General features: G+C 45.6%; 3 protein-coding genes, 2 long non-coding RNA genes and 1 pseudogene across 11 annotated transcripts in view; 2 read left to right on the top strand and 4 right to left on the bottom strand.

Moving 5' to 3' along the window:
* Nucleotides 1-36,363, top strand: part of LOC110533330 (serine/threonine-protein phosphatase 2A 55 kDa regulatory subunit B beta isoform) — an 89,152-nt gene extending 52,789 nt beyond the window's left edge. Inside the window, exons 2-9 of the mRNA XM_021617439.2 lie at nucleotides 12,645-12,742; nucleotides 14,972-15,137; nucleotides 15,865-15,977; nucleotides 31,042-31,219; nucleotides 31,792-31,956; nucleotides 34,749-34,918; nucleotides 35,117-35,208; nucleotides 35,470-36,363. Of these exons, the coding sequence (XP_021473114.1) occupies nucleotides 12,645-12,742; nucleotides 14,972-15,137; nucleotides 15,865-15,977; nucleotides 31,042-31,219; nucleotides 31,792-31,956; nucleotides 34,749-34,918; nucleotides 35,117-35,208; nucleotides 35,470-35,749 (1,262 nt within the window). The 3' untranslated portion in view covers nucleotides 35,750-36,363. The remainder of the gene's footprint in view (nucleotides 1-12,644; nucleotides 12,743-14,971; nucleotides 15,138-15,864; nucleotides 15,978-31,041; nucleotides 31,220-31,791; nucleotides 31,957-34,748; nucleotides 34,919-35,116; nucleotides 35,209-35,469) is intronic.
* An 83-nt stretch (nucleotides 36,364-36,446) lies between these two features.
* Nucleotides 36,447-54,922, bottom strand: LOC110533329 (transcription elongation regulator 1-like). The gene is given in 21 exon segments (XM_021617437.2): nucleotides 36,447-37,116; nucleotides 37,377-37,477; nucleotides 37,750-37,833; nucleotides 38,048-38,227; nucleotides 38,494-38,676; nucleotides 38,902-39,066; nucleotides 39,232-39,382; nucleotides 42,843-42,961; nucleotides 43,164-43,253; nucleotides 44,353-44,491; nucleotides 45,469-45,572; nucleotides 45,575-45,785; nucleotides 47,632-47,717; nucleotides 47,836-47,942; nucleotides 48,058-48,252; nucleotides 50,605-50,667; nucleotides 52,463-52,726; nucleotides 52,932-53,187; nucleotides 53,497-53,649; nucleotides 53,817-54,042; nucleotides 54,770-54,922. Coding segments are annotated over 21 exon segments (3,126 nt in total). The 5' UTR covers nucleotides 54,817-54,922; the 3' UTR covers nucleotides 36,447-36,914.
* On the bottom strand, nucleotides 39,407-42,836 carry LOC110533332. Of its 3 annotated transcripts, none has more exons than XR_005053573.1 (3): nucleotides 42,668-42,836; nucleotides 41,369-42,273; nucleotides 39,407-40,941 (listed from the first exon to the last, which is right to left on the bottom strand). It is a non-coding gene; the product is annotated as an uncharacterized LOC110533332 (long non-coding RNA). The 3 variants fall into 3 exon arrangements; XR_005053575.1 differs by having other exon boundaries at nucleotides 39,409-40,941; nucleotides 41,369-42,037; nucleotides 42,095-42,836; XR_005053574.1 differs by having other exon boundaries at nucleotides 39,411-40,941; nucleotides 41,369-41,902; nucleotides 41,945-42,836.
* A 643-nt stretch (nucleotides 54,923-55,565) lies between the features above and the next one.
* LOC110534846 lies at nucleotides 55,566-57,533 on the bottom strand (annotated as a pseudogene).
* Nucleotides 57,534-65,352: 7,819 nt separating this feature from the next.
* On the bottom strand, nucleotides 65,353-127,269 carry LOC110534845 (clathrin interactor 1). 3 transcript variants are annotated; one of them, XM_036989692.1, is made up of 12 exons: nucleotides 127,084-127,269; nucleotides 96,539-96,643; nucleotides 96,327-96,423; nucleotides 95,548-95,656; nucleotides 89,634-89,810; nucleotides 86,394-86,574; nucleotides 82,457-82,691; nucleotides 81,564-81,645; nucleotides 80,892-80,969; nucleotides 69,209-69,414; nucleotides 66,743-66,911; nucleotides 65,353-66,424 (listed from the first exon to the last, which is right to left on the bottom strand). In XM_036989692.1, exons 1-12 carry the CDS (start codon nucleotides 127,122-127,124, stop codon nucleotides 66,114-66,116), a joined length of 1,791 nt encoding a protein of 596 aa, XP_036845587.1. In that variant the 5' UTR covers nucleotides 127,125-127,269; the 3' UTR covers nucleotides 65,353-66,113. The 3 variants fall into 3 exon arrangements, with proteins under 3 accessions (XP_036845587.1, XP_036845588.1, XP_036845589.1); XM_036989693.1 differs by lacking the exon at nucleotides 127,084-127,269 and adding an exon at nucleotides 105,528-105,657; XM_036989694.1 differs by lacking the exon at nucleotides 80,892-80,969.
* On the top strand, nucleotides 87,969-89,503 carry LOC118966706. Of its 3 annotated transcripts, none has more exons than XR_005053571.1 (3): nucleotides 87,969-88,044; nucleotides 88,428-88,527; nucleotides 89,432-89,503. It is a non-coding gene; the product is annotated as an uncharacterized LOC118966706 (long non-coding RNA). The 3 variants fall into 3 exon arrangements; XR_005053572.1 differs by lacking the exon at nucleotides 89,432-89,503 and adding an exon at nucleotides 88,986-89,016 and having other exon boundaries at nucleotides 88,428-88,547; XR_005053570.1 differs by lacking the exon at nucleotides 89,432-89,503 and adding an exon at nucleotides 88,626-88,664 and having other exon boundaries at nucleotides 88,428-88,547.
* Nucleotides 127,270-144,179: the final 16,910 nt, after the last annotated feature.

Raw genomic sequence — 144,179 nt, 5'->3', positions numbered from 1 at the left:
AGAGTTGGATCAGGGAATCACCGACGCAAGAGCGACATCGATGATATACACAGAGAAAAGAGTCGGCCCGAGAATTGAACCCTATGGCACCCCCATAGGGACTGCCAGAGGTCCTCCGATTTGACACACTGAACTCTAGCTGAGAAGTAGTTGGTGAACCAGGCGAGGCAGTCATTTGAGGAACCAAGGCTATTGAGTCTGCCGATAAGAATGCGGTGATTGAGTCGAAAGCCTTGGCCAGGTTGATGAAGATGTCTGCACAGTACCGTCTTTTATCGATGCCGGTTATTATATCATTTAGGACCTTGAGCGTGGCTGAGGAGAAGGTACGGTGGGATTCTAAAAGGTCGGTGATCTGTTTGTTAACTTGGTTTTCGAAGACTTTAGAGTGGCAGGGTATGTTAGATAGGAGAGAGGTCTGTAACAGTTTGGGTGTAGAGTGTCTCCCCTTTTGAAGAGGGGGATGACCTCGCCAGCTTTCCAATTTAATGGGTAAATCATGGGAAAAAGGAATCCGCCCTAGAAATCACACTGTGTCTGCCAATATATCACCCATCGATTCACACCAGTACTGAGTGAGATATTCCCACACACTCGTGGTTACACACTAGAAGTCGACCGATTAATCGGAATGGCCGATTTATTAGGGCCGATTTCACACACACACACACACACACACACACACACACACACACACACACACACACACACACACACACACACACACACACACACACACATGGAGCAAAACAGAACAGAACTTTATTCTACATTTCTTTGATGATTTTCTGTTTGATGAACAGATGGTGAATATCTGACAAGGTGGCACAGCCCTTTTTCTAGCTCCTAGAAAACTTTGAAGTATATATTTTTTGTGTTATTTCTTACTTTGCTATAACACCTGCACATCTGTGTACGCGACCAGTAAACTTTGATTTTATTTGATTTAAAAAATGCTCACAGCAATTACATGTAGGGAGCACACACATCAGTATGAAATACATGTATATTATATTCTTTAGTTGTTGTTTTACATCACAGGACCAACAATGTGTGCATTTTGTGTTCAGCTATACCTTGTCCATAATAAAGAAGCAAGATAGAGCTTGGTTGTTAATGAGAAGAAAACAATTCACCCTCTGGCGCGTCATTCCCTCTGAATCTTTAATACTATTCCATTCTCTTTGTTGGTGGAATTTTTCCACCAGGTTCTCCTCTGATGATAAGGAAAGAAAACGTTGGAGAAAGGAGTTCAAAACTGGATACTCCTGGGGCCTAATTAGGTCAGCATGTTTCCCGTCTTGGAGATATCATTTGGAATTCCGTTTCCATGTGGAATGTGAATATGATTTAGATGGTAATTATTCCTTCCCCCCCCCCCCACCCCATCTCCGTTCAGCCCGCTCTGTTCTACTCTGCTTTGTGTTCTCCGATACGCCTTTTCGTCATGTAGCCTGATCAATGTATTGAGCATGCTGCTCTGCCCTGACACACTGTGTGTGTGTGTGTGTGTGTGTGTGTGTGTGTGTGTGTGTGTGTGTGTGTGTGTGTGTGTGTGTGTGTGTGTGTGTGTGTGTGTGTGTGTGTGTGTGTGTGTGTGTGTGTGTGTCAGTGTGTGTCAGTGTGTGTGTGTGACAGTATGGTATGAGGTTGTTTGTGTTTGTTTTTATCGCTGTATGTAGAACAACGTGATTTAAAGGAGAAGTGTTCCTAAAATCCAGAAACTCCCAAGTGATTCCATACATTGAAACTAGTTCAGTGGTGTTTGCCCTCTCTCTCCATGGAGTGCAGATCTGAGACAGCTGCAACAACAGGTCACATGACTCGTGAAGTTGCTGGATGCAGGCCTCACTCTGCTCTGATTTCAGTGAACGTATGATTGTTTTATTGAACCAGCCTACAGCTGAATTAGGTTTTTTTTTATCAGAAGTACTAGCGGTTCTGAGTCAGTAAAACTTTTTTTTTCTCAACTGAAACATTTGCAATTATTTTATTTCATTATTTTATGTAGCCGACTGCCACAGCAGGGGAGATGGGTAACAACTGAGCATGAGCACCTTCATGGGGGAAACCCTGCTCAGGATATGCCCTTATATGGAGCTTGATGTCACAGTTTATTTGGAGGAGGAAGGAGCTGGTGGAAACTTTATAGGCCTGTTGCAGGTAAAGTTAGATATGTAAAGTGGAACAAGAGAGCACGTAGTTATTTATTTTTTTAAGTTACAAAGAGATGCAGACGATGCAAACTCTCTGCTGCCAACGTTGCTTCGCTGTGTGGAGCAAGCACTTCAGAGACGATGCCTATGAAGGAGATATTGAATCTGAAATGATGGGGAAAGACAAGCGGAGGACGTAAAGATACAACTGAATGCTGCTGTATTTCCATGGGCTGGATCCTCAGCAGTACCAAAATACAAAGGCGCGTTTGACAAGAGATGGTGACAAAGCTAGCGCACGGAGCTATGTAGCCTAGCCTAACTCTATGTAGCCTAGCCTGACTCTATGTAGCCTAGCCTGACTCTATGTAGCCTAGCCTGACTCTATGTAGCCTAGCCTGACTCTATGTAACCTAGCCTGACTTTATGTAGCCTAGCCTGACTCTTGAAGTTGGAGTGTCTCCTATTGTAGATAGAAGATTTACAGCTCAGCGACCTTATTTACATTTGAAGTCGGAACTGTTGGAAAGGTGGCATCCTATGGCAGTGCCATGTTGAAAGTCACTGAGCTCTTCAGTAAGGCCATTCTGCTGACAATGTTTGTCTATGGAGATTGCATGGCGGTGTGCTCGATTTTAATTTAAGTTGAAGTCGTTAGTTTACATACACTTAGGTTGTAGTCAATAAAACTCGTTTTTCAACCACTCCACAAGTTTCTTGTTAACAAACTATAGTTTTGACAAGTCAGTTAGGACATCTACTTTTTCCAACAATTGTTTACAGACAGATTATTTCACACATTCACTGTATCACAATTCCAGTGGGTCAGAAGTTTACTGTCCCTTTAAACAGCTTGGAAAGTTCCAGAAAATGATGTAATAGCTTTAGAAGCTTCTGATAGGCTAATTGATATTTGAGTCAATTGGAGGTGTACCTGTGGATGTATTTCAAGGCCTACCTTCAAACTCAGTGCCTCTTTGCTTGACATCACGGGAAAATCAAAATAAATCATCCAAGACCTCAGAAACAAAATTGTAGACCTCCACAAGTCTGGTTCATCCTTGGGAGCAATTCCCAAATGCCTGAAGGTACCACGTTCATCTGTACAAACGATAGTACACAAGTATAAACACCATGGGACCACACAGACGTCATACCGCTCAGGAAGGAAACGCGTTCTGTCTCCTAGAGATGAACATACTTTGGTGCGAAAAGTGCAAATCAATCCCAGAACAACAGCAAAGGACCTTGTGAAGATAATGGAGGAAACAGGTACAAAAGTATCTATATCCACAGTAAAACAAGTCCTATATCGACATAACCTGAAAGGCTGCTCAGCAAGGAAGAAGCCACTGCTTCAAAACCGCCATAAAAAAAGCCAGACTACGGTTTGCAACTGTACATGGGGACAAAGATCATACTTTTTTGCGAAATTGTCTCTGGTCTGGTGAAACAAAAATAGAACTGTTTGGCCATAATGACCTTTGTTATGTTTGGAGGAAAAAGGGGGACGCTTGCAAGCTGAAGAACACCATCCCAACCGTGAAGCACGGGGGTGGAAGCATCATGTTGTAGGGGTGCTTTGCTGCAGGAGGGACTGGTGCACTTCACAAAATAGATGGCATCACGAGGGAGGAAAATTATGTGGATATATTGAAGCAACATCTCAAGACATTAGTCAGAAAGTTAAAGCTTGGTCACAAATGGGTCTTCCAAATGGACAATGACCCCAAGCATACTTCCAAAGTTCTTGCAAAATGGCTTAAGGACAACAAGGTCAAGGTATTGGAGTGGCCATCACAAAGCCCTGACCTCAATCCCATAGAAAATGTGTGGGCAGAACTGAAAAAGCGTGTGCGAGCAAGGAGGCCTACAAACCTGACTCACTGACACCAGCTTTGTCAGGAGGAATGGGCCAAATTTCACCCAACTTATTGTGGGAAGCTTGTGGAAGCCTACCCGAAACATTTTCCCCAAGTTAAACAATTTCAAGGCAATGCTACCAAATACTAATTGAGTGTATGTAAACTACTGACCCACTGGGAATGTGATGAAAGAAATAAAAGCTGAAATAAATAATTCTCTCTACTATTATTCTGACATTTCACATTCTTAAAATAAAGTGGTGATCCTAACTGACCTAAGACAGGGCATTTTTACTAGGATTAAATGTCAGGATTTGTGAAAAACTAATGTATAAATGTATTTGGTTAAGGTGTGTGTAAATGTACGACTTTAACTGTACTTTCCTATTTGCACATAGAGATGTTCCATAAAGTTCCTCATTTGTAAATGGTGTTGGATCCAATAGGATAAATGAGACAGGAGAGAACATAGTGCTTATCTACACGTAAGCCGTCAGTGGCTCTTCTGTCCTGGCTAGCCCTGTCTGTCTCGATCCTGTCTGTCTCAAACCTGTCTGTCTCGATTCTTTCTGTCTCCATCTTGTCTGTCTATCCTGTCTTTCTATACTGTCTGTCTCGATCCTGTCTGTCTCCATCTTGTCTGTCTATCCTGTCTGTCTCGATTCTGTCTGTCTCCATCTTGTCTGTCTATCCTGTCTGTCTCAATTCTGTCTGTCTCCATCTTGTCTGTCTATCCTGTCTTTCTATACTGTCTGTCTCGATCCTGTCTGTCTATCCTGTCTGTCTCAAACCTGTCTGTCTCGATCCTGTCTGTCTATCCTGTCTTTCTATACTGTCTGTCTCGATTCTGTCTGTCTCCATCTTGTCTGTCTATCCTGTCTTTCTATACTGTCTGTCTCAAACCTGTCTGTCTCGTTCCTGTCTGTCTATCCTGTCTGTCTCAAACCTGTCTGTCTCGATCCTGTCTGTCTATCCTGTCTGTCTATCCTGTCTTTCTATACTGTCTGTCTCGATCCTGTCTGTCTATCCTGTCTGTCTCAAACCTGTCTGTCTCGATCCTGTCTGTCTATCCTGTCTTTCTATACTGTCTGTCTCGATTCTGTCTGTCTCCATCTTGTCTGTCTATCCTGTCTTTCTATACTGTCTGTCTCAAACCTGTCTGTCTCGTTCCTGTCTGTCTATCCTGTCTGTCTCAAACCTGTCTGTCTCGATCCTGTCTGTCTATCCTGTCTGTCTATCCTGTCTTTCTATACTGTCTGTCTCGATTCTGTCTGTCTCCATCTTGTCTTTCTATCCTGTCTTTCTATACTGTCTGTCTATCATGTCTGTCTATCCTGTCTTTCTCTATCCTGTCCTGTCCCTGATTTTCAGGATATCCATACCGCTGACTGTACTGTACATCTCTCTCCATCACACGATATGCCGGCTTCGCAAATGCCACCCTGTTCCCTATATGGTCAAAAGCAGTACACTATATAGGAAATAGGGTGGCATTTGGTACACACGATAGGACAGCTGTACCTCACAGTGAGGGATAAGCAGCACACACACAGGCCTGATGCGTTTGTCCTGTAATCAGGAGGACTCATGGCTCATGTCATGGTGCTAAGCTAACAATGGTACCACTTGGCATACAGACAGTCAGTTGCCCAAGTTGTGTCACAGGCATCACATAGGGGACTATTGTGTCCCGAGCTAAAGGGCGTTCTTTCAGCCTGACATGAGGCTCTCCATTCCCAGCTCCTCTCTATGTCTTGTCTGTATTGGCACTTAGTGGTTGGTCTCTCAGCATCATACTCCCTGGCTCATTAGAACACAATAAGATAACACAAACAAGAGCTATCTCAAATCAAAGGAAAAACAAATGTTATTGGTCACATACACGTAATTAGCAGATGTTATTGCGGGTGTAGCGAAATGCTTGTGTTCCTACAGTAGCTCCAACAGTGCAGTAATATCTAACAATTCACAACAATACACACAAATCTAAAAGTAAAATAATGGAATATATAAGAAATATATCAATATTAGGATGAGCAATGTCAGAGTGGCATTGACTAAATACAGTAGAATAGAATACAGTATATACCTATGAGATGAGTAAAGCAGTATGTAAACATTATTAAAGTGTCTAGTGTTCCATTATTAAAGTGTCTAGTGTTCCATTATTAAAGTGTCTAGTGTTCCATTATTAAAGTGTCTAGTGTTCCATTATTAAAGTGTCTAGTGTTCCATTATTAAAGTGTCTAGTGTTCCATTATTAAAGTGTCTAGTGTTCCATTATTAAAGTGTCTAGTGTTCCATTATTAAAGTGTCTAGTGTTCCATTATTAAAGTGTCTAGTGTTCCATTATTAAAGTGTCTAGTGTTCCATTATTAAAGTGTCTAGTGTTCCATTATTAAAGTGTCTAGTGTTCCATTATTAAAGTGTCTAGTGTTCCATTATTAAAGTGTCTAGTGTTCCATTATTAAAGTGTCTAGTGTTCCATTATTAAAGTGTCTAGTGTTCCATTATTAAAGTGTCTAGTGTTCCATTATTAAAGTGTCTAGTGTTCCATTATGAAAGTGACCAGTGACCTCAGAGACACACATCCTGCTTTTACCATCGTCAACACAGAATATTTCTCCAGTCTGGTTTACAAGAGAAGGTGGTGGGGATTGTGTCTGGCTCACTTGGTCACAGATGTATTACCTCAGTGGTGTTTAAGGAGACGTTTACCCAACATCCAGAAACTCCCAAGTGATTCCATACATTGAAACTATTTCAGTGAAGGTTGCCCTCTATCCCTCTCTCTCCCTGGAGTGCAGAACTGAGACAGCTGCAAACCCGGGTCACTTTGGTGGATGCAGGCCTCGCTCTGCTCCATTGTCAGTGAATGTATGAGTCACAAATCCGCAAACTGTGGACCAATTCATTGTTTTATTTGAAAGCGTACGATTGAGTGAGCTATTTTTGTGTTCTTTTCCACCTGAAATATTTGCAATTATTTTCTATTGTTATTTTATGTAGCCGGCTGCCATAGCAGCGGAGACGTGTAACAACTTTGCATGAGCACGTGCACCCTCGTGAGGGAAAACCCCGCTACAAAGAAATGTCACGATATGCCCTTATATGGAGCTTGACGTCACAGATTCAAGTATTGTTTGGGGGAGAAGTAGTGAGGTTTACAAAGCATGCTCATGACCCAGACTGATCAGGTGAATCCAGGTGAAAACGATGATCCCTTATTGATGTCAATTGTTAAATCCATTTCAATCAGTTTAGATGAAGGGGAGGAGACAGGTTAAAGAAGGATTTTTAAGCCTTAAGACAATTGAGACATGGATTGTCTCTGTCTGCCATTCAGGGGGCAAGAGATTTAAGTGCCTTTGAACGGGGTATGGTAGTAGGTGCCAGGTGCACCGGTTTGAGTGTGTCAGGAACTGCAAAGGCTGCTGGGTTTTTCACGCTCACAATTTAATCCATTTTAAATTCAGGCTTTAACACAACAAAGAGTGTGAAAAGCCCAGGGGTGTTAATACTTTCTGAAGCACTGTATGTATGTAAGTGGGAAGGGAGGGGAGTATAGTGTATATGAATATGAAGCAGTAGCAAGAGAAGATGCAGTCTGTTGATGCCAATTCAAAGCCCAAGAACAAAGTCCTCCTCTTTCAGCCCCTGCTAGTTTAGGAGGAGGTCGTCATGGGAACCTTAAATCTCCTACACAAGCAGACAACATGGAGGTGCACTAGGGTAAACATATAACAACCCAGCCTTCCCTCTCTTTCACTCCCACTATCTTTCACTCTCCCTCCCTCTCTTTCACTCTCTGTTTCTCTCTCTTTCACTCCGTTTGTCTCTCTCTCTCTCTCTCTCTCTCTCTCTCTTTTAAAAACACAAAGCACATCTATATATTTTCCTTCCATCACCTCTCTCTTTCTGCTCCTGGAAAAAAACATCATTATTTAAAAGCCTTGTTTGTTTTAATGTTAATTATTTTAATCAGGACCAAGCTTTGCTGGTTTAGCACTCTGTTAGCGTGTTTTCTGTGTGTGTGTGTGCATGTGCGGGCGTGCGTGTGTGCGTGCGCGTGTGTGTGTGCGAGCGAGGGACTAGTCTCTTCAGGTCTAAGGAGACGCTGGAACAATACAATTAAACCTGCAGATGAGAGGCCGCTCCACACAGCTCACTAGACAGAGTGTGTACCGTTATCTCTGAGAGGATTGCATAGCAACAGTGTAGCCAGGCAGACACAGACTCTAAAACAGATGCATCTGCTAGAGGAAGACCAGGGAAGATGTGTCAAAGGCAGGAATCGATCGAACCACAATCTGCTTGAGGGAAAACTCACCATCGACTTGTTTTGTTTTTCAGCTAAAATAACAACTTCCATCCATTCTAGGCATGTCAGTTGGATTCTCTTAACCTCACAATGCCAGAACGAGATATTCTACGTGATACATCTCAGTTCTGGATGTCCTGACCTGAATCACTGTACGTTCAGTCCACAGATCATGAGGGGTAGCTAAGTGTGTCAGGTTATTTTGGTTGTGTGTGACGTGGGCAGACGGGAAACTACAGGGTTAGATGAGGAGACAGAGGATGTTAATTGATAGATTGGGTGTTGGGGGTGAGGAGGGTTATGCATACTAGACACACAGCTCCTCCACTTAGAGACAAATCTCCTCTGCTGGCTGTTATAGCAGAGCTTAGCGCTGCAAGCATACACCAACACCCAGCAGCACATACACTCATATACACAGCAAGAAAGGCTCTTTGTCTTCTTCGAGGTTGGTAAATTACACATTGAGTCAAGAGAGGGGCAGGGGGTCGGGGACTCTTGAGATGCTGTTAATGTGAACAGTGAGTTGTGTGGGAGTAGTGGTGGTATCGATATGGCAGCAGGTTGTTTAGACAGACAGACAGACAGACAGACAGACAGACAGACAGACAGACAGACAGACAGACAGACAGACAGACAGACAGACAGACAGACAGACAGACAGACAGACAGACAGACAGACAGACAGAGGGAAGAGCATCTGCCCCTAAATTCCTCCATAGTGTCGCAGCTCATCGACGCTCCCTGGTGAGGGGTTGCCTTAATTAAACATCCCAGATTATCCTACTTTCCTCTGTGGGTTTAGATAGTCCTTTACTTTCCTCTGTGGGTTTAGATAGTCCTCTACTTTCCTCTGTGGGTTTAGATAGTCCTCTACTTTCCTCTGTGGGTTTAGATAGTCCTCTACTTTCCTCTGTGGGTTTAGATAGTCCTCTACTTTCCTCTGTGGGTTTAGATAGTCCTCTACTTTCCTCTCTGGTTTAGATAGTATTCTACTTTCCTCTGTGGGTTTAGATTGTCCTCTACTTTCCTCTGTGGGTTTAGATAGTCCTCTACTTTCCTCTGTGGGTTTAGATAGTCCTCTACTTTCCTCTGTGGGTTTAGATAGTCCTCTACTTTCCTCTGTGGGTTTAGATAGTCCTCTACTTTCCTCTGTGGGTTTAGATAGTCCTCTACTTTCCTCTGTGGGTTTAGATAGTCCTCTACTTTCCTCTCTGGTTTAGATAGTATTCTACTTTCCTCTGTGGGTTTAGATTGTCCTCTACTTTCCTCTGTGGGTTTAGATAGTCCTCTACTTTCCTCTGTGGGTTTAGATTGTCCTCTACTTTCCTCTGTGGTTTAGATAGTATTCTACTTTCCTCTGGGTTTAGATAGTCCTCTACTTTCCTCTGTGGGTTTAGATAGTCCTCTACTTTCCTCTGTGGGTTTAGATTGTCCTCTACTTTCCTCTCTGGTTTAGATAGTATTCTACTTTCCTCTGGGTTTAGATTGTCCTCTACTTTCCTCTGTGGGTTTAGATAGTCCTCTACTTTCCTCTGTGGGTTTAGATAGTCCTCTACTTTCCTCTGTGGTTTAGATAGTCCTCTACTTTCCTCTGTGGTTTAGATAGTATTCTACTTTCCTCTGTGGGTTTAGATTGTCCTCTACTTTCCTCTGTGGGTTTAGATAGTCCTCTACTTTCCTCTGTGGGTTTAGATAGTCCTCTACTTTCCTCTGTGGGTTTAGATAGTCCTCTACTTTCCTCTGTGTGGTTTAGATAGTCCTCTACTTTCCTCTGTGGTTTAGATAGTCCTCTACTTTCCTCTGTGGGTTTAGATAGTCCTCTACTTTCCTCTGTGGGTTTAGATAGTATTATACTTTCCTCTGTGGTTTAGATATTCCTCTACTTTCCTCTGTGGGTTTAGATAGTCCTCTACTTTCCTCTGTGGGTTTAGATAGTCCTCTACTCTCCTCAGCGGATTTAGATAGTCCTCTACTTTCCTCTGTGGTTTAGATAGTCCTCTACTTTCCTCTGTGGATTTAGATAGTCCTCTACTTTCCTCTGTGGTTTAGATATTATTCTACTTTCCTCTGTGTGGTTTAGATAGTCCTCTACTTTCCTCTGTGGGTTTAGATAGTCCTCTACTTTCCTCTGTGGGTTTAGATTGTCCTCTACTTTCCTCTGTGGTTTAGATAGTCCTCTACTTTCCTCTGTGGTTTAGATAGTCCTCTACTTTCCTCTGTGGGTTTAGATTGTCCTCTACTTTCCTCTGTGTGGTTTAGATTGTCCTCTACTTTCCTCTGTGGGTTTAGATAGTCCTCTACTTTCCTCTGGTTTAGATAGTCCTCTACTTTCCTCTGTGTGGTTTAGATAGTCCTCTACTTTCCTCTGTGTGGTTTAGATAGTCCTCTACTTAGCTCTGTGTGGTTTAGATAGTCCTCTACTTTCCTCTGTGGTTTAGATAGTCCTCTACTTTCCTCTGTGGGTTTAGATAGTCCTCTACTTTCCTCTGGTTTAGATAGTCCTCTACTTTCCTCTGTGGGTTTAGATAGTCCTCTACTTTCCTCTGGTTTAGATAGTCCTCTACTTTCCTCTGTGGGTTTAGATAGTCATCTACTTTCCTCTGTGGGTTTAGATAGTCCTCTACTTTCCTCTCGGGTTTAGATAGTCCTCTACTTTCCTCTGTGGTTTAGATAGTATTCTACTTTCCTCTGTGGGTTTAGATAGTCCTCTACTTTCCTCTGTGGTTTAGATAGTCCTCTACTTTCCTCTGTGTGGTTTAGATTGTCCTCTACTTTCCTCTCTGGTTTAGATAGTCCTCTACTTTCCTCTGTGATTTAGATAGTCCTCTACTTTCCTCTGTGGTTTAGATAGTCCTCTACTTTCCTCTGTGTGGTTTAGATAGTCCTCTACTTTCCTCTGTGGTTTAGATAGTCCTCTACTTTCCTCTGTGTGGTTTAGATTGTCCTCTACTTTCCTCTGTGGGTTTAGATTGTCCTCTACTTTCCTCTGTGGGTTTAGATAGTCCTCTACTTTCCTCTGTGTGGTTTAGATAGTCCTCTACTTTCCTCTGTGTGGTTTAGATAGTCCTCTACTTTCCTCTGTGGGTTTAGATTGTCCTCTACTTTCCTCTGTGTGGTTTAGATAGTCCTCTACTTTCCTCTGTGTGGTTTAGATCGTCCTCTACTTTCCTCTGTGTGGTTTAGATAGTCCTCTACTTTCCTCTGTGGTTTAGATAGTCCTCTACTTTCCTCTGTGTGGTTTAGATAGTCCTCTACGTTCCTCTCTGGTTTAGATAGTCCTCATCACAAAGCAAGACAGCCAAAAATAGCAGCTTCCTTTGCCATTTCTCTAAGGCCCTGAAAAAGAGATGGGTTAATTGAGACGTTTGTGTCCCACACACACACATATGTCTGTTAGTGTTGTCTTAGTGGATTCTCTGAAGTCTAGTATGTTTCTCGCAGATAATAATAATAGTTCTGGATCATTGTCAACGGTTGGCTGCCTGGCCACTCTGTTGGGGTCTGTAAAGAATGACTCTATCTTCCATCCCTATATATGAACATGTGTATAGCGTTTATCTATCATCTTTAATATTGTAGAGAGAGAGAGGGGGTGTGGGGTGGCTCCTTTGTCATGAAATGTCACTGTCAACCACAGAATGGAGTGCCCCCGAGTGTGCGACGTATGGAAGCAGAGATGTCATTTGTATCTGATCTCATGCGATTGAGTTGCGGCAACCTATTGTGAACGCTTGCCTGCCACAGGGGGAAGCAGCAGGCTATCTCTGTGTCTAAATTCTCCATGTTCACCATTCCATGTTGTGGTAGAGATCTGATGTGTGTCTGGGAGATGTGTGGGAGGGTTTTGCATATGAATGGGTTGGTGACAGACAGTGGGGGGCAAGCGGGGTGCGAGAGGGTGGTAGTATTGTGAAGACTGCAGGTTGTTGTAGTGCTGGTCCAGGCCTTTCATCAGCCCTGAGGTAGGCTAGCAGCAACACAGAATTGATTCGATCCATGGACATGCTATCTGAGCATTCCTTTCTGCTCGGGAGAGAGCAGGTCTTCAAAGACTTGAGGACCACGTGAAAGTAGACCTTTTCACTCCACTCTGCGTCTTTCCCTTTCCTATTTCAAGTCATTAACCACTTCAATTTCACATAGTTAGGTTTTGAATGTAGATGTCACGGTTGTCAATGAGATGAAGGAAACAGAACATGACTCTTTCAGGCATTTAGTAGGTTGGTAATGTACTTTACTGTCGTATTGTGTATCTCAGTGAGGTAAGGTGTTGTTTTCCGTTTGTGTTTTCTGTTCCAGCTGACATCATATCCACGGTTGAGTTCAACTCGACTGGAGAGCTGCTGGCGACCGGGGACAAGGGAGGGAGAGTAGTGGTGTTTCAGAGAGAACAGGAGGTAAGACCAGCCAAGACTCCGTACTCATCATGTCACATCACATCCTGTTGTTCTATGAGTCACTAACTCAGCGGTCTCCAACCCTGTTCCTGGAGAGCTACCATCCTGTAGGTTTTCACTCCAACCCTGTTCCTGGAGAGCTACCATCCTGTAAGTTTTCACTTCAACCCTGTTCCTGGAGAGCTACCCTCCTGTAGGTTTTCACTCCAACCCTGTTCCTGGAGAGCTACCATCCTGTAGGTTTTCATTCCAACCCTGTTCCCGGAGAGCTACCTTCCTGTAGGTTTTCACTCCAACCCTGTTCCTGGAGAGCTACCCTCCTGTAGGTTTTCACTCCAACCCTGTTCCTGGAGAGCTACCCTCGTGTAGGTTTTCACTCCAACCCTGTTCCTGGAGAGCTACCCTCCTGTAGGTTTTCACTCCAACCCTGTTCCTGGAGAGCTACCGTCCTGTAGGTTTTCACTCCCTGGGTTACTGTGTAGTAGTAGTGATGTTGAAAGGCTGTGGATGTTTATTCAGTGGTGGTAGGAGGTATTATGGAGAGATTACAGTTGATTCTGGGAGGCCTATAACATTTCCTGTGGAAGCTGGATGGAAGGACTAGACAGTGTCTGAATCTTCTGTCTCACTGCGGTTAAAATATGAATGTCAGGGACTGACTGACTGAATCCCACTTTCAGGGACTGACTGACTGAATCCCACTTCCAGGGACTGACTGAATCCCACTTTCGGGTGACTGACTGGCTGAATCCCCCTTTCAGGGACTGACTGACTGAATCCCACTTCCAGGGACTGACTGACTGAATCCCCCTTTCAGGGACTGACTGACTGAATCCTACTTCCAGGGACTGACTAACTGAATCCCACTTCCAGGGACTGACTGACTGAATCCTACTTCCAGGGACTGACTGACTGAATCCCACTTCCAGGGACTGACTGGCTGAATCCCCCTTTCAGGGACTGACTGACTGAATCCCCCTTTCGGGGACTGACTGAATCCCACTTCCAGGGACTGACTGGCTGAATCCCCCTTTCGGGGACTGACTGACTGACTGAATCCCACTTCCAGGGACTGACTGGCTGAATCCCCCTTTCAGGGACTGACTGACTGACTGAATCCCACTTCCAGGGACTGACTGGCTGAATCCCCCTTTCGGGGACTGACTGACTGACTGAATCCCACTTCCAGGGACTGACTGGCTGAATCCCCCTTTCAGGGACTGACTGACTGACTGAATCCCACTTCCAGGGACTGACTGGCTGAATCCCCCATTCAGGGACTGACTGAATCCCACTTTCTTCCTCTTCCTCCTTTCCCTTCTTTTTCTTTCCGGCTGATTTCAAAGCGCTCCATAGTATCCACTAATCCCTACACCAGAGGCGCTCCCGTCTCTCGTCTCCCCCCTCCTTTTCCCCTTCCCCTGTCTTTACCCCCGCAGAAGGCAAATCTGTTTCCATTAAAAGCCCCCTCCTGTTTGGTCATCTGATTTGGCTTTATTGATTCTGAAGCTTCCTGAGGTGAGACCTGACCTGCCGTGTTGGCTGAGCTGAAGCTAGGTTGCTGGGTTCCCATTGAGCTATCTCTGCCACCCTGACTACACATCTTGACAACCTTACAATAGATTTAACCCGCTTTTGCCTGAGTTCTTGAATTTCTACCACATGGAGGCAAAATGGCTGCACTATGTCAGCGGTTATGTCAACCCGTACGATACCGGAGACAGATTTTGGTGACTGGTCCACGTACTACAGTCCCCATGCTTTGTTGGTTCCTGGGGTTTTGACAGCCCCCTCCTGTATGTATGCTTGATATAGAAAGCAGAAACCAGGCCATCGACACATTTGCTGCTGTGCAAGTCTTGGGTTGCTGTTTCCCAAATGTTGCCTATTCATTGCCAATAGGACGATCCCCACTCTCTGTATCCTCATGCTGAAACACTGGCCTATCAAGTAAATCTAATCCATTTGTATTAGTCACATACAGTTTACAGCAGGTGTAAAATGTGCAACAAAACGTACTAGCTCCCTCAACAATGCAGTACATTAGTCAATAACAATACTAACAATGAAATAGTAAAACATAACAAGTAAGTAGTAATAATGGATTGGATGTACATTGTTTTTACAAACATAAAGCGGGTAGTGACTAGGTCATGCAGGGCATGTCTTAATAGCTGAATAATAGCAAAACGTCTTCCACAAACTCAAACATACTTGTTGTTGTTTCAGAGTAAGAACCAGCCCCACAGGAGAGGGGAGTATAATGTTTACAGCACCTTCCAGAGCCACGAGCCTGAGTTTGACTACCTGAAGAGCCTGGAGATCGAGGAGAAGATCAACAAGATACGATGGCTGCCTCAACAGAACGCTGCCTACTTCCTCCTCTCCACCAATGGTGAGCCACTTCCTCCTCTCCACCAATGGCAAGCCACACTGCTAGTCCTAGTGAAATCTAGGAAGGAACAGGCGTTATGTGAGCAGAGTTGTGCCTATTAGTTCTAAAATGCTCACACTATATTTTGGTTGCACGTTGGTGGCGCACCTTCTACTCCTGTTTGTTCTAGTGACATCAGCATATCTAACTGCTCACTAGACCAGTCGATGTTAATGTTTGTTAATGGTTCCAATACCGCCATTACATTATTTATTGTATTGTAAGGCCCATTGATGTTAGCCAAGCAGCTGTTTTGTGTTGAGTTAAGTGCCACCAGAGACAGGAAGTGACCTTTACAATACTGCCGTACCTTTCCTTTCGCCTTTCAGTCAATGTATTGAACTTGAATCAGCACACTGACTCCTGGACATCAGTGGAACAAGCTAGGCTGGCATCAGGAACTTTGATAAGGTTAATTGGAGGCTGATATATTTCTTATCTATTTATGTCATGCCAAACCTCAGCAGTGGCCTGCTTCCAATACTGTAGCAGCACAGCAGACTACTGAGTCCCCCTCCTCTCCTTAGTACAGCCAGCCAGCCAGCCAGCCAGGCCATCACACCTTTCCTTTAGCCAATCCCAAGCCTGCTGTTACTCATCCCTCTCTCCCATCCTCCACCCCTGCCTCCCCTCCTTCTCCTCCACCTCCTTCCTCCTCCTCCTCCTCCTCCTCCTCTCCTTCCTGCAGATAAAACAGTGAAGCTGTGGAAGGTCAGTGAGCGGGACAAGAGACCAGAGGGCTACAACCTGAAGGACGAGGAAGGGAGGATCCGAGACCCCACCACCATCACCGCCCTGCGGGTAAGATGCCAACCCTTCCCCCGCTACAGTGTCACCACAGCCTGCCCGGTCATCTTTGTGCCCACATTTGCAGTGCTACATACAGAATTTGAATGTGTCTGTTTTCCTTCCTCTGGCAACCTGTGACATTATCGCTCCCCATGGCAGCTTAAGCCTTCATCTCTCCCAGTGCCACCGAGAGATTCAAGAAACTGGCCTGGTTTCAGATCTTGCCAAATGCACGTGTCTGTCAGTGTGGGGGTGGGGAGGGGATTGTCCGGTTCTTAGATGGGGGTGTGACACCAGGCACCCATGCTGCTGACCACACATTAGCCAGGTCCTGGGGTGACCCATCTGTCTACACCAGCTTGTACCCAGGGGTCAGCATGGGGTCAAATAGAGGTCTGGGCGAATTATCAAATACATTTGATTAATTAAAATGTATGTTTTTACGTGATATTCCAAATACCTGTATTGCAGAATCAAGGTTTTTTGTATTTTTCGTTTTTATGAGCGTCCTCTTGTTCTCATTGGTTTTTTGGTCTCGTCTCGTTCGCTCCTTCTGTGCTGTGCACCTTCCTATTTACACCAGAGATGTGTATATAATGATGATGCTAATGTCTCCGCCCTAACAATGGGATTCGTTGTGCCAAAGGCGGGAAGGCAGGCGACAAGCTTAGGTCCGACAGAATGGGTCATATGGACACCAAAACACATGGAGACATTATTTTACTGTACTAGAGAAGTTAACCTTTCAAACCATACCCTGTTTATGTTTCAACTCCTCACATTTCGAGCAGAGCAGACACTACTAAAACGGATGTACCAATTGTAGTCTAGAAGCAGGTGCAGAAGGTTAGTTTAATAGTAAGAAGCATGAAGATAAACAAAACAGGAGAAGCGTACAGAACGTAAATAAAACCAATACTGTCTAATGACTGAGGCTACTGAGGGCTAAGTAAAGGGAGAGTAATCGGGGTGATGATGAGGTCTAGGTCTGCGTAATGATGGGGACCAGGTGTGCGTAATGATGGGGACCAGGTATGCGTAATGATGGGGAGCAGGTGTGCGTAATGATGGGGAGCAGGTGTGCGTAATGATGGGGAGCAGGTGTGCGTAATGATGGGGAGCAGGTGTGAGTAATGATAGGGACCAGATGTGCGTAATGATGGGGATCAGGTGTGCGTAATGATGGGGACCAGGTGTGCGTAATGATGGGGACCAGGTGTGTGTAATGATGGGGACCAGGTGTGCGTAATGATGGGGACCAGGTGTGCGTAATGATGGGGACCAGGTGTTCGTAATGATGGGGACCAGGTGTGTGTAATGATGGGACCAGGTGTGTGTAATGATGGGGACCAGGTGTGCGTAATGATGGGGACCAGGTGTGCGTAATGATGGGGACCAGGTGTGTGTAATGATGGGGACCAGGTATGGGTGATGATCGGGACCAGGTGTGCGTGATGATGGGGACCAGGTGTGCGTAATGATGGGGACCAGATGTGGGTAATGATGGGGACCAGGTGTGCGTGATGATGGGGACCAGGTGTGTGTAATGATGGGGTCCAGGTGTGTGTAATGATGGGGACCAGGTGTGCGTAATGAAGGGGACCAGGTGTGTGTAATGATGGGGACCAGGTGTGTGTAATGATGGGGACAAGGTGTGCGTGATGATGGGGACCAGGTGTGCGTAATGATGGGGACCAGGTGTGCGTAATGATGGGGACCAGGTGTGTGTAATAATGGGGACCAGGTGTGTGTAATGATGGGGATCGGGTGTGCGTAATGATGGGGACCAGGTGTGTGTAATGATGGGGAGGTGTGCGTAATGATCAAATCAAATCAAATCAAATGTATTTATTTAGCCCTTCGTACATCAGCTGATATCTCAAAGTGCTGTACAGAAACCCAGCATAAAACCCCAAACAGCAAGCAATGCAGGTGTAGAAGCACAGTGGCTAGGAAAAACTCCCTAGAAAGGCCAAAACCTAGGAAGAAACCTAGAGAGGAACCAGGCTATGTGGGGTGGCCAGTCCTCTTCTGGCTGTGCCGGGTGGAGATTATAACAGAAGATGGCCAAGATGTTCAAATGTTCATAAATGACCAGCATGGTCCAATAATAATAAGGCAGAACAGTTGAAACTGGAGCAGCAGCACGGCCAGGTGGACTGGGGACAGCAAGGAGTCATCATGTCAGGTAGTCCTGAGGCATGGTCCTAGGGCTCAGGTCCTCCGAGAGAGAGAAAGAAAGAGAGAAAGAGAGAATTAGAGAGAGCACACTTAAATTCACACAGGACACCGAATAGGACAGGAGAAGTACTCCAGATATAACAAACTGACCCTAGCCCCCCCGACACATAAACTACTGCAGCATAAATACTGGAGGCTGAGACAGGAGGGGTCAGGAGACACTGTGGCCCCATCCGAGGACACCCCCGGACAGGGCCAAACAGGAAGGATATAACCCCACCCACTTTGCCAAAGCAGAGCCCCCACACCACTAGAGGGATATCTTCAACCACCAACTTACCATCCTGAGACAAGGCTGAGTGTAGCCCACAAAGATCTCCGCCACGGCACAACCCAAGGGGGGGAACCAACCCAGACAGGATGACCACGTGATGGGGACCAGGTGTGTGTAATGACGGGGACCAGGTGTGTGTAATGATGGGGACCAGGTGTGCGTAATGATGGGGACCAGGTGTGCGTAATGATGGGGACCAGGTGTGTGTAATGATGGGGACCAGGTGTGTGTAATGATGGGGACCAGGTGTCCGTAATGATGGGGACCAGGTGTGCGTAATGATGGGGACCAGGTGTGCGTAATAATGATTGCCAGGACCGGTGGTTAGTAGACCGGTGACGTCGAACGCTGGGGTCCCGGGAGTAGGCGTGACGCCAATGAATATTCATTCTGGAAAATGAATGCTCAGTTTGTCGTGCGAGCATTATGGTACCAATGCTAGCAGCATTTTAGTCAAATAAAGATTGTTATACTAGCTGTTTAGTGTAGAGGTCGACCGATTATGATTTTTCAACGCCGATACCGATTAATCATACGATTTTTAAAATGAATTTGTAATAATGACAATTACAACAATACTGAATGAACACTTATTTTTACTTAATATAATACATCAATAGAAATCGATTTAGCCTCAAATAAATAATGAAAAATGTTCAATTTGGTTTAAATAATGCAAAAACAAAGTGTTGGAGAAGAAAGTAAAAGTGCAATATATATAAGAAAGCTAACATTTCAGTTCCTTGCTCAGAACATGAGAACATATGAAAGCTGGTGGTTCCTTTTAACATGAGACTTCAATGTTCCAAGGTAAGAGGTTTTAGGTTGGTGCCTACCATCGCTCAGTCAGACTGCTCTATCAATTATCAAATCATAGACTTAATTATAACATAATAACACACAGAAATACGAGCCTTTGGTCATTAATATGGTCGAATACGGAAACTTATCATTTCGAAAACAAAACGTTTATTATTATCGCATATTAGGCTGCCCAAACTGTTGCATATACCCTGACTCTGCGTGCAATGAACGCAAGAGAAGAGACACAATTTCACCTGGTTAATATTGCCTGTTAACCTGGATTTCTTTTAGCTAAATATGCAGGTTTAAAAATATATACTTCTGCGTATTGATTTTGAGAAAGGCATTGATGTTTATGGTTAGGTACACGTTGGAGCAACGATACGCACCGCATCGATTATATGCAACATAGGACACGCTAGATAAAGTAGTAATATCATCAACCATGTGTAGTTAACTAGTGATTATGATTGATTGTTTTTTATAAGATACGTTTAATGCTAGCTGGCAACTTACCTTGGCTTCTACTGCATACACGTAACAGGCAGGCTCCTCGTGGAGTGTAATGAGAGGCAGGTGGTTAGAGCGTTGGACTAGTTAACTATAACGTTGCAAGATTGAATCCCAGAGCTGACAAGGTAAAAATATGTTGTTCTGCCCCTGAACAAGGCAGTTAACCCACCGTTCCTAGGCCGTCATTGAAAATAAGAATGTGTTCTTAACTGACTTGCCTAATTAAAGATTAAATAAAGGTGTAAAAAAATAAAATAATTAAACGGCAAAATCAGTGTCCAAAAATACTGATTTCCGATTGTTATGAAAACTTGAAATCGGCCCTAATTAATCGGCCATTCTGATTAATTGGTCGACCTCTAGTTTAGTGTGTGTTTTATAAATGTGCAATAAGCATAAACCAATTATATAAGGAATTGGCAACTCGTTCTCATTCTGAGGTAGGCCACTTGATTTCAACATCTGAACAACGTGGACAGGCTAGCATGCTGTTCAAGCAGTGGGAGACGGACAGACGGGTGCGTCCATAACAATTTGCCTTGTTAACTGAATTCACAGCTTGTGAAATTATACCTGGATCCAAATTGGCTAAACTTGAAATAAATAAATGAGTTAACTACTCACTAGCACGTGGGCTTGTGCTTGAGAGATTGTTTGTGAGACCAGTGTTGATTTTCTATAATGCCTGCTACATTATCAGTGATTATTCATGGTTCTGGTTATATTTATAACAAAAAGGGCCTTTTTATGGACCGACCTGAAAGCCAGATCAGTGATTATTGCAAAAACAGCAGGTTCAACTATTTTTGATAGAATAATTAAATGATTAGTGGGTTTTATGGTTGTGTAAGGCTCATATTCAGCCTAGCCTAACTCTGAATTCATTAGGTTATTGCTGACTGTTTTAAATGCTGTATATTTTAACTTTAAATTGTACAACAAAGCTTATTTAGAAAAAAAAACATTGAAAAAAAAAATCTAGATATATATACAGTGAGATGTGTGTTTTCAAATATCAGCCCCGTCTCCATGGAAACACGGACAGCCGGATGTTAGTTACATGTTCATATCAGCTCCAACGGCAGCTTTCAGATGATAAGACCATGATACCATACAGGTTGTATCTGGTGCTTGTTTTCTGTTCTTTATACACCTCAAAATACACATTTTCATCATCTTTGTGATACGTGAAAGAACAACCCAGAACAAACATCCGCTCCCTTTTCTTCACCACTCTCTTATAGATAAAAAAAAAAAAAGATAGTGAAATTGACACAATTTTCCTTTGTTCAAGAGCTCAGTCCTCCTCAGTAAATATAAGATTGATTTAGAAAAGTGAGCTGTGCAGAAACTATATCAATATTTGGACCCCTGGCTCGCCCCAATCATCCTTATCTCTTCATGCTCTTATTTTCCACTCTGGACCCAAATTGACCCTTACACAACACAGCCTTAGGAAATCAATAGGAATCACATGATGCCTGAGAGAGAGACGGGATTGTGAAACATAATGGAATGGGAACAAGCTGGTGGGAGGGAGGGACAGTGTTCCAGGTCTGCTCAGTTAGAGACTCCCAGGTTCACAGATGATTGGGACTCCTGGCTGCCAGTCATTCTGAGAGAAAACATGATGTCACCATTCAGAGAGGATGCAGAATTCACTGTCAGTCTGTCCCATTTCCCTGGCCTGCAGGGGACCTTACTGACTACACTTAACCCTAAGTGACCCCAATACGGGATCAATGTTATTGAAAATGTCCACAGTGAATCTTCTTCCTCAGAACCACTGTGGGTTTAGGGTGAGATGGTCCACTTGAAGGAGGATTTACTATCAATTTGGTTTGAGGGAAAGGGGGATACCTAATCAGTTGTACAACTGAATGCATTCAACTGAAATGTGTCTTCCGCATTTAACCCAACCCCTCTGAATCAGAGAGGTGTGGTGGGCTTCCTTAATCGACATCCATATTTTCGGCACCTGGGGAACAGTGGGTTAACTGTCTTGCACAGGGGCAGAACGACAGATTTTCATCTTGTCATGTCGGGGATTTGATCTAGCAACCTTTTGGTTAGTGGCCTAACGCTCTAACTACTAGGAAACCTGCCGCTGGGTTTGCTATGCGTCTCCTATCCTATCTCAAGTGAACATATCACCCGCTTGGATTGATTCACGTCCAGTTCTTTCTAATGAGTAATAATTGTAGACGGAAGCAGTTCCTCTCAGCGCTGGCTGCTTCATCTGACGAACAGACATTGAGGTATGAGTTAATGACCTCAGCAGTCTCTGCAGCATGCTCCTCCTCCACCTCCGCTGTGTGATATGTTGTGACCCTGGTGCTGAGAGACACTCATCATGCTAGCAGACTCATATCTGATAATCACATTGGCCGTGCTGTGCCAGGCTGGGCCCTGCCTGTGTCTGTGTCTGTGTGTGTGTGGGGGGGGGGGGGGCGTTGACAGATGGTTTGTGATCCCTATCAGACAGATACCCAATAATGGTCAGCCAAGCATTCGCCTTGCAGTGAGTGTACATCAGTGGACATGTCCCACTCCCCCTCTCTGTCACAAGATATCATATATCAGTGGACATGTCCCACTCCCCCTTTGTCACAAGATATCATATATCAGTGGACATGTCCCACTCCCTCTCTGTCACAAGATATCATATATCAGTGGACATGTCCCACTCCCCCTCTGTCACAAGATATCATACATCAGTGGACATGTCCCACTCCCCCTCTGTCACAAGATATCACTCTCCTCTCTCCCTCTCTCTCTCTCTCTGAATATATAAAGTGAAATAAACAATACAAATTAACAGTAAACATCACACATACAGAAGTTTCAAAACAATAAAGACATTACAAATGTCATATTATATATATATATATATATATATATACAGTGTTTTAACAATGTACAAATGGTAAAGGACACAAGATAAAATAAACAAGCATAAATATGGGTTGTATTTACAATGGTGTGTGTTCTTCACTGGTTGCCCTTTTCTCGTGGCAACAGGTCACAAATCTTGCTGCTGTGATGGCACACTGTGGAATTTCACCCAGTAGAAATGGGAGTTTATCAAAATTGGGTTCGTTTTCGAATTCTTTGTGGATCTGTGTAATCTGAGGGAAATATGTGTCTCTAATATGGTCATACATTGGACAGGAGGTTAGGAAGTGCAGCTCAGTTTCCACCTCATTTTATGGGCAGTGTGCACATAGCCTGTCTTCTCTTGAGAGCCATGTCTGCCTACGGCGGCCTTTCTCAATAGCAAGGCTATGCTCACTGAGTCTATACATAGTCAAAGCTTTCCTTAAGTTTGGGTCAGTCACAGTGGTCAGGTATTCTGCCACTGTGTACTCTCTGTTTAGGGCCAAATAGCATTCTAGTTTGCTCTGTTTTTTTGTTAATTCTTTCCAGTGTGTCAAGAAATTTTTGTTTTCTCATGATTTGGTTGGGTCTAATTGTGCTGCTGTCCTGGGGCTCTGTGGGGTGTCTTTGTGTATGTGAACAGAGCCCCAGGACCAGCTTGCTTAGGGGACTCTTCTCCAGGTTCATCTCTCTGTAGGTGATGGCTTTGCTATGGAAGGTTTGGGAATCGCTTCCTTTTAGGTGGTTGTAGAATTGAATGGCTCTTTTCTGGATTTTCTGGCCTAATTCTGCTCTGCATGCATTATTTGGTGTTCTACGTTGTACACGGGGGATATTTTTGCAGAATTCTGCATGCAGAGTCTCAATTTGGTGTTTGTCCCATTTTGTGGGACCCCAGACGTCACAACCATAAAGGGCAATGGGCTCTAAGACTGATTCAAGTATTTTTAGCCAGATCCTAATTGGTATGTTGAATTTTATGTTCCTTTTGATGGCATAGAATGCCCTTCTTGCCTTGTCTCTCAGATCGTTCACAGCTTTGTGGAAGTTACCTGTGGCGCTGATGTTTAGGCCAAGGTATGTATAGTTTTTTGTGTGCTCTGGGGCAATGGTGTCTAGATGGAATTTGTATTTGTGGTCCTGGCGACTTGACCTTTTTTGGAACACCATTATTTTTTATCTTACTGAGATTTACTGTCAGGGCCCAGGTCTGGCAGAATCTGTGCCGAATATCTAGGTGCTAGGGTGGGGCTTAAACTGCATCCCTGTTTCACCCCACGGCCCCGAGAGTTTTAGTATAGCCAATTGGAATTTGTTGTCTGTATATTTGATAATTTCATTAAGGATACCATCAACACCAGGGTTTTTGGAGGGTTTTTATTTTGTCCTGTAGCTCATTCAAGGTAATTGGAGAATCCAGTGGGTTCTGGTGGTCTTTAATAGTTGATTCTAAGATTTGTATTTGATCCTGAATATATTTTTGCTCTTTATTCTTTGTTATAGAGGCAGCAGGATAGCCTAGTGGTTAGAGCGTTGGACTAGTAACCGGAAGGTTGCAAGTTCAAATCCCGAGCTGACAAGGTACAAATCTGTCGTTCTGCCCCTGAACAGGCAAGTTAACTCACTGTTCCTAGGCCATAATTGAAAATAAGAATTTGTTCTTAACTGACTTGCCTAGGTAAATAAAAAATAGAGCCAAAAATATTGGAGAAGTGGTTTACCCATTTTGGATAGATAATTCTTTGTGTTATTGTTTGTTTAGTGTTTTGCAATTTTCCCAGAAGTGGTTAGAGTCTATGGATTCTTCAATTTCATTGAGCTGATTTCTGACGTGCTGTTCCTTCTTTTTCCGTAGTATATTTCTGTATTGTTTTAGTGATTCACCATTTTGAAGGCGTAGACTCAGGTTTTCCGTGTCTCTATGTTTTTGGTTGGACAGGTTTCTCAATTTCTTTCTTAGATTTTTGCATTTTTCAACAAACCATTTGTCATTGTTGTTCATTTTCTTCGGTTTTCTATTTGAGATTTTTAGATTTGATAGGGAAGCTGAGAAGTCAAATATACTGTTAAGATTTTCTACTGACAAGTTTACACCTTCACTATTACAGTGGAACGTTTTACCCAGGAAATTATCTAAAAGGGATTGAATTAGCTGTTGCCTAATTGTTTATTGGTAGGTTTCCAAACTGCATTCCTTTCATCTATAGCATTTCTTAATGTTACTCAGTTCTTTTGGCTTTGATGCCTCATGATTGAGTTTTGCTCTGTTCAAGTAGACTGTGATTTTGCTGTGGTCTGATAGGGGTGTCAGTGGGCTGACTGTGAACGCTCTGAGAGACTCTGGGTTAGACGCTCTGGGTGAACGCTCTGAGAGACTCTCTCTGCCTAGAGATGAGCTATAGGTGTACCTACCACAGGAGTCCCCTCGAAGCCTACCATTGACTATGTACATACCCAGTGTGCGACAGAGCTGCAGGAGTTGTGACCCGTTTTTGTTGGTTATGTTGTCATAGTTGTGTCTAGCGGGGCATATGGGGGAGGGAGTGCTGTCACCTGCAGGCAGGTGTTTGTCCCCCTGTGTGCTGAGGGTGTCAGGTTCTTGTCCGGTTCTGGCATTTAGGTCGCCACAGACTAGTACATGTCCCTGGGCCTGGAAATGATTGATTTTCCCCTCCAGGATGGAGAAGCTGTCTTCATTAAAGTATGGGGATTCTAGTGGGGGGATATAGGTAGCACACAGGAGGACATTTTTCTCTGTTAAGTTAATTTCCTTTTGAATTTCTAGCCAAATGTAAAATGTTCCTGTTTTGATTAATTTAATGAGTTAGGTCTGCTCTATACCAAATTAGCATACCCCCTGAGTGCCTTCCCTGTTTCACACCTGGTAGTTTCGTGGATGGGACTACCAGCTCTCTGTAACCTAGAGGGCACCCAGTGGGTCCGTTTCCTCTATACCAGGTTTCTTGCAGGATGACAATGTCTGTATTACCGATTTCTTTGGTGAAGTCCGGGTTCCTGCTCTTTAGGCCAAAGGCAGATGACCTCAGGCCTTGGATATTCCAGGATAATATAGTGAAGGCTTTGTGTTCCATAAAGTGTCCAATGTTGTTGGTCGTGGTTTGGCCTCAGGCCAGTAAGTGTGAGCAGAACCTGCTGAGCATCTGGTACATGCCATTGGCCTGGGCGAGTGTAAGAGTGGGGGTTGGGCCTGTTTGCCCGCTCACTACCTGAGCGTATGTGTGACTTCCATGTTGAGGCCCTCTTTGCGGGGGTGGGGTGCATGGGGTGGGCAGGAGGGGCATAGGTCTGATCTGAGGGGGCCTAAATGGGGTGTGGGCATGGTTGACATGGGGGGGTGTTGATTGGTTGGGGTGTGTGTGTGGATGTGGCTGGGGGTGCTGTGGTCTGGATGTAAGTCCTCTTGGCGTGGGTCCTCTATGTGTAGGTCCAGGGGGGTGGGGGGGTCCCGCAGGTCTGGGTGGGGTGTCTATTGATCTGTTGCTCCTGTGTGAATTGTTGGGGATACATTTGAGAGCAATGTCCTTTAGAGTCCGGGCAAAGGTGGGCACTGCTGCCTTGTAGAGGTGGACCTGTTCAAGTCCAGGGTGGAGAAGGTGGGCCAGGAAAACATTTGGTTCTGTCTCCATCTGTCTCTCTCTCTGTCTCTCTCCCTGTTTCTCTCTGTCTCTCTCTCCGCTGAATATTTTGCTTTCCCCTTCTCTGTGCTGAGCCTATAGACCATTAGAGAATGAGGGATTGTGGCTGAGAACTATAGAAATCTCATTCTAAGTGTAAAGTGTGTGGTGTGTGTGCGTGTGCATGTGTGTCTGTGGGGAGACAGGCTGGGGGGGCATTTATCACTGCACAGACAGGATAAAAAATGTGTGTGTGTGTGCACGCTGCCAGTGTGTGCACGTGCGTGTGCCAGTATGCGTGTGTGCATGTCTGACTGGGGCATCACAGAGAGACAGGGACATCACAGAGAGACTGGGGGATCACAGAGAGACTGGGGCATCACAGAGAGACTGGGGCATCACAGAGAGACTGGGACATCACAGAGAGACTGGGGCATCACAGAGAGACTGGGGGATCACAGAGAGACTGGGGGATCACAGAGAGACAGGGGCATCACAGAGAGACAGGGGCATCACAGAGAGACTGGGGCATCACAGAGAGACAGGGGCATCACAGAGAGACTGGGGCATCACAGAGAGACAGGGGCATCACAGAGAGACAGGGGCATCACAGAGAGACTGGGGGATCACAGAGAGACTGGGGCATCACAGGGGGATCACAGAGAGACTGGGGGAGGGTCTCTATCAATAACACATGCAACACCTGCCAGCTCCACACAAATGAAGGAGTAGTCAGTGCTACTGGCTGACCTGTATACATTACAAACCTTTTTTTGGTATCAAGATACACTACATGACCAAAAGTATATGGACACCTGCTCGTCGAACATCTCATTCCTAAATCATCGGTATTAATATGGAGTTGGTCCTCCCTTTGCTGCTATGACAGCCTCCACTCCTCTGGGAAGGCTTTCCACTAGATGTTGGAACGTTGCTGCGAGAACTTGCTTCCATTCAGTCACAAGCGCATTAGTGAGGTCGGGCACTGATGTTGGGCGATTAGGCCTGGCTCGTAGTCAGCGTTCTAATTCATCCCAAAGGTGTTCGATGGGGTTGAGGTCAGGGCTCTGTGCAGTTTAGTCAAGTTCTTCCACACAGATCTCGACAAGCCATTTCTGTATGGACCTCACTTTGTGCACGGGGTTGAGGTCAGGGCTCTGTGCAGTTTAGTCAAGTTCTTCCACACAGATCTCGACAAGTCATTTCTGTATGGACCTCACTTTGTGCACGGGGCATTGTCATGCTGAAACAGGAAAGGACCTTCCCCAAACTGTTGCCACACAGTTGGAAGCACATAATCGTCTAGAGGGCCATTGTATACTGTAGCATTAATATTTCCCTTCACTGGAACTAAGGGGCCTGAACCATGAAAAACAGCCCCAGGGCATTAATCCTCCTCCACCAAACCTCACAGTTGGCAGTATGCATTGGGGCAGGTAGCGTTCTCCTGGCATCCGCCAAACCCAGATTTGTCCGTCGGACTGCCAGATGGTGAAGCGTGAGTCATCACTCCAGAGAACGTGTTTCCACTGCTCCAGAATCCAATGGCGGCGAGCTTTACACCACTCTACCCGACTCTTGGCATTGTGCATGGTGATCTTAGGCTTGTGTGCAGCTGCTCGGCCATGGAAACCCAATCCATGAAACTCCCAACAAACAGTTATTGTGCTGACGTTGCTTCCAGAGGCAGTTTGGTACTCGCTAGTGAGCTTTGCACCCGAAGACAGATGATTTGTACGTGCTTCAGCACTCGGCGGTCCCGTTCTGTGAGATTGTGTGGCCTGCCACTTTGCGGCTGAGCCGTTGTTGCTCCTAGACGTTTCCACTTCACAATAACAGGACTTACAGTTGACCGAGGCAGCTCTAGCAGGGCACAAATTTGATGAACTGACTGTTGGAAAGGTGGCATCCTATGACGGTGCCATGTTGAAAGTCACTGAGCTCTTCAGTAAGGCCATTCTGCTGACAATGTTTGTCTATGGAGATTGCATGGCTGTGTGCTCGATTTTAAATTAAGTTGAAGTCGGTAGTTTACATACACTCGTTTTTCAACCACTCCACAAATTTATTGTGAACAAACTATAGTTTTGGCAAGTCGGGTAGGACATCTACTTTGTGCATGACACAGGTAATTTTTCCAACAATTGTTTACAGACTGATTATTTCACTTATAATTCACTGTATCACAATTCCAGTGGGTCAGAAGTTTACATACACTACACTACGGTTACATACACTGCGGTTTGCAACTGCACATGGGGACAAAGATCGTAGTTTTTGATACATTTTCTCTGGTCTGATGAAACAAAAATAGGACTGTTTGGCCATGATGACCATCGTTATGTTTGGAGGAAAAAGGGGGACGCTTGCAAGCTGAAGAACACCATCCCAACCGTGAAGCACGGGGGTGGAAGCATCATGTTGTAGGGGTGCTTTGCTGCAGGAGGGACTGGTACACTTCACAAAATAGATGGCATCATAAGGAAAGACAATTATGTGGATATATTGAAGCAACATCTCAAGACATCAGACAGGAAGTTAAAGCTTGGTTGCAAATGGGTCTTCCAGATGGATAATGACCCCAAGCATATTCCAAAGTCGTGACAAAATGGCTTAAAGACAACAAAGTCAAGGTATTGGAGTGGCCATCACAAAGCCCTGACCTCAATCCTATTGAACATTTGTGGGCAGAACTGAAAAAGCGTGTACGAGCAAGGAGGCCGACAAACCTGACTCAGCTCTGTCAGTAGGAATGGGCCAAAATTCACCCAACTTATTGTGAGAAGCTTGTGGAAGGCTGCATGAAACATTTGGCCCAAGTTAAACAATTTCAAGGCAATGCTACCAAATACTAATTGAGTGTATGTAAACCTCTGACCCACTGGGAATGTGATGAAAGAAATAAAAGCTGAAATAAATCTTTCTCTCTACTATTATTCTGACATTTCACATTCTTAAAAAAAGTGGTGATCCTAACTGACCTATTTTTACTAGGATTAAATGTCAGGAATTGTGAAAAAAATGTATTTGGCTACGGTGCATGGAAACTTTCGACTTTAATTGTACTTGTCAGCAACGGGTGTGGCTGAAATAACCAAATCCACTCATTTGAAGGGGTGTCCACATACTTTTGTATATATAGTGTATTTGAAACTGATTTTGGGTTTTTTGCCAATATGGCTGTAGATATGGTTGCATGTCTATATAAAAAAATGTGAACTTGTTAACAGCCACAAGGTTTCCTATATCCTGCAATCATCACCCATCAGAAAACCCTAATGCTCTTGTATTGGGTATTTTATTAGGATCCCCATTAGCTGTTGCTAAAGCAGCAGTCACTCTTCCTGGGGTCCACACACAACATGAAACATAATACAGAACATCAATAGACAAGAACAGCTCAAAGACAGAACTACATACATTTTTTAAAAAAAGGCAAGACGTAGCCTACATGTCAATGCATACACACAAACTATCTAGGTCCAATAGGGGAGAGGCGATGTGCCGTGAGGTGTTGCTTTATCTGTTTTTTGAAACCAGGTTTGCTGTTTATTTGAGCAATATGAGATGGAAGGAAGTTCCATGCAATAAGGGCTCTATATAACATTGTACCTTTTCTTCAATTTGTTCTGGATTTGGGGACTATGAAAGACAACCTGGTGGCATGTCTGGTGGGATAAGTGTGTGTGTCAGAGCTGTGTGTAAGGTGACTATGCAAACATTTTGGGATTTTCAACACATTATTGTTTCTTATAAAAAGAAGAAGTGATGTAGTCTGTCTCTCCTCAACTCTTAGCCAAGAGAGACTGGCAGCATAGTGTTTATATCAGCCCTCTGATTATAATGAAGAGTAAAACATGCTGCTCTGTTCTGGGCCAGCTGCAGCTTAACTAGGTCTTTCCTTGCAGCACTGGACCACATGACTGGACAATAATCAAGATGAGACAAAACTAGAGCCTGCAGAACTTGCTTTTAGGAGTGTGGTGTCAAAAAATCAGAGCATTTCTTTATTACAGACAGACCTCTCCCCATCTTTACAACCATTGAATCTATATGTTTTGACCATGACAGTTGACAATCTAAGGTAACGCCAAGTAATTTAGTCTCCTCAACTTGTTCAACAGCCACACCATACATTACCAGATTCAGCTGAGGTCTAGCACTTAAGGAATGATTTGTACCAAATACAATGCTCTTAGTTTTAGAGATGTTCAGGACCAGTGTATTCCAAAACAGACTGCAACTCTTTGTTGAGGGTTTCAGTGACTTAATTAGCTGTGCTTGCTGATGCGTATATAGGATCATGTGGCATCAAGCCTCCTGCTGATTCCCCTGAGTTGGCGTTACTTTAGTCTAAATTGCGAGGAGCATTCGAGGAAAAGTCTGGAACATTTGTAGAGGAATGAGCCCATGAACTGTGTGTGTGGCAGACAAGGCACGGCACAGTGGGGGTCTGGGTCTCTGTGGAGCCCCCCTGCCGTGTGACGGGTGTGTAGGGGCCCCGGCTGAGATTTGCCGTCATTAAGGGCCCCTACTCCCTGTGACAACATGGGGCTACTCATTATGGCTGTAGGAGCTCAGTCTGAGACATGAACAGCCAATACTGAAATACTGGTTCTCTCTCTCTCTCTGTCTCTCTCTCTCTCGCTCTCTCTCTCTCTCTCTCTCTCTCCTACTCTCTCTCTCTCTCTCTCTCTCTCTCTGTCTCTCTCTGTCTCTCTCTCTCTTCCAGGTACCAGTGCTGCAGCCCATGGACCTGATGGTGGAAGCCACTCCCAGGCGAGTATTCTCCAATGCCCACACGTACCACATCAACTCCATCTCTGTGAACAGTGACTACGAGACCTACATGTCCACAGATGACCTGAGAATTAACCTGTGGAACCTGGAGATCACCAACCGAAGTTTCAGTATCCTTCTCTCAACAAACATAGACTGCTAGACTGATGGCTAAGGAGCTCATATTAAGAGGTTGTCTCGCTGGATTTGATTTCTTTCTTCTGTCTGTCATCTGCATCCCCTCCCAGAAGCCAACGAGGTCATCTTAAAACAGGAACACATCCCCATCGATCAACATTGATTTTCACTTTGAGGTTCCCTGTGGATCACAGATGAGATGCCCTATGGACAGCAGATTGGATGACTGAGCTGTGGGGCCCTGGGCACATATTGAGCTTCTTATTTACTGAGCCTCGTTACTCTATCAATCACAGTGCTGCTGGCTAACCAGGCTCTCCTCAGTTCTCACTGAGGGACCTGCTGTCATTTCCATCACTCGGACCAGCGTTGTCTTTCGCTGTTCATTTATCTCAAGCTGTTTTATTGTTTTAATTTCCTTCTTTTTTTTGCTTCTCATGTGTTGCTATGGTTTTCTCCTTTCCTTATCTTGTCCAATAGTTACTTTAAAGTCTCAAACTGTAAGCTGTGAATTACATCCAGTACTCCTCTATGTGGGTGGAGTTCCTTCACCCCAACACCTCAGACATCGTGGACATCAAGCCGGCTAACATGGAGATGCTGACGGAGGTGATCACAGCAGCAGAGTTCCAACCCAGCCAGTGTAACACCTTCGTTTACAGCAGCAGCAAGGGTTCCATCCGGCTGTGTGACATGAGGGCCTCAGCACTGTGTGACAACCACTCCAAATGTAAGGAGTCAGTCACATCCCAAACCACTCATATACTGAATATTGCCAGCAGGCTCTATTACAGTGCCTTGCGAAAGTATTCGGCCCCCTTGAACTTTGCGACCTTTTGCCACATTTCAGGCTTCAAACATAAAGATATAAAACTGTATTTTTTTGTGATGAATCAACAACAAGTGGGACACAATCATGAAGTGGAACGACATTTATTGGATATTTCAAACTTTTTTAACAAATCAAAAACTGAAAAATTGGGCGTGCAAAATTATTCAGCCCCCTTAAGTTAATACTTTGTAGCGCCACCTTTTGCTGCGATTACAGCTGTAAGTCGCTTGGGGTATGTCTCTATCAGTTTTGCTCATCGAGAGACTGAAATTTTTTCCCATTCCTCCTTGCAAAACAGCTCGAGCTCAGTGAGGTTGGATGGAGAGCATTTGTGAACAGCAGTTTTCAGTTCTTTCCACAGATTCTTGATTGGATTCAGGTCTGGACTTTGACTTGGCCATTCTAACACCTGGATATGTTTATTTTTGAACCATTCCATTGTAGATTTTGCTTTATGTTTTGGGTCATTGTCTTATTGGAAGACAAATCTCCGTCCCAGTCTCAGGTCTTTTGCAGACTCCATCAGGTTTTCTTCCAGAATGGTCCTGTATTTGGCTCCATCCATCTTCCCATCAATTTTAACCATCTTCCCTGTCCCTGCTGAAGAAAAGCAGGCCCAAACCATGATGCTGCCACCACCATGTTTGACAGTGGGGATGGTGTGTTCAGCTGTGTTGCTTTTACGCCAAACATAACGTTTTGCATTGTTGCCAAAAAGTTCAATTTTTGGTTTCATCTGACCAGAGCACCTTCTTCCACATGTTTGGTGTGTCTCCCAGGTGGCTTGTGGCAAACTTTAAACGACACTTTTTATGGATATCTTTAAGAAATGGCTTTCTTCTTGCCACTCTTCCATAAAGGCCAGATTTGTGCAATATACGACTGATTGTTGTCCTATGGACAGAGTCTCCCACCTCAGCTGTAGATCTCTGCAGTTCATCCAGAGTGATCATGGGCCTCTTGGCTGCATCTCTGATCAGTCTTCTCCTTGTATGAGCTGAAAGTTTAGAGGGACGGCCAGGTCTTGGTAGATTTGCAGTGGTCTGATACTCCTTCCATTTCAATATTATCGCTTGCACAGTGCTCCTTGGGATGTTTAAAGCTTGGGAAATCTTTTTGTATCCAAATCCGGCTTTAAACTTCTTCACAACAGTATCTCGGACCTGCCTGGTGTGTTCCTTGTTCTTCATGATGCTCTCTGCGCTTTTAACGGACCTCTGAGACTATCACAGTGCAGGTGCATTTATACGGAGACTTGATTACACACAGGTGGAATGTATTTATCATCATTAGTCATTTAGGTCAACATTGGATCATTCAGAGATCCTCACTGAACTTCTGGAGAGAGTTTGCTGCACTGAAAGTAAAGGGGCTGAATAATTTTGCACGCCCAATTTTTCAGTTTTTGATTTGTTAAAAAAGTTTGAAATATCCAATAAATGTTGTTCCACTTCATGATTGTGTCCCACTTGTTGTTGATTCTTCACAAAAAAAAATACAGTTTTATATCTTTATGTTTGAAGCCTGAAATGTGGCAAAAGGTCGCAAAGTTCAAGGGGGCCGAATACTTTCGCAAGGCACTGTATAAGGCCCAGGAGTGTTTAGTTGACTAGGAACACCTCTGGACCCGAGTTGTCCCTGTACTGGTCAGGTCACATGATCAGAAAAACTCCTAGCCCTAAGCATAAGCACGGTGTCTATCGTAGGCTCTGAAGCCTCCCATGTCTACTTCTGTTAATTGCTACTGTTCCACGTAGTCATTTGCCTCACAGTGATCTAATGAGTATTTGTGTGATGGGACCCAGGTGAGTGCTGGCACAGTGGTCGGGAACGTAATGTCTTGCTATATTTAGTTGAACTGATATTAAGCTGCAGGTGGACTTGTTTCTGTAGATATTATTGGAAAAGAAGATTGTTGAGGTGGAAATGGAGGGAAACAGGGAGCGCAAAGGGGGATTTTATCCATTTTTTTTCTCCCTCCCAGTGGTTTTTGCCATCTTTCCATGGACGAGTTCTATTTAAATGGTGGATCAAAGTCCACGGGAGGCCGTTTGTATTCCTTCATGGCTCTGAGTTCATCCAAATCCCCACCAGTAGCCACACACACACCCACAGTGATATTGATGTTTCAAGGTCAGTCAAGGCACCGTCCCTAAACCCCAAATCATAATTTTCCACCCTGCTGAACACATTGTCAGATCAAAGACAGACAGGGGTTTATTCAGGGAACAAACACACAGCCTTATTATAATTCTTCAATGGCACATGTCTTGCATTTAATATCTTCCATAAGCTCGCAGTATTTGTGTGTTCAACTATTGCCTGTTAAAAGCTGCAGTTATCAGCCTGTTTGAGAGGCCCCAGTGGATATGGATCGACTCGTAAATAAGTTACATGGAGTATCAGTTCCCATAAGTGAATAATGATGTATTAATGTGTTTGCATTGAAAAATATGACCATTAATTACTTTATTACTGAGGAATAAATGTCTGCTGGCCTGAGAAATGGTTCTCTGCAACTATTTAGACTCATAATTCCTCTCTTTTTCCCTTTCCATATGTAGCAGTTGTTTAGCAGAGCTAGCCAATGGCATACAGTATCTGGTGCAGTGTGAAAGTGATCCATCAATCAACTGAAGCTGGAAGCCAGATGTTAACGCGGCCTGGTCCTCTGTCTGTTCCCCCTGCAGTGTTCGAGGAGCCAGAGGACCCCAGTAACCGCTCCTTCTTCTCCGAGATCATATCGTCCATCTCAGACGTGAAGTTCAGCCACAGCGGCCGCTACCTGATGACACGGGACTACCTCACGGTCAAGGTGTGGGACCTCAACATGGAGAGCAAACCTCTGGAGACCTACCAGGTAGAGTATAGCACTCTCTCGTCACTTTTCTCTGGAAGCGCCAGGAACCTTGATACGCCATAGATCACATCGTTTTCAATGATTTCTGCACATTCTTGCTGGGCACCAAAGAAATGATGCATTGGAAACTACCAGAACCATACATGTATCTGAACATACGACTCTGGTAAATACATCTCAAAGGACTTTCTCTTCCAGGTCCACGACTACCTGAGGAGTAAGCTGTGCTCCCTGTATGAGAACGACTGCATCTTCGACAAGTTTGAGTGTGTCTGGAACGGGTCTGACAGGTCAGTCACAGCCGCTGTATTAGGATCAGTGGGACTGGATCTACTCATAGTTCACATCTACAGTGGGGTAAAAAAGGATTTAGTCAGCCACCAACTGTGCAAGTTCTCCCACTTAAAAAAATGAGAGGCCTGTAATTGTCATCATAGGTACACTTCAACTATGACCGACAAAATGAGGGGGAAAAAAAAATCCAGAAAGTCACATTGAGATAAATGAGATTGATGTGTGTGTCCCCCCCCGCCCCTCCCTTCTCTCCGCAGTGTGATCATGACCGGCTCGTACAACAACTTCTTCCGCATGTTCGACCGCAACACCAAGCGTGACGTGACCCTGGAGGCGTCGAGGGAGAACAGCAAGCCCCGGGCCATCCTGAAGCCCAGGAAAGTGTGTGTAGGGGGCAAGAGACGCAAGGACGAGATCAGCGTGGACAGCCTGGACTTCAGCAAGAAGATCCTGCACAGCGCCTGGCACCCCTCTGAGAACATCATCGCTGTGGCCGCCACCAACAACCTCTACATATTCCAAGACAAGGTCAACTAATGGATGGATGGATGGGTGGAGAGCAACACAGACCAGCATAGCGCCCCCTGACTGGCTGATCACACTCACCTGGGAGAGGGCCGCAAAGGCTGGGAATCTCTGGCCGCACTGCAACTTGTGAAGGGACACTGACAGCTTTGCAGTTCTCTTCTTTCGCTCCATCTCAAGAGACTTGCACCCATGTTGTAAATCTAGGGTTGCCCTCTGTTGCATCCAGAACACTGAAGAACGATGGCTCCATTTTAAAATGTTCACCCTTCTTAAGTTGTTGCTGTAGTTTAAGGTTATGCACATAAATGCAGGGACAATACTTTTTTGTTCCTTAGAAGCTTTGCATTGGGGAGATGAACTGAAGAGACTGGCTCAACAAACTCATAACCTTTACATCCCTGATGACATGCCTAGACACTACTGAGATGGTGTGCTCTTGACGCCCTTTGACCTCTCTCTGCCCCTTCCGTTTCATTTATTTTTTTCTCTTCATGAAGGTTTTAAAACATGCAGAGGAAGTGATGTTACCAGGTAGTATTGATTAAAACAATGTAGCAAGCTTTTTGTTCCAATTTTTTAAAGAACTTTACAAAATGTCGAATAAAAAAAAATAATAATAGGTACATTAAATATTCATGTCTTTATTATGGGCTCAGTGATCCCGAGTTTAAACATTTAACTATTAACATATCACAGGACTGCATTGTTAAAAAAAGAAAAGTTGTCTTTATTCCAGTAAACATGTACAGAAAAAGCAACGCATCAAAATGAAACCACTGAGAAGAAACGTTAACATTCAAACTGTACTGTGAGTCGGTCGCCGTCAACGACACCCTAAAAACAGTTACTAAGGCCTGCAATGCCTTGAGTCACAGAAACAGCAGAGTTCATCATTTACAGTTGTCTAACGTCATAGGTGGCTGCAGATGTACTACTACGCCGATCCCTTTGACCTCAGCTAGGCCAAAGGTCAGATGTCAGGGGTTAGAGCAGTGGCACATCATCAGGCCCTGTAGGCAGGAGAGGAGAGCCAGAGCTCTGCACTACTGACACTTGAATAAATACAGGGATGGATGTTCCAGGTTTACCACAAGGCATTAGGACATTACAGTTTAATACTGCACTAGAATAGGTGCAGGGCTGGTTCATGCTCAGGGTTTCTAGCAGTCTCTGGTCACTTGGTGGAGCGACGTGTTGGCTCCGAGGCAGTGGGGGGAGGAGGGGGACCCCGGCGGTCCAGATCCTCAATGTAGAACATGAGGAGTTTTCTCCTCTCATCCGGGACACAGTCCAGCACCAGGTAACGCTTGTCATTCTGCAGAACCTTCTCCACATCCTTCAGGTGCTGGTCAGACTCCTGGAGCAACTTCCGCGACCTGAGAGGACAACAACATGGGGAGGGGTCAGTAAAGAGGCAATGCAGATGGACCAATACCACCTCCTCCTGACTCAATTGATCAATAGCACCTCAATAGCACCTCCTCCTGACTCAATTGATCTAATAATTGTTTAAAACTCCAGTCTTAAGTACACCTAATCTACACAATAAATGCCATTAAAATGATCCAACCTGTGATACATATTCACCCAGCTACCAATGAAAGAATGTCACAATCCAGCCCGTTGCTGTACTCACCTGTACGTGATGAACTTGGTCTCTTTCAGAAGTGTTCTGAAGTCAGCTTTGGCTGTGATGTACTTGTCTTTGATGTAGTCTTCAAACTCCCTCTGTTTTTTCTACAAACCAAAACAAGACGAACCGCTCAGCGTCTTTGCCTGGTGTTAACCGAGAACATGGGTGGCTGGCTGACTCAACCAGTAGAACACAGAGTACATGGGTGGCTGACTGACTCAACCAGTAGAACACAGAGTACATGGGTGGCTGGCTGACTCAACCAGTAGAACACAGAGTACATGGGTGGCTGACTGACTCAACCAGTAGAACACAGAGTACATGGGTGGCTGACTCAACCAGTAGAACACAGCAAGGTAAAAGAGAAAGGTCTTACTCTGTCACTACTGGAGAACTTGATACAGCGAGGATCCTCTTTAATGATCTTCTTCACCTCCTTCCACGTGGTGGTCAGTGTGATCTGTGGCGAACACTCAATCAACGCACGTACTACCAAGTCATCCGTCACAGGATAATACTCTATCTGAATGACATGCAGGTTTACAGTACCACCTTAATGGTGACACGTTAATACACAGATGGACTGCGGTGAGTTTACATTTAATGCAGCTGTGTTGGTGTACATATGTGCCCTGTAATGAGAGCGTAAGCCCAGCCCAAACGTTGTCTCTCACCATGACGGTCTCGTCCAGTAGCTGTCTGAAGTTCTCCTTCTTCTTCTTGGAGAGCGCCTCAACGTGTTCGTTGAACAGTTTCTCCTTCTCGTCTCTCTCCAACAGAGAGGCGGACTCCCAGCGGTGGTCCTTACGCAGGTTACGCCTGGTGTCTGACCACGACGCGTCAGACGACCTCACCTGATCACAACACACACCAGCAGCATTAAGACCTGGCACATGGTTCCTCATCCACATAATACAAGTCTGGGTATTAACAAGGTCAATCTGAAAACAAAGGTTCCTGTCTTGTCTCTGATCTGCCCGGCTGAGACGATCTTCCAGTGGCCATATCAAACTGGGTTTAATCTAAGTAAATGTTTGGTTCACCCAAGTTCTCAGCTACAAATGTAGTCCTGTCGGTGCCTTATTGGGGAAACCAACTTCAGCGGATGGTGTGAGCTCACCATGTCTGACATGAGGGCTCTGAAGTGCTGGATGGCTTCCTCCCTCTTGTGCTGCTCCCGCTCTCTGTCGATCTCCTTGGTCTGCTCAGAGCGGGCCTTCTGCACCTCGCGCTCCCTCTCCCTCAGACTGGCCTCTATCCTGGCGGCGCGCTCCATCTCCTTCTCCTTATCAGAGTCCATGTTCTGGCAGCAGAGAGACACCATCAAATACATGTTCTGGCAGCATCATCATATACACAGAGGCATGCAATCATTACAGGCAACATAACACCCATCACGTCAAGAGGCTAAAAAGACTTAAGATTGTGGCACTGAATTGGGCTGGGTTAAATGTCAGATGACAAGCTGGAGTCAGTGAGTTTATGAGCAGGAAGGGCAGCCTCTGAGGTAATATCCTGTTCCTCCCACCTTGGCCTGCTTGTCCACATACTGCTTGTAGAGTTCCTCTCTGGTGTTGGAGCTCTCCACAGCCTTGTAGCGAGGGTCTCCCTCCAGCCTGTCCTTCACCTTGCTCCAGCGCTGCCCTCCGTCCAGCTGGTGGTCGCCAAGCAACTCAAAGAAGTCCTGCTTCACCTGGGACAGAGACCAGGTTTACAATAGGGACATACACACGATCAGATACTCCAAATGTCTCCAGGTTTCACTAAGCACAGCATCCAGGTATGTGACCTGTCCAGCATAGCACTTCCTCAGGCTACTGTTTTCAGTGGCCATGGAGGTTTCCAGACCAGCGCTCACCTTCTCTCCTCTGTTCTTGGAGTCCTCCTTCTCTTTCTTCTTGAGAGCGGTCATGAACTCGATAAAGATGGCCTCCCGGTCCTTCATCTTCTCTATGGCCTTGAACCGTGGGTCCTTGGCGTGCTTGGATGCAAACTCACTGAACGTTGTCCTGAAACAAACAACACAGCAACTCTTAGTTCCCTGAGAGAGACTAGCCACCTGGCTGGTACCGTATTAACTAGACCACCTGGCGGGTACCGTATTAACTAAACCACCTGGCAGGTACCGTATTAACTAGACCACCTGGCGGGTACCGTATTAACTAAACCACCTGGCAGGTACCGTATTAACTAGACCACCTGGCGGGTACCGTATTAACTAAACCACCTGGCTGGTACCGTATTAACTAGACCACCTGGCTGGTACCGTATTAACTAGACCACCTGGCGGGTACCGTATTAACTAAACCACCTGGCGGGTACCGTATTAAATAGACCACCTGGCAGGTACCGTATTAACTAAACCACCTGGCGGGTACCGTATTAACTAAACCACCTGGCGGGTACCGTATTAACTAAACCACCTGGCTGGTACCGTATTAACTAAACCACCTGGCTGGTACCGTATTAACTAGACCACCTGGCTGGTACCGTATTAACTAGACCACCTGGCTGGTACCGTATTAACTAAACCACCTGGCTGGTACCGTATTAACTAAACCACCTGGCTGGTACCGTATTAACTAAACCACCTGGCTGGTACCGTATTAACTAAACCACCTGGCTGGTACCGTATTAACTAGAGCACCTGGCTGGTACCGTATTAACTAAACCACCTGGCTGGTACCGTATTAACTAGACCACCTGGCTGGTACCGTATTAACTAGACCACCTGGCTGGTACCGTATTAACTAAACCACCTGGCTGGTACCGTATTAACTAAACCACCTGGCTGGTACCGTATTAACTAAACCACCTGGCTGGTACCGTATTAACTAAACCACCTGGCTGGTACCGTATTAACTAAACCACCTGGCTGGTACCGTATTAACTAAACCACCTGGCTGGTACCGTATTAACTAAACCACCTGGCTGGTACCGTATTAACTAAACCACCTGGCTGGTACCGTATTAACTAAACCACCTGGCTGGTACCGTATTAACTAAACCACCTGGCTGGTACCGTATTAACTAAACCACCTGGCTGGTACCGTATTAACTAAACCACCTGGCTGGTACCGTATTAACTAAACCACCTGGCTGGTACCGTATTAACTAAACCATCTGGCTGGTACCGTATTAACTAGACCACCTGGCTGGTACCGTATTAACTAAACCACCTGGCTGGTACCTGGTACCGTATTAACTAGACCACCTGGCTGGTACCGTATTAACTAAACCACCTGGCTGGTACCGTATTAACTAAACCACCTGGCTGGTACCGTATTAACTAAACCACCTGGCTGGTACCGTATTAACTAAACCACCTGGCTGGTACCGTATTAACTAAACCACCTGGCTGGTACCTGGTACCGTATTAACTAGACCACCTGGCTGGTACCGTATTAACTAAACCACCTGGCTGGTACCGTATTAACTAAACCACCTGGCTGGTACCGTATTAACTAAACCACCTGGCTGGTACCGTATTAACTAAACCACCTGGCTGGTACCGTATTAACTAAACCACCTGGCTGGTACCGTATTAACTAAACCACCTGGCTGGTACCTGGTACCGTATTAACTAGACCACCTGGCTGGTACCGTATTAACTAAACCACCTGGCTGGTACCGTATTAACTAAACCACCTGGCTGGTACCGTATTAACTAAACCACCTGGCTGGTACCGTATTAACTAAACCACCTGGCTGGTACCGTATTAACTAAACCACCTGGCTGGTACCGTATTAACTAAACCACCTGGCTGGTACCGTATTAACTAAACCACCTGGCTGGTACCGTATTAACTAAACCACCTGGCTGGTACCGTATTAACTAAACCACCTGGCTGGTACCGTATTAACTAAACCACCTGGCTGGTACCGTATTAACTAGATCACCTGGCTGGTACCGTATTAACTAAACCACCTGGCTGGTACCGTATTAACTAAACTACCTGGCTGGTACCGTATTAACTAAACCACCTGACTGGTACCGTATTAACTAAACCACCTGGCTGGTACCGTATTAACTAAACCACCTGGCTGGTACCGTATTAACTAAACCACCTGGCTGGTACCGTATTAACTAAACCACCTGGCTGGTACCGTATTAACTAAACCACCTGGCTGGTACAGTATTAACTAGTGTTTATAGTGAGGTCTGACCTGGCTGGTACCATATTAACTAGTGTTTGTAGTGAGGTCTGACCTGGCTGGTACCGTATTAACTAGTGTTTATAGTGAGGTCTGACCTGGCTGGTACCATATTAACTAGTGTTTATAGTGAGGTCTGACCTGGCTGGTACCATATTAACTAGTGTTTGTAGTGAGGTCTGACCTGGCTGGTACCGTATTAACCAGTGTTTATAGTGAGGTCTGACCTGGCTGGTACCGTATTAACCAGTGTTTGTAGTGAGGTCTGACCTGGCTGGTACCGTATTAACTAGTTTTTATAGTGAGGTCTGACCTGGCTGGTACCTGGTACCATATTAACTAGTGTTTATAGTGAGGTCTGACCTGGCTGGTACCTGGTACAGTATTAACTAAACCACCTGGCTGGTACCTGGTACCGTATTAACCAGTGTTTATAGTGAGGTCTGACCTGGCTGGTACCTGGTACCATATTAACTAGTGTTTATAGTGAGGTCTGACCTGGCTGGTACCTGGTACCATATTAACTAGTGTTTATAGTGAGGTCTGACCTGGCTGGTACCTGGTACCATATTAACTAGTGTTTGTAGTGAGGTCTGACCTGGCTGGTACCGTATTAACTAGTGTTTATAGTGAGGTCTGACCTGGCTGGTACCATATTAACTAGTGTTTATAGTGAGGTCTGACCTGGCTGGTACCTGGTACCATATTAACTAGTGTTTATAGTGAGGTCTGACCTGGCTGGTACCTGGTACCATATTAACCAGTGTTTATAGTGAGGTCTGACCTGGCTGGTACCGTATTAACCAGTGTTTATAGTGAGGTCTGACCTGGCTGGTACAGTATTAACTAGTGTTTATAGTGAGGTCTGACCTGGCTGGTACCGTATTAACTAGTGTTTATAGTGAGGTCTGACCTGGCTGGTACCATATTAACCAGTGTTTATAGTGAGGTCTGACCTGGCTGGTACAGTATTAACTAGTGTTTATAGTGAGGTCTGACCTGGCTGGTACAGTATTAACTAGTGTTTATAGTGAGGTCTGACCTGGCTGGTACCATATTAACCAGTGTTTATAGTGAGGTCTGACCTGGCTGGTACCGTATTAACCAGTGTTTATAGTGAGGTCTGACCTGGCTGGTACAGTATTAACTAGTGTTTATAGTGAGGTCTGACCTGGCTGGTACCATATTAACCAGTGTTTATAGTGAGGTCTGACCTGGCTGGTACCTGGTACAGTATTAACTAGTGTTTATAGTGAGGTCTGACCTGGCTGGTACCTGGTACCATATTAACTAGTGTTTATAGTGAGGTCTGACCTGGCTGTGAGCTTGGCCTCCTCCATCATCTTCCTGAACTCGTCCTTAGACTGCATCAGTTTATTCTTCTTCTCTTTTCTCTCCTCCTCAGCTCGGGTCTTCACATATTGGTCAAACACCTGCACAGGATCAGCAGACACACATGGAACAACAGTTAGCATAAATACACACACAACTGGCAGATATCCCCTTGGGAAATACATATATTACCTGATTGTAGAGCTCTGAGCTCTGTAGAGCTCTCTCTCATATCATAATATGACTGAATATGGAAACAAATCAAATCTAAATTGATAAATGAGTTCTGTTAGTGTACAATACCTGCTTTCTCTCTTTGGGGTTAAGCAGCAGGTATCGCGGATCAAAAACTATCTTGTGCAGCTCTTTCTCCCACGTAGAGAACGCTGAGACCTGTGGGCGCGGGGTTTAGAGGGCGTGAGACCAGGCCAATCAAGGTGGGCTTCAACAACATTCACATAACACTTTCAGTCATCAGTCAAATTGATTTCCTTCGAGGGAAAATAATCCCCCGTCGGCCAAATCAATCCCCTTCAAATCTAAAAGGAACCAATCAATCCCCCTCAAATCTAAAAGGAATGAGTCACGTTTTACTCAAACTAGTGACACCCAAAGGAACAATACAGTGACAGCAGAGCAATGTGCCATAAAGGCCTGCATCACGCCTGGTGGTGCTCTTGGAAAAAGCTGCAGACAGCAGCACCAATAACTCCCCTGCTGGGGAAGTTTAATACATTTCCCCTGCTGGGGAAGTTGAATACATTTCCCCTGCTGGGGAAGTTTAATACATTTCCCCTGCTGGGGAAGTTTAATACATTTTACGATCAAATTAGTTTTTATTTATTTTTCTAACTCTGCTTTGGATGCATCAGAGTTGCAATATGCCTGTTTTGGTTCTGAACAACTGTTTCTAGGATAAAGAAGTTGATACATAATTCATGTAATACAGAAACAGGAAGCTGAACACATGAAATCTGATCCCAAATCAGAGGAGATGACAACATAATGACATCATCTACTCTGCATGCCAGTTTGTAAAGGACGACCTCGCCATTGGCAGGGTAGTCCTGAAGACATATAGATCTGATGAATGTATTGGAAAAACCTAACACTGATCCAGTACAGCATGTGCATGTCATTTTCAAAGAAAGTCACCATTATGTACAATAAATTGATTTCAAATTACTTCTTCCCTACAAAGAATAGTGAAATGTTAAATTTTTTTGTCTATCATTAACAATTCAACACTGTTATAGATATGTACATAACATGTTTAACTAACTTTTATGAATGTACTTCTTGAACTATTACCAAAACATAAGCAGAAATGTCAATCAACTGGGCATAAGATAGAAGTCAGGGATAGAGGCAGGAAGAACAGAAATTAAACACCAAAGACAAGGAGAATTAACTTAAGAGTGTACCTTGGTGGGCTTCCATTCAGATTAATGTGTCTAAGGTTACAGTATTGCGTTGGATTGAAGTGTTTTACCCCTCTCTTCAGCAGCATGTCCCTGAACTGTGTCATGCGCTTCTCCAGGGGCACGATGGCCCGCTCTCGGGCCGCCTTCAGCTCTGCCTCCATGGCTGCCTCTTTCTCAGAGTCCGCCTCTTTCATCACTTCCTCCTTCCTGCAAGCGGAGGGAAGACGTCAAGATCCAGGCACAGGGGAGGGTTAGTGATAGACCGGGGGGGGAGGGGTAGGGGGCTGGCCTGGGGTGCAACTTTACTTCTTCAATTGGGGAAATGATACAGTATGTTCTTCTATGTTCTCTACCCAGGTGTTCTGCTATACTTGACCGATCAATTATCAGCCATCTCTACCAAATGAGTGGACTCCAAATGATATAAGTTGGGTGTTGCACAGGTCCTACAGCTTTTAAAGATTGAGAGGGGGAGGATTTGTCAAATACCTGACCACTGATATTCACGGTCTTGGATTTGTATTCAGTGTTCCGTTATCACATATAGCTATGGCGAGACGGGGCGGGAAACGTCTTCATTTGCTCATTGGGGTTCCTAAAGCAGTAGTTCTAGAAGAAGGAGGTCAAGCAAGGTGGTTACCTTGGAGGCCCACGTTGGCATCACCATGTGTTCTACAGGCCTTTTCCCTGAAAAATAGTCTCTTGTGCAACGGGACCAGTGTTTAGGGTAGCGGGAGAGGCAGGCTTGGAGGGCACTGATGGGAAACAGTGACTGATTGGGTAACCTGGACAGTGACCATCGATTGACCACTTTAACAGAACCAGTGAAGACATCATAGGCTTTACTAAGTCAGTACAGGCTGGGTTAAAAACTACCTCCCACAGAGTTAGTCCCTCCACCCCCAGAGGAAAATACAATACTACCTCCCACAGAGTTAGTCCCTCCACCCCCAGAGGAAAATACAAAAATCAAGCAATTTAGGGTTCGCGACCAAACACCCCAACTAAACCTTAAACTAAGAATTGAGATATTTTTATCCAGAGTACATCATGGGTTGATTTCAATTTGTACATGCTGTTTAATCTGTTCAGACGATGAAGAATGACTGAGTGCCTCGTCATGCTGTTACTGGCCCCTAGTAGAAGTGTGCTGGGCCCTTAGGTGGAGAGGACTGGGAACTTACTTCCTCTTCTTGGCCTTCACAGGCTCATCTTCCAGAGCTTCCTCTGCTGCCTGCTCCAGCTCCTCTTTGCTGATTCCTGAGGGAGAGAAGTGATGAGGCCATCGTCATGAACACCTACAGAAGCAGGATGAGTGTGCCTGTGTGTGGTCATACCCAGCTTCCTGGTGGCGTCCTCCAAGCCCCTCTTATGAGGTGGTTCCTGGATGTTCTTGTCAACGTCGGCCCGTCCCACCAGCTCCTCTGGCCGGTCCCACATGGAGAGACGCGTGGTGGGGTTGTAGTAGAACACCCGCTCGTCACCGGTCCACACAATACACCTAAACACACACAAGTTCAATAGGGCACCAGGGCGTGTGACTGATGCAAGTTCAGCCTCCAGACAACAGCACATAGCTCTGTTACCATCAGTGGCACATGCCAGAGAGTGGCAGGTATTGGGTTAGTGCCCACAGGCTTTCTGTTACATACCAGGGAGTGCCAGGTATTGGGTTAGTGCCCACAGGCTTTCTGTTACATACCAGGGAGTGCCAGGTATTGGGTTAGTGCCCACAGGCTTTCTGTTACATACCAGGGAGTGCCAGGTATTGGGTTAGTGGCCACAGGCTTTCTGTTACATACCAGGGAGTGCCAGGTATTGGGTAAGTGGCCACGGGCTTTCTGTTACATACCAGGGAGTGCCAGGTATTGGGTTAGTGGCCATGGGCTTTCTGTTACATACCAGGGAGTGCCAGGTATTGGGTTAGTGCCCACAGGCTTTCTGTTACATACCAGGGAGTGCCAGGTATTGGGTTAGTGGCCACAGGCTTTCTGTTACATACCAGGGAGTGCCAGGTATTGGGTTAGTGGCCACGGGCTTTCTGTTACATACCAGGGAGTGCCAGGTATTGGGTTAGTGGCCACAGGCTTTCTGTTACATACCAGGGAGTGGCAGGTATTGGGTTAGTGGCCACAGGCTTTCTGTTACATGCCAGAGAGTGGCAGGTATTGGGTTAGTGCCCACAGGCTTTCTGTTACATACCAGGGAGTGCCAGGTATTGGGTTAGTGGCCACAGGCTTTCTGTTACATACCAGGGAGTGCCAGGTATTGGGTTAGTGGCCACAGGCTTTCTGTTACATACCAGGGAGTGCCAGGTATTGGGTTAGTGGCCACAGGCTTTCTGTTACATACCAGGGAGTGCCAGGTATTGGGTTAGTGGCCACAGGCTTTCTGTTACATACCAGGGAGTGCCAGGTATTGGGTAAGTGGCCACGGGCTTTCTGTTACATACCAGGGAGTGCCAGGTATTGGGTTAGTGGCCATGGGCTTTCTGTTACATACCAGGGAGTGCCAGGTATTGGGTTAGTGGCCACAGGCTTTCTGTTACATACCAGGGAGTACCCGGTATTGGGTTAGTGGCCACGGGCTTGGCTTTCTGTTACATACCAGGGAGTGCCAGGTATTGGGTTAGTGGCCACGGGCTTGGCTTTCTGTTACATACCAGGGAGTGCCCGGTATTGGGTTAGTGGCCACGGGCTTTCTGTTACATACCAGGGAGTGCCAGGTATTGGGTTAGTGGCCACAGGCTTTCTGTTACATACCAGGGAGTGCCAGGTATTGGGTTAGTGGCCACGGGCTTTCTGTTACATACCAGGGAGTGCCAGGTATTGGGTTAGTGGCCATGGGCTTTCTGTTACATACCAGGGAGTGCCAGGTATTGGGTTAGTGGCCACAGGCTTTCTGTTACATACCAGGGAGTACCCGGTATTGGGTTAGTGGCCACGGGCTTGGCTTTCTGTTACATACCAGGGAGTGCCAGGTATTGGGTTAGTGGCCACGGGCTTGGCTTTCTGTTACATACCAGGGAGTGCCCGGTATTGGGTTAGTGGCCACGGGCTTGGCTTTCTGTTACATACCAGGGAGTGCCAGGTATTGGGTTAGTGGCCACGGGCTTAGCTTTCTGTTACATACCAGGGAGTGCCAGGTATTGGGTTAGTGGCCACGGGCTTAGCTTTCTGTTACATACCAGGGAGTGCCAGGTATTGGGTTAGTGGCCACGGGTTTAGCCTTCTGTTACATACCAGGGAGTGCCAGGTATTGGGTTAGTGGCCACGGGCTTGGCTTTCTGTTACATACCAGGGAGTGCCAGGTATTGGGTTAGTGGCCACGGGCTTTCTGTTACATACCAGGGAGTGCCAGGTATTGGGTTAGTGGCCACGGGCTTGGCTTTCTGTGCTGCTTTCTCCTCTTCAGTCATCTCCTCCTCCTTAACCTGCTCAATGAAAGGAATACAACTTTTATTAAGGTAGATGACAATAATACACCTTTTGAAATTATCAAATGCAGGCCAGAATGATGTGACTAGTAGATGGCTACAGTTCTCCTCTCACCTCCTTCACCTCCTTGGGGAGCTCTATTTTAGGCTGTTCATCCTCCATCTCCATAGCCTCCTCCTCCAGGGCCTGCTGTCTCTCTTTGGCCTTCTCTGCCTCTTTCTCTACAGGAGAGGAAAAATGCACACACATTAGATAGGCAACATCTAAAACCTCACTTAACCAGTGGAGCATGAATGCTAGCTGGTTGGAGAAATCCAAAGCTTTAAGTAGAGCAACCTTTCTCCCGTAGTTCCTGGGGTTTGTCCCAGGTGGACTCCAGTGTGCGGTTGTTGTAGTAGTAGGTCTTCCCGTCGGCCGTTTTGTACTCGGACCACTCTGGGAACTGGAGGCCTGACAAGGCGGGCGCCGCCAGGGCCAACTGAGGGTGGTGCATCATGGGAACAAGAGGAGGGCCCATGCCAGGCAGCATACCTGTGGAAGGTCAAATACACACAGAATAGTTCTTAAGACACACTCCTTGTCTGATAAAGCCATTCTACTGCTCATCTAAACAAAGCCAGCCATAAAGCAGGGGGCGTGGGGCGGGTAGGGCATCTACTTCCTTTTGGGTAAAAGAGTCCAAAAGGTAATAGATGCTGTGTTATTGACACTATTGCTAGAGCTTGTGTCACTCATTCTTGAAAAGTTCTGAGGATATACAGGGCCTTCAGAAAGTATTCAGACCCCTTGACTTTTTCCACATTTTGTTACGTTACAGTCTTATTCTAAAATGTAATAAATATACATATAGTTTGCAATCTACACACAATACCATATAAGCGAAAACAGATTAAGAAATGTTTGCAAATTACAAGTATTTACAAGTATTCAGACCCTGTTATGAGACTTGAAATTGAGCTCAGGTGCATCCTGTTACCATTGATCATCCTTGAGATGTTTCTACAACTTGGAGTCCACCTGTGGTAAATTCAATTGATTGGACATGATTTGGAAAGACACACCTGTCTATATAACGTCCCACAGCTGACAGTGCATGTCAGAGCAAAGAAACAAGCCACGAGGTCGAAGGAATTATCTGTAGAGCTCCGAGACAGGACTGTGTCATGGCACAGATCTGGGGAAGGGTACAAAAACATTTATTCAGTATTGAAGATCCCCAAGAACAGTGGCCTCCATCATTCATAAATGGAAGAAGTTTGGAACCACCAGGACTCTTCCTAGAGCTGGCCAACCGGCCAAACTGAAAAATCATGGGAGAAGGGCCTTGGTCAGGGAGGTCACCAAGAACCCGATGGTCACTGACAGAGTTCTAGAGTTCCTCTGTGGAGATGGGAGAATCTTACAGAAGGACAACCATCTCTGCAGCACTTCACCAATCAGGCCTTATGGTAGAGTGGCCAGACGGAAGCCACTACTCCATAAAAGGCACGACAGCCCACTTGGAGTTTGCCAAAAGGCACCTAAAGACACTCAGACCAGGAGAAACAAGATTCTCTGGTCTGATGAAACCAAGAATGAACTCTTTGGCCTGAATGCCAAGCGTCACGTCTGGAAGAAACCTGGCAACATCCCTACTGTGAAGTGTGGGTGGCAGCATCATGTTGTGGGGATGTTTTTCAGAGGCAAGGACTGGGAGACGAGTCAGGCGTGAGGGTAAGATGAACGGAGCAAAGTAGTGAGATCCTTGATGAAAACCTGCTCCAGACCTCAGATTGGGGCGAAGGTTCATCTTCCAACAGGACAACGACCCTAAGCACACAGCTAAGGCAACACAGGATTGGCTTCGGGACAAGTCTCTGAACGTCCTTGAGTAGTCCGGCCAGAGCCCGGTACTTGAGCCCGATTGAACATCTCTGTAGAGACCTGAAAATAGCTGTGCAGCAACGCTTCCCATCCAACCTGACAGAGCTTGAGAGGATCCGCAGAGAATAAATGGGAGAAACTTCCCAAATACAGGTGTGACAAGCTTGTAGCATGATGTGTAAAAAAATCATTTTTTTCTTGCAAAATTTTCAGAAAACCAGTTTTTGCTTTGTCATTATGGGGTATTGTGTGTAGATTGAGGAATTATTATTTGTTGTATACATTTTAGAATAAGGCTGTAATGTAACAACATTGGGAAAAGTAAAGGGGTCTGAATACTTTCCGGATGCACTGCATGTAGTTTAGAGGCCATAAGAATTCACCTGAAATATAAAAAAGATCTTAGTTCCAACACTTAGACCTAATTTTCAAATTGTAAATATAGGGCCTTCTCTGCTTAGCCATGAGTACACAGGTAACATCTAAAACTGAGCCACTGAGATGTTAACAAAAACACACCAAGGCATGCCACAAGAAGAAAATGATTATCAAATGACCATACAACATTAATAAAATGTGAATTTCCGGTACTAAAGGGAAAATAACCTAACCTAAAATAGGTGTGTTGCCTGTCAAAACAAGGACCTATATACCAGTGACTAAATTACCACTCAAAAATCAAACCCTGCTAAAAGTAACCTAGCTAAAAACAGTACAACGGAGACAGTACTGACAAGTCCACATTGCGGTTTTGTCCAAACAGCTATTGGTTGATCAACACTATACCAAAATGCCTCCTTCCCAAATCTCCTCTTTAAAAAAAAGCATTTAACACAAGTCCTAAAATATGTCTAACTCACTAATGTTGAATAAATAAATAAAAAAATAAAAAATCAACAGTAATACTCCGCATTGTTTGGCGATGCCAAAAGAGCCCAAAAATTATAAGCATAATTTTCACAACAAATCTCTAACATGCCATCTAACAGAATACTGACTGGAGATGTTTGAAAGAATTACCGTTATGGTTGGGGGAGACTGTCTTTATATAGGGACCGCCTACTATCTGCATCATTGCTACACCTGCAAGAACGGACAAGCAAGCATTGTATTGGACACATGAGGAGAGAGGTGCAAGCTGCCAGGGCAGATCACACAGATTTCAACAACACATTAAAACTAGGCCCACAACCACTATCACTTCGATAACAACAGGTAGTATTATCTTCCTGGTAACAACCAGATGGATGAATAAAGTGCTGATTCGGTTTTGTAGATGTGCAGAGTATTGAATTAAAATTAAATATATATATATATTTTTTTTTACGAAACATTTAAAGCTGCAATGTGTAACTTTTTGGATGACCCAACCAAATTCACATAGAAATATGAGACATAGATCTAAAAATTCTCATTGAAAGCAAGTCAAAGAAGCAGTAGATCTGTTCTGTGTGTTCTATTTCTACGTTTCCCGTTCTTAAGTGTGGTTTTCAACACCAGTTTCAAACAGTTGAAAAAACAACAGTTTGGGTTGTTGAAAAGACATTTCACAGCGGTTTAGATTTTTTTTTTTTTTTTTTTTTATTTCACCTTTATTTAACCAGGTAGGCTAGTTGAGAACAAGTTCTCATTTGCAACTGCGACCTGGCCAAGATAAGGCATAGCAGTGTGAACAGACAACACAGAGTTACACATGGAGTAAACAATTAACAAGTCAATAACACAGTAGAAAAAAGGGGAGTCTATATATACATTGTGTGCAAAAGGCATGAGAAGGTAGGCAAATAATTACAATTATGCAGATTAACACTGGAGTGATAAATGATCAGATGGTTATGTACAGGTAGAGATTGGTGTGCAAAAGAGCAGAAAAATAAAAATAAATAAATAAAAACAGTATGGGGATGAGGTAGGTGAAAATGGGTGGGCTATTTACCAATAGACTATGTACAGCTGCAGCGATCGGTTAGCTGCTCGGATAGCAGATGTTTGAAGTTGGTGAGGGAGATAAAAGTCTCCAACTTCAGCGATTTTTGCAATTCGTTCCAGTCACAGGCAGCAGAGAACTGGAACGAAAGGCGGCCAAATGAGGTGTTGGCTTTAGGGATGATCAGTGAGATACACCTGCTGGAGCGCGTGCTACGGATGGGTGTTGCCATCGTAACCAGTGAACTGAGATAAGGCGGAGCTTTACCTGGAACATTGACTGAAATATACCTGCTTGTTTTGTCACATAAACTGAAATTAGGCAAACTATTAGAATTTTAGCAACCAGGAAATGGCGGGAGGGTTTTCTGCATATTGCACCTTTAAATTAATAAAAAAAATTGCTAAGTGAGTCAACAAAAACCGCCCTATTTCTTCATAGGACATTGTCTGAAAGGCATTTGAATTTTCTCCTGCATTTGTTTTCTCCAGACAACTAGCTGACCCTTTTCTGAACATGGGCAATGCTGCCATCTATCTACAGGACTAAAAGTGACTCGTTTCTCCAATAACTACAGTGCAAAAACAAACAAAATGTCAAGGAGCTGAATGTGGAGTTGTGTGGAATAAGTTTTAAAAAAAATACAAGTTCTGATTTGCTTATTTCTCTCTCCAACCATGACCGAAACCATTCTACCTCCACAATTATTAGTTTAATCTATTACTTTTAATAGATTAAACTGAATGCACTCACTACTGTAAGTCGCTCTGGATAAGAGTGTCTGCTAAAATGACTAAAATATAAAATGTACAGGAATAAAAATAAGGCCTAACGTTAAGATGACAGACAAATGAAGAGATGACTAATGACAGTATGGAAAGGGGAGGAGTGTCAGTAATGTTAAGGGAGGTAGAGAGGTTTGGGATGAGGAGAGAGCAGACCATGTCTTACCGGGCAGTGGGATATGCATGCCTGGTAGAGGCACCCTGAAGGGGTGCATGACCCCTGGGGGAAAGCCTGGGATAGTGGCTGTGGTGTGAGGCTGGGACATGGTGTGGTGGGGCAGGCCAGTCGGGAGACTTTGGGGCAACAGGGACATAGTCTGGACTGGTGTCACTGAGGATGGCACTGTGGTTACACTGACCACTGCCATCGGGGTCACTCCCACACTCGAGGGGACGGAGGCCACAGGCTGCAGATCTGTAGCAGCAGAAGCTGGACAAAGACCAGCAGAGTGTTACATCACAGTCTAGACATACAGTAAAACTAACAATAGACAAGCAGAAAACTAGTCATTTCCAACTTTGTGATCATCACTAAATCAGTCTTCTTTTGTCATACTAAGAGGAATTCTAACCATCAGACCTGTCCAGAGAACTAAAACAAGATCCAGATGTCCCTTTCCCAGAGCTGTACTCACTAGTGATGGTCTGGGACAAAGAAGAGGTGGTGTTGGTGTCTGGGCTGGTACTCATGGTATGAGACTGGGAAGGTGCCTGTGTGGACACTGGAGAGGGTGTGGCAGCTGTAGTGCTGGCTGCAGTGCTGCTATTGGAGGAGGCTCCTGTTCCAGCAGGGGTCACCATCATAGGGTTGAGTTCTGACTGCTGGATCACCTTAACCCCTTCAGGTTTGCTCCAGGCTGACTCTCGAGTCCTGGCGTTGTAGTAGTATGCCTGGGGGAAACAAGAAAATATTCATTCAGATAGGTTAAAATAGAGAACTACCATAACATCTAAATTAAAGGAAAAATTAACCCATTATGAATGTTATATAGTGTCTGTGCATCTCTAAGTGATGATCTATTGGCCGTTCAAGCAGGCAGAAATACAGCCGGGATGCAAAACTAGACATACCGGCTGTATTGCTGCTTGCTTGAACGGCAATAGCTCCAATACACATGAAAACATGAAATCACTCAGAGACGCACAAAAACAACATTCAAATGGGTCAATCTTTCCTTTAAGTAAGAGGCCATTCTCTACCTTTCCCTCAGGTGTCTTGTTCTCCACCCAGATCTCATCAGTAGGGGGCAGAGTATGAGCTCCAGCAGCAGGGACTGGGGGCATCCCAGGGGGAAATAGCATCCCTGGGGGCGGGGGCATGCTGCCCATCGGCGGGGGCATAAAAGGAGGTCTCTGAAATACAAAAATCAAGCCTTTAATACTTGCAATGCAGTCTAAGATTTTCAGGCTCTCAATGCATTCATACCTCTGACAAACCAAATGTGTAACAGTCACATTCTATAGAAAAGATGGATGGATCCAATGGCAGAAATTATTCCTTTCATCTCTGACTGGTCTACCTGTAGGTGAGGGGGTCCGAGTGGTGGGGGCATGCCTCCTGGTGGGGGTATGGGTGGCATGCTGGGGTCAAACGGCGGACGCCCAAACAGTGGCCCTCGTGGTGGAGGCCCTCTCATCATACCGAAGGGGGGAGGTGGGGGTCTGAGCAGTGGGGGTGGACCACGCATCACTGGGGTTGGAGGAGGAGCAGGGCCGCGGAAACGCAGCGTCTGCTGCTGCGCCATCCTAGAAACAAAACAAATGGACCTGACTCATGAACCAAATCAAAATAACGATCGAACTACGCAACATCGAGTTGCTATATCTACTCGCTTGCGATCTTCCCCTTTCCCAGCTGATTGTTTGCAACACAGGATAACGTTAGTGACCCCACACAAAATCATGATTCGTTGTTATCAGGCTAACGTTAGCTAGCTAAATTGTGTTACAGTCTAACTAGCTATACATTACTTGTTGGGATCAAACGATGCAATCAAGTTATGATCCTAAGTTAGTTCAATTTGACAGTCTCACTGACTAACATTAGCTAGCTACCTACATAAACCGCTAATACCCACATGAACACACTAACCGTAGCTAGCAAATGTGTACTGGTAATACGCACATCAACACAGTGGGGGTAGCTAGCGAATGTGTACACTAGTTAGTTAGCTACCCAATGTAACGTTAGTTACGATAACTAGCTAGGCTGCTAATGTTATGCAATTTAAATAGACGCGCAGCTAGCTAAATAGCATCATAGTTTAGGTAAATCCACGAGTCGGGAGGGAGTCTAGCTAATGATGTTAGCTGCTAGCGTGGCCACACTGAATATGCTACTAGTCTGCAGCGCATGTAACAAATCAGACATTGTGAGGACATGTTCACATTCATGTCAAACTAGCTAACAACCGTAGAAAACAGTACTTCTGGAAAAATATGATTCACTTGGCTTTATTCGCGATCACCTCACCTGTTGTCGTTAAACACAATACTTTCACCGTCTCCGTGGTCCGCCATTACAGAAAAATTAAACGACTCTTCCTGGAAACGCCTCCGCACACAAACTTTTACACAACATTGGCCAAATGGCCCATCGATCACACTATACGCCCGTCGTTTAGAAAATCTGATTGGATGACAAAACAGTCGCCATCGTCTGCCCAGGGGGCTCTCAGTCCAGCCAACTGTGATGTCTTTGTTCAGTTAGGACTTTCCTAACTATTGATGGCTAACAACTTTAAAACAGATGGCCAGACAGGCAACTGTACCACAACCTAATTTACATTTACTAAGAAAAATACATAATTCCATAGTTACATGCAAGTTATTAACAACGTTGGATGTACAGTATTTGCAGTACTTGTGTAAAAATGGCCACTCCGCATGTATTATTGGTTCATTGGCATTTGTATCTGATTTCTATACAAAGAGCACAGTACTCTGAATAGGCCAGTAGTACCTATGTCTATGCCTGGACTTTCAGTCTGCATAAAACCTGCAAAGCACCCCCTTCTCCTTATAAACTAGGTATTTGTAGAACAAAAAAGACATAAATAAATAGACTTCCTATCAAACACCTTAAAAATACTGCAATATGTAGCAGTATCGATCTCATAAAACAGTATTCATCTTTAAAAAACAAATGACTTCAGAATAACAGTAACTATTGATATATTATTGTGTATACAACACAAACTACTGATTCACTGAATCAACAAATCGTCTCTATCATGGATTTTACTAAAGGATGTCACTTCGGTTTGACCCTAGAGAATTCTCATCACGCGTACTTCTTCCCTGTCCTCATCGTTGGTGACTTGGACCTCTTAGACACTGGCAGGGTTCTCTGGCGCAGAATTGGTGAAGACGTTCTCCAGGTCATGCACATCCAGTGGTGGGACCTAAACCAGGAGCTCAGAGGTAGTGGGGGTCTACCCTTGACCTTGACATCTCTGTGCCGCCCCCCCCCCCCCCCCCCCCTCCTCCTCTCTGACGAAATGGTCAGTCTCTGTTGGGAAGGGAGAACGTGGACTCATGCTGATGGTAGTTGTCCTCATAGGGGTAGTCCGGATTAGACATAGGATTAATCATGGGGTTTGAGAACTCATGGGGTTGGAGACCTGGGTAGGAGTATGGGAGTGTGGGAGTATGGGAGTATGGGGAGTGTGGGTAAGGGTATAATATGGGAAAAAAAAGACAATCTCGGGATGATGGCGTTTCAAAAGACCATAGTTCAATTTTCACCACTAACCTGCACAATTATAAAACATCAAACAGCATACTTACATACTGTAGTACTTAATTGGTATTCAACATGAAACAGCATGCATTGCTTACCCTGGTGGATAAAACTGGGGTCCAGACATGAAGTTGGGCGGAGCAAATGGGAAGCGAGGGGTGGGGAAGAGGCCCACCGGATGTGGCATGGGAGATGGAGGATACATGTCTGGGTAAACCAGGTTAGAGAGTGGTATTTGGAGACATTTGGAGCTGGGTGGCAAGCTTGTAGAGGGAATCACACTGGCAGATTTGTAGTATGCCTGTTGACTGCTGATTTTCCTGGGTTTAAGAGCTTCTTCAAGGTTGCTGCCAGAGTGTCTGGCTTCACGCTTGCGTTCTCCAGGCTTACCACCAGAGGTAGTGGCTGTTGGGTGGGGATGTGGGCAAGCAGTAGTCTGGGAGAATATGGAGACTGGTACTCTGAGAGGCTGCTGCTGCATCACCCTGGACATTAGAGCCTGGGCGAAGACCAAAACAACTACTGTATTAAGCTTCATACTGCAATGTATTATTCCAGTTTACTGTTATAGCAGATGCTGTGGCTCCTGAGCGGCGCAGTGGTCTAAAGCACTGCATCTCAGTGCAAGAGGTGTGACTACAGTCCCTGGTTCAAATCCAGGCTGTATCACATCCAGCCGTGATTGGGAGTCCCATAGGGCGGTGCACAATTGGCCCAGCATCGTCTGGGGTAGGCCGTAATTGTAAATAAGAATTTGTTATTAACTGGCTTGCCTAGTTAAATAAATAAAAAATGTAAATAATGCCATCCATCTCTATTAAAACATTTAGATTTGTCATGTTGATAAAAGTGTGTTTTTGTAGTCTGTGTATTTGATGTATGGAGAGACTAAAATCTGTATGTTTATGTTTTTATATATATGTGCACTAACTGAAAGTGTGTCTGGTGAGGGATAGCCAGACAGTGAGCTATTGCTTTATCTGCAGCCCGTGTGTATGCAACAGAGGAGATGGTGGTATTGGTGACCATTGTCATCACGGTCATGGGACAAGACTACGCCCCCAGGAACACTTGTCCCTGCAGAGCAGCAGGACGGTTGAAGGGTGAAGGATATCACAGAAGCGTAGCACTTTCTTTTTCCAGGTCTGAGCTGATAGATCCAACCTGTGATGATTAAGGGTGAAGATTTTGAATACACAATTGAGATGCAAGTAAAGGTTAGTTATATGAATTTTGAAATATAATAAATATATGAAACAATAATTATACTAAATGGACTTGAATGGCGTGAGTAAGTAGACAGCCTGGGCTATGTTGACATGCTTTCTCATAGTAGGGCCTCTTCTCTTCCTCAGTGAGCTTGCTCCACTCTGCTCCTAGCTGCACACTTACGTCTGCATTGTTGGCTGTTGGGTTGGACTTGGACAGGCCTGTGGACTCTCGCCCAGACCATGAACTCATTCATAGGCCTCTTGATATAGCCATTTCTGTCCATTCTCCATGTTACTTCCAGATTTTCTAGAAGGAAAATCTTCACATTGTTTATTGGTTTGTGAATGAACTCAATAGGTGAAAATGATGTGCTGAAAAGTATAAAACATCCGTATGTATAATTTAAGTATGCTCGTATTCATACCTGCGTCGGATGTTGACATGGTGAGATTCATCCCTCTAGTGTTCACCTTTACTGGAGGTGGTGGATCCCTCACATGAACAGCTGGTGGATATGGAACTTTACTGAGCGTTATGGCTTTACCATCCAATACTGTGAAGGTCGTCCCATTTTCGTGAACAACATGGATCGGTTTGGAAAAGTCTATAGTGGGAGCTGCAGGTGGACATCCTTGACGATGCGTTGTTGGTTCTCAAACAACGTTTACTTTGGCCTGACCTGGAGCAGGTGTGAGGATCTTCCCCTTGATGACCTGCACTTGAGAGTTCACGGGATGATCAGATTTGGCTTTACTCTGTTTACTGGCTGATGATGATGATGCCCTCTCCTTTTCAAATGTAAACTGGTCGACCTTGAATGTCTTCCTTGAGGTGTGTTGAACTTGTGGACATTAGATGCCCATCACCACCACCACATTTATCAGCTTTGGAAATAACTTTAGGCCTGACTGGAACCGCGTAACTATTTCCAGAACTTCCACAGCCTTTAGGCCTACCCATCAGCCTCTCCTGTTCCCCACCACCTCCATGCTTCACTGCTGAAGATGCAGGGTCCTCTCTTTCATTGGCATTTTTCTTTACTGTCATCTTCGTTTTTACTTTGTTCACTTCTCTTGAATGTAATTTGAGCTCTTCGCTTGGAATGCTTATCCATTGTTGCAAATATTAGCAAGCTGGCTCAATTTGAGAGAAAACCTTTGTGACAGACATCAACCCCCCCCCCCCCCCCCCAAAAAAAAACTGATTGATTGTTGGTAGTTATGATAAACAAATCGTCAGGGAATGTTTGGGAACGATTTCAATTGTTGTCGCGAGCAGCATTGTTAAAAACCACAACAATTGGGTGGGATTTGTCATAAATAAATAATTGTTTGGCATTGAAAGGAACGCAACTAGTTTACTTGTCACAATGATTTATACACCCTAAAAAATAAAATAAAATAAAAAAGTGTTGACAAAACAAGCAGTTTTGTCATAGCAAAACAAGGCAATGGTTAGTTTCCCATTATCACAACATTTTTCATCAATCTCCCGTCCTAAATCCTGTATAAAACTGTCATAAACAAATGACAATGACCATATGACCTGTAACCACAGAATGTGTGCAGTACCCGCCCCTGTTCTACGACTACCCACTAGATGGCGACATTAGACTAATAATACATTAGGCAAAATGGAAATTGCAGTGAGCATGCCATCTTTTATCACTTTTATTGTCAAATACATATGGTCAACATGAATTATTAAGCTCCTGAATTGTAAATAACATTCAGATGCCATTGTTTCTTTTTACATTTCTGATTGTGATTACATTTTACTGTGCACATTATTCCCAAACTTACTATAGCTATTTTTTTGTCTATCTCAGGGATGGGCAACTTTGATGGGGGGGGTGTAGAGTTTTGCCGTGGGGTGCAGAGAATATTTAGCAATTTTATAACTCATTTCATGCAATTCTACTAATTTACCATGGGACGGAGAGGACAAATAACTGTTTTACAGACGATTTTCTGCAATTTTACACATTTTGCCTTAGGGTGGAGAGAAATGTTTCCAGTTTTTAATATATCTGAGTGAGACTGACTAACAAAATCAATGGGGGCCCCCCAGACAGTAATTCAACCATGATAACAAGTTTAGATAGCTGGCCGCTAAACTAAATTAGCAATAAATAATTAACTCAGTGTACAACCACATTCCCAAAATGCACCTTTGTATTCTACCTCGACGAGGGCTTTCAAAAGGGCCTATCTCATGGAATTCTGGCCCAACTCATGGAATTCTGGCCCATCTCATGGAATTCTGGCCCAACTCATGGAATTCTGGCCCATCTCATGGAATTCTGGCCCAACTCATGGAATTCTGGCCCATCTCATGGAATTCTGGTCCATCTCATGGAATTCTGGCCCATCTCATGGAATTCTGGTCCATCTCATGGAATTCTGGCCCATCTCATGGAATTCTGGCCCATCATGGAATTCTGGTCCATCTCATGGAATTCTGGCCCATCTCATGGAATTCTGGCCCATCTCATGGAATTCTGGTCAATCTCATGGAATTCTGGCCCATCTCATGGAATTCTGGCCCATCTCATGGAATTCTGGCCCATCTCATGGAATTCTGGCCCATCTCATGGAATTCTGGTCAATCTCATGGAATTCAACAACTACCTCCCTCAAACTTGCCTTCAGTGATAGGATAGCCAACATCAGTACGCAGTCAAAAGCATTCTTAATTCATAGGGTATAGGCAGTTAAACACCCACTATGGTGGAATAGTGAAAAGACAAATTGGCTGAGGTGAACATGGGTATCTAACTGGGCAGGTTTCAAATCTGACAATAAGTTATGTTCTAACCTTGCATGTTACACAATCCTCCCTACAAAAAGATTCATCATCTGTCTGTAATTATGCAAAATACTGTCTGCATTTCATAAAGGTGAAAGGATCCACAACTGCAATGATATATTTAAAGGGTTATATATAGTTCCTGTTCATTGTATTGTGTGCCAAAACTCTATGCAATAGAATAGCCCAACAGGGAGAAGAAAGTGGAGGCCCTTACTTGTGTTGCTGGCGGCTCAGGGGAGAGGCAGCGGAGGACTCCCAGGGGACATCTGTTCCCCAGCTTCACTGACACACTTCAAGAGCTCTGCAGAACAACGCAGGACTCATTAGAATACGGTCACGTCCTTAAACACACACACGCTTGGAGATTTATTTTCAAGACAAACATCTGCAAAGGTGCTCCAACTCTCTGCAAGTCTCCCTTCCTCTTTTGAAAACCTCTCTTCTGACAACTTCAATGAGCACTCTCATGTTCAAGTAAGGCCCCAGTCTCCTCTTCCCAGTGCCCACAGCAAAGTCACTTCTCTACTCTGTTGTTTGAGAGATCAGAGACGTTATTCCAAGTAGTAGTGATAATGAAAACGAATAATAATAATAATCTGTCCAAATGATGTGTCTACTGTACTGCAGTGACCTTGTTTAAAGAATAGAGAACATAGCAGTGGCCACAGGAAGAGCATTCTAATGATTTCTTCTCATGTAAAGATTGCCATCTCCTGCATAACATCATGGGAGATGAAGGCAGTAAGTGCAAGATGACAAAACCAGCAGCTGGCAGAGGTTTCGGTATGACTAGCTAGTGTAAAATAATAAACTACTCCTCGCTGCCAGTGTCTTCAGTGTGTTAGCACTGCCAACATGTTCAGGAAGAACAAGTACAGGTGACTCTCCTCTGCTCTCTGACTGAACAGATACCAGGATGCCCGGTATCCCTGACACCTCAGCGCTCTAGCCAAAAGGTGCCAGGGCTTTTGAAGTGACTGAAAAACCAATCAGAATTCCCCTAAAACACATGCTTTCATTATCCCAATCTTGTTACTAATGAATCACTTTCATGCCTTGCTGTCCCACCTCCTTCACTCTCTGGTTCAACCACAGACTTCATTTGCATCCAATTTGGGACTAAAAAAATGATATTTGATGAAAATTACACTGTACAAGCAAAGTGACTGTTGATGTTGCCATTAGGTTTGTCAATGAGTATCCCTTTAAGCTCAAAACAGACAATAATTTAAAACAAAAGATCTGCACAATAATGTAATTTTAGTTATGATTTAATGAACTGTTTAATGAAATACAGAAAATACTATTGAGTACAAACCAAAAAGTCCAGTTGAAGTCGGAAGATTACATACACCTTAGCCAAATACATTTTAACTCAGTTTTCACAATTCCTGACATTTAATCCTAGTAAACAAAAAATCCCTGTTTTAGGATCACCACTTTATTTTAAGAATGTGAAATGTCAGAATAATAAATGAAAATTAACGGATAAATGAAAATTAACAGAATCCCCAAACAAACATTTCCTTTGCATTTCAGCTCTGCCACAAAAAGACCAGCTGACATCATGTCAGCGATTGTCTCGTTAACACAGGTGTGAGAGTTGACAAGGACAAGGCTGGAGATCACTCTGTCATGCTGATTGAGTTTGAATAACAGACTGGAAGCTTCAAAAGGAGGGTGGTGCTTGGAATCATTGTTCTTCCTTTGTCAATCATTGTTACCTGCAAGGAAACACGTGCCGTCATCATTGCTTTGCACAAAAAGGGCTTCACAGGCAAGGATATTGCTGCCAGTAAGATTGCACCCTAAATCAACCATTTATCACATCATCAAGAACTTCAAGGAAAGTGGTTCAATTGTTGTGAAGAAGGCTTCAGGGCGCCCAAGAAAGTCCAGCAAGCGTCAGGACCGTCTCCTAAAGTTGATTCAGCTGTGGGATTGGGGCACCACCAGTACAGAGTTTTCTCAGGAATAGCAGCAGGCAGGTGTGAGTGATCTGCACGCACAGTGAGGCAAAGACTTTTGGAGGATGTCCTGGTGTCAAGAAGGGCAGCAAAGAAGCCACTTCTCTCCAGGAAAAACATCAGGGACAGACTGATATTCTGCAAAAGGTACAGGGATTGGACTGCTGAGGACTGGGGTAAAGTCATTTTCTCTGATGAATCCCCTTTACGATTGTTTGGGGCATCCGGAAAAAAGCTTGTCCGGAGAAGACAAGGTGAGCGCTACCATCAGTCCTGTGTCATGCCAACAGTACAGCATCCTGAGACCATTCATGTGTGGGGTTGCTTCTCAGCCAAGGGAGTGGGCTCACTCACAATTTTGCCTAAGAACACAGCCTTGAATAAATAATGGTACCAACACATCCTCCGAGAGCAACTTCTCCCAACCATCCAGGAACAGTTTGCTGACAAACAATGCCTTTTCCAGCATGATGGAGCACCTTGCCATAAGGCAAAAGTGATAACTAAGTGGCTCGGGGAACAAAACATAGATATTTTGGGTCCATGGCCAGGAAACTCCACAGACCTTAATCCCATTGAAAACTTGTGCTCAATCCTCAAGAGGCAGGTGGACAAACAAAACCCCACAAATTCGGACAAACTCCAAGCATTGATTATGCAAGAATGGGCTGCCATCAGTCAGGATGTGGCCCAAAAGTTAATTGACAGCATGCCAGGGTGGATTGGAGAGGTCTTGAACAAGAAGGGTCAACACTGCAAATATTGACTCTTTGCATAAACTTCATGTAATTTTTACACTTATGAAATGCATGTAATTATACTTCAGTATTCCATAGTAACATCTGACAAAAATATCTAAAGACACTGAAGCAGCAAACTTTGTGGAAATTTATATTTGTGTCATTCTCAAAACTTTTGGCCACGACTGTACTGAAAATAAACAAGTTTATGAAAGAGATGCTTTTTCCTTATTTTTAACATTTGCATAAACTAATAATGATTTTAGTAACCCTCCAATTCATACAACATAATATAAATGAACATACTAGTCTGTTTAATGTTAACTATTACAATATTAAACATCTGTGAGCAGCAAGTGGAGAGAAATGCTCACAAACAAGTTCGAGCCAAGACACGTATTTCATGTGTTTTATTTAACATACCCGACCAAATCCTAACCCAGACGATGGGCCAATCGTGTGCCGCCCTATGGGACTCCCAATCCCGACTGGTTGTAATACAACCTGGAATCGAACAAGGGTCTGTAGTGACGCCTCTAGCACTGAATTGCAGTGCCTTATACCGCTGCGTCACTCAGGAGCCCACGGGTACCTTTATAGAGACACAAGCACTCTTTGAAACAACCTTTACATTTGTAGAGACACACGAGACAGAAACACCCGTTGGATCAGCCTTCACAGTGGAGAGAGAGACGAGACAGAAACACCCGTTGGATCAACCTTCACAGTGGAGAGAGAGACGAGACAGAAACACCCGTTGGACCAGCATTCACAGTGGAGAGAGACGAGACAGAAACACCCGTTGGATCAGCCTTCACAGTGGAGAGAGACGAGACAGAAACACCCGTTGGATCAGCCTTCACAGTGGAGAGAGATGAGACAGAAACACCCGTTGGATCAGCCTTCACAGTGGAGAGAGAGACGAGACAGAAACACCCGTTGGATCAGCCTTCACAGTGGAGAGAGACGAGACAGAAACACCCGTTGGATCAGCCTTCACAGTGGAGAGAGAGACGAGACAGAAACACCCGTTGGATCAACCTTCACAGTGGAGAGAGACGAGACAGAAACACCCGTTGGATCAACCTTCACAGTGGAGAGAGACGAGACAGAAACACCCGTTGGATCAGCCTTCACAGTGGAGAGAGACGAGACAGAAACACCCGTTGGATCAGCCTTCACAGTGGAGAGAGATGAGGGGTGCCAATGGGCAGATCAGAGTGACTCAGTCAAGGCCCAATCGCTCTCTCTCCCCCGTTGAAGTGCTAGGCAGGGATGCAGTCTCACTCATCACAGTCAATAGTCTCCTCCCTCCACAGTCCCAATAACCCCCAGTTTCCCCCATCACCACCAGACCACTCCTGCTGACCACGCAGTCACACACATCCCCACAATGACCTCACAACACGCCTCATACTTATATCATGCTGTGGCAAACATGGGCTTAATATCCATGAATATACTTAAAATACATGGGCTTAATATCCATGAATATAGCGACTTTTAAAGGACTAGAACGATCAAGGATCTGGATCAAATACTGATTTATTCTTGTGTCAGCCATTGTGACCACACCCCTCATCAGAGACAAGGTGTGGGGTTTACTGTGAGGCACCCTAGAAGGAAGGAGAGGACAGTCTGTCTAGGCAACACTGGAACACTGCCACTGTACATGATCCCATTGGGATGGAAAAGCAGGGAGTCCCAAATGAAACCCAGTTACCTTCATAGTGCCCAAATGAAACCCAGTTACCTTCATGGTGCCCAAATGGAACCCAGTTACCTTCATAGTGCCCAAATGAAACCCAGTTACCTTCATGGTGCCCAAATGGAACCCAGTTACCTTCATAGTGCCCAAATGGAACCCAGTTACCTTCATAGTGCCCAAATGGAACCCAGTTACCTTCATAGTGCCCAAATGGAACCCAGTTACCTTCGTGGTGCCCAAATGGAACCCAATTACCTTCATAGTGCCCAAATGGAACCCAGTTACCTTCATGGTGCCCAAATGGAACCCAGTTACCTTCATGGTGCCCAAATGGAACCCAGTTACCTTCATAGTGCCCAAATGGAACCCAGTTACCGTCATGGTGCCCAAATGGAACCCAGTTACCTTCATGGTGCCCAAATGGAACCCTATTACCTTTACGGTGCCATTTGGGAAGCAGAACAGAAGCTGCTGCTGCTTGTGGTCACCAGCCTTGTCGTTAACTAATAATATTAACCTTGATTCAGATGGTTAACCCACTAAGACGGTAGAAAGTGCAGTTTAAACATACAGTCTGTTACTAGTGTAGGTTTGAGATATAAATGTTACATGAAAACACAAAAAAATGTAACAGAGGAATTTAATGACTTGGGGGACTTTTGTTCTTTAAGCCCATACTTTCCAAGACATCTTTAATAGCGCAATAATACTTGTTTTTGCACACCAAAAATATATTTACATATTTTGCCATTCCTGTTCTGAGTCCCGGCATGAAGTATGGTCAATGTGAGGTAATTCCTGAACTTTCTTCTGACATGTTTGAAAACAGAGACATGACAACACGAAAGTAGAAAAGGGACACAGTAACACACTTAACATGTTTTCTGAAGTATTTATCTGGTGTTGGTAGAAACACCAAGAAAGTATAATGTATATGCTTTCAACCTTATACAAAATGTAATGTTAGATAAGCCCTTCCTGCCCAAAAACAAATTCAAACTCTTGATTACACACACACACACACACACACACACACTCTGAATGTACAAAACATGAAGGACACCTGCTCTTTCCATGACAGACTGACCAGCTGAATCCAGGTGAAAACTATGATCCCTTAATGATGTCACTTAAATCCACTTCCATCAGATAGATGAAGGGGAGGAGTCAGGTTAAAGAAGGATGTCTTGAGACGTGGATTGTGTAAGTGTGCCATTCATAGGGTGTTAAGTAGTTTGTGCCAGGCGCACTGGTTTGTGTCAAGAACTGTAACGCTGCTGGGCTTTTCATGCTCAACAGTTTCCCTTGTGTATCAAGAATGATCCACCAAGAACATCCAGCCAACTTCACACAACTGTGGGAAGCATTGGAGTCAACATGGACCAGCATCCCCTGTGGAAAGCTTGACACCTTTATAGAGTCCATGCCCCGATGAACTGAGGCAGTTCTGAGGGCAGAAGGGAGCGCAAGTCAATATTAGGAAGGTGTTCCTAATGTTTTGTACACTCAGTGTATATAAAGAGAAGGGATTGAAGGGAAACACCATTAGATATTTCTCAAGTAGTCCGCGTATGCAGCTTTCCGTTCATAATGGTGTGTTCTGAACAAAACTCTTCCACACAAATCCTTCAGCTCTCTCATTTCCCGAAGTTGCCGAAGTTCGCGAAGGCATCTTGTTTGGGTTGCACCATGGCAGGGTTGACCATCCCTGGCATACCCAGGGTGCCTGGCAGGCCCATAACTCCCATAATTCCCTGATTGACTCCTCCCATTCGCATGGCGCCCATCCCCATGGTACCCGTTGCCATGGTGGGAGGCATGCCTAGGTCAATGGCACTGGTGGGCATGATGGGGTTGGTGGAAAGTCTGATGGCCTGGATGTTCAGATTCAGGCCTCCAAACCTCTGAGTCAGGTTGATGGGCGGCTGGACTCCTGAAAGCAGGGGATCTGAAATGACAAATATGGTGATATTACTGTCAGTTAGACCTTCTTGCAAGGACACATAGAAATTGACATTACAAGTTGTTGTTTTTTTACCTTTATTTAACTAGGCAAGTCAGTTAAGAACAAATTCTTATTTTCAATGACGGCCTAGGAACAGTGGGTTAACTGCCTGTTCAGGGGCAGAACGACAGATTTGTACCTTGTCAGCTCGGGGGTTTGAACTTGCAACCTTCCGGTTACTAGTCCAACTCTCTAACCACTGCCGCCCCAGTTGACGGTCAACACAGAGAAATACGTGATGACAGTGAGTTAATAACAGACCTTGCTGTAACATGTTGTTGAGGCTGGGCTTGCAGGTGGTCATCTGCATACCAGGAGACAGGAAGTCCAGGCTGATGTTGACGTTGGGGTCTGACCATGTGGGGGGGAGGCAGGGCTTCTGGAGCTCCATGTGCTGGGGCAATAAGTCCCCTTGCATTGGTCCAAAGTTCTACAGCAACCCAAAGAAGAGACAACACAAAAACACAGGCCAGGTTATCAATCATCTATCCTACAAATCACACCACATGAAAATATGAAAGCCCATAGATGCTACACTACCATGACCAAAAGTATCTCATTCCAAAATTATGGGCATTAATATGGAGTTGGTTCCCCCCCCCTTTGCTGCTATAACAGCCTCCACTCTTCTGGGAAGGCTTTCCACTAGACGTTGGAACGTTGCTGAGGGGACTTGCTTCCATTCAGCCACAAGAGCATTAGTGAGGTCGGCACTGATGTTAGGAGATTAGGCCTGGCTTGAAGTTGGCGTTCCAATTCAACCCAAATGTGTTTCGATGGGGTTGAGGTCAGGGTACTGTACAGGCCAGTGAAGTTCATCCACACCAATCTCAAAAAAACATTTCTGTATGGACCTTGCTTTGTGCAAGGGGGCATTGTCATGCTGGAACTGGTAAGGGTCTCCCCCAAACTGTTGCCACAAAGTTGGAAGCACAGAATCGTATGCTGTAGCGTTTAGATTTCCCTTCACTGGAACTATGGGGACTAGCCGGAACTATGAAAAACAGCCCCAGAACATTATTCCTCCTCCACCAAACTTTATAGTTGGAACTATGCATTGGGGTAGGTAGCATTCTTCTGGCATCCGCCAATCCCAGACCGTCGGACTGCCAGACTGTGAAGCGTGATTGATCACTCCAGAGAATGCGTTTCCACTGCTCCAGGCGCACTGGAGTCCAATGGCGGCGGGCTTTACACCACCAGTCGACGCTTGGCATTGCGCATGTTGATCTTAGGTATGTGTGCAGCTGCTCGGCCATAAAAACCCATTTCATGAAGCACCCGACAAACAGTTCTTGTGCTGACGTTGCTTCCAGAGGCAGTTTGGAACTCAGTAGTGTTACAACCGAGGACAGACGGTCCCGCTCTTTGAGCTTGTGTGGCCTACCAATTCACGGCTGAGCCGTTGTTGCTCCTAGACATTTACACTTAACAATAACAGTACTTACTAGAGGTCGACCGATTATGATTTTTCAACGCCGATACCGATTATTGGAGGACCAAAAAAGGCTGATACCGATTAAATCGGTCAATTTTTTTAATGTATTCGTAATAATGACAATTACAACAATACTGAATGAACACTTATTTTAACTTAATATAATACATCAATAAAATCAATTTAGCACAACCTTCAATGTTATGTCATAATTACGTAAAATTCTGGCAAATTAGTTCGCAATGAGCCAGGCTGCCCAAACTGTTGCATATACCCTGACTCTGCTTGCACTGAACGCAAGAGAAGTGGCACAATTTCACCTGGTTAATATTGCCTGTTAACCTGGATTTCTTTTAGCTAAATATGCAGGTTTAAAAATATATACTTCTGTGTATTGATTTTAAGAAAGGCATTGATGTTTATGGTTAGGTTCACGTTGGAGCAACGACAGTCCTTTTTCGTGAATGCGCACTGCATCGATTATATGCAACGCAGGACACGCTAGATAAACTAGTAATATCATCAACCATGTGTAGTTAACTAGTGATTATGATTGATTAAGTTTAATGCTAGCTAGCAACTTACCTTGGCTTCTTACTGCATTCACATAACAGGCAGGCTCCTCGTGAGGCAGGTGGTTAGAGCGTTGGACTAGTTAACCCGTAAGGTTGCAAGATTGAATCCCTGAGCTGACAAGGTAAAAATCTGTTTTTCTACCCCTGAACAGGTAGTTAACCCACTGTTCCTAGGCCGTCATTGAAAATAAGAATGTGTTCTTAACTGACTTGCCTAGTTAAAGATTAAATAAAGGTGTGAAAAAAAAAAAATATATTTTTAAATATCGGCAAAATCGGCATCCAAAATGACCGATTGTTATGAAAACTTGAAATGGGCCCTAATTAATCGTCCATTCCGATTAAATCGGTCGTCCTCTAGTACTTACAGTTGACCAGGATAGCTTTAGCAGGACAGACATTTGGCAAACTGAAAGGTGGCATCCTGTGACGGTGCCACGTTGAAAATCACTGAGCTCTTCAGTAAGGCCATTCTACTGCTAATGTTAATATGTGGAGTTTGCATGGCTGTGTGCTCGATTTTATACACCTGTCAGCAACGGGTGTGGCTGAAATAGCCGAATCAACCAATTTGAAGGGGTGTTCACATACACTATATATACACAAAAGTACATCCTTTATATTCACAACGTAAACCTCTTCCATGATAATGAGGCACTTCCATCTATAACAATGGTTCATGTAGTGAGGAGGAGTCCTGTGAGCCACCTGTACCTGTGATCTGGAGATGGGCAGGTCGGTGTTGGCGACACCCACACTCTGGGTACCACACATGGAGAAGGTCATGCTTTGGGAGGCGGTGAGGGAGGTGTGATTGGAGCCAATCAGGTCAAATAAGTCAGCTGAGGGTGGGGTGGGGGCCGGCGGACTGGAGAACGCATTCCAATCCACAAACTCACCCTTCCCACTGGACCCTGACCCTAAGGAGTGAAGAGTGAACATTTCATTATCCATAGTGTTCAGCATTTGCAAAAAGTTGTAGGGAAATGAACAAGGCATGAGGCATGTCCTGTTCTTCTGTAAGTGGGACTTCTTTCACACTGTCAGGCAGCAGGTGAACAGTGGAGGTAACAGAGATCGCCCCAAGGGGAGTACCAGCACATACAGCCCAGTGGGATCACTCATCAGGACCACAGGGTACTGCACGGGACCACAGGGTAATGCACGGGACCAGAGGGTACTGCACGGGGGACCACAGGGTACTGCACGGGGGACCACAGGGTACTGCACGGGGGACCACAGGGTACAGCACGGGGGACCACAGGGTACTGCACGGGACCACAGGGTACTGCACGGGACCACAGGGTACTGCACGGGACCACAGGGTACTGTATGGGACCAGAGGGTACTACACGGGAACATAACCAGGACCAGAGGGTACTGCACGGGAACATAACCAGGACCAGAGGGTACTGCACGGGAACATAACCAGGACCAGAGGGTACTGCACGGGAACATAACCAGGACCAGAGGGTACTGCACGGGAACATAACCAGGACCAGAGGGTAATGCACGGGAACATAACCAGGATCAGAGGGTACTGTACGGGAACATAACCAGGACCAGAGGGTACTGCACGGGAACATGCTAGGTAAAGCTCCGCCTTATCTCAGTTCACTGGTTACGATGGCAACACCCATCCGTAGCACGCGCTCCAGCAGGTGTATCTCACTGATCATCCCTAAAGCCAACACCTCATTTGGCCGCCTTTCGTTCCAGTTCTCTGCTGCCTGTGACTGGAACGAATTGCAAAAATCGCTGAAGTTGGAGACTTTTATCTCCCTCACCAACTTCAAACATCTGCTATCTGAGCAGCTAACCGATCGCTGCAGCTGTACATAGTCTATTGGTAAATAGCCCACCCATTTTCACCTACCTCATCCCCATACTGTTTTTATTTATTTATTTTTCTGCTCTTTTGCACACCAATATCTCTACCTGTACATAACCATCTGATCATTTATCACTCCAGTGTTAATCTGCATAATTGTAATTATTTGCCTACCATCTCATGCCTTTTGCACACAATGTATATATAGACTCCCCTTTTTTCTACTGTGTTATTGACTTGTTAATTGTTTACTCCATGTGTAACTCTGTGTTGTCTGTTCACACTGCTATGCCTTATCTTGGCCAGGTCGCAGTTGCAAATGAGAACTTGTTCTCAACTAGCCTACCTGGTTAAATAAAGGTGAAATAAAAAAATAAAAAAATAAAAAAACATAACCAGGACCACAGGGTACTGCACGGGGGACCACAGGGTACTGCACGGGGGACCACAGGGTACTGCACGGGGGACCACAGGGTACTGCACGGGGGACCACAGGGTACTGCACGGGGGACCACAGGGTACTGCACGGGGGACCACAGGGTACTGCACGGGGGACCAGAGGGTACTGCACGGGACCAGAGGGTACTGCACGGGACCACAGGGTACTGCACGGGACCACAGGGTACTGCACGGGACCACAGGGTACTGCACAGGACCATAGGGTACTACACGGGAACATAACCAGGACCAGAGGGTACTGCACAGGAACATAACCAGGACCAGAGGGTACTGCACGGGAACATAACCAGGACCACAGGGTACTGCACGGGAACATAACCAGGACCACAGGGTACTGCACGGGAACATAACCAGGACAACAGGGTACTGCACGGGAACATAACCAGGACCAGAGGGTACTGCACGGGAACATAACCAGGACCAGAGGGTACTGCACGGGACCATAACCAGGACCACAGGATACTGCACGGGAACATAACCAGGACAAGAGGGTACTGCACGGGAACATAACCAGGACCAGAGGGTACTGCACGGGACCACAGGGTACTGCACGGGACCACAGGGTACTGCACGGGACCACAGGGTACTGCACGGGACCAGAGGGTACTGCACGGGACCAGAGGGTACTGCACGGGAACATAACCAGGACCAGAGGGTACTGCACGGGAACATAACCAGGACCAGAGGGTAATGCACGGGACCATAACCAGGATCAGAGGGTACTGCACGGGACCATAACCAGGACCACAGGGTACTGCACGGGAACATAACCAGGACCAGAGGGTACTGCACGGGACCACAGGGTACTGCACGGGACCACAGGGTACTGCACGGGACCAGAGGGTACTGCACGGGGACCAGAGGGTACTGCACGGGACCAGAGGGTACTACACGGGAACATAACCAGGACCAGAGGGTACTACACGAGAACATAACAAAAGGCCCATAGGGTACTGCACGGGAACATAACCAGGACCAGAGGGTACTGAAAGGAAACATAACCAGGACCAGAGGGTACTGCACGGGAACATAACCAGGACCAGAGGGTACTGAAAGGAAACATAACCAGGACCAGAGGGTACTGAAAGGAAACATAACCAGGACCAGAGGGTACTGCACGGGAACATAACCAGGACCAGAGGGTACTGCACGGGAACATAACCAGGACCAGAGGGTACTGCACGGGAACATAACCAGGACCAGAGGGTACTGCACGGGAACATAACCAGGACCACAGGGTACTGCACGGGAACATAACCAGGACCAGAGGGTACTGCACGGGAACATAACCAGGACCAGAGGGTACTGCACGGGACCATAACCAGGACCAGAGGGTACTGCACGGGAACATAACCAGGACCAGAGGGTACTGCACGGGAACATAACCAGGACCAGAGGGTACTGCACGGGAACATAACCAGGACCAGAGGATACTGCACGGGAACATAACCAGGACCACAGGGTACTGCACGGGAACATAACCAGGACCAGAGGGTACTGCACGGGAACATAACCAGGACCAGAGGGTACTGCACGGGACCACAGGGTACTGCACGGGACCACAGGGTACTGCACGGGACCACAGGGTACTGCACGGGACCAGAGGGTATTGCACTGGGAACATAACCAGGACCAGAGGGTACTGCACGGGAACATAACCAGGACCAGAGGGTCTGGCACGGGAACATAACCAGGACCAGAGGGTACTGCACTGGAACATAACCAGGACCACAGGGTACTGCACGGGAACATAACCAGGACCAGAGGGTACTGCACGGGAACATAACCAGGACCAGAGGGTACTGCACGGGAACATAACCAGGACCAGAGGGTACTGCACGGGAACATAACCAGGACCAGAGGGTACTGCACGGGAACATAACCAGGACCACGGGGTACTGCACGGGACCATAACCAGGACCAGAGGGTACTGCACGGGAACATAACCAGGACCACAGGGTACTGCACGGGACCATAACCAGGACCAGAGGGTACTGCACAGGAACATAACCAGGACCAGAGGGTACTGCACGGGACCACAGGGTACTGCACGGGACCACAGGGTACTGCACGGGACCAGAGGGTACTGCACGGGGACCAGAGGGTACTGCACGGGACCAGAGGGTACTACACGGGAACATAACCAGGACCAGAGGGTACTGCACGGGAACATAACCAGGACCAGAGGGTACTACACGAGAACATAACAAAAGGCCCATAGGGTACTGCACGGCAACATAACCAGGACCAGAGGGTACGGCACGGGACCATAACCAGGACCAGAGGGTACTGCACAGGAACATAACCAGGACCACAGGGTACTGCACGGGACCATAACCAGGACCAGAGGGTACTGCACAGGAACATAACCAGGACCAGAGGGTACTGCACGGGACCACAGGGTACTGCACGGGACCAGAGGGTACTGCACGGGACCAGAGGGTACTGCACGGGGACCAGAGGGTACTGCACGGGACCAGAGGGTACTACACGGGAACGTAACCAGGACCAGAGGGTACTGCACGGGAACATAACCAGGACCAGAGGGTACTACACGAGAACATAACAAAAGGCCCATAGGGTACTGCACGGGAACATAACCAGGACCAGAGGGTACTGCACGGGAACATAACCAGGACCAGAGGGTACTGCACGGGAACATAACCAGGACCAGAGGGTACTGCACGGGAACATAACCAGGACCACAGGGTACTGCACGGGAACATAACCAGGACTAGAGGGTACTGCACGGGAACATAACCAGGACCAGAGGGTACTGCACGGGACCATAACCAGGACCAGAGGGTACTGCACGGGAACATAACCAGGACCAGAGGGTACTTCACGGGAACATAACCAGGACCAGAGGGTACTGCACGGGAACATAACCAGGACCACAGGGTACTGCACGGGACCATAACCAGGACCAGAGGGTACTGCACAGGAACATAACCAGGACCAGAGGGTACTGCACGGGACCACAGGGTACTGCACGGGACCACAGGGTACTGCACGGGGACCAGAGGGTACTGCACGGGACCAGAGGGTACTACACGGGAACATAACCAGGACCAGAGGGTACTGCACGGGAACATAACCAGGACCAGAGGGTACTACACGAGAACATAACAAAAGGCCCATAGGGTACTGCACGGCAACATAACCAGGACCAGAGGGTACGACACGGGACCATAACCAGGACCAGAGTGTACTGCACGGGAACATAACCAGGACCACAGGGTACTGCACGGGACCATAACCAGGACCAGAGGGTACTGCACAGGAACATAACCAGGACCAGAGGGTACTGCACGGGACCACAGGGTACTGCACGGGACCAGAGGGTACTGCACGGGACCAGAGGGTACTGCACGGGGACCAGAGGGTACTGCACGGGGACCAGAGGGTACTGCACGGGACCAGAGGGTACTACACGGGAACATAACCAGGACCAGAGGGTACTGCACGGGAACATAACCAGGACCAGAGGGTACTACACGAGAACATAACAAAAGGCCCATAGGGTACTGCACGGCAACATAACCAGGACCAGAGGGTACGGCACGGGACCATAACCAGGACCAGAGGGTACTGCACGGGAACATAACCAGGACCACAGGGTACTGCACGGGACCATAACCAGGACCAGAGGGTACTGCACAGGAACATAACCAGGACCAGAGGGTACTGCACGGGACCACAGGGTACTGCACGGGACCAGAGGGTACTGCACGGGACCAGAGGGTACTGCACGGGGACCAGAGGGTACTGCACGGGACCAGAGGGTACTACACGGGAACGTAACCAGGACCAGAGGGTACTGCACGGGAACATAACCAGGACCAGAGGGTACTACACGAGAACATAACAAAAGGCCCATAGGGTACTGCACGGGAACATAACCAGGACCAGAGGGTACTGCACGGGAACATAACCAGGACCAGAGGGTACTGCACGGGAACATAACCAGGACCAGAGGGTACTGCACGGGAACATAACCAGGACCACAGGGTACTGCACGGGAACATAACCAGGACTAGAGGGTACTGCACGGGAACATAACCAGGACCAGAGGGTACTGCACGGGACCATAACCAGGACCAGAGGGTACTGCACGGGAACATAACCAGGACCAGAGGGTACTTCACGGGAACATAACCAGGACCAGAGGGTACTGCACGGGAACATAACCAGGACCACAGGGTACTGCACGGGACCATAACCAGGACCAGAGGGTACTGCACAGGAACATAACCAGGACCAGAGGGTACTGCACGGGACCACAGGGTACTGCACGGGACCACAGGGTACTGCACGGGGACCAGAGGGTACTGCACGGGACCAGAGGGTACTACACGGGAACATAACCAGGACCAGAGGGTACTGCACGGGAACATAACCAGGACCAGAGGGTACTACACGAGAACATAACAAAAGGCCCATAGGGTACTGCACGGCAACATAACCAGGACCAGAGGGTACGACACGGGACCATAACCAGGACCAGAGTGTACTGCACGGGAACATAACCAGGACCACAGGGTACTGCACGGGACCATAACCAGGACCAGAGGGTACTGCACAGGAACATAACCAGGACCAGAGGGTACTGCACGGGACCACAGGGTACTGCACGGGACCAGAGGGTACTGCACGGGACCAGAGGGTACTGCACGGGGACCAGAGGGTACTGCACGGGGACCAGAGGGTACTGCACGGGACCAGAGGGTACTACACGGGAACATAACCAGGACCAGAGGGTACTGCACGGGAACATAACCAGGACCAGAGGGTACTACACGAGAACATAACAAAAGGCCCATAGGGTACTGCACGGCAACATAACCAGGACCAGAGGGTACGGCACGGGACCATAACCAGGACCAGAGGGTACTGCACGGGAACATAACCAGGACCACAGGGTACTGCACGGGACCATAACCAGGACCAGAGGGTACTGCACAGGAACATAACCAGGACCAGAGGGTACTGCACGGGACCACAGGGTACTGCACGGGACCAGAGGGTACTGCACGGGACCAGAGGGTACTGCACGGGGACCAGAGGGTACTGCACGGGACCGGAGGGTACTACACGGGAACATAACCAGGACCAGAGGGTACTGCACGGGAACATAACCAGGACCAGAGGGTACTGCACGGGAACATAACCAGGACCAGAGGGTACTGCACGGGAACATAACCAGGACCACAGGGTACTGCACGGGAACATAACCAGGACTAGAGGGTACTGCACGGGAACATAACCAGGACCAGAAGGTACTGCACGGGACCATAACCAGGACCAGAGGGTACTGCACGGGAACATAACCAGGACCAGAGGGTACTTCACGGGAACATAACCAGGACCAGAGGGTACTGCACGGGAACATAACCAGGACCAGAGGGTACTGCACGGGACCAGAGGGTAATGCACGGGGGACCACAGGGTACTGTACGGGACCAGAGGGTACTGCACTGGACCACAGGGTACTGCACAGGACCACAGGGTATAGCACGGGACCACAGGGTACAGCACGGGACCAGAGGGTACTGCACGGGAACATAACCAGGACCAGAGGGTACTGCACGGGAACATAACCAGGACCAGAGGATACTGCACGGGAACATAACCAGGACCAGAGGATACTGCACGGGAACATAACCAGGACCAGAGGGTACTGCACGGGAACATAACCAGGACCACAGGGTACTGCACGGGAACATAACCAGGACTAGAGGGTACTGCACGGGAACATAACCAGGACCAGAGGGTACTGCACGGGACCATAACCAGGACCAGAGGGTACTGCACGGGAACATAACCAGGACCAGAGGGTACTGCACGGGAACATAACCAGGACCAGAGGGTACTTCACGGGAACATAACCAGGACCAGAGGGTACTGCACGGGAACATAACCAGGACCAGAGGGTACTGCACGGGACCAGAGGGTAATGCACGGGGGACCACAGGGTACTGTACGGGACCAGAGGGTACTGCACGGGACCAGAGGGTACTGCACGGGACCACAGGGTACTGCACAGGACCACAGGGTATAGCACGGGACCACAGGGTACAGCACGGGACCAGAGGGTACTGCACGGGAACATAACCAGGACCAGAGGGTACTGCACGGGAACATAACCAGGACCACAGGGTACTGCACGGGAACATAACCAGGACCAGAGGATACTGCACGGGAACATAACCAGGACCAGAGGATACTGCACGGGAACATAACCAGGACCAGAGGGTACTACACGGGAACATAACCAGGACCAGAGGGTACTACACGGGACCATAACCAGGACCAGAGGGTACTGCACGGGAACATAACCAGGACCAGAGGGTACTGCACGGGAACATAACCAGGACCAGAGGGTACTGCACGGGACCATAACCAGGACCAGAGGGTACTGCACGGGAACATAACCAGGACCAGAGGGTACTGCACGGGAACATAACCAGGACCAGAGGGTACTTCACGGGAACATAACCAGGACCAGAGGGTACTGCACGGGAACATAACCAGGACCAGAGGGTACTGCACGGGACCAGAGGGTAATGCACGGGGGACCACAGGGTACTGTACGGGACCAGAGGGTACTGCACGGGACCAGAGGGTACTGCACGGGACCACAGGGTACTGCACAGGACCACAGGGTATAGCACGGGACCACAGGGTACAGCACGGGACCAGAGGGTACTGCACGGGAACATAACCAGGACCAGAGGGTACTGCACGGGAACATAACCAGGACCACAGGGTACTGCACGGGAACATAACCAGGACCAGAGGATACTGCACGGGAACATAACCAGGACCAGAGGATACTGCACGGGAACATAACCAGGACCAGAGGGTACTACACGGGAACATAACCAGGACCAGAGGGTACTACACGGGACCATAACCAGGACCAGAGGGTACTGCACGGGAACATAACCAGGACCAGAGGGTACTGCACGGGACCACAGGGTACTGCACGGGACCACAGGGTACTGCACGGGACCACAGGGTACTGCACGGGGACCAGAGGGTACTACACGGGAACATAACCAGGACCAGAGGGTACTACACGAGAACATAACAAAAGGCCCATAGGGTACTGCACGGGAACATAACCAGGACCAGAGGGTACTGCACGGGAACATAACCAGGACCAGAGGGTACTGCACGGGAACATAACCAGGACCAGAGGGTACTGCACGGGAACATGACCAGGACCAGAGGGTACTGCACGGGAACATAACCAGGACCACAGGGTACTGCACGGGACCATAACCAGGACCAGAGGGTACTGCACAGGAACATAACCAGGACCAGAGGGTACTGCACGGGACCACAGGGTACTGCACGGGACCACAGGGTACTGCACGGGACCAGAGGGTACTGCACGGGGACCAGAGGGTACTGCACGGGACCAGAGGGTACTACACGGGAACATAACCAGGACCAGAGGGTACTGCACGGGAACATAACCAGGACCAGAGGGTACTACACGAGAACATAACAAAAGGCCCATAGGGTACTGCACGGCAACATAACCAGGACCAGAGGGTACGGCACGGGACCATAACCAGGACCAGAGGGTACTGCACGGGAACATAACCAGGACCACAGGGTACTGCACGGGACCATAACCAGGACCAGAGGGTACTGCACAGGAACATAACCAGGACCAGAGGGTACTGCACGGGACCACAGGGTACTGCACGGGACCAGAGGGTACTGCACGGGACCAGAGGGTACTGCACGGGGACCAGAGGGTACTGCACGGGACCAGAGGGTACTACACGGGAACATAACCAGGACCAGAGGGTACTGCACGGGAACATAACCAGGACCAGAGGGTACTGCACGGGAACATAACCAGGACCAGAGGGTACTGCACGGGAACATAACCAGGACCAGAGGGTACTGCACGGGAACATAACCAGGACCAGAGGGTACTGCACGGGAACATAACCAGGACCACAGGGTACTGCACGGGAACATAACCAGGACTAGAGGGTACTGCACGGGAACATAACCAGGACCAGAGGGTACTGCACGGGACCATAACCAGGACCAGAGGGTACTGCACGGGAACATAACCAGGACCAGAGGGTACTTCACGGGAACATAACCAGGACCAGAGGGTACTGCACGGGAACATAACCAGGACCAGAGGGTACTGCACGGGACCAGAGGGTAATGCACGGGGGACCACAGGGTACTGTACGGGACCAGAGGGTACTGCACGGGACCAGAGGGTACTGCACGGGACCACAGGGTACTGCACAGGACCACAGGGTATAGCACGGGACCACAGGGTACAGCACGGGACCAGAGGGTACTGCACGGGAACATAACCAGGACCAGAGGGTACTGCACGGGAACATAACCAGGACCACAGGGTACTGCACGGGAACATAACCAGGACCAGAGGATACTGCACGGGAACATAACCAGGACCAGAGGATACTGCACGGGAACATAACCAGGACCAGAGGGTACTACACGGGAACATAACCAGGACCAGAGGGTACTGCACGGGACCATAACCAGGACCAGAGGGTACTGCACGGGAACATAACCAGGACCAGAGGGTACTGCACGGGACCACAGGGTACTGCACGGGACCAGAGGGTACTGCACGGGGACCAGAGGGTACTACACGGGAACATAACCAGGACCAGAGGGTACTACACGAGAACATAACAAAAGGCCCATAGGGTACTGCACGGGAACATAACCAGGACCAGAGGGTACTGCACGGGAACATAACCAGGACCAGAGGGTACTGCACGGGAACATAACCAGGACCAGAGGGTACTGCACGGGAACATGACCAGGACCAGAGGGTACTGCACGGGACCATAACCAGGACCAGAGGGTACTGCACGGGAACATAACCAGGACCAGAGGGTACTGCACGGGAACATAACCAGGACCAGAGGGTACTGCACGGGAACATAACCAGGACCAGAGGGTACTGCACGGGAACATAACCAGGACCAGAGGGTACTGCACGGGAACACATGTGGACACACATCCAGAGAGGACTCTGATAATAGCAGATAAACTGCCAAAAACTTGTTGCTGGGGCTCTCATCTCCACTCCATCCTTCTCTCTTTTCTCCCATCCATCCATCCATCCATCCATCACAGAGCAGAGGGTGGAGGCTGGGGGACATGAGCTGTGTGAAATGAGAGCTGACGTGTGTCTCAGCAGGTAGGGCCTCCATCTGGTCTCATCCCAGACACATCAATATTACACCACCTTCACTTCCACAGGACATCACGTGGGCTGCAACCACAAACCCCTGGGCAGGGGATGGCACGGAGAGGGACAGGAGGGGGACCGGAGGGGGACAGGAGAGGGGACTCCCCCCTAAACACCTCTGTGGCATGGCTGTTCACCTCTTCAGTTTTCCCCTCACAAGCTGCTACCAGGTTTATGAAAAGTTTTCTGCTGGAGTTATTGGGAAGTGGCCTGCCTCAGATTGAAGCTGTAATACAGACAGCAGAGTGTGTTCAGACGATGGAGAGGGACAGTGTTCAGACGATGGAGAGGGAGTGTGTTCAGACGATGGAGAGGGAGTGTGTTCAGACGATGGAGAGGGAGTGTGTTCAGACGATGGAGAGGGAGTGTGTTCAGACGATGGAGAGGGAGTGTGTTCAGACGATGGAGAGGGAGTGTGTTCAGACGATGGAGAGGGAGTGTGTTCAGACGATGGAGAGGGAGTGTGTTCAGACGATGGAGAGGGAGTGTGTTCAGACGATGGAGAGGGAGTGTGTTCAGACGATGGAGAGGGAGTGTGTTCAGACGATGGAGAGGGAGTGTGTTCAGACGATGGAGAGGGAGTGTGTTCAGACGATGGAGAGGGAGTGTGTTCAGACGATGGAGAGGGAGTGTGTTCAGACGATGGAGAGGGAGTGTGTTCAGACGATGGAGAGGGAGTGTGTTCAGACGATGGAGAGGGAGTGTGTTCAGACGATGGAGAGGGAGTGTGTTCAGACGATGGAGAGGGAGTGTGTTCAGACGATGGAGAGGGAGTGTGTTCAGACGATGGAGAGGGAGTGTGTTCAGACGATGGAGAGGGAAGCACTGAGACGTACCGGCTGATGAAGGGAGACTGGCTGAGGCAGCTGGAGAGGAGAAGTCAGCAAAACCACAGATGAGGTCTGAACTTCCACCTGGATGGTGCGTACACACACACACACACACAGAGTGAGAACAGTATCAGTGGAGGAGATGAGGATGTCGTCTCCCCTCCCTCTCTCCCAGTATATGGCTGAGCGTGAGAAACAGGCCCGAGCTTTTTGGGATGGAGAAGGCAACGTCACGAGGGACCGCAGCAGCTCTCTGTGTGTGAACATGCAGCATTCACTCCCTAGCAAACACTGGCTCAGTCTCAGACAGCTGGCCATGCCATGCTCTTCCTCCCTCTCCTCTACTCCCCTTCTGTACTCTTCTTCCCTCCCCTCCAGTTTTCTCCCTACGCTGCCTGGAACACTGGTCTGACATGTTAGGCTGCCTCTCCTCTCCTCTCCTCTCCTCTCCTCTCCTCTCCTCTCCTCATGCTGTCTGGAACACTGGTCTGACATCTTGGCATCTTAGTCTGCCTGCTCCCTCCCCTCTTGTCTGTGGTGATTCTGGAGGAGCTACATCTCTATGGCTTTAAGCCACCTTACTTTAGAGTGCTATCACTTTATATATAGCGACCTCTTCTCAATGTGTGTAGCACTGTGGCTGACTGGCTCATTAGATGAGTGAGTGATCGGTCTCACCTGCTGGTGCAGTCTGACGGGACTCAGCGTCCACCATAAGAAGGTCTGCAAGGCCACTGCTTGAAGACTGGCTAGCAGACGTCTGAAGAGGGCACAGAGAATGAGATAAGGATACACACACTTTACTTTTAATTTGAGTTGGAATAACAAATGGTGCTACACTTCCTAAAGCTGCCACAAGAGAGCAGCATTAGTCTAGAAACAGTTTGAATAAGGCAGCCCAGGAGTCCCCTTGTGTTCTCTGGTCCTGCTGCCATGTCATTTAGTCTAGAAACAGTTTGAATAAGGCAGCCCAGGAGCTCCTCCTGTTCTCTGTTCCTGCTGCCATCCGTTTCTATCATGTCATTAGACAGTCAGAAGAGATGAAACACAGCTTTCTTCTGTCCCACGGGAGATAACCATCTTGTGTTTCAGTCTCTAGAAAAACTCAAAGATGAAAATAGATTCCGCAGACAACTCAACAGTGTCTCTATAGGCTTCAAAAGAAGGTTCTGTTGAGTCTACACAGCCTATTGACGTGCAGGACCACTAGGTCAGAGTGAGATACAGGGAGGTCAGGGGTCAGAGTGAGATACAGGGAGGTCAGAGTGAGACACAGGGAGGTCAGAGTGAGACACAGGGAGGTCAGGGGTCAGAGTGAGACACAGGGAGGTCAGAGGTCAGAGTGAGACACAGGGAGGTCAGAGTAAGACACAGGGAGGTCAGAGTAAGACACAGGGAGGTCAGGGGTCAGAGTGAGACACAGGGAGGTCAGAATGAGACACAGGGAGGTCAGAGTGAGAGACAGGGAGGTCAGAGTGAGAGACAGGGAGGTCAGAGTGAGACACAGGGAGGTCAGAGTGAGACACAGGGAGGTCAGAGGTCAGAGTGAGACAATGGGAGGTCAGAGGTACCTTGCTGTTGTCTGCGTCCAGCCTGCCCCTGTCCCCTGTGTAGTGAGCAGCGGCCCCTAGGTCCACGGTCTTGGAGCGGATGCCGCCACGTTTGCGTGTGGTGGTGGTCTCCGTTGCATGGCTGATCTGGATACTTGTGGTCGTAACACTCTCCTCCGCGTCTCTGAACTCCGACAGCTTCCCTGACCCCGACACCGGCCGGCCGTTCTGCGATACCCTGTCCTCCTCGTTGTCACTGGGGGGAGAAAGAGAACAACAACACACACATGAAAGAAATGCTCTATCATTAAATAGATGTATTGCCTTAAGCCAGCGTTTCCCAAACTCGGTCCTGGGGACCCCAGGGGGTCCACGTTTAGTTTTTTTGTGCGAGCACTACTCAGCTGATTCAGACAATCAAAGCCTGATGAGTTGATCATTTGAATCAGCTGTGTAGTTTTTGGGGCAAAAACCAAAATGTGCACCCCCTGGGGTCTCCGGGACCGTGTTTGGGAAATGTCCATCTCCATTTTTGGCCTTTTGCACTTAAACACACTCAGGAATACCTGATTCTGTCGGGCGAGTCATCCCTCTCATTCTTAAACACACTCAGGAATACCTGATTCTGTCGGGCGAGTCATCCCTCTCATTCTTAAACACACTCAGGAATACCTGATTCTGTCGGGCGAGTCATCCCTCTCATTCTTAAACACACTCAGGAATACCTGATTCTGTCGGGCGAGTCATCCCTCTCATTCTTAAACACACTCAGGAATACCTGATTCTGTCGGGCGAGTCATCCCTCTCATTCTTAAACACACTCAGGAATACCTGATTCTGTCGGGCGAGTCATCCCTCTCATTCTTAAACACACTCAGGAATACCTGATTCTGTCGGGCGAGTCATCCCTCTCATTCTTAAACACACTCAGGAATACCTGATTCTGTCGGGCGAGTCATCCCTCTCATTCTTAAACACACTCAGGAATACCTGATTCTGTCGGGCGAGTCATCCCTCTCATTCTTAAACACACTCAGGAATACCTGATTCTGTCGGGCGAGTCATCCCTCTCATTCTTAAACACACTCAGGAATACCTGATTCTGTCGGGCGAGTCATCCCTCTCATTCTTAAACACACTCAGGAATACCTGATTCTGTCGGGCGAGTCATCCCTCTCATTCTTAAACACACTCAGGAATACCTGATTCTGTCGGGCGAGTCATCCCTCTCATTCTTAAACACACTCAGGAATACCTGATTCTGTCGGGCGAGTCATCCCTCTCATTCTTAAACACACTCAGGAATACCTGATTCTGTCGGGCGAGTCATCCCTCTCATTCTTAAACACACTCAGGAATACCTGATTCTGTCGGGCGAGTCATCCCTCTCATTCTTAAACACACTCAGGAATACCTGATTCTGTCGGGCGAGTCATCCCTCTCATTCTTAAACACACTCAGGAATACCTGATTCTGTCGGGCGAGTCATCCCTCTCATTCTTAAACACACTCAGGAATACCTGATTCTGTCGGGCGAGTCATCCATCTCATTCTTAAACACACTCAGGAATACCTGATTCTGTCGGGCGAGTCATCCCTCTCATTCTTAAACACACTCAGGAATACCTGATTCTGTCGGGCGAGTCATCCCTCTCATTCTTAAACACACTCAGGAATACCTGATTCTGTCGGGCGAGTCATCCCTCTCATTCTTAAACACACTCAGGAATACCTGATTCTGTCGGGCGAGTCATCCCTCTCATTCTTAAACACACTCAGGAATACCTGATTCTGTCGGGCGAGTCATCCCTCTCATTCTTAAACACACTCAGGAATACCTGATTCTGTCGGGCGAGTCATCCCTCTCATTCTTAAACACACTCAGGAATACCTGATTCTGTCGGGCGAGTCATCCATCTCATTCTTAAACACACTCAGGAATACCTGATTCTGTCGGGCGAGTCATCCCTCTCATTCTTAAACACACTCAGGAATACCTGATTCTGTCGGGCGAGTCATCCCTCTCATTCTTAAACACACTCAGGAATACCTGATTCTGTCGGGCGAGTCATCCCTCTCATTCTTAAACACACTCAGGAATACCTGATTCTGTCGGGCGAGTCATCCCTCTCATTCTTAAACACACTCAGGAATACCTGATTCTGTCGGGCGAGTCATCCCTCTCATTCTTAAACACACTCAGGAATACCTGATTCTGTCGGGCGAGTCATCCCTCTCATTCTTAAACACACTCAGGAATACCTGATTCTGTCGGGCGAGTCATCCCTCTCATTCTTAAACACACTCAGGAATACCTGATTCTGTCGGGCGAGTCATCCCTCTCATTCTTAAACACACTCAGGAATACCTGATTCTGTCGGGCGAGTCATCCCTCTCATTCTTAAACACACTCAGGAATACCTGATTCTGTCGGGCGAGTCATCCCTCTCATTCTTAAACACACTCAGGAATACCTGATTCTGTCGGGCGAGTCATCCCTCTCATTCTTAAACACACTCAGGAATACCTGATTCTGTCGGGCGAGTCATCCCTCTCATTCTTAAACACACTCAGGAATACCTGATTCTGTCGGGCGAGTCATCCCTCTCATTCTTAAACACACTCAGGAATACCTGATTCTGTCGGGCGAGTCATCCCTCTCATTCTTAAACACACTCAGGAATACCTGATTCTGTCGGGCGAGTCATCCCTCTCATTCTTAAACACACTCAGGAATACCTGATTCTGTCGGGCGAGTCATCCCTCTCATTCTTAAACACACTCAGGAATACCTGATTCTGTCGGGCGAGTCATCCCTCTCATTCTTAAACACACTCAGGAATACCTGATTCTGTCGGGCGAGTCATCCCTCTCATTCTTAAACACACTCAGGAATACCTGATTCTGTCGGGCGAGTCATCCCTCTCATTCTTAAACACACTCAGGAATACCTGATTCTGTCGGGCGAGTCATCCCTCTCATTCTTAAACACACTCAGGAATACCTGATTCTGTCGGGCGAGTCATCCCTCTCATTCTTAAACACACTCAGGAATACCTGATTCTGTCGGGCGAGTCATCCCTCTCATTCTTAAACACACTCAGGAATACCTGATTCTGTCGGGCGAGTCATCCCTCTCATTCTTAAACACACTCAGGAATACCTGATTCTGTCGGGCGAGTCATCCCTCTCATTCTTAAACACACTCAGGAATACCTGATTCTGTCGGGCGAGTCATCCCTCTCATTCTTAAACACACTCAGGAATACCTGATTCTGTCGGGCGAGTCATCCCTCTCATTCTTAAACACACTCAGGAATACCTGATTCTGTCGGGCGAGTCATCCCTCTCATTCTTAAACACACTCAGGAATACCTGATTCTGTCGGGCGAGTCATCCCTCTCATTCTTAAACACACTCAGGAATACCTGATTCTGTCGGGCGAGTCATCCCTCTCATTCTTAAACACACTCAGGAATACCTGATTCTGTCGGGCGAGTCATCCCTCTCATTCTTAAACACACTCAGGAATACCTGATTCTGTCGGGCGAGTCATCCCTCTCATTCTTAAACACACTCAGGAATACCTGATTCTGTCGGGCGAGTCATCCCTCTCATTCTTAAACACACTCAGGAATACCTGATTCTGTCGGGCGAGTCATCCCTCTCATTCTTAAACACACTCAGGAATACCTGATTCTGTCGGGCGAGTCATCCCTCTCATTCTTAAACACACTCAGGAATACCTGATTCTGTCGGGCGAGTCATCCCTCTCATTCTTAAACACACTCAGGAATACCTGATTCTGTCGGGCGAGTCATCCCTCTCATTCTTAAACACACTCAGGAATACCTGATTCTGTCGGGCGAGTCATCCCTCTCATTCTTAAACACACTCAGGAATACCTGATTCTGTCGGGCGAGTCATCCCTCTCATTCTTAAACACACTCAGGAATACCTGATTCTGTCGGGCGAGTCATCCCTCTCATTCTTGCGGAACTTGTTGATAGTGTCGTCGATGGTGCTGCCGATCTTGTCGCTGATTTCTCCCAGCTTCTCACTGAAGGGGAAGGCTCCTTTGCTCTTGTCCCAGTCCTCATCCCACTTCCCCTTGGGCTCGGTGTCAAACATTTCCCCCGCTGAGGGGGAGGAGAGGGGCAGAGAAGGGGGGAAAACAGGGTTACAGGTTTATGCTGAAAAATCAAGTGTGGTTTGATACCATTAACGTGTTTTGTAGCCATGCTGAGTGAGCCTCACTTCACTAACATAATGAGAGCCGTTGTGGGACTGCACTGCATCTATCTGGAATGCCAATTAAGATGTGCAACAGATAATTGGTTATTCTGCATTGAAAAAGGATGGGCCCATTGACAACACAAGCACTGTACAGCTACAGTGTGTCTGCTGAAACAGAGCGAGCATCCTCTATGTGAATGTCTCCATCGCAGTGTTATTTTGATCCTGTGCGACAAAAATAATTCCCCCCTGCCACATCATTAACTGACAAGATGGGAACTCTGGTTTGACTAATGAAGTGGGCAATCAGAGCAGCAAATGAAAGATATCAGAAATCAAAGGGAGAAATCAATGGAGCATGAAAATAAAGCCTTTCAATCAGTTGTCTCCAACCGAATCCTAATGAAATGGCAAGGGACTCGCCCGACGATTAGATATCGGAATAGCAGATCAGAAAACAGCGAATCAAAAACAGATATGGGGAAGATATGTTCTGTTACATAGTGAGGGTGTTGAGGTTTTTCTCGTACAAAAATGATCAGAAATCTCACTGATGAAGATGTGAGAAGACATGATTTGCCCTGGATTGAAAATCGCTCTAATCAAAAGATCAGTGATGAGGAGGAAGAGGCCTGTGGGGAATAGAGGAAGGCATAGAGGAGCGATATTCTGGAAGCCTTCTGAGACTGCAGACAGAGACCTGCAACAAGACTCACAGAGACAGGGACTAGAGGTACATTACAGTGACATGGACTAGAGGTACATTACAGTGACAGGGACTAGAGGTACATTACAGTGACAGGGACTAGAGATACAGTGACTAGAGTTACAGTGACTAGATGTAAATTACAGTGACTAGAGATAAATTACTGTAACAAGGACTAGAGGTAAATTACAATAACAGGGACTAGAGGTGAATGACAGGGACTAGAGGTAAATGACAGGGACTAGAGGTAAATGACAGGGACTAGAGGTAAATGACAGGGACTAGAGGTACATTACAGGGACTAGAGGTACATGACAGGGACTATAGGTACATGACAGGGACTAGAGGTAAATGACAGGGACTAAAGGTAAATGACAGGGACTAGAGGTAAATGACAGGGACTAGAGGTAAATGACAGGGACTAGAGGTAAATGACAGGGACTAGAGGTAAATGACAGGGACTAGAGGTACATTACAGGGACTAGAGATAAATGACAGGGACTAGAGGTAAATGACAGGGACTAGAGGTAAATGACAGGGACTAGAGGTAAATGACAGGGACTAGAGGTACATTACAGGGACTAGAGGTAAATGACAGGGACTAGAGGTAAATGACGGGGACTAGAGGTAAATGACGGGGACTAGAGGTAAATGACAGGGACTAGAGGTACATGACAGGGACTAGAGATTAATTTACCTCTAGTCCCTGTCATTTACCTCTAGTAAATTTCAGTAACAAGGACTAGAACAAGGACTAGAAGTAAATTACAGTGACAGGAGCTAGAGGTACCTTACAGTGACAGGGACAAGAGGTACATGACAGGGACTAGAGGTACATGACAGGGACTAGAGGTACATGACAGGGACTAGAGGTACATGACAGTGACAGGGACTAGAGGTACATTACTATGACAGGGACTAGAGGTACATTACTATGACAGGGACTAGAGGTACATGACAGGGATTAGAGGTACATGACAGGGACTAGAGGTACATGACAGGGATTAGAGGTACATGACAGGGATTAGAGGTACATGACAGGGACTAGAGGTACATTACAGGGACTAGAGGTACATGACAGGGACTAGAGGTACATGACAGGGACTAGAGGTACATGACAGGGACTAGAGGTACATGACAGGGACTAGAGGTACATGACAGGGACTAGAGGTACATGACAGTGACAGGGACTAGAAGTAGATTACTATGACAGGGACTAGAGGTACATTACTATGACAGGGGCTAGAGGTACATGACAGGGATTAGAGGTACATGACAGGGACTAGAGGTACATGACAGGGACTAGAGGTACATGACAGGGACTAGAGGTACATGACAGGGATTAGAGGTACATGACAGGGACTAGAGGTACATGACAGGGACTAGAGGTACATGACAGGGACTAGAGGTACATGACAGGGATTAGAGGTACATGACAGGGACTAGAGGTACATTACAGGGACTAGAGGTACATGACAGGGACTAGAGGTACATGACAGGGACTAGAGGTACATGACAGGGATTAGAGGTACATGACAGGGACTAGAGGTACATGACAGGGACTAGAGGTACATGACAGGGACTAGAGATACATGACAGGGATTAGAGGTACATGACAGGGACTAGAGGTAAATGACAGAGACGAGAGGTAAATGACAGGGACTAGAGGTACATTACTATGACAGGGACTAGAGGTACATGACAGGGATTAGAGGTACATGACAGGGACTAGAGGTACATGACAGGGACTAGAGGTACATGACAGGGATTAGAGGTACATGACAGGGACTAGAGGTACATGACAGGGACTAGAGGTACATGACAGGGATTAGAGGTACATGACAGGGACTAGAGGTACATGACAGGGACTAGAGGTACATGACAGGGACTAGAGGTACATGACAGGGACTAGAGGTACATGACAGGGACTAGAGGTACATGACAGGGACTAGAGGTACATGACAGGGACTAGAGGTACATGACAGGGACTAGAGGTACATGACAGGGACTAGAGGTACATGACAGGGACTAGAGGTACATGACAGGGACTAGAGGTACATGACAGGGATTAGAGGTACATGACAGGGACTAGATGTAAATGACAGAGACTAGAGGTAAATTACAGGGATGAGAGGTACATGACAGGGACTAGAGGTAAATGACAGATTTGTGAGGGCATGGAAATGAGAGACCATACCACATTCTCAACAGAGCATCACAGATAATCTGCTCTCCCTCCCGTGTGGTGACACTTACAGCTGGTCTTGTTGAATCCTCCTCCTCCAGTGCTGTCTGAGGACACGCCGATATACTTGTCCTTGTTTTTCTTGGCCTTCTTCCTCTCCTCCCGGAGCCGGTCGTCATCCTGAACAAACTCCACCATCTCCTTCACCTTCTGACGCACGTTGATGCCCTGGTCCTTCCCATTCTCGTCTGGGGGGAGGAACACAACACGATTGGACACTTTAATACACTGGCATTCACCAAATTAAAAAAGTGTGGAAATCATTTCACTTTTGGCTTCCCACATTACACCATGGTGGGGGTCATTTGAATTGAAAACTGACAATAGAATCAGCACCATCCATAAACCTGACCTCTCATTGGCCATAGTGACAGGGTTAAGCAGTTAAAGGGGAAGTCAACACTGAAGCAAATAAAGTGACGTTTCTTTTGGCTGAGACAGAGAGCAAGAGAGCGAGAAAAAGAACAGAACAGTGCAGTGCAGTTCCAGGCTAAAGCAGCTTTGGATGGGGGTCTGGTAGAGCTTTGGATGAGGGTCTGGTAGAGCTTTGGATGGGGGTCTGGTAGAGCTTTGGATGAGGGTCTGGTAGAGCTTTGGATGGGGGTCTGGTAGAGCTTTGGATGGGGGTCTGGTAGAGCTTTGGATGGGGGTCTGGTAGAGCTTTGGATGAGGGTCTGGTAAAGCTTTGGATTAGGGTCTGGTAGAGCTTTGGATGAGGGTCTGGTAGAGCTTTGGATGGGGGTCTGGTAGAGCTTTGGATGGGGGTCTGGTAGAGCTTTGGATGGGGGTCTGGTAGAGCTTTGGATGGGGGTCTGGTAGAGCTTTGGATGGGGGTCTGGTAGAGCTTTGGATGAGGGTCTGGTAGAACTTTGGATGAGGGTCTGGTAGAACTTTGGATGAGGGTCTGGTAGAGCTTGGGACCAGGCCTTTATGGACCTTCTTCAGGAGGAGGAACACAGGCACTATTGTTTCACTGCCACAACAGGCCTGTCCTGGAGACAGTATTTGTCTCAGTGGGGAATTTATGTAACAGAGCCTAGTGAGTGCTCATGCCATGCACCAAATGCTAATTCTTGAGAGCGAAGCATGAAAAAAGATGAACATAGCTCTACAGTAAATATGTTAGCCCCTTACTCAAATACTTAAGGATTACTCCTTTTTTTCAATTTTTGCATAAAATTACATACCCAAATCTAACTGCCTGTAGCTCAGGCCCTGAAGCAAGGATATGCATATTCTTGGTACCATTTGAAAGGAAACACTTTGAAGTTGTGGAGATGTGAAAGGAATGTAGGAGAATATAACACAATAGATCTGGTAGAAGTTAATACAACGAAAAAAACAACCATTCTTTTGTGGGGTTTTTGTACCATCATCTTTGAAATGCAAGCGAACATCCATAATGTATTATTCCAGCCCAGGTACAATTTTTAGTTTGGCCACTAGATGGCATCAGTGTATGTGCAAAGTTTTAGACTGATCCAATGAACCATTGCATTTTTGTTAAAAAATGTTGTATCAAGACTGCCCAAATGTGCCCTTTGTTTATGAATAACTTTTCATGTTCAAAATTTTGCACTCTCCTTAAACAATAGCATGGTATTCTTTCACTGTAATAGCTACTGTGCAGTGAGATTAACAAGAATTTAAGCTTTCTGCCAATATCAGATATGTCTATGTCCTGGAAAATGTTCTTGTTACTTACAACCTCCTGCTAATCGCATTAGCCTTCATTAGCTCCACCGTCCCGTGGAAGGGACACCGATCCCGAAGTTAAATGCCATTATCCTAAATTAATTTGCATGTAACACTTGAAATGGTATTGGATTACGAATAATATAACACAATACTTGAAACACAATACTTGAAACACTGTGATTTTCTCAAACCCAGAGTGACTGACAGTAGTGAGTGGATACATTTTTTTTTCTTTAAGTTGTCCGCAGTGGGAATCGAACCCACAACCCTAACATTGCAAGCACCACTGATATGCAAACTGTACTTCTAAAGAGAGAGAATCCACATTTCTGTCTACCTATCCTAAAGGGACAGTTCAATCAATCAAATTTATTTATAAAGCTCTTTTTTACATCAGCCGATGTCACAAAGTGCTGTACAGAAACCCAGCCTAAAACCCCAAACAGCAAGCAATGCAGATGTAGAAGCACGGTGGCTAGGTAAAACTCCCTAGAAAGGCAGGAACCTAGGAAGAAACCTAGAGAGGAACCAGGCTATGAGGGGTGGCCAGTCCTCTTCTGGCTGTGCCGGGTGGAGATTATAACAGAACATGGCCAAGATGTTCAAACGTTCATAGATGACCAGCAGGGTCAGATAATAATAATCACAGTGGTTGTAGAGGGTGAAACAGGTCAGCACCTCAGGAGTAAATGTCAGTTGGCTTTTCATAGCCGGTCATTCATAGTTAGAGACAGCAGGTGCAGTAGAGAGTGAGTCCAAAACAGCAGGTCTGGGACAAGGTAGCACATTCAGTGAACAGGTCAGGGTTCCATAGTTGCAGGCAGAACAGTTGAAACTGGAGCGGCAGCATGACCAGGTGGACTGGGGATAGCAAGGAGTCCTGAGACATGGTCCTAGGGCTCAGGTCCTCCGAGAGAATAGAGAAAGAGAGAATTAGAGGGAGCACACTTAAATTCAAACAGGACACCGGATAAGACAGGAGAAATACTCACAGACTGACCCTAGCCTCCTGACACAAACTATTGTAGCATAAATACTGGAGGCTGAGACAGGAGGGGTCAGGAGACACTGTGGCCCTGTCCGACGATACCCCTAGACAGGGCCAAACAGGCAGGATAAAACCCCACCCACTTTGCCAAAGCACAGCCCCCACACCACTAGAGGGATATCTTCAACCACCAACCTACTAACCTGAGACAAGGCTGAGTATAGCACACAAAGCTCTCCCCACGGCACAAACCTGAGGGGGGCGCCAACCCGGACAGGAAAATCACGTCAATGACTCAACCCATTCAAGTGACGCACCCCTCCTAGGAACGGCATGGAAGAGTACCAGTAAGCCAGTGACTCAGCCCCCGTAATAGGGTTAGAGGCAGAGAATCCCAGTGGAGAGAGGGGAACCAGCCAGGCAGAGACAGCAAGGGCGGTTCGTCGCTACAGAGCCTTTCCGTTCACCTTCACATTCCTGGGCCAGACTACACTCAATCATATGACCCACTGAAGAGATGAGTCTTCAATAAAGACTTAAAGGTCGAGACCGAGTCTGCGTCTCTCACGTGGATAGGCAGACCATTACATAAAAATGGAGCTCTATAGGAGAAAGCACTGCCTCCAGCTGTTTGCTTAGGAGCAAGCCAATGTAATGCTTTGTAGGTTAGCAGTACAACCTTGAAATCAGCCCTTGCCTTGACAGGAAGCCAGTGGAGAGGCTAGCACTGGAGTAATATGATCACATTTTTTTGGTCCTAGTAAAGATTCTAGCAGCCGTGTTTAGCACTAACTGGGTTAGTTTATTTAGTGTTTTATCCGGGTAGCCCGAAAAGTAGAGCATTGCAGTAGTCTAATCTAGAAGTGACAAACGCATGGATTCATTTTTCTGCATCATTTTTTGGACAGAAAGTTTCTGATTTTTTCAATGTTACGTAGATGGAAAAAAGCTGTCCTTGAAATATTCTTGATATGTTCGTCAAAAGAGAGATCAGGGTCCAGAGTAATGCCGAGGTCCTTCACAGTTTTATTTGAGATGGCTGTACAACCATCAAGATTGTCAGATTCAACAGAAGATCTCTTTGTTTAAAAGTTTAAACACTTGCCGCCATCCACTTCCTTATGTCTGAAACACAGGCTTCCAGGGAGGGCAATTTTGGGGATTCACCATGTTCCATCGAAAGGTACAGCTGTGTATCGTCTGCATAGCAGTGAAAGTTAACATTATGTTTCTGAATGACATCACTACGAGGTAAATTATATAGTGAAAACAATAGTGGTCCTAAAACGGAACCTTGAGGAACACCAACATTTACAGTTGATTTGTCAGAAGACAAACCATCCACAGAAACAAACTGATATCTTTCCGTCAGATAAGATCAAAATCAGGCCAGAACTTCTCCGTGTAGACCAATTTGGGTTTCCAATCTCTCCAAAAGAATGTGGCGATCGATGGTATTAAAAGCAGCCCCTCTAGGATTTTGCACATTTCTTTTGTGATTTCTGCGGCCAAAAATGCTCTCAAAAAACAAATAGATTCAAAGCTGATCAATCCCTCCAAAGATTTTCTATGGGGTTGAGATCTGGAGACTGGCTAGGCCACTCCAGGACCTTGAAATGCTTCTTACGAAGCCACTCCTTCGTTGCCCGGGCGGTGTGTTTGGGATCATTGTCATGCTGAAAGACCCAGCCACGTTTCATCTTCAATGGCCTTGCTGATGGAAGGAGGTTTTCACTCAAAATCTCACAATACATGGCCCCATTCATTATTTCCTTTACCTGAATCAGTCGTCCTGGTCCCTTTGCAGAAAACAGCCCCAAAGCATGATGTTTCCACCCCCATGCTTCACAGTAGGTATGGTGTTCTTTGGATGCAACTCAGCATTCTTTGTCCTCCAAACACGACGAGTTGAGTTTTTACCAAAAAGTTATATTTTGGTTTCATCTGACCATATGACATTATCCGGATCATCCAAATGCTCTCTAGCAAACTTCAGACGGGCCTGGACATGTACTGGCTTAAGCAGGGGGACACGTCTGGCACTGCAGGATTTGAGTCCCTGGCAGCGTAGTGTGTTACTGATGGTAGGCTTTGTTACTTTGGTCCCAGCTCTCTGCAGGTCATTCACTAGGTCCCCCCGTGTGGTTCTGGGATTTTTGCTCACCGTTCTTGTGATCATTTTGACCCCACGGGGTGAGATCTTGCGTGGAGCCCCAGATCGAGGGAGATTATCAGTGGTCTTGTATGTCTTCCATTTCCTAATAATTGCTCCCACAGTTGATTTCTTCAAACCAAGCTGCTTACCTATTGCAGATTCAGTCTTCCCAGCCTGGTGCAGGTCTACCATTTTGCTTCTGGTGTCCTTTGACAGCTCTTTGGTCTTGGCCATAGTGGAGTTTGGAGTGTGACTGTTTGAGGTTGTGGACAGGTGTCTTTTATACTGATAACAAGTTCAAACAGGTGCCATTAATACAGGTAATGAGTGGAGGATAGAGGAGCATCTTAAAGAAGTTACAGATCTGTGAGAGCCAGAAATCTTGCTTGTTTGTAGGTGACCAAATACTTATTTTCCACCATAATTTGCAAATAAATTCATTAAAAATCCTGCAATGTGATTTTCTGGATTTTTTTTCTCATCTTGTCTGTCATAGTTGAAGTGTACCTATGATGAAAATTACAGGCCTCTCTCATCTTTTTAAGTGGGAGAACTTGCACAATTGGTGGCTGACTAAATACTTTTTTGCCCCACTGTAGTTTCTCACATTTCTGTGATGCCATTAGGCTCCAAAGCATGTGCTGTTGTACCACTGAAAACAGATGCAGGCTCGGCCTAGCCACACAAAACATGTACAAAAACCATCCAAGGTTTTCAACTCTGTCATAGCAAATCACAAATGCATACAGTTGGTATCCAAGGAGCCACTCAAGTTGATCATTTACATACTTTTCATTTGTGCACATTACATATGTACATATATACTAGGTTGAAAACCAGAACATGACTTGCATCTGACTGACTCTTCAGTACTCCAGCTGTGGCCATGGAAACTTCCTCACTAATGAATACTCCTGGGTGTTCCATCTGAAACCAAGAGCCTCATCTCTGAGGACATCCTGATTGGTGTAGAAGAGAGGCGTGTGGATGGTTATGGAATGAATCAATAGCCAGGCTTAGGGTTCACACTGCTCTGGGTCTTTCAGTGCTGCTTGTGTAGCACCAGTCCCAAATGATTGCTTACCAACAAAATGGTAGTTTTCTAAGGAGCGAAGGTCATAGATGTGTTCCCTCGCGCTGGTGACAACTCGCTCCGATCCGTTCCTGATGAGATATGCCAATAGTAGTAAGGCCTGGAGGAGAGGAGCATCTGTTAGAGGCAACATAGCACTAGGCTTCCTCACCACAGGCAACATGGCACTAGGCCTCCTACCCACAGGCAACATGGCACTAGGCTTCCTCACCACAGGCAACATGGCACTAGGCTTCCTCACCACAGGAAACATGGCACTAGGCTTCCTACCCACAGGCAACATGGTACTAGGCTTCCTACCCACAGGCAACATGGTACTAGGCCTCCTACCCACAGGCAACATGGTACTAGGCCTCCTACCCACAGGCAACATGGTACTAGGCCTCCTACCCACAGGCAACATGGTACTAGGCCTCCTACCCACAGGCAACATGGCACTAGGCTTCCTACCCACAGGCAACATGGCACTAGGCCTCCACTTCACAGGCAACATGGCACTAGTCTTCCTCACCACAGGCAACATGGCACTAGTCTTCCTCACCACAGGCAACATGGAACTAGGCTTCCACTCCACAGGCAACTAGGCTTCCACTCCACAGGCAACATGGCACTAGTCTTCCTCACCACAGACAACATGGCACTAGGCTTCCTCACCACAGGCAACATGGCACTAGGCTTCCTACCCACAGGCAACATGGCACTAGGCTTCCTCACCACAGGCAACATGATCGTATGAATGAAACATAAGCAGTGGAACAGAGACTCGGCACCTTGTAAACTCTTCTCCAGTTCTTCTTATTGTCCTTCAGCATTCTGGTCCACAGCATGTTCATGACCTCAGGGAACTGCTCGTACATGAACGTGGATCTGAGAGGAACATCAGAAATATGGATGGGATTAGAGAGTACTGGTAAAGCCACAACTGCTAGGCTAGTTATGCAAATGTGATAGGACTGAGCGTTGTGCTGTGGTTGTCCCTTACTTGGCGATCTCTCCCATGAGCTGTCCAGAGGGACCCCAGGGGTCATCGTTGGTGACCTCTCGCACCTTGGACTCGATATCAGAGTAGTTCATCACCACGTTAGTGCTGCAAGAAACAGGAAACACACGACACAGACTTACATCAATAATCATTAATAAAACACACTGAATGACACTGGTGGGTAACCAATGTGAACTATGACCTCTATCACATATGGATATTCTGCATGAGGCATGGCTTCCTGGTATTATACCGTGTGTTTTGAGTATTAGAGTGGTGGTGATAGGATAGGTAGTGGTCTTAACAGACCTCTGATTTAGCCTAGATGTCCAGCAAGGGCCTAGGCGAACTCCTCTGACCAGATTGAGCCTGTTCTGGGAGCAGGTTGTGAGGGCTCCTGTTGCCCCTAAAGGTCAGTGTGGAGTCTACAGCCTAGAGTCTACACAACAATCAGCCATTTCCTGTCAGGCCCCATTTCACTCCTATCACCATCAGCAGACCTGCCAGTCACAGAGCAGACCTGCCCGTCACAGAGCAGACCTGCCAGTCACAGAGCAGACCTGCCAGTCACAGAGCAGACCTGCCAGTCACAGACCTGCCAGTCACAGACCTGCCAGTCACAGAGTAGAGTGCCAGGAAACAGCTGGGCTCTACTCAACTTTCTCCTCTCAGGAGTGGCATAGCGGGCGGCAACTACAGGATATAATGACAGTCATTAAATTGACTGATGAGTAAAAAGGGTTCTCAAGATCTATCCTGATTCGAGAAGCAGCTTAAAACGGATTATGACAACACTAGTAAGACACCCAAAAACATTCAGGGATGAAAGATTAACCAGCTGACAACAGAACTCGAATTCGAAAGAAGGCATTAGAGAAAACAGAGAGGAAGAAAGGCAAACAGAGCCGGGGTTAATGCAGCTGATCAGTGATAAACATGAGGCAATGTTTTCAGGGACTCAGAGAGCACACCTACGGACCACTCGTTCTAACCTCCCCTGTCACAGTTCAGCTGAGCCAGATAGCAGGAGGGAGAGGGGGGGGGGGCACCTGACAGATGTAACTAATGGAAGGTTAGAGTAATGGGAGACAGAACTGCTATGCTCTGGAATAAATTAGGTACATGGTAACGTCAGCCAACATGTAGGCTGAAACAACATGGCAGATCAACTGCACAACAGTGAAAGGAATGAAAAGGCACAACAAAAACTCATGGTATGCAGAAGCTAATAGCTCTGGTTTCCAGTCACATCTATTGAGATTCCCCACATGTAAAAAGCAGGATTAACAAGTCACATAATAAGTTGCATGGACTATAATAGTTAGTGGTTAACATGATTTCTAAATGACTAACTCTTCTCCGTACCCACACATACAATTATCTGTGAGGTCCCTCAGTCGAGTGGTGAATTTCAAGCACATATTCACTCTTCATATTTTCAAGCATGGTGGTGGCTGTATCATGTTATTGATTTGCTTGTCATCTGCAAGGACTTTAAACATTTTTAAATATTTATTTCACCTTTATTTAACCAGGTAGGCTAGTTGAGAACAAGTTCTCATTTGCAACTGCGACCTGGTCAAGATGGTTCAGGTCTGCTTTCCAACAGACACTAGGAGACAAATTCACTTTTCAGCAGGACAATAACCTAAAAAACACAAGGCCAAATATATACTGGACTTGCTTACCATGACGACATTGAATGTTCCTGAGTGGCCTAGTTACAGTTTTGACTTAAATCTACTTGAAAATCTGTCAACACTTGAAAACGACTGTCCAGCAATGAACAAAACAACCAACTTGACGAAGCTTGAAGAGTTTAAAAAATAACATGCAAATATTATACAATCCAGTTGTGCAAAGCTCTTAGAGACTTACCCAGAAAAACGTACAGCTGCAATCACTGCCAAAGGTGATTCCTGTATGTATTGACTCAGAGGGTTGAATACATAGTGACATTTGCATCAAGAAGAAGGCGAAGATATGGTGCGTCCATTTGGCAATGTCTGATTGTCTTAACTCACGAAGTACACCACTCATTGATTCTTCGCCACACACAAGTCAAAGAAAAATGTCAAACATTTAACAAAGTCAGTTTATTTTTTATTTTTTTTAAACATGAATGATAGTTCCTCAGTATTTGAAAAATCATTCCAACACTCCCGGCCTCGATAATCACCAAGCCTCGGTGTGAAAGAGCCAAATATCATGATCTGATGATTCCATATATACAGTGGAAACATCACAAAAAAAAAACATTTATGTCCCGAACTCACTGGAGCAGGAACCAGGAATAGGCTAGTTGATACAATGTTACAAGTTCGCTAGAAACATCTTCAGGCCAGACCAAGGGATGATTTGATACAATGTTGCATTTCAATAGCAATAGCTCAAGTCAAGACAGATTGAAAGGGGAGGCAGGCGGAGTAGAGAAATGAATGTGATTCAAGATATTTTCTACAGTTTTTATTTGTGGGCTTTGGGCCTATGTATTTTACTTAGTTGACAGTTATGCCCACTGCTGCATCTGAGTTCGGTGCTCAAACTTCTTTAGCTGCCAATGAATCACAGTGTATCAATGTGTTCATTGAATTTGAACTTTTAGATTTGTACCATTTTACTTCACATTATGATTAACCACGTGACAATGATTTTCAGAAACAAAAAGAGCTATTCTTGAAATTAAATTGTTCCATGAAAATGTGCATATAAAAATAATCATAACTGGCATGAAGATTGGTAGAAATGGTAGGATAAAAATTGTAAGCTTTACCAAACTTGAACCTCACAAGAATTCCTATGGTCTTTAAACTACTATTACAGCAATTTAAAAAAAAAAAGTGAATGTGCTAGCACTTGCACACAGGGGTCCCGTGAAAAAAACATGCCCCGCTACGGAAATCAAAGGCCTGTCCAACTGATTCATTCTGGCGCCGGGTCTCTTAACGATTACAAGCATACCCATAACATGATGCAGCCACCACTATGCTAGAAAATATGAAGAGTGCTACACAGTAAATGTGTTGTATTGGATTTTCCCCAAACATAACACTTTGTATTCAAGACAATAAGTGAATCACTTTGCTACATATTTTGCAGTACTACTTTAGTGCCTTGTTGCAAACAGGATGGATGTTTTGGAATATGTTTTATTCCGTACAGGCTTCCTTTTCACTCTGTCAATTAGGTTAGTATTGTGGAGAAACTACAAATGTTGTTGATCCATCCTCACTTCTCCTTTCACAAGCCATTCAACTCCAACTGGAATTATGTTTTTAGAAATGTACTACAAATGAAAAGCTGAAATATCTTGAGCCAATAAGTATTCAACCCCTTTGTTATAGCAAGCCTAAATAAGTTCAGGAGTAGAAATGTGCTTTGTGCAGTGACACAAAAAAATGTAAATGTAATCTGTTTTAAATTCAGGCTGTAACACAACATTTTGAAAAAGTCAAGGGGTGTGAATACTTTCTGAAGGCCCTGTATCTAATCAAGATATACCCAGTGCATTTGGAAAGTATTCAGATACCTTCACCTTTTGTTACGGCCTTATCCTAAAATGGATGCATTTTTTACATTTATCAATCTACACACAATACCCCATAACAAAGCAAGAAAAAAAAGGTTTTCAGAAAAGTTAGCAAATGTATTACAAATACAAAACAGAAATAACTTAAATTTAACAAAAGTATTCAGACCCTTTGCTATGAGACTCAAAATTGAGCTCAGGTGCATCCTGTTTCCAATGATCATCCTTGAGATGTTTCTACAACTTGATTAGAGTCCACCTGTGGTAAACTCAATTGATTGGACATGACTTGGAAAGGCACACATACCTGTCTGTTGCTCTGACATGCACTGTCAACTGTGGGACCTGATATAGACAGGTGTGAGCTCAATTTCGAGTCTCATAGCAAAGGGTCTGAATACTTACATAAATAAGTTATTTTGGGGTTTTTATTTGTAATAAATGTGCAACCATTTCTAAAAACCAGTTTTAGCTTTGTCATTATGTGTGTAGATTGATGAGGAAATGTTTTTATTTAATACAGTTTAGAAGAAGGCTGTAATGTAACAAAATATGGAAAAGGGGAAGGGGTCTGAATACTTTCCCAATTTATTTATTTTGAAGTATTACAATTTTTCTTCCACTTTGACAAGAGTATTTTGTGTAGATCGTTGGGGGAAAAAAATGAAATTTTAGTTTTTAGTAATAAAAAAATAAAAATGTAAAATCACCAGGAATTCAGTAAAAAAATGTGTTAATTTAGGAAATCTGTTCACACACACACCCTCGTCAATATAATCAAGTTATGAAATGTTTGTATTTGAAGATAACATCTTTGTGGTCAATTTGCAGTGTATTGCAGTGTAAATTATAATTACGTTCCGACCCCCCCCCGACCACCCGCTCCGACAAAAATCGACCCGAGGCTGAATCTAGTTACCTACCCCTGCTCTAGACTATCCCTTCCCCTGCAGCTGCCAGCACTTTTACTAATCATCCCTAATGTCATTTTGACAGAAAACTCAGACACTTCCTCCACTCTCACTAAATCCCAGACCCACCCGCACAGGGAGAGAGCAGGTTGACAGGAGAGCCAGGCAGGCAGCTCTGGAAGCCATTACCGCAGTGGGCCATGGATGATGTAGTGAGAAAAACAGGACAAGGTGGTGAGGTCTGAAAGCTTGAACACCTGTTCTCACTGGGAAGGAAACGCAGCTCCTTCTACTACTTAAGTCTATAAAATGTATCAGATTGGTTCACTTTCAGTCCAATTTCTTCCACATGTTGTTGATGACAAAAAACAATGTGATCCAACTCTATGGCTCTATAGAGTGTTAACGAGAGGGAGGGAGACTGAATTCCTGACCCTAATATTGACTTGGCCAGGAAATCGAACACACAAATCTACATGGAAAAGCAAATGTACAATCCCCCCCCCCCATTGAGCCTATTCACACTCAGTCTATTTGCATATATTTGTTTGCATACCGTAGGCTAACGGCTGGAGTAGTTCGTTTTTAGCCAGAATGCAGTGTACCAGATCTAAAGAATCCCCCCCCAAAAACACACAAAAAAACAGGACAGAGATAGTCTAGAGTAGTGGAGGTGACCCTGTGTGACCACTGGTCTGATTAGTCCACAGATGGCTGCTGGGTTTAGCCTGAGCATCACCACAGACAGGTGGTCAGATCCTTAGGAGGTCAAGGGTCAAGTGCTCAGTGACAGAGGGCCAGATGGAAGGACAATGGAACAGAGCCGGTGGAAATAAGACAGGACCAGAGACTGATGAATGAGCCAATGATATCAAATCTGAGGAAAACAGCCAACTGATCACACATAGCCTACACAAAGATCAACAAATGGCAACAACTCAAACAGGTTTGTTCCAAACAGAATACTTCTTTAATTCTATGAAGCATGTGTGTTTCATGGTGGATAGATTAACATAAAACAGAGAAAGAAACTATACATTCAGTGCTGATCTGGGATAACTATAGTTTTAACTACGCTTTGGGGAAAGTAACTATTTCCGGGGGAATAGTTACTTTGGAGGGGACTACAACTATTTGAATATAAAAATGGCAACTTTAAAAAATATATTTGAATACAGATCTCAGGAAGTGACTACTTTTCTGAAACTAGATAGATTGGCTGCCTTCAACTAGGCCTAATGGAGGGCTGTATCTGGAACTGCATGTTGAAGACAGAAATAGAATGAATAGAACACACAATCTCCTATAGTATTCCAATCTGACGGTCACATTTGATCTACACAATACATTTCTCTGAACATGTAAACGTCCATTCTCCTGAATGCCTATTGGCCCAGGTATACATAATCAAATCAAACCAAATTGACCCATTTTATGTTGTAAAGATAAGTATAAGTTGTGATGATCGACTACTGGATGACTCTTTCAACATTCCACTGAAAAAGTTGAAAGCTGCAATAAATTTTTTAGAAGACCTGAAAATACTGCAGAGTAAATTCAAAGCTATTTGCAAACAGCAAGTTGGAAGCTTAGCAAAAACAACAACTTTGATTCCCTTTGTCCATCTGAGGGTAACTGCTCTTATTTCAAAACACACACACAATCTCTAAATGGTGTAGTGTAATAAAACTAGTTACTTTAGGAGCAACGTTTTATTAGCATCTTGTCACATAATACTTTGTTAATTGTATTTGAATTGCATAGTAATAAGATTAGTTTTTTTGTTTTTTAACTACTCTACACAAGAGGAATAGCGACCGTTCCTTATTCCACTTATGTGGAATAAAGAATGTGGAATAGCTCCATTATTATGCTATTATAAAGCAATTTGCAAAGTTCTATGTAACAAAAGGGGTAACACTACACATTAAAGGTTACATTTGTAAAGGGTTTATAAAGAGGCTATAATTACATTCAATGTTATTTGATCATTTGTAAATGCCTTATAAAGCATTAATAAACAGTTATATCCCATTGGTCTACATAGTGAAATAACTGGTCAGTGTTTGTCAAAATAGTGAGCCAAACTTTACCTCCAGTTTTTAACAATTTATAAATGCACTTAAATGCTTTTAAGATGAAGCCTTATGTATCATCATGCATCCATATTTTCAATAGTTGCACTATTGAACAAATAGTTATCCTCTCACTTTTGCGTGTGATGAAACACTGATGCCCTGGCGAAATTTACATACAGGTTATTAATCAATCATCATTACGCCTTCCCAGATGATATCAACACACACATTTCACTTCTCTGTGATAGTCCCAAATATGGTAACAGTAACACCAGTGGAGGTGGTATCCTTTCACAACGTTAAATGTTTTGGACTTCATACCCCATATTCATTGACTGAATATGTTTAACGAAGGTGTTGACTCTTCTCTTATGTATTGATGAGTACCCAATACTATAAGTATGTCTACGCTCTGAGTGAACTCTCAAATCATCTATAAACTATTTACCCATATGTATAAATGGTAAAAGTATATCTTATTTTAGTGACAGACCTACATGTACATATTCCCTCGACACCAGTGCCCCCGCACATCGACTCTGTACCGGTACCCCCGTATATAGCCCCTGTATATAGCCCCTGTATATAGCCCCGCTATTGTTATTTACTGCTGCTCTTTAATTATTTGTTATTCTTATCTCTTACTTATTTTTTATTAGGCATTTTCTTAAATTCATTGTTGGTTAAGGGCCTGTAAGTAAGCATTTCACTGTAAGGTCTACACCGGTTGTATTCGGTGCATGTGACAAATAACTAAATAATTATTTGATACCTATAAACATTTATAAATTCAAAAACACCTTATTTTAAAAAGTGACAGACCTATAACCATTTATAATTGAGTTAAACATTGAACTGCTAAAAAAAGAAATACTTTAAAAACAAAAGTGAAATACAAGATACTTTATTGCCACGCATCCAAGGTCGGTGGTGTGTATACGGTACAGCATGGGGTAGCTCCTACATGACTAATATACACATATACCCCAGCCTCACAAAACTGAAAAAGCAGCTGTTGTTTAACCTTGTACTTTTTCAGTTGTCTTATAAAAGCACAGTCTCTGCTGGGCCTTCTTGATGATGTGGTTGGAATTGATGTCCCATTTCAGTGAGCCACTGATGTAAGTACCGAGGAATTTGAACGAATCTGTCAGGGTTATTGGTTGGTCAGCGATTATGCCGGGGGCCTTGCGGTTCTTTCTTCTCCTGTATTGCCATCTCTGTGGCTTTTGAGGAGTTGAGCATGAGGTCGTTGTCCTTACACAACATCACCGCCCGAGCAACTTCACAGTGGTAATGTGTTTCATTTGCTAGCTAAGACAAAATGAAAGGGGTAGGATAGTTATCACAATTGTGGTTAAAACACTAGCTAGTTTGTTAGCTAGCTAGTAAATTAGTCTTAAAATTGGAACCACTTATGTTAGTTTGTTGACAAAGTATGCTGGCTAGTTTACCAGCAACCCATCTAGAGAGAGACTGTACCAGAGTTCAAAGGTAAGATAACTAGCTAGCTAGCATTATAATCCCAAAAAGCTAAACAAATTGCAAGAAAACTCTGTCATGTTGATGTTAGCTGACTAGCTAGCAGGCAGCTAATGTTTGCTAGCTAGCTAAGCTAACTAGCTAGCAAACGTGATCTAGTTAGCCATTTCATGCCAAATATTATCCTGTGTTAAATCGTATAGCAAAATGTCTATATTCAAAAATATATTTTAGGTTTTACCTAATACTAGCTAGCTAACGTTTCTTAGCTCGTGAGGTAGGACAGATGTGCTAGCAAACGTTAGCTAGCTGAGCAGAGGACTAAATCATACAGCAGAATTTCTATATTCAAAAGTGAAACAAATTGCATAGAGAATCTCTCTCCTCTGTCAACATTTTTTATCTTGTGAACGTTTCTTTCGCGCAATCTCTTTGTCTGGCCTTTGCACACTTCCCATAGCCAGGTCCATCATGATTCTTCTCAACTCAATGTCACATGTCATTGTCTACTCTTCATTCTGTTCCAGGTCGTCTTTATTTCAAGCGCGTTTCACAGATCCGCAGATCTTACAAAGTCAGGATTTTTTCAGAAACCAGTGAACCACACCAATAATATAGCTTGAGATGAAGCCATCATTCCTGGAATAAAAAAAGTATACCAACGCATCATCATTGGAACTCATGGGAGTTGACCATTGGTCTGAAAACCAATAATTTCTGTTCCTGGGACAGAGCAACTATGCACCACACCCAGAAGTGAGAAAATAACTATTGTTTAACTGTGCAACCATTGAAAATGCAGTTGCATGATGATACAAAAGGGTTCAATATTACACAATTTGTTATAACCAATTTAGTAATGTTTTACAATGCATTTACAAAGCTTAAATAACCGTAATAATGTAATTACAAACCCTTTATAAATCCTTTACAAATGGAAGCCTATTGTAAAGTGTTACCGAAGTGGTTGTAAAGTGTTGCTGTATTACCTTGTGTCTCACTCATGAAAATATATGTGTCTACTCTAATGTTGAGGTGATTCCATGGGTCTCTTCTCACCTCCCGCGTACTCCCTCGCCTCCTTTTTTAAAAAAGGTCAAAGATACTTGAGGAGAGATGGCGAAGAGAGTGAATGTGGATGGAAATGCGCCAACTTTATTATTTGTCAAATGACGTTTACAGGGGTGGACGGACCCCACGCATTTTTTGTTGTTGTTGTAAAGTGACCAAAACGAATTAGGGCTCACCCTATTTACCCTTTTAGTCTTTTTTTTTTAGCAGTAGCAAAACAAACAAAAAATTAAATGTAAAAAAAATTATATGTTTTATGGCACGTCTTGATTGACGCCTGTCTTCGTGGACTAATCCAAACATCCACAATGTTTGTTTGGTTCCCGTAATTTCTGTTAATGCATTCAATATATTATGTATTTTACTGTTGTCATTGTATGAGTGGACACGTTGTTTGCAGAGTGCACAACCTAGGCTACACTTGTGAGAAACAAGTTTCGGTTTATTTCATTCCATTTATGAGTTGTTAATTTATTCATTGTGTTTTGTTTGTAGCGCTCCTATCAATGTTGAGTAAGGATTCGCACCTGATTACGCATAGAAGTAGTCCCAGGCCACATGGCCTGCGCGCAAATGTAGACTTATAAATGTGCCAATTTGGGGATCTCATAGTATGTGTGATTGTTGTAACAATGAGCTGTGGAGCTTCTCAAAGTAATTTTCTCTTCACCTCAAACAGGACGTGAACACAGTATTTTTTAATATCCATTAAGAATGACAATTGTTCCTTAATGTAGCCTATTTAAAAAAAACATTTCCAGCTCTCTCCCTTTCCATAACCACTGAGTAAAAGGGGGAAAATGGTCATGCTCTGATGCTGTGAAAACGTCATAAAATAGGCCTAACTTCGTATCCCTTGCGCAAATACCCTGCAGCTGTGTCTGTCCAGAGCTCACTGGCTCAGGAAACGCAGGAGGGTGCAGAATATTTGATTAAATGTTGCAAGTTTGTTAGCACCAGCTTCAGGCTGGACCAAGTTTTTGGGTGATACAATGTTTCAAAGTTGCAGAGAGGTCATGTGTAGCCAATGCGATTTATTTTTAATAAGATATTTTCTACCTGCAGGCTGCTATGTTTTTATTTGCAGGTTTTAAGTAGGCTATTTTTACCTAGCTGGCAATGGAAATAGAGGTTCATTTTAGATTTGTATGATTTCCATTGAGATATAAATTTGTATTAATCACATGACAATGATTTTAAGATAGGACTATTAAAAAATAAATTAAACTGTTCTACATAAAATGTACATATGAACATAACTGGCATGCAGATCGGCAAGAAATGGCAAGATAAATTGGCACTCCAAATGGAACACCCCTGATGTAATCTATTACCGGTAACTTCGGGAGCGTAATGGCAGAATCTGCAAAGGCCAGCAGCAGTGCTATAGAAAGGGGGTTCGGGAACAGCTTGATCAGAAGACAAAAATCCTATCTTGATCTCTGACTCCCTCGAGTCATTTGTGCACCTTAAATGATTTAAATCACAGTGTGCTTAAAGCATCAGACAAGCTCAGTAACCTACATATAGTTGATTTTATTAAAACACATAGGGTGTGTCTATATACGGAAAAATGCACGTTTAAAAATTTCAACCAGTCGATTGGTCGAAAGAACAGATAACTTTATTTTTTTTTTGTCAGGGACAGCCTGAAACAATGTGTGTATGTTTTTCTACTCTGACAAACAAAAGATGATTCAAAGGGGGTGTGGCAGATTTCTAAACTCTTCCATGTAGAATACACGAGTAACCTTGTTGAAAGGTGGCTATCGAGGAGGGGATGAGACTTCCATTTGTCTACTAATGAAATGACACACCCCTCGACCACATCAGTTTCCGGGTCATGGAGGAGAGAGGACGATCTTTTGCCCAAACGAGAATCTCCTAATTTTTATTTTTTAAATTTAAAACTAGGCAAGTCAGTTAAGAACAAATTCTTATTTATAATGACGGCCTACCCTGGCCAAACCCGGATGAGGCTGGTCCAATTGTGCGCCACCCTATGGCACTCCTAATCACAGCCAGATGTGATGCAGCCTGGATTCGAACCATACCTCCCTTCCAACTCTCCCAAACAGAGACCAGGCTTCCCTCCCATGTATTTAACTATAGGCTACAGGCTATATTAAAATTCATATCTACGCCCCCCCCCCCCCCCCCCCGTGGCCACCAGCTGCATTAAGTACTGCAGTGCATCTCCTCCTCATGGACTGCACCAGATTTGCCAGTTCTTGCTGTGAGATGTTACCCCACTCTTCCACCAAAGCACCTGCAAGTTCCCGGACATTTCTGGGGGAATGGCCTTAGCCCTCACCCTCCGATTAAACAGGTCCCAGACGTGCTCAATGGGATTGAGATCCGGGCTCTTCACTGGCCATGGCAGAACACTGACATTCCTGTCTTGCAGGAAATCACGCACAGAAACTAGCAGTATGGCTGGTGGCACTGTCATGCTGGAGGGTCATGTCAGGATGAGCCTGCAGGAAGGGTACCACATGAGGGAGGAGGATGTCTTCCCTGCAACGCATAGCATTGAGATTGCCTGCAATGACAACATGCTCAGTCTGATGATGGCGTGACACACCGCCCCAGACCATGACGGACCCTCCACCTCCAAATCAATCCAGCTCCAGAGTACAGGCCTCGGTGTAACGCTCATTCTTTCGACGATAAACGCAAATCCGACCATCACCCCTGGTGAGACAAAACCGCTACTCATCAGTGAAGAGCACTTTTTGCCAGTCCTGTCTGGTCCAGCGACGGTGGGTTTATGCCCAAATGCGACGTTGTTGCCGGTGATGTCTGGGGAGGACCTGCCTTACAACAGGCGTACAAGCCCTCGGTCCAGCCTCTCTCAACCTATTGTGGACAGTCTGAGCACTGATGGAGGCGTGCGTTCCTGGTGTAACTCGGACAGCTGTCCCGCAGGTGTGATGTTCAGATGTACTGATCCTGTGCAGGTGTTGTTTCACATGGTCTGCCACTGAGAGGATGATCAGCTGTCCGTCCTGTCTCCCTGTAGCTGTCTTTAGGCGTCTCACAGTACGGACATTGCAATTTATTGCCCTGGTCACATCTGCACTCCTCATGCCTCCTTGCAGCATGCCAAAGGCAAGTTCACACAGATGAGCAGGGACCCTGGGCATCTTTCTTTTTGTGTTTTTCAGAGTCAGTAGAAAGGCCTCTTTAGTGTCCTAAGTTTTCATAACTGTGACCTTAATTGCCTAACATCTGTAAGCTGTTAATGTCTTATTGACCGTTCCACAAGTGCATGTTCATTAATTGTTTATGGTTAATTGAACAAGCATGGGAAACAGTGTTTAAACCCTTTACAATGAAGATCTGTGAAGTTATTAGGATTTTTACGAATTATCTTTTGAAGATCGGGTCCTGAAAAAGGGACATTTCTTTTTTTGCTGAGATATAAATTTTTTAAGTTCATATTTTCAAATGACCTACAAAATAGAACTACACTGAACAAAAATATAAAACGCACCATGCAACAATTTCAAAGATTTTACTGAGTTATAGTTTATGTAAGAAAAATCTGTAAATTTGAATAAATTCATTAGGCCCTAATCTATGGATTTCACCGGACTGGGAATACAGATATGCATCTGTTGGTCGCAGATACCTTTAACAAGAAGGTAGGGGCGTGGATCAGAAAACCAGTCAGTATCTGGTGTGACCACCATTTGCCTCATGCGGCGCTACATATCTCCTTTGCATAGTTGATCAGGCTGTTGCTTGTGGAATGTTCTCCCACTCCTCTCGGGCTGTGAAGTTCCTGGATATTGGCTGGAACTGGAACATGCTGATGTACACGGCGATCCCATACGTTCTCAATGGGTGACATCTCTGGTGAGTATGTAGAACTGGGACAGCATCGGTGATGTCGTACCCACAGCAACTATTAAAACATTCCCAAATCAGAAACCTTGGATTGATGGCAGCATTCACGCGAAACTGAAAGCGCGAACCACTGCTTTTAAATCAGGGCAAGGAGACCAGAGACATGACCAAATACAAACAGTGTAGCTATTCTCTCCGCAAGGCAATCAAACAAGCTTAGCGTCAGTATAGAGACAAAGTACAGTCGCAATTCAACGGCTCAGACACAAGAGGTATGTGGCAGGGTCTACAGTCAATCACGGATTACAAAAATAAATCCTGGTCCGCGACGGGGCTGGTTGTCTTGCTCCCAGACAGACTCGCTTTGAGGACAATACAGTGCCACTGACACGGCCCGCTACCAAAACCTGAGGACTCTCGTTCACTGCAGCCAACGTGAGTAAAACATTTAAACGCGTTAACCCTCGCAAGGTTGCAGGCCCAGACGGCGTCCTCAGAGCATGCGCAGACCAGCTGGCTGGTGTGTTTACGGTCATATTCAATCAATTCTTATCCTAGTCTGCTGTTCCCACATGCTTCAAGCGGGCCACCATTGTTCCTGTTCCCAAGAAAGCTAAGATAACTGAGCTAAACGACTACCGCCTCATAGCACTCCCTTCCGTCATCATTAAGTGCTTTGAGAGACTAGTCAAGGACCATATCACCTCCACCCTACCTGATACCCTAGACCCACTCCAATTTGCTTACCGCCCCAATAGGTCCACAGATGACGCAATTGCACCCACACTGCCCTAAACCATCTGGACAAGAGGAATACCTATGTGAGAATGCTGTTCATCAACTACAGCTCAGCATTTAACACCATAGTACCCTCCAAACTCGTCATCAAGCTCGAGACCCTGGGTCGATCACCGGGGGCAAACTACCTGCCCTCCAGGACACCTACACCACCCGATGTCACAGGAAGGCCAAAAAGATCATCAAGGAAAACAACCTTCCAAGCCATTGCCTGTTCACCCACTATCATCCAGAAGGCGAGGTCAGTACAGGTGCATCAAAGCAGGGACCGAGAGACTGAAAAACAGCTCCTATCTCAAGGCCATCAGACTGAGTGGCTGCTGCCAACATACTGACTCAACTCCAGCCACTTTAATAATGGAAAAATTGATGAAAAATGTATCACTAGCCACTTTAAACAATGCCACTTCATATAATGTTTACATACCCTACATTACTCATCTCATATGTATATACTGTACCCAATACCATCTACTGCATCTTGCCTATGCCGTTCTGTACCATCACTCATTCATATATTTGTATGTACATATTCTTCATTCCTTTACACTTGTGTGTATAAGGTAGTTGTTGTGAAATTGTTAGGTTAGATTACTCGTTGGTTATTAATGCATTGTCGGAACTAGAAGTACAAGCATTTCGCTACACTCGCATTAACATCTGCTAACCATGTGTATGTGACAAATAAAATTTGATTTGATTTAGCTTAAAGTAATTGTGTTCAGATCCTTGCGACATGGGGTCGTGTATTATCATGTGGAAACATGAGGTGATGGCGGTGGATGAATGGCATGACAATGGGCCTCAGGATCTCGTCACGTTATCTCTGTGCATTCAAATTACCATTGATATAACGCAAATTGTGTTTGTTGTCCGTAGCTTATGCCTGCCCATACCATAACCCCACCATGGGCCACTCTGTTCACAACGTTGACATCAGAAAACCACTCACCCACACGACGCCATACACGCTGTCTGCCATCTGCCTGGTACAGTTGAAACTAGGATTTATCCGTGAAGAGCAAACGCCTCCAGCACGCCAGTGGCCATTGAAGGTGAGCTTTTGCCTAGTGAAGTTGATTACAACGCCAAACTGCAGTCAGGTCAAGACGCTGGTGAGGACAACAAGCACGCAGATGTGCTTCCCAAAGACGGTTTCTGACAGTGGCAAGGAGTTATTGTCCCCAGTACAAGGTGCACCTGTGTAATGATCTTGATATGCCACACCTGTCAAGTTGATGGATTATCTTGGCAAAGGAGAACTGCTCACTAACAGGAATGTAAACAAATTTGTCCACAAAATTTGAGAGAAATAAGCTTTTTGTGCATACGGAACATTTCTGGGTTCTTTTTTTTTTCAGCTCATGAAACCAACACTGTCCATGTTGCGTTTATATTTTTAGTCCGTGTATTTTTTGCCCAGGTGTGCAGCAGTATGACTGACAGAGACAGCAAGATGAGATCTCCACAGCAAAGCTGTTCCAAGATTTTAAGGAAAATCTCAGTCCACTGAATAATGAATGACAGCTGTGTATAAAAACAGATGGCTTGAACGGCAAGTGAACCGGCGATGTGCTTACATGTCAAGCAGACTAGGAAACACACGCACACAGAACGGCCCGCTATGTTAAGAAATATTCCACTGGGGATGAGACAAAAGATGAGCTGTGGGTCTGAATGAAAGGTACAGGCAGACAGAACCCAGACTTCCCTTCCAACTGTCTCAAACAGAGACAGAGCCCAGGCTTCCCTTCCATTCCAACGGTCTCAAACAGAGACAGAGCCCAGGCTTGCCTTCCAACTGTCTGCATCCTGGGCCTCTTTGTTGTGCAGGCCCGCCGCAGCAGCGTTACTCCTGCACTACTGAGGATGAGCCTGCTTACCTACACATGCAGCCTGCTGAAAAGCCAAAGCACATGAAACAGTCTTTCACTCTCCCTCCTACTACACGAAAAGAAAAACACCACCTCCTGCTTCTGAGGAACAGTGGTTCTAGGCGTCAGTTTTCAGATGGAGATTGTGGTGATGAAGGGGGCACAGGGGACAACAGCAGCGAGGGAGGAGGGGCAGGGGGTTCACTGATGCATATTGGAAGTAGGAGGCCCTGGTCTGACGAGGATGTTTGCAGGGAGAAGAGGCCCTGGTCTGACGAGGACGTTCGCAGGGAGAAGAGGCCCTGGTCTGACGAGGACGTTCGCAGGGAGAAGAAGCCCTGGTCTGACGAGGACGTTCGCAGGGAGAAGAGGCCGTGGTCTGACGAGGACGTTCGCAGGGAGAAGAGGCCCTGGTCTGACGAGGACGTTCGCAGGGAGAAGAGGCCCTGGTCTGACGAGGACGTTCGCAGGGAGAAGAGGCCCTGGAGGACACAGCTGGCAGCCGGGCTGATGTAGGAGCTACTCCTGAAGCTACTCACACAGAAGACGTTACATTTAAGTAATTTAGCAGAAACTCTTATCCAGAGCGACTTACAGTATTGAGTGCATATACAGTGCCTTGCGAAAGTATTCGGCCCCCTTGAACTTTGCGACCTTTTGCCACATTTCAGGCTTCAAACATAAAGATATAAAACTGTATTTTTTTGTGAAGAATCAACAACAAGTGGGACACAATCGTGAAGTGGAACGACATTTATTGGATATTTCAAACTTTTTTAACAAATCAAAAACTGAAAAATTGGGCGTGCAAAATTATTCAGCCCCTTTACTTTCAGTGCAGCAAACTCTCTCCAGAAGTTCAGCGAGGATCTCTGAATGATCCAATGTTGACCTAAATGACTAATGATGATAAATACAATCCACCTGTGTGTAATCAAGTCTCCGTATAAATGCACCTGCACTGTGATAGTCTCAGAGGTCCGTTAAAAGCGCAGAGAGCATCATAAAGAACAAGGAACACACCAGGCAGGTCCAAGATACTGTTGTGAAGAAGTTTAAAGCCGGATTTGGATACAAAAAGATTTCTCAAGCTTTAAACATCCCAAGGAGCACTGTGCAATATTGATATAATATTGAAATGGAAGGAGTATCAGACCACTGCAAATCTACCAAGACCTGGCCGTCCCTCTAAACTTTCAGCTCATACAAGGAGAAGACTGATCAGAGATGCAGCCAAGAGGCCCATTATCACTCTGGATGAACTGCAGAGATCTACAGCTGAGGTGGGAGACTCTGTCCATAGGACAACAATCAGTCGTATATTGCACAAATCTGGCCTTTATGGAAGAGTGGCAAGAAGAAAGCCATTTCTTAAAGATATCCATAAAAAGTGCCGTTTAAAGTTTGCCACAAGCCACCTGGGAGACACACCAAACATGTGGAAGAAGGTGCTCTGGTCAGATGAAACCAAAATTGAACTTTTTGGCAACAATGCAAAACGTTATGTTTGGCGTAAAAGCAACACAGCTCATCACCCTGAACACACCATCACCACTGTCAAACATGGTGGTGGCAGCATCATGGTTTGGGCCTGCTTTTCTTCAGCAGGGACAGGGAAGATGGTTAAAATTGATGGGAATATGGATGGAGCCAAATACAGGACCATTCTGGAAGAAAACCTGATGGAGTCTGCAAAAGACCTGAGACTGGGACGGAGATTTGTCTTCCAACAAGACAATGATCCAAAACATAAAGCAAAATCTACAATGGAATGGTTCAAAAATAAACATATCCAGGTGTTAGAATGGCCAAGTCAAAGTCCAGACCTGAATCCAATCGAGAATCTGTGGAAAGAACTGAAAACTGCTGTTCACAAATGCTCTCCATCCAACCTCACTGAGCTCGTGCTGTTTTGCAAGGAGGAATGGGAAAAAAAATTCAGTCTCTCGATGTGCAAAACTGATAGAGACATACCCCAAGCGACTTACAGCTGTAATCGCAGCAAAAGGTGGCGCTACAAAGTATTAACTTAAGGGGGCTGAATAATTTTGCACGCCCAATTTTTCAGTTTTTGATTTGTTAAAAAAGTTTGAAATATCCAATAAATGTCATTCCACTTCATGATTGTGTCCCACTTGTTGTTGATTCTTCACAAAAAAATACAGTTTTATATCTTTATGTTTGAAGCCTGAAATGTGGCAAAAGGTCGCAAAGTTCAAGGGGGCCGAATACTTTCGCAAGGCACTGTATACTGGTCCCCTGTGGGAATTAAACTCACAACCCTGGCATTGCCAGCGCCATGCTCTACCAACTAAGACAGACGGGACAAGAAGAGAGAAGAAATCTATACCAGTGGTGCTGATTACTCTGCAGTGTGCTGGGAGGATATAGAATACCGTACTGCTGGAAGTCATGCCTACTAGGAAGAGCATTTACTGAGAACATGGATTTGCAGGTTGGCTGAATGACTAGCTGAAGTTCTGCTCATTACTGTAATCTAAAGGCAGAATTAGCATTTCCCAGACGTGTGACTCAGACATTCAAGCCGTAATAAGCCGTGGTTCATAGTAAAGCTGTAAGCCTAGACAGTGAGGCCAGCTAAGGGCAAGCTAAAGAACTTATGCTACCATATCCTCTAATAAAAGGAAGTAAACTTGGACGAAGGATTTCCTTTCTAACAAGGAGCCAAATTAACAAGGTGAGGAAGTTGTTTCATATTTGTCTTCACAAGAGTTTGAGAAGAGGGTCCAGTCTTCAGATCTTATCTGAGTGAGAGTTGTCAAAACGACCCTCTTCTTTCATGTCTTCAGGACCAGGTTTCCTCTGCTCCATTCAACAGATCATATCTTTCCACATAATAGTGCAATGTTTGACATTTGTATTCACCACAGTGTGACGCCATCTGAGCTCTTCAAAACAATGCCATTGATTCAGCCATGATATCGATCTCACTGCATTGGCTGATGGAACTTGCAGTCCATTAACTGGCTAAGAAGGTCCAAAGACTCAAACACTTACGCAGGACATGAAGACTGCCTTTAGAGTGGCTATCGTTAGTCACTACAATGTAATGATATCCTACTGAGAAAAAGCTTCCACTGAACTCATGCCGATACCACTTTACATTTGGAGTGGGACTTGAATCAAAGAAATCATTCAAAGAAAGTCATGATTTGGCTCTCAATTCTTAACTTCTCTCCTGTGTAATAACTGACATGGGAACAGACCTAATAGGCTACAAGTAGATGACAAAACTCAAAACAAGCAATAGGAGTACTACCAAAGCCCCTCCCATCCAGCAATAGGAGTACTACCAAAGCCCCTCCCATCCAGCAATAGGAATACTACCAAAGCCCCTCCCATCCAGCAATAGGAGTACAACCAAAGCCCCTCCCATCCAGCAATAGGAATACTACCAAAGCCCCTCCCATCCAGCAATAGGAGTACTACCAAAGCCCCTCCCATCCAGCAATAGGAATACTACCAAAGCCCCTCCCATCCAGCAATAGGAATACTACCAAAAATACTACCAAAGCCCCTCCAATCCAGCAATAGGAATACTACCAAAGCCCCTCCCATCCAGCAATAGGAGTACTACCAAAGCCCCTCCCATCCAGCAATAGGAATACTACCAAAGCCCCTCCCATCCAGCAATAGGAGTACTACCAAAGCCCCTCCCATCCAGCAATAGGAATACTACCAAAGCCCCTCCCATCCAGCAATAGGAATACTACCAAAGCCCCTCCCATCCAGCAATAGGAATACTACCAAAGCCCCTCCCATCCAGCAATAGGAGTACTACCAAAGCCCCTCCCATCCAGCAATAGGAGTACTACCAAAGCCCCTCCCATCCAGCAATAGGAGTACTACCAAAGCCCTTCCATCCAGCAATAGGAGTACTACCAAAGCCCTTCCCATCCAGCAATAGGAGTACTACCAAAGCCCTTCCCATCCAGCAATAGGAGTACTACCAAAGCCCCTCCCATCCAGCAATAGGAGTACTACCAAAGCCCTTCCCATCCAGCAATAGGAGTACTACCAAAGCCCCTCCCATCCAGCAATAGGAGTACTACCAAAGCCCTTCCCATCCAGCAATAGGAGTACTACCAAAGCGCCTCCCATCCAGCAATAGGAGTACTACCAAAGCCCTTCCCATCCAGCAATAGGAATACTACCAAAGCCCTTCCCATCCAGCAATAGGAGTACTACCAAAGCCCCTCACATCCAGCAATAGGAGTACTACCAAAGCCCCTCCAGCAATAGGAGTACTACCAAAGCCCCTCCGATCCAGCAATAGGAGTACTACCAAAGCCCCTCCCATCCAGCAATAGGAGTACTACCAAAGCCCCTCCAGCAATAGGAGTACTACCAAAGCCCCTCCCCTCCAGCAATAGGAGTACTACCAAAGCCCCTCCCATCCAGCAATAGGAGTACTACCAAAGCCCCTCCCATCCAGCAATAGGAGTACTACCAAAGCCCTTCCCATCCAGCAATAGGAGTACTACCAAAGCCCCTCCCATCCAGCAATAGGAGTACTACCAAAGCGCCTCCCATCCAGCAATAGGAGTACTACCAAAGCCCTTCCCATCCAGCAATAGGAATACTACCAAAGCCCTTCCCATCCAGCAATAGGAGTACTACCAAAGCCCCTCCCATCCAGCAATAGGAGTACTACCAAAGCCCCTCCAGCAATAGGAGTACTACCAAAGCCCCTCCGATCCAGCAATAGGAGTACTACCAAAGCCCCTCCCATCCAGCAATAGGAGTACTACCAAAGCCCCTCCAGCAATAGGAGTACTACCAAAGCCCCTCCCCTCCAGCAATAGGAGTACTACCAAAGCCCCTCCCATCCAGCAATAGGAGTACTACCAAAGCCCCTCCCATCCAGCAATAGGATTACTACCAAAGCCCCTCCCATCCAGCAATAGGAGTACTACCAAAGCCCCCCCCCCTCCCCCCCATAAAGCAATAGGAGTACTACCAAAGCCCTTCCCATCCAGCAATAGGAGTACTACCAAAGCCCCTCCCATCCAGCAATAGGAGTACTACCAAAGCCCCCCCCCCATCCAGCAATAGGAGTACTACCAAAGCCCCTCCCATCCAGCAATAGGAGTACTACCAAAGCCCCTCCCATCTAGCAATAGGAGTACTACCAAAGCCCCTCCAGCAATAGGAGTACTACCAAAGCCCCTCCCCTCCAGCAATAGGAGTACTACCAAAGCCCCTCGCATCCAGCAATAGGAGTACTACCAAAGCCCCTCCCATCCAGCAATAGGAGTACTACCAAAGCCCCTCCAGCAATAGGAGTACTACCAAACCCCCTCCCCTCCAGCAATAGGAGTACTACCAAAGCCCCTCCCATCCAGCAATAGGAGTACTACCAAAGCCCCTCCCATCCAGCAATAGGAGTACTACCAAAGCCCCCCCCCCCCCCCCCATAAAGCAATAGGAGTACTACCAAAGCCCCCCCCCCCCACCCATAAAGCAATATGAGTACTACCAAAACCCATCCCATCCAGCAATAGGAGTACTACCAAAGCCCCTCCCATCCAGCAATAGGGGTACTACCAAAGCCCCTCCCATCCAGCAATAGGAGTACTACCAAAGCCCTTCCCATCCAGCAATAGGAGTACTACCAAAGCCCTTCCCATCCAGCAATAGGAGTACTACCAAAGCCCTTCCCATCCAGCAATAGGAGTACTACCAAAGCCCTTCCCATCCAGCAATATGAGTACTACCAAAACCCATCCCATCCAGCAATAGGAGTACTACCAAAGCCCTTCCCATCCAGCAATAGGAGTACTACCAAAGCCCTTCCCATCCAGCAATATGAGTACTACCAAAACCCATCCCATCCAGCAATAGGAGTACTACCAAAGCCCCTCCCATCCAGCAATAGGGGTACTACCACACGCACACAAACACAGCGGTCGACGGCACCGCATCTCAGTGCAAGAAGCATCACTACAGTCCCTGGTTTGACCGGGGTAGGCTGTCATTGTAAATAAGAATTTGCCAAGTTAAATAAAGTTTACACACACACACACAAAAAAGTTACTTTGTTGGCATTTACGTGTGTCCCCATTACCAGTAAAACATCATCAAAACCTATTTCTTTCACTTACTTGCTGTGCCGTTTCGTTGTTTCATTCTCAACCAGGATTTTATCATGCAGTGAAGTTTCAGCTGTCTGTCCGTGGTCTCTCTTCCTCGGTGAGCACTGTCACTGTGTCCGTCTGTCTGTGGCCTCTCTTCCTCGGTGAGCACTGTCACTGTGTCTGTCTGTCCGTGGCCTCTCTTCCTTGGTGAGCACTGTCACTGTGTCGGTCTGTCCGTGGCCTCTCTTCCTCGGTGAGCACTGTCACTGTGTCTGTCTGTCCGTGGCCTCTCTTCCTTGGTGAGCACTTTCACTGTGCCCGTTTCCATCTTGTCCAGCTGTGTCTAACATTTCACGTAAACCCTGTTTCTTGTCTGCATCGAAGTAGCTGTACCAATCATCGAGCATGGTGGCGACACAGTAAAGAGGCTCAGAAAGAATGCCACCGAATCGCTTGTTCACAGCCTAAAGTACTTTTGTAAGTTAACCCCACAGTCTGTGTGGGAAGTTTTGTTGAGCAGGTGTTTCAATGCCATGACAGCGGGTATCACGTCTGCTGTAAACACAGGTGGGCTTATTTCTCCAGTCAGTTGTTTGAATGGAGCGTTCATGTTTCCTAGTTTCAAACATATTCTCAAATGCAATTGAAATGGCAGCAGCGGTATGAGAACCAGCACATTCTTGAGCAATATGGCTTTCCTCAGTACAAAATCCTTGTTGACCCACTGTGCTGTCAGACTCATAATGCTCATGAGGCTGACATCGCTGGTCTAAATGTCAGTCGTGAAGCTCATGGATGTGAGTTTCAACAATACAGTTTAACTCCGGTAGGGCAACATCTGAAAAACAGTGTGTACCGGGGCTCGACCAGTCGGCGAAAGCCAACATCATCCCCGAAAGACGACGGTTGATTGTTAAGGGCAACAAATTGTATTATCTTGGCGTTAATGGATTTCGCCGAAGTTGTCTCGCTGAAATGTTCTTACTCTTTCAAATGACTGATCGACTTGAACTTGTTTAGTTGTTGGAAGTGTAGCGCTTAGTTTTTTTCTGCTTTTGTTCTGTGTAGCTCTGTATTTTTCGTTGCGTCATCTACCTACATTATATAGGTATGCACGTCATCTACCTACGCTATATAGGTATGTACGTCATCTACCTACGCTATATAGGTATGCACGTCATCTACCTACGCTATTATTTTTTTATTTCCCCTTTATTTAACCAGGTAGGCAAGTTGAGAACAAGTTCTCATTTACAATTGCGACAATTGCGACCAGTATAAACAAGTCTATATACGATGTGAGCAAATGAGGTGAGATAAGGGAGGTAAAGGCAAAAAGGCCATGGTGGCAAAGTAGATACAATATAGCAAGTAAAACACTGGAATGGTAGATTTGCAATGGGAGAATGTGCAAAGTAGAAATAAAAATAATGGGGGTGCAAAGGAGCAAAATAAATAAATAAATAAAATACAGTAGGGAAATAGGTAGTTGTTTGGGCTAAATTATAGGTGGGCTATGTACAGGTGCAGTAATCTGTGAGCTGCTCTGACAGTTGGTGCTTAAAGCTAGTGAGGGAGATAAGTGTTTCCAGTTTCAGAGATTTTTGTAGTTCGTTCCAGTCATTGGCAGCAGAGAACTGGAAGGAGAGGCGGCCAAAGAAAGAATTGGTTTTGGGGGTGACTAGAGAGATATACCTGCTGGAGCGTGTGCTACAGGTGGGAGATGCAATGGTGACCAGCGAGCTGAGATAAGGGGGGACTTTACCTAGCAGGGTCTTGTAGATGACATGGAGCCAGTGGGTTTGGCGACGAGTATGAAGCGAGGGCCAGCCAACGAGAGCGTACAGGTCGCAATGGTGGGAAGTGACAAAACGTGACAAAAAAGGGCTTTGGTGACAAAACGGATTGCACTGTGATAGACTGCATCCAATTTGTTGAGTAGGGTATTGGAGGCTATTTTGTAAATGACATCGCCAAAGTCGAGGATTGGTAGGATGGTCAGTTTTACAAGGGTATGTTTGGCAGCATGAGTGAAGGATGCTTTGTTGCGAAATAGGAAGCCAATTCTAGATTTAACTTTGGATTGGAGATGTTTGATATGGGTCTGGAAGGAGAGTATACAGTCTAACCAGACACCTAAGTATTTGTAGTTGTCCACGTATTCTAAGTCGGAGCCGTCCAGAGTAGTAATGTTGGACAGGCGGGTAGGTACAGGTAGCGATCGGTTGAAGAGCATGCATTTAGTTTTACTTGTATTTAAGAGCAATTGGAGGCCACGGAAGGAGAGTTGTATGGCATTGAAGCTTGCCTGGAGGGTTGTTAACACAGTATCCAAAGAAGGGCCAGAAGTATACAGAATGGTGTCGTCTGCATAGAGGTGGATCAGAGACTCACCAGCAGCAAGAGCGACCTCATTGATGTATACAGAGAAGAGAGTCGGTCCAAGAATTGAACCCTGTGGCACCCCCATAGAGACTGCCAGAGGTCCGGACAGCAGACCCTCCGATTTGACACACTGAACTCTATCAGAGAAGTAGTTGGTGAACCAGGCGAGGCAATCATTTGAGAAACCAAGGCTGTCGAGTCTGCCGATGAGGATGTGGTGATTGACGGAGTCGAAAGCCTTGGCCAGATCAATGAATACGGCTGCACAGTAATGTTTCTTATCGATGGCGGTTAAGATATCATTTAGGACCTTGAGCGTGGCTGAGGTGCACCCATGACCAGCTCTGAAACCAGATTGCATAGCAGAGAAGGTATGGTGAGATTCGAAATGGTCGGTAATCTGTTTGTTGACTTGGCTTTCGAAGACCTTAGAAAGGCATGGTAGGATAGATATAGGTCTGTAGCAGTTTGGGTCAAGAGTGTCACCCCCTTTGAAGAGGGGGATGACCGCAGCTGCTTTCCAATCTTTGGGAATCTCAGACGACACGAAAGAGAGGTTGAACAGGCTAGTAATAGGGGTGGCAACAATTTTGGCAGATAATTTTAGAAAGAAAGGGTCCAGATTGTCTAGCCCGGCTGATTTGTAGGGGTCCAGATTTTGCAGCTCATTCAGAACATCAGCTGAGCAGATTTGGGAGAAGGAGAAATGGGGAAGGCTTGGGCGAGTTGTTGTGGGGGGTGCAGTGCTGTTGACCGGGGTAGGAGTAGCCAAGTGGAAAGCATGGCCAGCCGTAGAAAAATGCTTATTGAAATTCTCAATTATGGTGGATTTATCAGTGGTGACAGTGTTTCCTATCTTCAGTGCAGTGGGCAGCTGGGAGGAGGGGTTCTTATTCTCCATGGACTTTACAGTGTCCCAGAACTTTTTTGAGTTAGTGTTGCAGGAAGCAAATTTCTGCTTGAAAAAGCTAGCCTTGGCTTTTCTAACTGCCTGTGTATAATGGTTTCTAGCTTCCCTGAACAGCTGCATATCACGGGGGCTGTTCGATGCTAATGCAGAACGCCATAGGATGTGTTTTTGTTGGTTAAGGGCAGTCAGGTCTGGGGAGAACCAAGGGCTATATCTATTCCTGGTTCTAAATTTCTTGAATGGGGCATGTTTATTTAAGATGGTTAGGAAGGCATTTTTAAAAAATATCCAGGCATCCTCTACTGACGGGATGAGATCAATATCCTTCCAGGATACCCCGGCCAGGTCGATTAGAAAGGCCTGCTCGCTGAAGTGTTTCAGGGAGCGTTTTACAGTGATGAGTGGAGGTCGTTTGACCGCTGACCCATTACGGATGCAGGCAATGAGGCAGTGATCGCTGAGATCTTGGTTGAAAACAGCAGAGGTGTATTTAGAGGGCAAGTTGGTTAGGATGATATCTATGAGGGTGCCCGTGTTTAAGGCTTTGGGGAGGTACCTGGTAGGTTCATTGATAATTTGTGTGAGGTTGAGGGCATCAAGTTTAGATTGTAGGATGGCTGGGGTGTTAAGCATGTTCCAATTTAGGTCGCCTAGCAGCACAAGCTCTGAAGATAGATGGGGGGCAATCAGTTCACATATGGTGTCCAGAGCACAGCTGGGGGCAGAGGGTGGTCTATAGCAGGCGGCAACGATGAGAGACTTGTTTTTAGAGAGGTGGATTTTTAAAAGTAGAAGTTCAAATTGTTTGGGTACAGACCTGGATAGTAGGACAGAACTCTGCAGGCTATCTTTGCAGTAGATTGCAACACCGCCCCCTTTGGCAGTTCTATCTTGTCTGAAAATGTTGTAGTTTGGAATTAAAATGTCTGAATTTTTGGTGGTCTTCCTAAGCCAGGATTCAGACACAGCTAGAACATCCGGGTTGGCAGAGTGTGCTAAAGCAGTGAATAGAACAAACTTAGGGAGGAGGCTTCTAATGTTAACATGCATGAAACCAAGGCTATTACGGTTACAGAAGTTGTCAAAAGAGAGCGCCTGGGGAATAGGAGTGGGGAATAGGAGTGGAGCTAGGCACTGCAGGGCCTGGATTCACCTCTACATCGCCAGATGAACAGAGTAGTAGTAGAATAAGGGTGCGGCTAAAAGCAATAAGAATTGGTCGTTTAGAACGTCTGGAACAGAGAGTAAAAGGAGGTTTCTGGGGGCGATAAAATAGCATCAAGGTATAATGTACAGACAAAGGTAAGGTAGGATGTGAATACAGTGGAGGTAAACCTAGGTATTGAGTGATGAAGAGAGAGATATTGTCTCTAGAAACATCATTGAAACCAGGAGATGTCATTGCATGTGTGGGTGGTGGAACTAATAGGTTGGATAAGGTATAATGAGCAGGACTAGAGGCTCTACAGTGAAATAAGCCAATAAACACTAACCAGAACAGCAATGGACAAGGCATATTGACATGAAGGAGAGGCATGCTCAGTCGAGTGATCAAAAGGGTCCAGTGAGTGGAGAGGTTGGTTGGGGGTCACGGCGATTTAGACAGCTAAATCGGTAGCAAGCTAGCATAGGAGCAAGCTAGCATAAGATGGAGGTCTGTTATTAGCCAACTCTTGCGTTCCGTCAGTAGATTAGTGGGCTTCCGTGTGGTAGAGGGGATGAATCCAAATCACACAACAACAACAAAAATAAAAACAATAGATATAGTTATAGAGGCCCAAGAAGAAAAATAAATCAATAAATAAAAATAAAATAAAAATTGTCCGATTGTCTATTCAGATAGCAGCCGATAAGTTATCCAACGGCTAGCAGGCCGCAGATGAGCGCCCAGGCAACGTTGCGCCGGAGGAGCCAGCCGGACAGTTCCCTCGGGTAGACAACGTCGGCAGTGTAGCCGTGAAGGCCCGGTGGGGCTCCGCGTAGGCAGCAAAACGGGTCCGGATAGGTGACTGCAGCCCAGGAGTGATTGATGGAACTCTTCAGCTGGCTAGCTCCGGAACAATTGATGTTAGCTCCGGAATCGACGAAAGCCGATAGTCACATGGATAGCAGCTAGCTAGCTGCGAGATCCAGGCATGGACGTCCAGAGCCAGCGGCAGAAATCCAGGGACATGGAGAGAAAAATTGGTCCGATATGTTCCGCTCCGAGCCGCGCTGCGCTGCGCCGCGCCGTACAAAACTGGCGATAGATTCTCGAGCCAAAGGACAGCCGATGACCACAAACCGTGGTCAGCTGAGTACCAACGATTAGCCAGTAAATAAGCTAACTAGCTTCTGAACTAGCCCCTGAACCAGCTTCAGAGTAGCTTCTGGACCAGCTTCTGGCTAGCTCCCGGCTAGCTTCTGGCTAATTTCTGGCTAGCCTCTCGGAGGATCACAGATCTGAGGTAAATAATACTTTTTTATATAAATATAAATTGGTGAAACGGATTGCAGGAGAGTGTTCTGAAGATGAGTTTTTGGAAAATTAAAAATGTATGTGAAAAAAAAAGTTTTAAATATATATATATATATATATATATATATACACACGGGACACGACAGGACGAGGACAAAAATACGTCTGAACTGCTATGCCATCTTGGGAGAGAACTTTGCTGCAGGTATATAGGTATGCACATCATCTACCTACATTATATAGGCATGCACGTCATCTACCTACATTATACAGGTATGCACGTCATCTACCTACATTATATAGGTATGCACGTCATCTACCTACATTATACAGGTATGCACGTCATCTACCTACATTATACAGGTATGCACGTCATCTACCTACATTATACAGGTATGCACGTCATCTACCTACGCTATATAGGTATGCACGTCATCTACCTACATTATATAGGTATGCACGTCATCTACCTACATTATATAGGCATGCACGTCATCTACCTACATTATACAGGTATGCACGTCATCTACCTACGCTATATAGGTATGCACGTCATCTACCTACATTATACAGGTATGCACGTCAGCTTTGACATCCATTTTGCACATCGGCTTTAAACTAGACATCGGGCCGACGCTGGCATTTTTAGCTAATGTCGGCCGATTCCGATATGCTCACCGATATATTGTGTATCCCTAAATATTACCAATCTCAAAGCCCCTCCCATCCAGCAAGGCTCCTTAACAGCTTCTACCCCCAAGCCATAAAACTGCTAAACAATTAATCAAGTGGCCACCGGACTATTTACATTGACACCCCCTCCATTTGTTTTGTACACTGCTACTACTTGCTGTTTATTATCTATGTATAGTCACTTCACCCCTACCTACATGTACAAATTACCTCAACTAACCTGTACCCAAGCACATTGACTCAGTACCGGTGCCCCCTGTACATAGCCTCGTTATTGTTATTTTATTGTGTTACTTTTTACTTTATTTGGTAAATATTTTCTTAACTTTTCTTAAACTGCACTGTTGGTTAAGGTCTTGTAAGTAAGCATTTCACAGTGAGGTCTACACTGTTGGTTAAGGGCTTGTAAGTAAGCATTTCACAGTGAGGTCTACACTGTTGGTTAAGGTCTTGTAAGTAAGCATTTCACAGTGAGGTCTACACTGTTGGTTAAAGGCTTGTCAGTAAGCATTTCACAGTGAGGTCTACACTGTTGGTTAAGGGCTTGTAAGTAAGCATTTCACAGTGAGGTCTACACTGTTGGTTAAGGTCTTGTAAGTAAGCATTTCACAGTGAGGTCTACACTGTTGGTTAAGGTCTTGTAAGTAAGCATTTCACAGTGAGGTCTACACTGTTGGTTAAAGGCTTGTAAGTAAAGCATTTCACAGTGAGGTCTACACTGTTGGTTAAGGTCTTGTAAGTAAGCATTTCACAGTGAGGTCTACACTGTTGGTTAAGGGCTTGTCAGTAAGCATTTCACAGTGAGGTCTACACTTGTATTCGGCGCATGTGACAAATAAAGTTTGCTTTGACTAGATGACCAATCTCAAAGCCCCTCCCATCCAGCTATGATCTTGAGTCCCAGACAGCTAGTATTCATCAATCCATGATGACCATGGGTTCTCCTCCTCACTTATGGGAGGGGCAATATACCCAAACATACATCTAGCCTAAATGCATATTCTGCCAGACATGTGAAAAAACACCAGTTCTCACCAAAAATACCATTCAACTGGCTAACCCACTGAAGCAATGTCCCTCCCAAACAACTGTTGGCAGTGACACAATCCACAAGGTGTGGCGGTACATAGTCTGTTCTCTAAAAGCTCAGGGTCTGCAGGGAGCTCTCTGGGCCCAGGGTGGCAGGAGAAGGCCTTCTCGCCAGCTGTATCAATAACAGGCCCTCTTCAGCTGAAATCACGCATGCCTAACAGGTGGCACCGGCTCAGGCAGCATCAGTTACAGCAACCTGACTGCAAGCTCTGTCCATGAATCAGGCACTCGGCTGGAACCTTTTTCTGCCACTGCTTGCAAATCGGGAAAACGATTAGACTTGTGTGTCACACACAGTCTTTCACTCATTATCATAACGGTCTTTATATAAATGGTTGTAATAAGAAATTTGCAATTTTCCAATACTGATGCATGAATAACTAAATGTTGCCAGGGTATGGAAACGTCAAAACCTTCTTGCTATCCATTTAAATAATGTATCTTATGCACATGATGTAGTGAACAATTCCATGCACATTCACATACAGATCCTTTGCAATACACCAACTTAGCTAGCTAAGAGATATGTCATGCTGCATTAGTCGTGGATCAGGTCCACTTTCAGTCACTTTCATTCCAGGCGTTTGATGAGAGGCACGAGCCTGGTACGACCAATATTCAACAGACAGGCGCTGCGGCAACGTTTTCCGTCTAACGGGAACCAGGAACAGACAAATGCTAGTTGATTGCTTAGATAGCTAACTAACGTTACATTGTGGTCGTGGAAAAACGTTTCAACCAGAAAACAATAAAAATGGTCATGAAGTTCAACTTCTATAGTGAGTATTGTAATGAACATAATGAAACGAAAAAGTGCAAATGACAGGTTTGATGAAGGTCTTGACAGACATTGTGGCTAGCTTAGTGGTGTTAGCTAATGTTAGCTAGCTAGTGAGCTAACAATGATAAATTAAGTTAGACAGTTTTGTAGCTAACTAACGTTAGCTGTGAGTTAACGAGGGCGTCGTATTGTTATTGAACGATACGAGGACATTATTGGGTAAGACATAACTAACTATAAACTAGCTAGTTGGCTAGACTAAGGTTAATAATACTTTCCTCCAAAATAATGCTATTATGGAATAAATGGGTGTTGCTTTGCATTATTTGAGTCTGTATGTTTATAATGGACAGTAGGATATCAAAAAGATCAGAGGAATATATATATATAATCGTTACATTTTGTACACAAGGCTGAAAACGGCGTGACGTCACGAGATCAGTGTTTCCCTGGTCGGTTGTCAAATGTAAACTAGCCAGTTAACGGGCCTTGCAACACAATGACAAGCGGACGAAAACAGCAAGAATACTCACGCTTTATCCACCATTTCCCTGACTTTCCACATGTTTAGCATGTAGACGCTCTATCAGTGGCTCGCCGCCTCAATAATGCGTCGTCCAGTCCCGTTTCCAACCACAGATGGACTTGCGTCACCGACAACAGAATTCCGAGTCCCTTCTGCCTGCCAGCTCTGTGGGCAAGTTACTACGGGAGACCTCTAAACGTTAGTGTATTTCACCCGGACAGGTTGTGCTTGGGATTGTTTTTTTTGCCTAAAATGGTCAAGGAAAGCAGCATTTCACCTACTTCATTATGCCTGTACTCAGAACCAATCTGCATACGAACATAGGAGAGGTATCTTTATGTTCCTACTTCCTAGACCTCTGCCAGCCCAATCATTCTTTAGTAAAATACACAAGTATGAGATTTTATGTTGTAACTGTGAATTGAATAGTTACAACTTTTCGCTGTTTGGCCGCATAGCTGTCTCTGCTTCTTTTTGTATGCATATGTTAATTGTTATATTTTACAGTTTTGTGTAGATTTTGTCCCTTGTGGTAATGCAACAAAGTAAAATCTACCTGGAAACGTGCAGTGTGCAGCGTTTTCCTTTTTATTTTCCACTAGTTTTGCTTTTTTTCCTGTTAGGCCACAAACTGTTCAGGCAAACAATTGACACCTTTCTCTTGTTGAAATTGAATTTATGGGACTGCACCTTATTTCAGAGTCTTGAGAGGACTCTTTCTTCCACGATCAGAATGATTGTATATTTGTAAGTGGAAAAATAGCTCAAAGAAACTAGTAAGGGATGGGTGCAGCTGTACGAACACAAGGAGAGGGTGACCTGTGACCTTTTATTTAAACAGTCTTTACGGCTTCATTGATGGTTTCAGGTAACATATTTTAGATTATTTAAAGTCAATGACAAATCGCAAGGATTCCATGCTGGTTTGGTTTGAAAGAGGCTAATGATTGCAGGTGGGGGGCATTTAAAGGGGTAGCCTCTTTTAGGTGGACATGGTTGATTACATTGAGAGGGTTATATTAATCCCACCCGTGCAGGCGTGTTTTGCACGGGCGGGCGTGCTTTCCGTGCAGGCGTGCTTTCCCGGGCGTGAGTTCAAAGCCCACGGCGAAGCCGGCGCAAAAGGGACGTAATTAAGCACATGTAGTAATTACTAGGATTCTGTGTTTTCCCTTGTAAAATGGATTGCTTTTCTAACATTTATTTAATGGAAAGAGATGTATGTATGTTTCTGGACGATGCACCATGCTGCCTTGTTGACAAAATTACAGAGTGTCCCCTCCCCGCTTTCCCCCAGATGACGCAATGGGCCATCGACCAGTGCCCCGTAGCTTAGCATAATCGAATCCGCCCATTAAATTAAGTGTGTGGCGACCAATAGTTAAGTAGGAAGTGGGAGGAGTTTTGTACAGCAAGGCATGCTGAAAATATGTCTAAGACCACTTTGTCTGTACAGTCTAAGAAAGAAACGTTTGTAACTTGCAAAGACGTTTAAAAATAGCCCCAAAAAAATCAACTCATCATTATGCTTAAACATAAATATTATAGCTCCTTGTTATATGAGCCACGTTACAATTGCCATGCAGTGTGTAGGGTGTTTGCCTATAACGCCAGCGGCCCGGGTTCGCTTCCCTGCCTCACTGTTTGTTACATTGGTGTTAAAAGTGGGATGGCGGCCGTGAGTGACTGCGGTAGGTTGACGCATAAGGACGTGTCTTCCCGTTCGGAGGGGGCAGTGTAGCGATCTTTGCTAAATGACCCACGTTACAATTCCTACTAAGTGGGGTACACCCTATTGGTGCGATGCGTAGGATGTTTGCCTTTCATGCCAGTGAACCCAGGTTTGCTTCCCTGCTCCACCATTCGCTACATCCTTATTATATAAAATGACTATATTGACTGATCTATAGGACCTCAACCTCCTTGGATCTTGAAGGCTCATGTATCTCCGTGTCAGTGGCAAATGATTCAAGAAGAGACCTCATTGTGGAGGACAAGTGAAAAGGTAATGGGATTTTCTGGTGCAGGCAGCCATCTACATGAGTACACATTCAGCTTGAAGAGTGCTGTCCTCAACAACGGTGGTGACAGCCAACAACAATGTCATTGCTCTTACTCCATATCCAGTCTGGCAGAGGAGTGAGGCCTGATCTGATGCACATACCTAAGCACAGTTCGCACGTTGTCATCCTGAATCCATCATGGCTGTCTCCATGACGGACAGGAGACAGCTATGCAGGACGTCCCAGTGTCGGCTCCGATCCTCAGGCCATTTCTCAGGATACCGTCTGCTCCTGACATGATCAGGGGACCCAGTTCAACCGCAAGAGGACCTCTGCTCCTTCTAAGCATAGACAGGAAATAAGTGAGAGGGGAAAATGACAACGTTCTGAATACAGATGGGGGGAAAAAAGTGACGATTTTAATTCAAACAAAGCATGACATGAGACAGCACTCACTGTCCCTATCTGTACTGTGCCCTTTGAGAGCTCACAACCCATCAAAACTGAACGACCAATGAAGAAGCAGCCCACAGACTGTCAGGCCTGCAGAAGAAATAAGAACATTCAAAAACAATTTCATCATTTTGACACGGAGGAGTGGCAGAGTTTGAGAGGGCCTTCTTTAACGAAGTAGTTTCTGGCCTCTTAATAAAGTATTCAGGAGTGTTGAGGTCACAGGGACAGGCTATAAGTAGTAAACAATGTATTTTAGATGCACTATGTCAGTGGGCTGCCAAGAAGAGTGCTGAGTTCTGTCAACGCCATTAGGCATGAATCGACCACTTCACTCTCCTGACTGTCACCCCCCCCCCCCCCCCCCCCCCCCCCCACGCCTTCCTTCACTATACCTCAGGTTTCACTATTTCTCCTCAGGACCTCATATTGCTGGTTTGGGTGGATTTTATACAAGGAAGTGGAATGTTGAACATATTAATAAATGTATATTCAATTGTATCCTCTTTCATTCATATACTGTGCCAGTCAAAAGTTTGGACACACCTACTCATTCCAGGGTTTTAGAACACCTACTCATTCTAGGGTTTTAGAACACCTACTCATTCAGGGTATTTCTTTATTTTGACTATTTACTACATTGTGGAATAATAGTGAAGACATCAAAACTATGAAATAACACATATGGAATCATGTAGCAACCAAAAAAGTGTTAAACAAATCAAAATATATTTGAGATTCTTCAAAGTAGCCACCCTTTGCCTTGATGACAGCTTCGCACACTCTTGGCAGTCTCTCAATCAGCTTCAAGAGGTAGTCACCTGGAATACATTTCAATTAACAAGTGTGCCTTGTTAAAAGTTAATTTGTGGAATTTCTTTCCTTCTTAATGTGTTCGAGCCAATCAGTTGTATTGTGATATAGAAGATAGCCCTATTTGGTAAAATACCAAGTCCATTTTATGGCAAGAACAGCTCAAATAAGCAAAGAGAAACAACAGTCCATCATTACTATTAGACAGGGCTATCCAACCCTCTTCCTGGAGATCTACCATCCTGTGGGTTTCCAGTCCAACCCTAATTTAACACACCTGATTATACTAATTAGCTTAACTAGCTGAGTCAGATATGCTAAATTAGGGATGGACTGAAAACCTACAGGACAGTAGATCTCCAGGAAGAGGTTTGGGCAGCCCTGCTATAGGACATGAAGGTCAGTCAATGAGTAAAATGTCAAGAACTTTGAAAGTTTCTTGAAGTGCAGTCGCAAAAACCATCAAGCTCTATGATGAAACTGGCTCTCACGGGGACCGCCACAGGAAAGGAAGAACCAGAGTTACCTCTGCTGCAGAGGATAAGTTCATTAGAGTTACCAGCCTCAGATTGCAGCCCAAATAAATGCTTCAGAGTTCAAGTTACAGACACATCAACTGTTCAGAGGGGACTGCGTGAATCAGGCCTTCATAGTCAAATTGCTGCAAAGAATACTATTAAATGACACCAATAAGAAGAGACTGGTGGAGAAGTGTGGGGGTGCTTTGCTGGTGACACTGTCAGGGATTTATTTAGAATTCAAGGCATACTTAACCAGCATGGCTACCACAGCATTCTGCAGCGATACGCCATCCCATCTGGTTTGCGCTTAGTGGGACTATCATTTGCTTTTCAACAGGACAATGACCGAAAACATCTCCAGGCTGTGTAAGGGCTATTTGACCAACAAGGAGAGTGACGAAATGCTTCATCAGATGACCATGAATCCACAATCACCCAACCTCAACACAACTGAGATGGTTTGGGATGAGTTGGACCGCAGATTGCAGGAAAAGCAGCCAGCAAGTGCTCAGAAAATATGGGAACTCCTTCAAGACTGTCGGAAAAGCATTCCAGGTGAAGCTGGTTGAGAGAATGCCAAGAGATTGCGACGCTGTCGTCAAGGTAAAGGATGGCTAAAATGTATTTTTATTTGTTTAACACTTTTTTGGGGTACTTTATGATTCCATATGTGTTTTGATGTCTTCACTATGTATGTAGAAAATAGTGAGAATAAAGAAAAACCCTTGACTGAGTAGGTGTGGCCAAACTTTTGACTGGTGCTGTACCTGCACTGTAACTGCAAGCTGTTGGCTAGAGTGCATGTCCCAATACCAAAGTGGGCACATTCGCTATACCTATGGAACATTTTTTGGGGGGGACAAAACCATCTACGCCTAGAGTTGAAAATGGGATGGAAACCCATTTAACTTGTATTTTTTTTATTAGGTACATGGGAATTTAACCTCCAATTTTTTTTTTTTTTTTTATGTATTTATGTATTTATGCCCAGTCTTTTATCTGCAAGAAGTCAATTTGATGGAAACAACTCTGATGGGAAAATGGTCCAGGGTTTCCCTTAGCTGGTAATTGCCAGGCATTTGGCCAATAATATTTTTTTTTTAATGCCAATTTTTAATTTAAATATTTTTTTGTAAATACAATTATTGCAGGCCAAATTGTCCAGGAGAAACTGTTTATCATAGCCTACACCCCAAATTTGCCATTCAGCATCCTTCTCTCAAGCCTTGCAAGTAACAGAGGAGCCTTGGCCTAGGCTACTGTTTATTGCTACAATGTAGGTAAACAAAAGTTAGAGGGAAAAAGTATATGCCTATAATGAACAGCCTATATTGAATATATGTTTTAATATTGTAGTGGACTAAGATGAGAAGAATACAGGTAACTGCAACTCCCTATTCAGGCAGGATGTAATTTTAAAACTTACATTTATAATTTATCATTATTGTATATCATTGTTATTATTCTAAGCCTATTTAATAATATGCCAAACCTGTTTTGTTGAATTCTGAGACATTTTTACATTTGCTAAATTAAATTTGATCTGTCTTAATTGTGTGCTCCATTTTTAAATAAAGATCGGTTATAAGTAGGTCTGTTGTAAAAAATAAATAACATTAGCCTATTTCTGTCATTTGTTGGGTACGGTAATTATTTGCCTTTGTTGGTAATTGCAGCCTGTTGGAAACATTTGAAGGTTTAAACCAGTTTGCAAGTATTTTGTTTCAAACCTTTTTTCTTTGGCCATATTAAGTTCCAACTAATGCTGTGTTTGCCGCAATATACACTGAACAAAAATATAAACGCAACATGTAAACTGTTGGTTTCATAAACTGAAATAAAAGATCCCCAAAATGTTCCAACATTTCTCTAATTTTGTACACAAATTAGTTTACATTCTTGTTAGGGAGCATTTCTCCATTGCCAAGATAATCCATCCACCTGACAGTTGTGGCATATCAAGAAGCTGATTAAACCGTATGACCATTACACAGATGCACCTTGAGCTGGGGACAAAAGTCCACTCTAAAATGTGCAGGGTTGTCAAACAACACAATGCCACAGATTTGAGGGAGGGAGTGTGCAATTGGAATGCTAAAGTTAATTTCTCTACCATAAGCCGCCTTCAGCGTTGTTTTAGAGAATTTGGGAGTACGTCCTTCCAGCCTCGCAGCATGCATATTGTTTTTATGATTTTTAAATATTCACATGAAAATCTGTCACCAATTGGATGGAAACCTATAGACACCCTAAAGATTCTGGAAAGTGCGCTGGTCCAGTGTCACTGATTATGCTTGCACATCATGGTTCACATGCACACACAAACATCTAAAGAATAAGCTTCAGACTAGGATTGAATATTTTCCCAGTATTTTACAAATGTTCCATCCAGAGAATAACCACTTTTCTCACTGGCAACCCGATATTTCGTGCCCAAACTGTAAGTATCATTCTAATGCATATTAATATCTAGGTTTTATTAGAGCTTTGATCGCTATGGAAATTAAAGTCTGATGCTACCTGAGTCTGATGAGCCCTACATTAAATACATTTTATAAGCCCTACATGAAATACATTTTATAAGCCCTACATTAAAGATATTTCACCAGTTCACCACGCTTGGAATTGCGCATGGTGATCTTAGGCTTGTGTGCGGCTGCTCGGCCATGGAAAACCATTTAATGAAGTTCCCGACGAACAGTTATTGTGCCGACGTTGCTCCCAGAGGCAATTTGGAACTCGGTAGTGAGTGTTGCAACCGAGGACAGACGTGTTTGTCTATAGAGATTGCAATGTTTGGCTATGGAGGTTGCATGGCTGTGTGCTCGATTTTATACACCTGTCAGCAACGGGTGTGGTTGAAATAGCAGAATCGACTAATTTGAAGGTGAGGTCCACATACATTTGTATATATAATGTATGTTAAAAAATAAGGTGACTCTCGGAAGCAAGATGGAGATGTGTAAATTAGATGTGCATTCAGTCCTTATATTACTGTAGCATATGCTGCAGCAAATGTAGATACCACAATGTAAATACACCTCTGACTTTATTGGGCAGTCACATTTACTTTTTAAAAATGATTTGTGTTTGTGTGTGTGTGTGTGTATGTGTACTGACAGAAGATCAATCAATTAATCCAAACTGTGCAGAGGCAATTTAAGAAATGGAAATTCACCAAAAGTTGAATAACATTCAGAGATTGTCAAGCCAAGCATTCGATACTGGGTAAGCCTGTAAGGCAGGAAGGGGTGTGTTTTCTTTTTGTCGAGATTGACATAGTCTATTTGTTGTGGTGTTGATAACACAAACATTATCGGTATGCTTTGCTTATTGGTTGTGTGGTGCATCGGCACAGAAACCTATTGGTGGAAAATTTGTTGCATATATTTTATATAACGTTAAAACAGACTTCCTCCGTGCTGACCATTGTCTGCAGACGGCTCTAATCGGACAGTAACGAAACAGGCAATGAGAGTGATTCTGTCCGTGGTGGTTGGAGAACCCTCAACCTTCTGGCCCCTAGCCCTACATCGACTGTGACACAACAGCTGAAGTGGCCAAGTCGATATCCATGAATATAAAGACAGGGTCGCTACAGTTATTTGTGATAATTAACCATATTCAGAGATAATTCTATGAGAGGGAAGGGTGTTCAATTTATTTTACAGTACAAGGGGGAGTGTCGTGGAAATATTTTGTTTACGTTGGTGAGGGGGGTGCATTTTATTATGACACCTTAAGTTGGACCAGACCCCCCCCCCCCTCCCACAGTACATGTTGATCGGTACCTTATGAATTCAGAACTTCAGGTCCACAAAAGTGTGTATGAGGGTAGGAGCTACGGAGTAGGTGGACAAGCGATTCTGAGTCGGTAAACTACCAATACTCATTGTGCCAATTAATGATGATCACACAATTGCATTTTAATTGTATTTCCACATACTTGTATGAACAGTCGATTGGTCAATATTGACAGGACATATTTTCCAACAGTTCACCCTGATCACTACACAATCCTTCATTGTAAATGTAATATTCTGTCTTTCCAATAGGTGGCACTGTGTCTCCAGATAAACCGTGATGAGTGGAAACAGGAGAACGGATACATCTCTAAGTGGGGAGTTCTTTTAACAGGCACTACTATAATCATAATATATATTTATAGCTTTTATTTTGAGCATATGTAACATTTTATGATATAATAGTAATAATAATAATTGTAATAAATAACCAATTATTGACCAAAGTTTTGAGTGTAAGTATTAAGGAATTTATAAAAGACAGATTATCAAGACATTGTAGAAAATGGCGTTCCACTTACAAAATGTCCCATAAATTAAATAGATTTCCATGTAACAGGAATAAACCTTTTTTTTTTCTATTTGTTTACATATGATTTTTTCCAGGGAAAGAAGCTGTGGTGAAAATGGGTTTGCATGTGGGGCAGGATCAGATGCTGTATGGTATGTGGGTGTATGACATGTATATCGCTTGGGAAAAGAAGGTCTGACTGTGGTCGTGGTAGCCAACAATAACAACTCAAAATAAAACAGTGGAGAGAGGCAAAGATATCCCGTCCAGCAGAGAGATTACAAACCTGAGAACCAAGTCATGGACATGGGTATGTAACATTAGAGCTAAATCAATGAACAAAGAACATTGTATTTCAAAAGAAAAGGAAATGGAAGAAAAACAGAACTCACTCGCATGGTTTCACAGTATTTCAACTAATTGGATCCATATGTAAAAAGAATAATGGGAAATTTGGATTGTTTTATTTGTGCTCTTTTTTTTGTTTTGCTAAACTATGAAGTGGGAGAGGACTGCAGATGACGATCAGTCATGGGAATTTCAGCTGCGTAAACAGGTCTGCTCCTTTTAATCTCGGGGAACGTTCAGTCCAACTCCTGACCTGTCACCTCCTGTCATTGTGAGAGCTGTCTGTCTATGTGATGGAACAGCACACGTTTACCAGGTTTGATGATGCACCGTGACCTGGGTCATGTTCATGGTGTCCACTGTGGTGGTTCCAATCAGGCCTAACAAAGCCTGTGTGGGCTGGGAAGGACCAGAGCCCTCACCAACTTCAGTGGGCGGGCATACTGCCCAGCAGATCATTTTCTGCTATCTGGGCATGCTGCCAATGTTTCTCCCCCGCACTGAAGAAAATCAGATCTGATGCCTCCTTTATATACTGTTTGAACTGGCTTCACCACAATCACTTTAAATGTTTATATTCCCTTCAAAATCCTTTGTCTAAACTGTTGTCGTTCTTCTGCCCCCCACAATAGAGGCAGCGTGCATTCCTAGAGGGTAAACAACAATGTGTGTACCCCACTTTCTGGCTCAGCCTGCGGTGGAGCCTGTCATTGTTCATGGAGGAGAGGGAACAAGGGAACGGTGAAAGGACACAAGACGTCCTCCATTTTTAGTTCCATAAGAAGTCCCAGTATGGCCACACAGTACAGGGCCTTACAGAGGGAAGCTGCAGTCCCCGGATGGCCACACAGTACAGGGCCTTGCAGAGGGAAGCTGCAGTCCCCGGATGGCCACACAGTACAGGGCCTTACAGAGGGAAGCTACAGTCCCAGTCCCAGTATGGCCACACAGTACAGGGCCTTACAGAGGGAAGCTACAGTCCCAGTCCCAGTATGGCCACACAGCACAGGGCCTTACAGAGGGAAGCTGCAGTCCCAGTATGGCCACACAGTACAGGGCCTTACAGAGGGAAGCTACAGTCCCAGTCCCAGTATGGCCACACAGTACAGGGCCTTACAGAGGGAAGCTACAGTCCCAGTCCCAGTATGGCCACACAGCACAGGGCCTTGCAGAGGGAAGCTACAGTCCCAGTCCCAGTATGGCCACACAGCACAGGGCCTTACAGAGGGAAGCTGCAGTCCCCGGATGGCCACACAGTACAGGGCCTTACAGAGGGAAGCTACAGTCCCAGTCCCAGTATGGCCACACAGTACAGGGCCTTACAGAGGGAAGCTACAGTCCCAGTCCCAGTATGGTCACACAGTACAGGGCCTTACAGAGGGAAGCTACAGTCCCAGTCCCAGTATGGCCACACAGCACAGGGCCTTACAGAGGGAAGCTGCAGTCCCCGGATGGCCACACAGTACAGGGCCTTACAGAGGGAAGCTACAGTCCCAGTCCCAGTATGGCCACACAGCACAGGGCCTTACAGAGGGAAGCTACAGTCCCAGTCCAAGAATGGCCACACAGTACAGGGCCTTACAGAGGGAAGCTACAGTCCCAGTATGGCCACACAGTACAGGGCCTTGCAGAGGGAAGCTACAGTCCCAGTCCCAGTATGGCCACACAGTACAGGGCCTTACAGAGGGAAGCTACAGTCCCAGTCCCAGTATGGCCACACAGTACAGGGCCTTACAGAGGGAAGTTATAGTCCCAGTCCCAGTATGGCCACACAGTACAGGGCCTTACAGAGGGAAGCTACAGTCCCAGTCCCAGTATGGCCACACAGTACAGGGCCTTGCAGAGGGAAGCTACAGTCCCAGTCCCAGTATGGCCACACAGTACAAGGCCTTGCAGAGGGAAGCTACAGTCCCAGTCCCAGTATGGCCACACAGTACAGGGCCTTACAGAGGGAAGCTACAGTCCTAGTATGGCCACACAGTACAGGGCCTTACAGAGGGAAGCTACAGTCCCAGTCCCAGTCCCAGTATGGCCACACAGTACAGGGCCTTACAGAGGGAAGCTACAGTCCCAGTCCCAGTCCCATTCCCAGTCCCAGTCCCAGTCCGACTCCCAGTCCAACTCCCAGTCCCACTCCCACTCCTAGTCCCAGTCCCAGTCCCACTCCCACTCCCACTCCCACTCCTAGTCCCAGTCCCAGTCCCACTCCCACTCCCAGTCCCACTCCCAGTCCCACTCCCAGTCCCAGTCCCAGTCCCACTCCCAGTCCCAGTCCTAGTCCCAGTCCCAGTCCCACTCCCAGTCCCACTCCTAGTCCCACTCCTAGTCCCAGTCCCACTCCCACTCCCAGTCCCATTCCTAGTCCCACTCCTAGTCCCAGTCCCAGTCCCAGTCCCACTCCCACTCCCAGTCCTAGTCCCAGTCCCAGTCCCAGTCCCAGTCCCAGTCCCACTCCCAGTCCCAGTCCCAGTCCCAGTCCCAGTCCCACTCCCACTCCCACTCCCAGTCCCACTCCCAGTCCCAGTCCCAGTCCCAGTCCCACTCCCACTCCCAGTCCCACTCCCAGTCCCAGTCCCACTCCCAGTCCCACTCCCAGTCCCAGTCCCAGTCCCAGTCCCAGTCCCACTCCCAGTCCCACTCCCAGTCCCACTCCCAGTCCCAGTCCCAGTCCCAGTCCCAGTCCCACTCCTAGTCCCAGTCCCAGTCCCACTCCCAGTCCCAGTCCCACTCCCAGTCCCAGTCCCAGTCCCACTCCCAGTCCCAGTCCCAGTCCCAGTCCCAGTCCCACTCCCAGTCCCAGTCCCAGTCCCAGTCCCACTCCCAGTCCCAGTCCCAGTCCCACTCCTAGTCCCAGTCCCACTCCCAGTCCCAGTCCCAGTCCCAGTCCCAGTCCCAGTCCCAGTCCCATTCCCAGTCCCACTCCCACTCCCACTCCTAGTCCCAGTCATGCTCCAAACATGCTGCAGTTTCTTTATCATCAGCTGCTGCAGCGTTTACTGAGGCTTACGTTTTTCTGTTCGGCACAAACAGGCAGAAGGAGCACATTCCAGAGCTGTTCCAAAAATAAACTGGAGAACGATAAATAAAGGGCCTTATTCTCAGCACACATCTGGATAGGAACAACCGTGGAGCACTGGGACCTAACCTCATGGGAGAGCTCCTGTGCATTTAAAGACTTGTATCAGCCCTCTTATCGCAGATGAAAACGCTCCCCCACCCCCGTTGCCACACACACACTGTGAAGAACAGCCAGCAAATAGGGTTGTGAGCATGGCTTCAGGCAGCCATTTTCTTTTTGTAAACAACCCTAAACTGGCATCATGCAGATTCATGACAGCAGTGTAACAGCACAGGTAGAGGAGATCCGCTCTCAGGGAATAAACAGAAAGGAATGGAGAGACTTTAAAGGTCAGTAAAGAGCAGTGAAAAGCCAGCTGCAGCGTCATGTGGGAACCAGGACAACCCCTCTCCTCCTGCTGTCCTGGTCACTCTCTCCATCCTGACACTGTCCTGGTCGCTCTCTCCATCCTGACACACACTGTCCTGGTCGCTCTCTCCATCCTGACACACACTGTCCTGGTCGCTCTCTCCATCCTGACACACACTGTCCTGGTCGCTCTCTCCATCCTGACACACACTGTCCTGGTCGCTCTCTTCATCCTGACACCCACTGTCCTGGTCGCTCTCTCCATCCTGACACACACTGTCTTTGTTCCCGAAATGCAGCTACTCTTTCATGACCAGATTCAATTGACAATTTAGCTGAAAAGGAAAGTGAAAACAAGGCCAAACATCTGGAGTCATTAACAGTTAATGTGGAAAATGAAGGGAAAGGAGAGGATGAAAACGTGAAACTTTCAAGGACAGAAGCTTTCTGCGTGACATGCATGATAAAACTGTGCCACAACTGTCTGTGCCACAGTCAAGCTGAGAAAAATGGCTGATAAGTGGTGATTTTTTTTTACACTAATTATTTGTCTATTGTAAATCGACTGAGACTATAGCGAATAAAGCGTAACATTAAACAGTACAACTTGTGACACCGACATCAGAATTTAATTGACAGTTTAGTTAGCGAAGATTAAACCCCAGATTAACCCCAGTCGCCTAAATATCAATAGCTTGTTCATTTATTTTTTACATTTCAAAAGAATAGACGCTTTTGAAGAATAGACAGCTCAGGGACCATCAGAGGGTAACATCCCAAATAATATAGGCCATTATAGAATGATAGATGAAAAAGGACAGTTCAGATTTCATAGCGAGACACTTAAGAGCCCTGTCAGTTCATGGCTTTATCTCCTCTCCCATGGGATGGTGAGCAATGCCAAAAATGCTCTTGCATGCAACTACCAAAATGCAATATCATGCTACGCTTCATGTCCATGGATCTATCCTCTCCAGCTACAAAAAGCATGGGAGAGAAGCAGGCTGCAGCTGGCAGGACTATAGATTCCCAAAAAGGGCTACTTCTCGTTTCACAGGAACTAATGTCCCTCAGAGGAAGAAATGGAGAGAATAAAACATAGAAATGGAGAGAATAAAACATAGAAATGGAGAGAATAAAACATAGAAAGGGAGAGAATAAAACATAGAAATGGAGAATAAAAGAGAAAACGTGTGCGAGAGAGAAAGAAAGAGAGAGTCGTCTTAAAGCTCCCCAGGGACTTGTGTTTTCTCCTCTATGTCCCCTCTATGTCCCCTGGGCCCTGGGGACTGGGCTCTGGGCTGTAGGCTCTAGGCCAGGGCTCTCCAACCCTGTTCCTGGAGAGCTACACTCCTGTAGGTTTTCGCTCCAACCCCAGTTGTAACTAACCTGATTAAACTTATCAACCAGATAATTATTAGAATCAGGTGCTCTAGATTAGGGTTGAAAAACCTACAGGAAGGTAGCTCTCCGGGAACAGGGTTGGAGTGAAAACCTACAGGAGGGTAGCTCTCCAGGAACAGGGTTGGAGTTAAAACCTACAGGAAGGTAGCTCTCCAGGAACAGGGTTGGAGTGAAAACCTACAGGAGGGTAGCTCTCCAGGAACAGGGTTGGAGTGAAAACATACAGGAGGGTAGCTCTCCAGGAACAGGGTTGAAGTTAAAACCTACAGGACTGTAGCTCTCCAGGAACAGGTTTGGAGTGAAAACCTACAGGAAGGTAGCTCTCCAGGAACAGGTTTGGAGTGAAACCCTACAGGAGGGTAGCTCTCCAGGAACAGGGTTGGAGAGTCCTGCTGTAAGCTAACCCAACCTGCCTGTAATAATGAACTCCACGTTGATTATCAGAGCTGTTATGGGAGCCTCGTTATGAATAACCAGGCTCTTGGCTCTCACTGAGCTTTTTAAAGGAGTGGTGTAACATGCTGTTAAATGTGAATGAAATTTACAGGTCTGGGCACTTATCAAAAGTCCCTTTTTGGCCTCCGCTGAGAGATTCCAGTACATGTACACGATGAAAACACTGATAAAGCCATGATTGTGGGTCTGAATATCACTGAGTAGAATCATCCACTGAGTAGAATCATCCACTGAGTAGAATCATCCATCCACTGAGTAGAATCATCCATCCACTGAGTAGAATCATCCACTGAGTAGAATCATCCACTGAGTAGAATCATCCATCCACTGAGTAGAATCATCCACTGAGTAGAATCCTCCACTGCCGCTGGATTTAACTGCCAAAATAAAGGAAACACGTGAGTAAAGGAGGGATATGGCAGGGGGTGGCAGGGAGCCTAGTGGTTAGAGCATTGGGTCAGTAACCAGCAGGTAGCCTAGTGGTTAGAGCATTGGGTCAGTAACCAGCAGGTAGCCTAGTGGTTAGAGCATTGGGTCAGTAACCAGCAGGTAGCCTAGTGGTTAGAGCATTGGGTCAGTAACCAGCAGGTAGCCAAGTGGTTAGAGCATTGGGTCAGTAACCAGCAGGTAGCCTAGTGGTTAGAGCATTGGGTCAGTAACCAGCAGGTAGCCTAGTGGTTAGAGCATTGGGTCAGTAACCAGCAGGTAGCCAAGTGGTTAGAGCATTGGGTCAGTAACCAGCAGGTAGCCAAGTGGTTAGAGCATTGGGTCAGTAACCAGCAGGTAGCCAAGTGGTTAGAGCAGTGGGTCAGTAACCAGCAGGTAGCCTAGTGGTTAGAGCATTGGGTCAGTAACCAGCAGATAGCCTAGTGGTTAGAGCATTGGGTCAGTAACCAGCAGGTAGCCTAGTGGTTAGAGCATTGGGTCAGTAACCAGCAGGTAGCCAAGTGGTTAGAGCATTGGGTCAGTAACCAGCAGGTAGCCTAGTGGTTAGAGCATTGGGTCAGTAACCAGCAGGTAGCCTAGTGGTTAGAGCATTGGGTCAGTAACCAGCAGGTAGCCAAGTGGTTAGAGCATTGGGTCAGTAACCAGCAGGTAGCCTAGTGGTTAGAGCATTGTGTCAGTAACCAGCAGGTAGCCTAGTGGTTAGAGCATTGTGTCAGTAACCAGCAGGTAGCCTAGTGGTTAGAGCATTGGGTCAGTAACCAGCAGGTAGCCTAGTGGTTAGAGCAATATTTAAAACAAACAAACTGGTGGACAGTGGACTTTCTCTCTCCAGTGGCTTATGGTTTCAGTTATAGATGGTGAACAAAAATTCTCTCTCAATTGCAGTGTGATTGAAATCTGAAAATAAACAATGACTTCCAAATGCAATGTTGTCATGATACATATCATCTTCTTTCTAAGAGTGTAAGTAAAACATAAACTCAGCAAAAAAAAAGAAAAATAAACCTTTTTTTAGGACCCTGTCTTTCAAAGATAATTTGTAAAAATCAAAATAACTTTACAGATCTTCATTGTAAAGGGTTTAAACACTGTTTCCCATACTTGTTCAATTGAACCATAGACAATTCATGAACATGCACCTGTGGAACGGTCGTTAAGACACTAACAGATTACAGACGGTAGGCAATTAAGGTCACAGTTATGAAAACTTAGGACACTAAAGAGGCCTTTCTACTGACTCTGAAAAACACCAAAAGAAAGATGCCCAGGGTCCCTGCTCATCTGCGTGAACGTGCCTTAGGAATGCTGCAAGGAGACATGAGGAGTGCAGATGTTGCCAGGGCAATAAATTGCAATGTCCGTACTGTGCGATACCTAAGACAGCGCTACAGGGAGACAGGAAGGACAGCTGATCGTCCTCGCAGTGGCAGACCACGTGTAACAACACCTGCACAGGATCGGTACATCTGAACATCACACCTGCGGGGCAGGTACAGGATGGCAACAACAACTGTCCGAGTTACACCAGGAACGCACAATCCCTTCATCAGTGTTCAGACTGTCCGCAAAAGGCTAAGAGAGGCTGGACTGAGGGCTTGTAGGTCTGTTGTAGGGCAGGTCCTCACCAGACATCACCGGCAACAACGTTGCATATGGGCACCAACCCACCGTCGCTGGAACAGACAGGACTGGCAAAAAATGCTCTTCACTGACGAGTCGCGGTTTTGTCTCACCAGGGGTGGTGGTCGGATTTACGTTTATCGTCAAAGGAATGAGCGTTACACCGAGGCCTGTACTCTGGAGCGGGATTGATTTGGAGGTGGAGGGTCCATCATGGTCTGGGGTGGTGTGTCACAGCATCATCGGACTGAGCTTGTTGTCATTGAAGGCAATCTCAGTGCTGTGCGTTATAGGGAAGACATCCTCCTCCCTCATGTTGTACCCTTCCTGCAGGCTCATCTTGACATGACCTTCCAGCATGGCAATGCCACCAGCCATACCGCTCGTTCTGTGCGGGATTTCCTGCAAGACAGGAATGTCAGTGTTCTGCCATGGCCAGCGAAGAACCCGAATCTCAATCCCATTGAGTACGTCTGGGACCTGTTGAATCGGAGGGTGAGGGCTATGGATATTCCCCCAGAAATGTCCGGAGACTTGCAGGTGCCTTGCTGGAAGAGTGGGGTAACATTTCCCAGCAAGAACTGGCAAATCTGGTGCAGTCCATGAGGAGGAGAAGCAACGCAGTACTTAATGCAGCTGGTGGCCACACCAGATACTGACTGTTATTTTTGGTTTTGACCCCCCGCTTTTTCAGGGACACATTATTCAATTTCTGTTAGTCACATGTCTGTGGAACTTGCTCAGTTTATGTCTAAGTTGTTGAACCTTGTTATGTTCATATAAATATTTACACATGATAAGTTTGCTGAAAATAAACGCAGTTGACAGTGAGAGGACATTTCTTTTTTTGCTGAGTTTACAATGTAAATAAATATTGATACTACACATCAGCATCATACAAAGATAAGACAAGTAATATTGAACTTGTTTCAACGCCAGCTAGAATGAAGTCATTGAAAAACTATTCCTAAATATCCTGTGTGTACATCATCTCATTGCCTGTACGCCGTGCAGACGTTTTCCCTGCATACCATTTACATCAAGCGGGCAGGCAGACAGCCTCAGAGGCATGAGAATTGCTCCGGGAGAGGAAAAAACAGCATCTCTCCCAAAGCAGAGAGTATACATTCTTAACTGCCTTGTCAAGCCGGTTCCTCACCGCACACACCAGGTGTTGAAAACCATGTTTGCCAGAGCAGTAATCTCTAATCGAGTTGATGTGACCCATGACGCTGCAGGCAAAAATAAATATTATTGCTTCTCATGCCAGAGACATGTTGGAGAAAAGGTGTTAATT

This window comes from Oncorhynchus mykiss, chromosome 10, assembly GCF_013265735.2.
Source record: "Oncorhynchus mykiss isolate Arlee chromosome 10, USDA_OmykA_1.1, whole genome shotgun sequence".
Lineage (NCBI taxonomy): Eukaryota > Metazoa > Chordata > Actinopteri > Salmoniformes > Salmonidae > Oncorhynchus > Oncorhynchus mykiss.
The sequence above is the reverse complement of the archived record's forward strand: the minus strand, read 5'-3'. Positions and strand labels throughout refer to the sequence as shown.

Coding starts and splice junctions, on each gene's coding strand:
- LOC110534845 (XM_036989692.1), bottom strand. CDS start 127,124: ATGCTAAACATGTGGAAAGTCAGGGAAATGGTGGATAAAGC. Junction 96,424..96,538: donor CTCATGGGAGAGATCGCCAA/GTAAGGGACAAC, acceptor TGTTCCTCTCAG/ATCCACGTTCATGTACGAGC. Junction 82,692..86,393: donor GACTCGCCCGACAGAATCAG/GTATTCCTGAGT, acceptor TTCTCCCCCCAG/TGACAACGAGGAGGACAGGG.